The following is a 135,592-nucleotide window of genomic DNA, read 5'->3' on the forward strand; positions in this document are numbered from 1 at the left end:
TGGCCATCCAACCTTGTTGGTATTTAAAGCCTCCAGGAAGGAGAATCCACAACACGCCGAGGAAGAAGTGTGTTCCATTGTTGAACAGCCTTACTATCAGGAAGTTTCCTCCTAGTGTTTGAGGTGGAATCTCTTTTCCTGGAGCTTGCATCCATTGTCCTGGGTCCTAGTCCTCTGGAGCAGCAAAAACAAGCTTGCTCCCTCCTCAATATGACATCCCTTCAAATATTAAAACCGGCCTATCATATCCCCTCTAACCTTCTCTTCTCCAGGCTAAACATCCCCCAGCCCCTAAGTCTTCCTCTAGGGCTTCATGGTTTCCAGACCCTTCACATTTTGTTCCTCCTTTGGACATCTCCAGTCTCCATATCCTTTTTAACTGTGGTGCCCAGAACTGGATACAATATTCCAGGTGGGGCCTGACCAAAGAGAAACGGGCAACTAATAATGTGAATAATAATAATAATAATAATTAATAATTTTTGTATCCCGCCCCTCTGAGACATCAGGGTGGGCTAACAAAGTTAAAAATACAAAAATATAAAATCCCTGGTACCCCTCCCTCCTTAAAAAGTATAATTCAATGCAATAGTTAAAAACAGAACACATCAGACACTAGACTTCTATTGTGCAGCATACAATCACATTGGCCTTTTAGCTGTCGCAACGCACTGTTGACTCATGTTCAATTTAAGGTCTACTTGGACTCCTAGATACCTTTCACACGTACAAGTCCTCTTCAGCTACGTTGTCCTCCCCATCCGATATCTATGCATTTTGTTTTTCCGCCCTAGGGCAGTAACTTACATTCTCCGAATTGAATTCATTTTGTTAGCTTGTTTCCAGCTTTCTAGTCTATTCAGGTCCATTTTGAATTTTGATCCGTTCTCTGGAGTATTAGCTACTCCTCTTCATTTGGTGTCAATCACAACACACACACAACTCTCAGAATACCGTGAGGAGAACCTTCTTAAGCTCCTTTCTCATTCTTCCACAAGTCCCTCAAATGGACTGCTTCCCATATTGGTTGGTGACCAGGCACAAGAGACCCAGAAAAGATCGCAGAAGGCTATAGCCTTGGTCTACCTCCCTGCATCCCTGATGTTGCATGGAGTGGGGAAAGGTACAGCTTTTCAGATCCTTGGCTTTCTCCCTCCCAAACTGCCTTATGTCACAACAGATGGGCAAAGAGGGATAGCAACAAAGGAGAAAGGTCAGAAAGTCCCATAAAGCCAAAGGAAGGGAGAGCTAGTTGAAGACAAGTTTGCTTGTTATCAAAAATGTTGTAAGTTTCTAGAGATTTCAAGTTACGTCAAACATGTACGAAACATCTGAGCCATGTTCCAAATCATCTTCATATGTTCTGCTGAACAAACATCTAGAACACTGAAATAAGATAGAAAATATAAATTTGATGTACATAGTATTGGAAAATATTCCCTCCTTACTGGTGGTGAATGCAATGTATGTCATAGCATTTTGTTGCTCAGTTGCTGCCATTGTGTGTCTTTGGAAGAATTCAATATAGAGTTGTTTAATTGCTTGTTCAGTGTGGAACTTGGGCTTCCAAGCAAGAGTGCACCCAGTACTGTGTCGCTGAGTTAAATCGACTACAGCTTCCATTCATGAACCTTAAGAAGTTTTGAAAATCCCCTTCACAAGAGGTGTAGCTTTCTAGACCATTGGCTCTTCCCATCCAAGCTGTTTGAGATGGACAAGGGCGAAAGACAGCTGAACCAATGCTTCCTCATGTGAGACCTCTCAGAAATGTATCATTTTCAAAGATGTCTGGCAGTGTGGAGAAATCGGATTGAATTATTTGTTTTCTCTGGTGGCTATGAATAATTTAATACAGCACATCCCAGTCATCCACCCCCTTTTCTTATTAGCAGGGAGCTCTTGGATCCTGTGTTTCACTCTGAATTTAGCTGAAATTCCTGCAGAAGCGAAGAGGAACAGATTTTTCTTGCAACCATCTATTTTGTGAGCTATCTCTGTTTAATCTGAAGTATTGTGGCTGATGGTCTTGAGGCTTCAAGACTATTGGCTAAACTCCTGCGTGGAGCAGGAGGATCATACATGACACAATGCTTCTTATTCCCCTCTAGAGCGTTGAAGGCTCAATGCTAGGGAATTCTGGGATTGGTTATTGTTCAGATAGTAGCTTTCTCTGTCAGCTACAAATCCCAGAATTCCATAGCATCTTACTGCTTTATTTCTGAAGTATGGCAGCAGCCTATGAGCAGCAAGAACAGGTCTAGCATCAGGAGGGTGAGAAAGGCACATGGTCATGGGATAGTGGATCAAGGAGCAGCACCCCTATGGGGTTTACTACTAAACTGACTAGCCCCTTTCAACGAAGTACAGACCTGCTCTTCTTTGAAACCACCTTTTCCAATCCCTCTAAAACCCAGGGCCCAAAAAAGTTACATTTTGGATTACAAGTCCCAGACTCTCCAATCTGCCGGCTACTAACCCTGGCAGGTGGAAGATTCTGGGACTTGTAGTAAAAAATAAAAAATAAAATAACTAAGTGCGTCAAACTTGAAGTTTGTAACCCTGTATTGATCTATTTCCTTTGTAAGTTTTTGCAGACTGGAAACTTGAGATTTTGAGTAAGTCTTCCCTGGATCCCTAACATCGCCCTGTTTATTGCAGAATCCTTCAGGGCCGCTGTTCCTCACCTAGTCCCAATCAAAGCTGCTCTTCTCCTAGAGGGACTGCATTGAGAACAGCCCTGAGAAGCTCATCTCACAAGTATTTTTAATATTAATTAGAAGAGAGGGTGTGTCCAGTGTTCATGATCATACATTCGCTCCGGATTCCTCATCTGGAAACTAATTGCAAAGTTTGCATAAATGTGTGCCTAGGATTTTATATTACCAAAGACTCCCAACAACTGCCATAGCAAACTAGTTCCACAGCAGCAAGATAATTGCAGCCGCTGTAGTAGAAAGACATGAAAACAGCAATGAAGATATTACAAGCAAACCAGAAGCTTATTATGTTCAACCTCCTGTTTGCAAATTAAAATACATACAGATGTATGGCTTGCATCACCCCAGATCTTAGAGCTAAAGAAATGATGCAGGAAGGAGAGAACACAGTCTGTCTGCTACTTGTTTTGATCTCCATTACTGATTGGGGGGGGGGCAGAATGGTTTTAATGGTTTGGAAACTGGACTATGACTCTGGAAACCAGGGTTCAAATCCCGGCTTGGCCAGGGAAACCCACTGGTAACCTTGAACAAGTCATGCTTTTCACTCATTTTCAGCCCATAGAAAGGGAAAAGGAAATGCCCTTTGCACAAATCTTGCCAAGGAAACTCCATGATAGTTTTGCCTTAGGGTCACCATGAATCAAAAATGACTTGATGGCACACAGCAATGACTGATGAAAGTCTGATTACCCAATCTGCCAAACGTAACCATCATTCATCAAAAACAGAGCTTGATATGAATTCACATCGTTAATATCTACGAATTCTCTACATAATTAATAATATGGGTTGCATTAGGCTGCTCGTCCAATCATTTATCAGTTCAGATAATACCTTTCATTAGGATTTGTTAAAAAACCTGTCCTGATTAATCAGGCAGCAAACAAAGTAATGACCTCAAATAAAGGTACGCATAAAACCCTTGAATGTTAAGTGGCCTCTAAGAGAGAACACCTTTAGTCCCTCATACATAGGAGGAAATGTTAGTGAACTTCAGTGTAAACCGTATTACATATAGAGGAAGAAGATGTGGCCCACTGACCTAGCTCCCACCCAATCATATTTCTATACAGAGAGATGGAAACTACAGCAGGTGATGGCAGAAAACTCAGAGTGAGTCTGACTGACCACTGGCTAGAGCCCACTGGAAAGCTGTTGCTGTGAAAGTGATGGCAGCAAAGAATGTACTCTGTGCCACACTGCATCTGCACAGTTGTTCTTGACTGGTTAGAGGTCTTCTTATACTCTGCCACAAGAGAGATAATAAATAAAAATTAGCGGTATTAACAACTTGCCCTTCCTGGTTCCTATAAGCATTTAGAAAGGGAATGTCCAAGTGGGTCAGAGGAGATGTGAATGACAAACTGCAGCAAGCCAGCTTTCTGTCCTACCTAAAAGAGGCTGGATGAGGCTGATACTGAAAAATCCTTTCTTCGAACCCCACCATATAAGAGCATTACAAGCCAGTTTCCATATTCCTTCTCTCGGATAAGTTCTAGGGCAGTGGTTTCCCAACTTTGGTCCTCCAGATGTTTGGACTTCAGCTCCCAGAATTTCCAACTCTTGTCCAAGTTGGCTGGGGCTTCTGGGTGTTGAAGTCCAAAACACCTGGAGGGCTAAGGTTAGAGAATCATTGTTCTAGAGCATGGGTAGCCTTTCAGCTCTAGGAAGTCTTGGATGAAAGTGGATTATGTAGATCCATTTCAATCTGGCTTGGTCCTGACTATAGGGCAGAATACAGCTTTGGTCCCCTTGTTGGATAGCTATGATGGGAACTGGACAATGGAAGTGTGAGCCTGTTGTTTTTTGTGGTATTTCAGGCTAGTGTGCCACATAGCCCAAAAACACCCACAAAAACTACTGTATGGATTCTGGCCATGAAAGTCTTCAGATTGTGTGCCGTTGGTTCTGCTGGCCCTCTTGTTGGTCCTTTTGATGCCATCTGGGTTGCCTCTCTGGAAGGAGACTTGGGGGCACTGTTTTACAGTGGTTTCTGGTCTTCTGGAGGGGCAAACTCAGAAGCTGCTGCTGGAGGATTCCTGCTCCATGCCCTGTCCATTGGCTTTTGGGGTCTCTCTGGGCTTGGTTCTGTCCCCCGTAATATTTTATGTCGACATGAAATCATTATTTGGGTTTGTTGTCACCAAATGCGAATACTCAGCTCTATCTCTCTTTCCATCTGATCCCAAGGAACTATCATCTGCCCTGAACTGATGTCTGTCATTAATGGACTGGATCGATGCAAACAACTTGAAACTTAATCCAGGCAAGATAGAAGTGCTCCTGGACAGTCAAAAAGCAGATCAGGGAATGAAAACTTTGTCTGTGCTGGTGGATGAGGTTACAGCCCTCTGAAATCCCAGCCTCATTTATTGTAATAATTTAGCTCAATTTTTTTGGTAGCTTTATGAAGCATTAACACAATAAAGTGAATACTATCTAGGGAATCCTGGGAGGTGTGATCCAGCAAAGTAACATGTATATGAATTTGTAGGAAAGCATTGTGTGGTAAACCTGAGTTACAAATTTCAGTGCTAAATACTGATAAAGTTACAGGAACAGCCCATGTAAGATGACTCTGCCTTCCCAGGAGGTCATAACTCAAAACCTCAGAATGTTTCAAGTTAGTGAAAGGGATTTTCTCCCATTGAATGCTAATGTACAGAAGCATTTGCTGCCTTGGCACATTTCTGAGGACAGGGTGTTTTTGAGGAAATGCAGTGATTCATCTGTGGTGTTTTTTAAACCGACACATTGTGCGTGAATATTTATATTTTCTTGTACCAGTTAAACTGCCAGAAGTGCCTTTAATTGCTGTTAGATATCCTCTTAACTTTCTCAAAGTTAATAAAATTCACCAACTGGTAATGCAGGCTAAGGATAATGGGAACTAGAATCAAATAATCTCTGAAGGGCCACAGTGGCCAGTTCCTGGCTCAGATCATTATTTATTTCCTGTATTACAGATGAGCATCTGAATCTCTGAGTTGTCAAGGTCACATTTAGGGAACATCGGAGGTCGAGTTTGAACAATGCTACGAGAGTCTAAATCTCAGGGTTTAATCCTAGTGTCCTGCATCATCATTGGCAGATGGCACCAAACTAGGAGGAGTAGAATACCCCAGAGGACAGGATCAAAATTCAAAATGACCTAAATAGACTAGAAGGGGGCCAAAGCTAACAAATGAAATTCAACAGGAGAAATGTAAGGTACTGAACTTACTTCATAGAGTAGAAAAATGAAATGCACAGATATAGGATCAGGGGGACACCGGCTGAACGGACTATATGAAAGGGAATCTAGGAGTCCAAGTAGACCACAAATTGAACAGGAGTCAACATGTGATGCAGCAGCTAAAAAGGCCAAAGTATTTTAGGCTGAATCAATAGATGTATAGTGTCTAGATCAAGGGAAGTAATAGTGCCTCTCTATTCTGCTCTGGTCAGGCCCCACCTGGAATATTGTGTCTAGTTCAGGGCCCCACAATTCAAAAACGATGTTGAGAAATGGAGTGTGTCCAAAGGAGAGCGACTAAAATGGTGAAGGGCCTGGAAACCATGAAGCCCTATGAGGAACACTTTAGGAAGCTGGGTATGTTTAGCCTGGAGAAGGAGGTTAAGAGGTGATATGATAGCCCGGTTTAACTATTCAAAGGGATGTCATATGAAGAGAGAGCAAGCTTGTTTTCTGCTCCTCCGAGAACAGGACCCAGAAAAATGGATGCAAGTTACAGGAAAGAGATTTCACCTCAACATTAAGAGAAACTTCTTTGACTAAGGGCTGTTCGACAGTGGAACCACTCCTTCTTGGAGTGTGAGTGGAGTCTTCTTCTTCCTTAGAGGTCTTTAAACAGAGGCTGGATGGCCATCTGTCGGGGTGCTTTGAATGAGAGTTTCCTGCATGGCAGGGGCTTGAACTGGATGGCCCTTGTGATCTCTTCTAACTCTATGATTCTAGATTCCATACTTCTGAAACCCATATCCATGAAGCTGGGAAACTCACTGGATGAACTGGGCTGATTTCTCTCCCACCTGACCTATCTATCAGGGTTTTTTCTTAAGACGAAGTAGGAAAGAAGAAGCCATGTACACCTGCTTTGAACTCACGAGAGAACATACAATATAATATATAAATGACATCTGCAGCTTGGGGAAAAAAATTGGAATGATGTCCAAGAGAAGTGTATAGCCACGGAAGGCAGATATAATCTCTAGTGAGAATCAGAAGTGGTACTCTATCTGAACACCAGTTGTGGGTGAGCGGGATAAGAGAATTGTACTCATATCTTACCTATGTCTTCCTATTGGCATTGGCTATCCACTAGTGGAACAGAATTCTGAGCTAATCTGATCTAGCAACAAAAGAACAAAAAGATGGCAGTGAGACCATCATTGAACACACAAAGGCCTTCCTCTGTGACCCACCAGAAAGGTAAATTGGAGACATGTGAGAGAGTCTTCTCAGCTGTGGCACTCGAATTGGTGAATGCCTTCTCCGGAGAACTGAAGGCACCGATGCTGGTTTCATTTAGATGCCAAGTCAAAACATGGCTCTTTTTATAAAACCTTGAGCCCCACGGATTGGCTTCAAATGCTTATGCCAATGGTTTAAAACTGTTTTAATCTTTAAACCTATGATAAAAGAATTAAGGTGTCTGATAAGTTTTAGCCTATTTGAATTCTTTCCAATGTTTAAATTATTTTACCTTTTTGGTATTGATTTTACTTGTACGATGCCCTGAGATCTTTGATATAGGGCAGGACAAACATATTTTATTTATTAAATTAAAAAAATAACAATTCCAGTTGAAGGAAAAATTTGACTGCCATTTCTGGAAATCCCTGACCCTTTTTCCGAAATCGCTCTTTCAAGAAGTACTCTTCCAAGATGTATGGTTCAGGAGCTATAGGTCCCTGTTCCAACAGGGATTCATCCAGCAAACAAAGGGCAGTAACTGGAGGTCGGACATTTTCCGGAAACAGACATCTTGCATTATATGAACTCGGGCATTTCAAGTGAATCCCGGTCATGGAAGACCATGAACCAAGAAGCTATGAAGAAACCCCAGACAATCCAGCCCTTCCAATGAAAACAATAAATGTTGTTGGCATACCAGATTTGGGTTTATGGATTTTAGGCCTATATTGAAACAAGAGCTACAACTTTTTACATTGTGGCAAACTGCTAATGCTTTGTCAGCTCTCTCTGTCAGTAAGTTGCTCTGTCCTACCTCTGTGGCTGAATTTCTATGCATTGACAGATGTGGCCATTATCATAATTCTAAGGATGCCCGGAGGGTGCGCCCTGGAAATCTTTTATGCAAGCATTTCCTGGAAATAGGAGGATGTTCCTTATTAGCAAATGATACATCATGCAAAACTGCTATTGCCGCCAAGTTTCCATGGATACAGAAATAATCCCCAGAATACAAAAATACAGAGGGCATTATGCCCCTTAAGTAATACAACTTCCTTCAGAAAAAAAATCTATTGATTAAAAAAATCATATAAGAATATTAGGATAGTCAGGATAGTAAAGATAGTAGGATAGGATAGTCAGATAGTAATACTAGTATTTTATTCTGAATCCATGTTTAATCAGATATGATCTGATTCAAAAACTTTGGTCGGCAGATCCATTAGACTGCATTCTTGCACAATATATCCTCAGGGCTAAAATAAAATAAAACAGGGTAAAATATAAATCTCAGATAACCATTTCTCTGACATATAACCAAGGGACAGAATGTTCCTTTTTGTCCACAATTTCCAGAATCCCAGGTACTTTCACAATTTCTATATGTGCTTATCTTCCTTAAGGATATATACACATGTATGCCAATGACTGCAATGTAAAATTGTCTTGATATTTAAATCTCTGACAGGGGTTAATGTAAGGGTCAAACCTCATGGTACATTAGACTCTTAAGGACCTTTATTTTACTTAAGGTAAGCATGCATGCCACTGAATGTATCATTCTTACATTCCCTCAAGATAAAATTTAAAATGAGGGAAGGTTAACCTCCATGCACACTGGTCTTGATCTACATTGGGGTTGTCGATAGTAAAGATGAATCTTTAGTTGTATTATACATGTTTCAACTAGGTTATAGTTCAGATGTCAGAGTCAGGATTTCTAGTTTCAGAAATACTAGTCTTTTCCGTCTTCAGGACATTTCCATAGGAGATGGTTTCAAATGAACCGAAGTGGTGAATCACAAAAGATGCAAGTGGAATGTATACAGTGGTGTTGCTGATTATTCCCTAAGCATTCCAAACCAAAAAGCCTCCTTCTTCAAGAATGTAACCATACAAATATTTTAAAGATGAAAAGGCTTACCCAAGCCTTCATGATCAATTGCTTTTGAAACAGAATCCCATCAGCACACTGACATTTATTACAACAGAATACGATGGCAACTTTTTGCTAGAGGGAAGGTCATAAGGATTCACCCTGAAATGTCAAACATCTGCGAGTTTGGGATATAAACTGGAAGGAAAGGCAATTGAATTTTCTTTTTCATTAAGTCTGGAGTAAGGAGGACGGAGGGAGTCAATGCATCAGCAAATTTGATAGGTAATGCACCTTTCACTCTAAATGTTGCTAATGATTTGGGAAGGGACTATTAATCTGAAGTTAGAATACTTGTTCGATTAGTCCATCAATCAACTCTCTTAAGTGTACCATCCTCAATGATAACAGAAGTGATTTATTGAAACCTTAGAGTGTTAATGTAACTTGCCTAAAGGGTATTCAGAACACATTCTGCAGAAGCGCCAAGGCTAGCTTCTGAATTGGTACTTAGCACTGATGTGGAGCAAATCACAGTTCTTTGATGAGCTCACCTGGATTATGTTTATCACATTTACAATTTTCACCTTCAGGTAAAGACTTAAAGAGGGGTGGACCATTGTCAGGGTTAGAATCACAGAATTAGAAAGCCACATTGGCCCTTGGAGGGCTTCCTGCTCTCATATGCCCCAAAATGTTCTCGGGTGTATGTGTGGGGTGGGCAAGTTTACCAGTGTTTTGCTCTCCTGGACCATTTTAGGCCCAGGTCATAGAGCTGCTAGACTGAAAACTGAAAACATTTCAGAACATGACATTTCAGCAGGTTCATCATGCAGTTAGAAAACAAGCAACACTTCCTGAAATTTCCTCTTCTAAACAATAATTACAAGCATATGAACCATCTTAGTTTTCAATCTGTGGCTTAATGGTTAAGAGCCAATTCTGATGATGGAAGATCAGAAACTTGGCAGATTGAGGCCCAAGTGCTGCATGATGGGGGCGAGCTCCTATCACTAGTCCCAGCTTCTGCAACCTAACAATTCGAAAGCATGCAAATGCAAGTAAGATACATAGGTACCTCTCCTCAGTGGGAGAGATAAAAGTGTTTGGTGCAGTCATGCTGGCTACATGACCACCAGAGTAGTCCTCGGACAACGCTGGCTCTTTGGCTTACAAAGAATATGACACTGCCCCCACATTGGTTATGACTAGACATTCATGTCAAGGGGCTGCCTTTACCTTTACTTTTTAACCTGATCCCCAAAGGGAAATTTCTGTTAAAAGGTCTTATCTAGCCCGGAACAGACTGTGCCACTTGGGATCAAAATTAGAGTTCAGGAGAAGGAGCAATAGCACACTCCTGAACCCTACCATGCACCAGTGGCACCATCATGGCAGCCTCCCGTCTACATGGGGGCGTGGCATGATGATGCAAGCTCAGCATAGCATCTGCATGTCATGGCACCACACTGCGTCATTGAAGCATGACAGTGTGCATGGTGCACTCATGTGGTGGCCACATGCATCAAGAAAACCTGCTTTTAGCAGGTTTTTTTTTGGTGCAGAGGGAGCCCGTGGTGATTTGGTTGCGGTGGGCTCCTTCAGGAGCAAAAATGGGCAGCTCCAGCCCACCCTTTCGGGTGGCGTGTCAAGCCCCATCTAGGTCTAAAATGGTCCAGGGGAGGCAAAAGCATAGAGAAATTTCCTCTCACACCCTTAGAGAGAATTTTGGGGGCATTTTTAAAACATATATGTTCTTAGAGCGTGAGGGACCCTGGAGCCAAATGGTCTCGGAAGCCATATGAAGCTTGGTGGGCTCCACTTTTTCCAGCCCATCTGAAAACATGTTAAGCACAAATGCAAAGGGAAAACTGAGTTCTAAGTGCTGGATATGATCCTATAAAGCCCTATATATCTTAGGTTCAGACTAATGAAAGACCATGGGGCTATCGAGATGGGACGATACAGACCACCTTTCCTGGTTGGATGGGGCCATGGCAACCTCATGGCACAGCCCTGATCCGGCCTCGGGAGAGTGCAAAAAGCAGCTCCTTTTGCACCCTCCAAGGGTGCTATAACCTCAATTACACGCCTTTATGATGCCCCTTCGGTGCTACATCAGGTGGATACAGTGTCGGAGATGCATCATGATGGCATGCGCTGTGTGGACCAGTGTGTGCCAAAATGGAACCATGGGGGCAGAGTTAGGGCATTCAGCAGTCAGAAGCGCTGTGCCCTGACTGCTCATAGGCCGGAGTTTTCTGCTGGATGTGTATATGGTCCATTTTCTCTCCTATAGAAGCGCTGAACTTGAGATCTTTGGAAGAGGGTCTGGTAGAAGAGTCCTTTTACAGAGTTTGCTGTACATTTTAAGATATCTAAATACTTTAATATGATGGTCTTTGTTGGTTTTTAAGTGCACTACCATTTGTTTGACTGCATTTTGTTCCAGTTCTACGTGGTACATTTGGTCCCACATTGGGAGCAAGGTGGGTTATAATTAAAACAACAAAAAGCAAAATAAACTATTTCCCACTAGTTTTTCTCAAGAAAACGAAAATGCAAATGAAAGGCATTTCTAAGAACTATACAGAACATCCAGGTTTGCTCCAAGTTTTTTATTTGAGTTGCTTGAGGGGAACAACTGTGGTCTTCACACTAGAAAGTTGTCCACCCCTGGTGTAAACCCACAGCGATATTAATGTGCAAATGACCTTGCATTCATCCACTGCTGAGCAGTGATTCGAACCCAGAACTTTGAGAAGGTTTGGGCATTGTAGAGCACTGGTGAGTGACAACTCATGAGATGTGGAAACTTAAATTTAACATTATATGGGAAGCAGTGAGGAGGAACCATTCAAATGATTGTGCATCTACTCTAAGTGTTACAGTTAGCATATATTTAAAAGGTCTAGTCCCTCAAGTTATGGAAGGATTTGTTTGTCATAACATGTGCTTATCTTCAACTATGTATCTTGCATTTAGCATGCCTGGTAACTGGAATTTAAACACATTCTTTGTTTACATGTCTAACTGTTGAGGCCCATGACTCTGAAGCAACTTTTGTTTGGGACAAAATGTGCAAATTGTAGGGAACCCATAGTCCTCTTAGCTTCAGAGTTGAACCTTAAATTACCAAGTTCTTCACACAGCCAGTGTGATCAACTTTGCTCTGAGGCCATAGATCCAACATATAAAGTGTGGACCTTGCTGTATCTGTTGAAAGGCAGGCCTTAAAATATAGATTAGAACAATTTGTATTCTTTTTTATTCAGTTGTGGCTTAAACGGTTCCTATTTCAATGTCCGATGGGACTCAGTAACGTCATTCAAAACCAAGTTAAGGCACTGCGCTAATTAAAGTGTCTTTGTTCCTGACCTCAGCCTAGCCTTTACGACTTCTCCTTGGATAGACGGTATATGGCTTAATTAAATGAACTGCAGAAGTGTATGGGAAAAAGTCCTTCGTTTGGCCTGATGCTCCTTTATCAATTGCTCAGGCATGCATCTCAGCCGCCGGCTCTTTTCTTTCTCACTATTAAGCTGTGCGTTTGCTAGCACTAATTTAAAATTCCATCTTCTGTGTGCAAGTGGTGCACCTGGATTCACTCCACATTTGCATCAAATACAACCGCTCACAGGATTATACCAAACTAGGTTTCCCGTGCAAAGTATAATGGATATATGGGCTGGAAATGGATTTCAATACATTTTTTGTTTTGGTGCAATGATTGCTCAATCCCAATTACTACAGAATCTTTCTTCTCATGGCTGTATAATTTTTTTTACTTAGTCTGAAATGTCTCTTTTTTCCCCATGAGCATCTTAACTTCATAAGCTTTATCCTTTGAGCCAAGGATACAGGTTGTCTGTAAGCTGCAGTGAAAATAGTGAGCTTCATCCACCTTCATTTTAACTTGATTTGTTCTTCTAACCTGTTTACCTCTATCTAGTTTGCTCCTCTTCTTAGTTAGGTAGGTTTTGTGTCTCTGTTTGAAGCCAAGTAACAAATAAGAGCGGACTTTGTCCACCTTTGTCTCAGCATTCCATGATCTCTGAGGTGTTAAGAGAGACAAAACAATGGCTTTGGAAAGAGAGGGTGCGGGAGGCTACTTGGATAGTTATTAAAAACTATTTCCCTTGCTTAAGATGTTGTTGCTGTGTGCCTTCAAGTACTTTCCGACTTATGGCAACCCTAGGGTGGAACCTATCATGGGATTTTCTTGGCAAGTTTATTTAGAGGGGCGTTGCCATTGCCATCCTCTGAGGCTGAGAGAGTATAACTTGCCAAAATTACCCAGGTGGTTTACGTAGGCCAAGCCAGAATTTGAACCCTGGTCTCCAGATTCATAGGCCCGGTACATACCGGCCCTTTGTGGTGTCATGGTGACACGCAGGGTTGCCTTGGAGTGGCGCTTCCCACATGCCCCCTCCACCCTAGCACATGATGAGAGTGTCACAATGGCAGCGCCCTGTACACATGGGTGCGGCCATTGTTACCAAGCACCATGTGGCATCTGCACGGTGCTGCGTGCGGCTTGTGTAACAAGTGCACCAGTGGCGCACTGTGGTGCACTTGTTTATGCGAGCCATGCGTAAAAAGAGCCTGCTTTTCATGGGTTTTCTTTTAACTCCAAGGGGAAGCGTGGTGGTTTGGCAGCGGCGGCTCCCCTGCGAGAGGAAAACAGGCACTGGCAGGCTGCCCTTTTGGGCAGTAGTGTACCGCGCCAAGCCAACGCCCAAACACATCGCACTGACTCACTGCTAAGAACGAAATGCAAAAGACAGGAGGAAGAGAGTCTGAGAACAGAGTTCTTTGCAGTTTATTCCAAACCCAGAAATCTTGAGGATCAAAAGGAGGAAACTAGGCTCGAGACAGATCGCCCCAAAATGGTGGTCTGCAGGCACCCATTTAAGTCCGGAGGGATGCCACAGCGCCAAACCATGCAACGTCCCTCGGGAGTAAAAAGAACTTTGGTTCCTTCGGGTTCTTTTTGTAGCACCTGGGTTATGTTGCGAGGGCACCACTGGCACATTCATGATGTAAGCGACACGCAATGAGGGCAGATGCTATGCATCCCTTACGTCAGAAGGCGGCACCCCGTGTGGATGGGATGCCACCATTAGGCCGCTTCCATTACACATTAGGGTTCGGACCGTGTGGTTGCTGCGCAGATCTGGAACCCAGATCACACTGCCATGCCGTTTTTGGCCTATCTGTCTCGGGCCTTAAATATGCACTAAGGTCAAAAACTTGTTTTGAACAAGGCCAGTGTTTGAAAATGCTGACCAAAAAAAAAAAAAAGGGGGGGGGGAGAGAAACATCATTTCCAGGTATCTACCTGAAACATAAATAACCCATGCTGAAAACTGCTGTTCAAAGATTTTTAAAAAAGTTAGAAACTGTAGCTGACTGAGTGTTCAGAGGATAAATATGAGGTTTAGTTCCTATGAGGCAATCATGTTGACTCCTACCCTCCTTTGTCCTGAAGGAAAATCCTTCGTGGTGAGATATTGATTTAAAGACATCCCTTGAAATCTTAGAATTTTAAAAGATGGCTTGAAAAGTCTGTTCCCATTACTAACATTCTAACATTTTAGAATTGTGTATCATCCCTATATCCAGTTACAGCACAATATTCTTGAGGTGTTTTTTAAAATAAATAAAATCTACCCTCTTGCCCTTGTCTCTCTCAAGATTTTGATTTGTATATACTGCCAGCGCAATCCTGCTGAATCCACAACAAAGACAGATGGGCTCTCTTCATGGAAGATTTCACATTTAGTTATCTCAGCAACTTACGTTGATTAAAAACAGCATATGAAAATTTCTCTTGAAGAGGTTAAGATGCACAAAAAGTTACATGTATGCGTCTGGGTGTTTTAACAGTTACCTTGGCCTATTGATAAGCCCAATTCTGTGGGCATAAATATGGAAACTAGACAGTGGTTCCACAGGGCTGTTCTGAGTTTCTATTACTCACCAGTTTGCTTTAAAAATGCTTTGCTTAGTATTTGCTTAAAAAATGTTGCTGGCTCTTTTTGTGGCGCCGGGTTATGTTGCAAGTGCGCCACTGGGGCACTCATGACATAAGAACACACAGGATGTGTGGATGCTGTGCGTTGGTTACGTAAAGATGATGGGACTCCATGTGGACAGAAGGCGGCCATTAGGTCCCACCTCATGTACTAGGGTTCTTGAGCATGCGGTTGCCACGCAGATGGGACCCTAGTTTCGGCCAAGATGGCCTTTGGGCTTACTATCTCGGGCCTAACTGGGAGTTATAATAACTTTTGCTACCAACAAGGCTTGCACAAGGCGACACACTGATCTTGTCTCACCTGCAAAATGTTCTATATTTTATGGTGCTTGTCCTCCTTTGCAGTTAGGACATCTGGTCACCCTGCAAGGTGAGACAGTATAGGCCTCAGAACAGTTTCAGCATTTGGGTTTGCATTGTGCATAAACTAGATCTATCCCTAGTCTCAGCTTTGATTTCAGCCAGTTGCGTGCTAATGATGTGGCATGCCAAGCAAGCAAGCCCAAGCGCTCACACACTCAGTGTCCTTCATGTGGCCTTGATGTCAAAAAGTGGAGACACTGCTATAAATAGATGCAAAGCTGGTCAAATTTCTTGGCACCTTAATTAAGTTAACCTCACAGCCAACCCACTGAGCTGCTGGTTTCTTTTCTTGTTCTTTTTTGTTTGGCCTCTTCTGGCATCAGGCCCTCTTGCCATCTCTTGTTGGTTGCAGATACAAGCAGCAACAGAGCATAGAGAAGCTTATCATAAGATATTAATTACTTCAGCACAAATAACATCCACTCTAACTCAGCAATGTGGTTCAGCATTTCTCCTGCTAATGAAAATGCTCAATAATAAATGGGTGATAAGGGAAATATGGGCTAGGGAAGTGAGAAGCAGAGTTTGTATTGGGAACTAGATATTAGCAGTCAGTTAGATCTCTCTATCTCTTATTTATTTTCTCCAGTTTACCAAGGCAGCATGCATGGTTCACCAATTCGGCACTTAATCCTCAAACAATTCGCGTGATGTATGTCAGGCTGACAGATAGCATGAGTAGACCAAGGTCACCCTGAGTTTCATGCTCCTGTGGGGCCTTGAGTCTCACTATCCTAAGCGTCAGTCCAGTAGTCTAAACATTAAACACACCAGCCTCTCATAAACATACTTTAAGAAGGCACTCTAATGGTTCCAATGACAAGAGGCCATGTGGCATACTCAGATAGGAGGAGCTTATGGATTCACAACCAGGGGTTTCACTAGTGAGGTGTGGGGGGTGCGGTCGCCAGCAGGTGACAATAATAATGTGAGATTCTTTGTTTAAGTGAATAGTAATTATCTCCAAATTTGCATGTATATTTGCAGACTCACAATAAGGCTGATGATCCTATGCTGCCCAGCAAGTGTAAGAGTTCTGCATGTGGAAATCCCACTATAGTTCCCCACTCACCACCTCCAAGGACTCAGTTTTACTGCAATAGTCCTCTTGAATGACCATTTTGTGGCAGATGGAGAGCATGGAGGATTGGAAAAACAGTTGACTAGGCCCGGCCGGAGGAAAATTGAGGAAAATATCAATCTCTGCAATGACCCCCCCCCCCCCTCCCACGAAAAAAGAAAACAAGAAACAAGAAAAAAAAGACCTACTCCAGTTTAAAGTGGAATTAGGCTTATGTAGTCACTAATTGAGTCACACTCCCCTCCTGAAAGTCTGTGTCACGGTCTGGGACAGCTCCTGGATCCATCCCTCCAAATGTCAGCTCAGATGAGATGTGATGGTCAGGAGTGTCTGTTATCACTTTGGCTGATATGCTAACCAAGCCCTCCAGAATCGAGGATCTAAAATGGTAGTGCAGGTGCGGGTAAACTCAAGGCTGGACTTGTGCAACGTCTCAACATGGGCTACCTTTGTACCAAGTCGGGAAACTCCAACTGGGTTCAGAATATGGCAGCCGACGGATTACAAGACATCCAGGGGTGATCATATAATATCACACCGATCTTAAATTCACTCCACGGGCTGCCATAGTTCGAATTCCGAACAAGGAAAAAGGTGTTGGTTATTTGATGTAAAGTCAAAGGCTTTCAGGCTGGCATCCGTAGTTTGTGGAGGGTTTTCCGGGCTATGTGGCCATATCTAGAAGAATTTATTCCTGACGTTTCACCAGCATCTGTGGCTGGCATCTTCAGAGAATGTTGGCATAGAAGAGAACTGGATATATATATATACTGTAGGGAGGAAATTGTTTTTTACCTTTAAAGCCCTATATAGTTTGAGTCCCAGGCTACCTACAGGATCAATCTTTTCATACAGTCCGCCTTGTACACTCAGGTCCTTTGGGAAATATTCGCTCCAACTGGCCAGGACTAGACTGGGAACAGCTTCCCAGAGAACTTTTTTGACTGTGGAATGACCTGCCAGAGGAGATACAACAGCTGAAAATGCTGACTGCTTTTAAACAGCATTAAAGACATATCTCTTCTGGCAGGCCACTCAGTCAATTTTAAATCATGACATTTTAATTGTATATGTGCAATAATGAGCATATTTAAATTGATTGTATAGTGTTGTATTTTAACTGTAGGTTTGTGCGTTTTTTAATTGTGTTGTGTATTTTAACATGTAGCACACCACCTTGAGCCTTGAGGGAGAGGTGGGAAAGAAATACAATTATATTATTATTATTATTATTAATTAATTATTATTATTATTATTATTAAATATTAATAAGAGCCAGTAGTGGTGTAGTGGTTTGGAGTTGAACTAGCCATGAAAACAAGTGGATGACCTTGGGCAGGTCACACTCTCCAGCTTTTGAGGAAGGCAATGGCAAATGCTCTTGGAACAAATCTTGCCAGGAGAACTTATGTAAGTTCATCTTAGGGGCCACCATAAGTCAGAATAGTTATGCAAATAACTGGAATCTTTTTTGTTCTCTTTTTTGAAGATGATGGATCGCCTCCTCCTCTCTCTCATTAATGCATATGTACTACCATTTTATGACAAAGGTATCTCATATGTGTCAGTCCATAGGAAGAGGTGCGGAGGTTGTTTGGTTATGGAGAAGATTGACAACGTAAATCACTAGTTTGGGGAGAACAACGAAATTCATGATTTGCAATCATACTTCATTTCTCTCTGCTGTGTCTGATCAGCTGCATTCAATGAAATGTCAAACAGTATGTCTCATCTCATCCTGGATACCTCTGCACTTTGTTTGACATTGCATAAAATCAAACAAAAATAGCAAGGTTAAAATAATTTACTGGATCAGGGCTGGTGGGGAATTGGCATAATATTGTAACAGGATTTTGTTTGAAGAAAAGGTGAATACCAATTCCAGTTGAATGAGAAACAAGTCTGGATAAGGAGCTGGTCCCTCTCTGACTTTCCCAGATCATTGAGATGATGTTGATAAGTGATTTATCTATGACAAGAAGAGCATGTTCAGCTGGAGATGGCTACTTGTGGTCATTTCAGAACTGAGCATGTAGAAGATTTTTCTCCAAAAACAGCTGACCACACATTGAGGCAACAATTTGTACATGCTTTCAGTATAAAAATGAGAATCAGATGCAATTCTTCACTAATTTCTTCTTAAAGGAAGCAATGAGTAATTTTAACAATTCTGTCGTTTGGCCAAAGAAAGTCTTTGGAAACGGACATATTTGATTACTATCAACAATTTCAGATTTAGTCTGGACAAAACTTGCACAGGTGTTTTGGGCAGAAAACTGCATGTCCTTTCAGGAAATACTATTTTTTCCTAGACAATGTTGTTTCCTGCATAGAATGCTTCATGAACAGCAAAGATTCATCAGTCCAGGATTCTTGTTGTCAGGGTTTTCTTGACACAAAAAACATGTTTTTTGACATTTAAAAAAAATATTTCCAAATATTCTTCCCTAGACCTTAAGTCTTAGAATAATAGAATTATAGACTGTAGAACTGGAAAGAACTTCAAGGAACATCCAGTCCAACTGGATGTAGGAATAACACACCAACTTTCCATTCCAAGAAATCTCCAGAGAAGAAAGTCCCACACCTTTCGAAGCATCAGTTTCACTGTTGAACAGCTCTTGCCATCAGAATTTATCCCAATGTTTAGTGGCATCTTTTTTCTTCTTGTAACTTCTTGGTTTGCATCTTCCAACCTTATCGATTATTCTTCTCTGCAGCGGATGGAGGGAGAAAAATCCTCCGGAGAAAATGAAACCATTGCAAATAAACATTGTCTGTGCATTCCATAACCAGGCAGCAAGGGATAAGATCTTCATGGCATTTGACGGTAATACAACCTGTGGTGGCTGGTAGCTAGTCATCACTTTAAGAAAGATGCTGAGTACTATCCCCAAATAGTTCTTCACCTTAGATAGTTCCTTTAAAGTTTAACTAAAAACCCAGGCCCTTGGCCTTGTGGTCTCTTCCAACTATACGATTCTATGACTCAGAAGGAGTTCATTTTCCCATTGACATGGAACCATCAACTCTGGTAGGAGACAGGGCAGGCTGTTTGATGGACATGTTCTGTCCTCCACACACAAAGAAAACTAACAAGAGGCACTGCTGGTGGGCAGTCATTTCTGGCCCCATCCCTGGATCGCCACTTGAGACGGTTGCCTCATTCGTCCAAATCTAATTTGTGACCCGGCAGGGGAGAACTTCTTATTGCATTCGGTTGAATGACAACTGGAGCAAGACCTGGGCCAGACGTCTTCATGTGATGCATTGGTGATTTTCAAGCTGTACCGTGAAGGGTTGTACATTTTTACTGATGGATTGGACGGAATGGCATCTGAAAGGAGTTGAATAAAATTCCTTGGTTTATTTCTTAAGCAACCCATTTCACTAATTCTTTATGATGCCCAAAGCTATAGCTCTTCTGCAGATACTGATATATCTCAGTTCTTATGTTTGAGATGGCTTCCTCCAACATCAAGATATTTAGTGCCAAAGAGTCTCAGGGGCTAGCTTGTTGAGACAATGATTTGGGTGAGGCTTGAGCAAAATGCAGAAGGCCCTTTCAGACAAGGATTCTAGGCCCTCGAGCCAGCCAACTGGTAGAGACTGGGATGAACTGCAATGGAGGAAAAATCTCAGCAAAAACATACCAATATTTCTATACAGAGAGATGGAAACTACAGCAGTGATGGCAGAAAACTCAGAGTGAGTCTGACTGACCACTGGCTAGAGCCCACTGGAAAGCTTATGCTGTGAAAGTGATGGTAGCAAAGAAACTGTACTTCTGTGCCACCACTGCATCTGCACAGTTGTCTTGACTGGTTAGAGGTCTTCTATACTCTGCCCCACAAGAGAGATAATAAATAAAATAATTAATCGGTATTAACAACTTGCCCTTCCTGGTTCCTATAAGCATTTAGAAAGGGAATGTCCAAGTGGGTCAGAGGAGATGTGAATGACAAACTGCAGCAAGCCAGCTTTCTGTCCTACCTAAAAGAGGCTGGATGAGGCTGATACTGAAAAATCCTTTCTTCGAACCCCACCATATAAGAGCATTAAAAGCCAGTTTCCAATATTCCTTCTCTCGGATAAGTTCTAGGGCAGTGGTTTCCCAACTTTGGTCCTCCAGATGTTTTGGACTTCAGCTCCCAGAATTTCCAACTCTTGTCCAAGTTGGCTGGGGCTTCTGGGTGTTGAAGTCCAAAACACCTGGAGGGCTAAGGTTAGAGAATCATTGTTCTAGAGCATGTGGTAGCCTTTCAGCTCTAGGAAGTCTTGGATGAAATGGATTATGTAGATCCATTTCAGTCTGGCTTTGGTCCTGACTATAGGGCAGAATACAGCTTTGGTCCCCTTGGTGGATTAGCTATGATGGGAACTGGATAATGGAAGTGTGAGCCTGTTGTTTTTTGTGGTATTTTCAGGCTATGTGGCCACAAAAACTACTGTATGGATTCTGGCCATGAAAATCTTCAGATTGTGTGCCTGTTGGTTCTGCTGGCCCTCTTTGTTGGTCCTTTTGATGCCATCTGGGTTGCCTCTCTGGAAGGAGACTTGGGGGCACTGTTTTACAGTGGTTCTGGTCTTTCTGGAGGGGCAAACTCAGAAGCTGCTGCTGGAGGATTCCTGCTCCATGCCCTGTCCATTGGCTTTTGGGGTCTCTCTGGGCTTGGTTCTGTCCCCCGTAATATTTTATGTCGACATGAAATCATTATTTTGGGTTTGTTGTCACCAATATGCTGATGATACTCAGCTCTATCTCTCCTTTCCATCTGATTCCAAGGAAACTATCTCTGCCCTGAACTGATGTCTGTCATTAATGGACTGGATCAGTGTAAACAACTTGAAACTTAATCCAGGCAAGATAGAAGTGCTCCTGGACAGTCAAAAAGCAGATCAGGGAATAGAAACTTTGTCTGTGCTGGATGAGGTTACAGTCCCTCTGAAATCCCAGCCTCATTTATTGTAATAATTTAGCTCAATTTTTTTGGGTAGCTTTATGAAGCATTAACACAATAAAGTGATATACTATCTAGGGAATCCTGGGAGGTGTGATCCAGCAAAGTAACATGTATATGAATTTGTAGGAAAGCATTGTTGGTAAACCTGAGTTACAAATTTTCAGTGCTAAATACTGATAAAGTTACAGGAACAGCCCATGTAAGATGGACTCTGCCTTCCCAGGAGGTCATAACTCAAAACCTCAGAATTTTTCAAGTTAGTGAAAGGGATTTTCTCCCATTGAATGCTAATGTTACAGAAGCATTTGCTGCCTTGGCACATTTCTGAGGACAGGGTGTTTTTGAGGAAATGCAGTGATTCATCTGTGTGTGTTTTTAAACCGACAGCATTTGCAGTGATATTATTTATATTTTTCTTGTACCAGTTATACTGCCAGAAGTGCCTTTAATTGCTGTTATGATATCCTCTTAACTTTCTACAAGTTATATAAATTCACCAACTGGTAATGCAGGCTAAGGATAATGGGAACTAGAATCAAATAATCTCTGAAGGGCCACAGTGGCCAGTTCCTGGCTCAGATCATTATTATTATTCTCTGTATTACAGATGAGCATCTGAATCTCTGAGTTGTCAAGGTCATCATTTAGGGAACATCGGAGGTCGAGTTTGAATACAATTGGTACAGAGTCTAAATCTCAGGGTTTAATCCTAGTGTCCTGCATCATCATTTGCAGATGGCACCAAACTAGGAGGAGTAGCTAATACCCCAGAGGACAGGATCAAAATTCAAAATGACCTAAATAGACTAGAAAGCTGGGCCAAAGCTAACAAAATGAAATTCAACATGGAGAAATGTAAGGTACTGAACTTACATTCATTGAGTAGAAAAATGAAATGCACAGATATAGGATCATGGGGGACACCTGGCTGAACGAGACTTATATGAAAGGGATCTAGGAGTCCAAGTAGACCACAAATTGAACATGAGTCAACAGTGTGATGCAGCAGCTAAAAAGGCCAAAGTTATTTTAGGCTGTATCAATAGATGTATAGTGTCTAGATCAAGGGAAGTAATAGTGCCTCTCTATTCTGCTCTGGTCAGGCCCCACCTGGAATATTGTGTCTAGTTCAGGGCCCCACAATTCAAAAACAATGTTGAGAAATTGGAGTGTGTCCAAAGGAGAGCGACTAAAATGGTGAAGGGCCTGGAAACCATGAAGCCCTATGAGGAACACTTTAGGAAGCTGGGTATGTTTAGCCTGGAGAAGAGAAGGTTAAGAGGTGATATGATAGCCCTGTTTAACTATTCAAAGGGATGTCATATTGAAGAGGGAGCAAGCTTGTTTTCTGCTCCTCCAGAGAATAGGACCCAGAACAATGGATGCAAGTTACAGGAAAAGAGATTTCACCTCAACATTAAGAGGAACTTCTTGACAGTAAGGGCTGTTTGACAGTGGAACACACTCTTTCCTTGGAGTGTAGTGGAGTCTTCTTCCTTAGAGGTCTTTAAACAGAGGCTGGATGGCCATCTGTCGGGGATGCTTTGAATGAGAGTTCCTGCATGGCAGGGGCTTGAACTGGATGGCCCTTGTGATCTCTTCTAACTCTATGATTCTATGATTCCATACTTCTGAAACCCATATCCATGAAGCTGGGAAACTCACTGGATGAACTTGGCTGACTTTCTTTCCACCTGACCTATCTATCAGGGTTTTTCTTAAGACGAAGTAGGAAAGAAGAAAGCCATGTACACTGCTTTGAACTCACTAGAGGAAACATACAATATAAATATATAAATGACATCTGCAGCTTGGGGAAAAAATTGGAATGATGTCCAAGAGAAGTGTATAGCCACTGAAGGCAGGATCATATCTCTAGTGAGAATCAGAAGTGGTACTCTACTGAACACCAGTTTGTGGTGAGCATGGATAAGAGAATTGTACTCATATCTTACCTATGTTCTTCCTATTGGCATTTGGCTATCCACTAGTGGAACAGAATTCTGAGCTAATCTGATCTAGCAACAACAAGAACAAAAAAGATGGCAGTGAGACCATCATTGAACACACAAAGGCCTTCCTCTGTGACCCACCAGTAATGTAAATATGTGAAGACATGTGAGAGAGTCTTCTCAGCTGTGGCACTCGAATTGTGGAATGCCTTCTCCTTGGAGAACTGAATGGCACTGATGCTGGTTTCATTTAGATGCCAAGTCAAAACATGGCTCTTTTATTAAAACCCTTGAGCCCCACTGATTGGCTTCAAATGCTTATGCCAATGGTTTAAAACTGTTTTAATCTTTTAAACCTATGATAAAAGAATTAAGGTGTCTGATAAGTTTTAGCCTATTTGAATTCTTTCCAATGTTTTAAATTATTTTAGCCTTTTTGGTATTGATTTTACTTGTACGATGCCCTGAGATCTTTTGATATAGGGCAGGACAAACATATTTTATTTATTAAATTAAAAAAAATAACAATTCCAGTTGAAGGGAAAAATTTGACTGCCATTTTCTGGAAATCCCTGGACCCTTTTCCGAAATCGCTCTTTCAAGAAGTACCTCTTCCAAGATGTATGGTTCAGGGAGCTATAGGTCCTCTTCCAACAGGGATTCATCCAGCAAACAAAGGGCAGTAACTGGAGGTCGGACATTTTCCGGAAACAGACATCTTGCATTATATGAACTCTGGCATTTCAAGTGAATCCCTGTCCATGGCACTGGAAGACCATGAAACAAGAAGCTATGAAGAAACCCCAGACAATCCAGCCCTTCCAATGAAAACAATAAATGTTGTTGGCATACCCAGATTTGGGTTTATGGATTTTAGGGCTATATTGAAACAAGAGCTACAACTTTTTACATTGTGGCAAACTGCTATATGCTTTGTCAGCTCTCTCTGTCAGTAAGTTGCTCTGTCCTACCTTCTGCGGCTGAATTTCTATGCATTGACAGATGTGGCCATTATCATAATTCTAAGGATGCCCTGAGGGTGCTGCCCTGGAAATCTTTTATGCAAGCATTTCCTGGAAATAGGAGGATGTTCCTTATTAGCAAATGATACATCATGCAAATACTGCTATTGCCCAAGTTTCCATGGATACAGAAATAATCCCCAGAATACAAAAATACAGAGTGGCATTATGTCCCTTAAGTAATACAACTTCCCTTTCAGAAAAAAAATCTATTGATTTAAAAAAATCATATAAAGAATATTAGGATAGTTAGGATAGTCAGGATAGTAAAGATAGTTAGGATAGGATAGTCAGTATATGAATACTAGTATTTTATTCTGATATCCATTTTTATATCAGATATGATCTGATTCAAAAACTTTGGTCTGCAGATCCATTAGACTGCATTCTTGCACAATATATCCTCAGGCTAAAATAAAATAAAACAGGGTAAAATATAAATCTCAGATAACCATTTCTCTGACATTATAACCAAGGGACAGGAATGTTCCTTTTTGTTCCACAATTTCCAGAATCCCAGGTAACTTTCACAATTTCTATATGTGCTTATCTTTCCTTAAGGAATATATCACATGTATGCCAATGGCTGCAATGTAAAATTGTCTTGATATTTAAATCTTCTGACATGGGTTAATGTAAGGGTCAAACCTCATGGTACATTAGACTCTTAAGGACCTTTATTTTACTTAAAGGTAAGCATGCATGCCATCTGAATGTATCATTCTTACATTCCCTCAAGATAAAATTTAAAAATGAGGGAAGGTTTAACCTCCATGCACACTGGTCTTGATCTACATTGGGGTTGTCGATAGTAAAGATGAATCTTTAGTTGTATTATACATGTTTCAACTAGGTTATAGTTCAGATGTCAGAGTCAGGATTTCTAGTTTCAGAAATACTAGTCTTCCGTCTTCAGGACATTTTCATATGAGATGGTTTCAAATGAACCGAAGTGGTGAATCACAAAAGATGCAAGTGGATATGTATACAGTGGTGTTGCTGATTATTCCCTAAGCATTCCAAACCAAAAAGCCTCCTTCTTCAAGAATGTAACCTATACAAATATTTTAAAGATGAAAAGGCTTACCCAAGCCTTCATGATCAATTGCTTTTGAAACAGAATCCCATCAGCACACTGACATTTATTACAACAGAATACGATGACACTTTTTTTGCTAGAGGGAAGGTCATAATGGATTCACCCTGAAATGTCAAACATCTGCGAGTTTGGGATATAAACTGGAAGGAAAGGCCAAGTTTAATTTTCTTTTTCATTAAGTCTGGAGTAAGGAGGACGGAGGGAGTCAATGCATCAGCAAGATTTGATAGGTAATGCACCTTTCACTCTAAATGTTGCTAATGATTTTGGGAAGGGACTATTAATCTGAAGTTAAGGTACTTGTTGCTTAGTCCATCAATCAACTCTCTTAAAGTGTACCATCTCAATGATGACAGAAGTGATTTATTGAAACCTTGTAGATGTTAATGTAACTTGCCTAAAGGGTATTCAGAACACATTCTGCAGAAGCGCCAAGGCTAGCTTCTGAATTGGTACTTAGCACTGATGTGGAGCAAATCACAGTTCTTTGATGAGCTCACCTGGATTATGTTTATCACATTTACAATTTTCACCTTCAGGTAAAGACTTAAAAGAGGGGTGGACCATTGTCAGGGTTAGAATCACAGAATTAGAAAGCCACATTGGCCCTTGGAGGGCTTCCCTGCTCTCATATGCCCCAAAATGTTCTCTGGGTGTATGTGTGGGGTGGGCAAGTTTACCATGTTTTTGCTCTCCTGGACCATTTTAGGCCCAGGTCATAGAGCTGCTAGACTGAAAACTGGAAACATTTCAGAACATGAAATTTCAGCAGGTTCATCATGCAGTTAGAAAACAAGCAACACTTCCTGAAATTTCCTCTTCTAAACAATAATTACAAGCATATGAACCATCTTTAGTTTTCAATCTGTGGCTTAATGGTTAAGATGCTAATTCTGATGATCGGAAGATCAGAAACTTGGCAGATTGAGGCCCAAGTGCTGCATGATGGGGCGAGCTCCTATCACTAGTCCCAGCTTCTGCCAACCTAACAATTCGAAAGCATGCAAATGCAAGTAGATACATAGGTACCTCTCCTCAGTGGGAAGATAAAAGTGTTTGGTGCAGTCATGCTGGCTACATGACCACTAGAGTAGTCCTCGGACAACGCTGGCTCTTTGGCTTACAAATGGATATGACCACTGCCCCCACAGTTGGTTATGACTAGACATTCATGTCAAGGGGCTGCCTTTACCTTTACTTTTTAACCTGATCCCCAAAGGGAAATTTCTGTTAAAAGGTCTTATCTAGCCCGGAACAGACTGCCACTTGGGATCAAAATTAGAGTTCAGGAGAACGGAGCAATAGCACACTCCTGAACCCTACCATGCACCAGTGGCACCATCATGGCAGCCTCCCGTCTACATGGGGGCTGGCATGATGATGCAAGCTCAGCATAGCATCTGCATGTCATGGCATCACACTTGCGTCATTGAAGCATGACAGTGTGCCAATGGTGCACTCATGGTGGTGGCCACATGCATCAAGAAAACCTGCTTTTAGCAGGGTTTTTTTTTGGTGCAGAGGGAGCCCGTGTGATTTGGTTGCTGTGGGCTCCTTCAGGAGCAAAAATGGGCAGCTCCAGCCCACCCTTTCGGGGTGGCATGTCAAGCCCCATCTAGGTCTAAAATGATCCAGGGGAGGCAAAAGCATAGAGAAATTTCCCTCTCACACCCTTAGAGAGAATTTTGGGGCATTTTTAAAACTATATGTTCTTAGAGCTTGAGGGACCCTGGAGCCAAAATGGTCTCGGAAGCCATATGAAGCTTGTGGGCTCCACTTTTTCCAGCCCATCTGAAAACATGTTAAGCACAAATGCAAAGGGGAAACTGAGTTCTAAGTGCTGGATATGATCTATAAAGCCCTATATATCTTAGGTTCAGACTATATGAAAGACCATGGGGCTATCGAGATTGGGACTATACAGACCACCCCTTTCCTGGTTGGATTGGGGCCATGGCAACCTCATGGCACAGCCCTGATCCGGCCTCTGGAGAGTGCAAAAAGCAGCTCCTTTTTGCACCCTCCAAGGGGTGCTATAACCTCAATTACACGCCTTTATGATGCCCCTTCGGTGCTACATCATGTGGATACAGTGTCGGAGATGCATCATGATGGCATGCGCTGTGTGGACCAGTGTGTGCCAAAATGGAACCATGGGGGCAGAGTTAGGGCATTCAGCAGTCAGAACGCTGTGCCCTGACTGCTCATAGGCCGGAGTTTTCTGCTGGATTGTATATGGTCCATTTCTCCCTATAGAAGCTTGCCTGAATCTTGAGATCTTTGGAAGAGGGTCTGGTAGAAGAGTCCTTTTACAGAGTTTGCTGTACATTTTAAGATATCTAAATACTTTAATATGATGGTCTTTGTTGGTTTTTAAGTGCACTACCTATTTGTTTGACTGCATTTTGTTCCAATTCTACGTGGTACATTTGGTCCCACATTGGGAGCAAGGTGGGTTATAAATTAAAACAACAAACAAGCAAAATAAACTATTTCCCACTAGTTTTTTCTCAAGAAAACAAAAATGCAAATGAAAGGCATTTCTAAGAACTATACAGAACATCCAGGTTTGCTCCAAGTTTTTTATTTGAGTTGCTTGAGGGAACAACTGTGGCTCTTCACACTAGAAAGTTGTCCACCCCTGGTGTAAACCCACAGCGATATTAATGTGCAAATGACCTTGCATTCATCCACTGCTGAGCAGTGATTCGAACCCAGAACTTTGAGAAGGTTTGGGCATTGTAGAGCACTGGTGAGTGACAACTCATGAGATGTGGAAACTTTAAATTTTAACATTATATGGGAAGCATGAAGAGGAACCATTCAAATGATTGTGCATCTACTCTTAAGTGTTACAGTTAGCATATATTTAAAAGGTCTAGTCCCTCAAGTTATGGAAGGTATTTGTTTGTCATAACATGTGCTTATCTTCAACTATGTATCTTGCATTTAGCATGCCTGGTAACTGGAATTTAAACACATTCTTTGTTTACATGTCTAACTGTTGAGGCCCATGACTCTGAAGCAACTTTTGTGTGGGACAAAATGTGCAAATTGTAGGGAACCCATAGTCCTCTTAGCTTCAGAGTTGAACCTTAAATTACCAAGTTCTTCACACAGCCAGTGTGATCAACTTTTGCTCTGAGGCCATAGATCCAACATATAAAGTGTGGACCTTGCTGTATCTGTTGAAAGGCAGGCCTTTAAAATATAGATTAGAACAATTTGTATTCTTTTTTGTATTCAGTTGTGGCTTAAACGGTTCCTATTTCAATGTCCGATGGGACTCAGTAACGTCATTCAAAACCAAGTTAAGGCACTGCGCTAATTAAAGTGTCCTTTGTTCCTGACCTCAGCCTAGCCTTTACTGACTTCTCCTTGGATAGACTGTATATGGCTTAATTAAATGAACTCTGCAGAGCAGTGTATGGGAAAAAGTCCCTTCGTTTGGCCTGATGCTCCTTTATCAATTGCTCAGGCATGCATCTCAGCCGCCGGCTCTTTTCTTTCTCACTTATTAATCTGTGCGTTTGCCTAGAACTAATTTAAAAGTTCCATCTTCTGTTGCAAAGTGGTGCACCTGGATTCACTCCACATTTGCATCAAATACAACCTCTCACAGGATTATACCAAACTAGGTTTCCCGTGCAAAGTATAATGGATATATGGGCTGGAAATGGATTTCAATACAATTTTTTGTTTTGGTGCAATGATTGCTCAATCCCAATTACTACAGAATCTTTCTTCTCATGGCTGTATAATTTTTTTTTACTTAGTCTGAAATGTCTCTTTTTGCCCCATGAGCATCTTAACTTCATAAGCTTTATCCTTTGAGCCAAGGATACATGTTGTCTGTAAGCTGCAGTGAAAATATGAGCTTCATCCACCTTCATTTTAACTTGATTTGTTCTTCTAACCTGTTTACCTCTATCTAGTTTGCTCCTCTTCTTAGTTAGGTATGTTTGTGTCTCTGTTTGAAGCCAGTAACAAATAAGACAGGACTTTGTCCACCTTTGTCTCAGCAATTCCATGATCTCTGAGGTGTTAAGAGAGACAAAACAATGGCTTTGGAAAGAGAGGGTTCAGGAGGCTACTTGGATAGTTATTAAAAACTATTTCCCTTGCTTAAGATGTTGTTGCTGTGTGCCTTCAAGTACTTTCCGACTTATGGCAACCCTATCATGGGATTTTCTTGGCAAGTTTATTTAGAGGGGCGTTGCCATTGCCATCCTCTGAGGCTGAGAGAGTATAACTTGCCCAAAATTACCCAGGTGGTTTACGTGGCCAAGCCAGAATTTGAACCCTGGTCTCCAGATTCATAGGCCCAGTACATACCGGCCCTTTGTGGTGTCATGGTGACACGCAAGGGTTGCCTTGGAGTGGCGCTTCCACATGCCCCTCCACCCTAGCACATGATGAGAGTGTCACAATGGCAGCGCCCTGTACACATGGGTGCTGCCATTGTTACACAAGCACCATGTGGCATCTGCACGGTGCTGCGTGGCGCTTGTGTAACAAGTGCACCAGTGGCGCACTGTGGTGCACTTGTTATGTGCAGCCATGGCGTAAAAAGAGCCTGCTTTTCATGGGTTCTTTTTACTCCAATGGGAAGCCGTGTGGTTTGGCAGCTGCAGCTTCCCTGCAGAGGGAAAACAGACACTGGCAGGCTGCCCTTTTTGGGCAGTATGTACCGTGCCATAGTCCAACGCTCAAATCACTATGTCGCACTGACTCACTGCTTAAGATACTGAAATGCAAAAGACAGGAGGAAAGAGTCTGAGAACAGAGTTCTTTGCAGTTTATTCCAAACCCAGAAATCTTGAGGATCAAAAGGAAGGAAACTTAGGCTCGAGACAGATCGCCCCAAAATGGTGGTCTGCAGGCACTCATTTTAACTCCGGAGGGATGCCACAGCTGCCAAACCATGCAACGTCCCTCTGGAGTAAAAAGAACCTTGGTTCTTCTGGGTTCTTTTTGTAGCACCTGGGTTATGTTGTGAGTGCACCACTGGCACATTCATGATGTAAGCGACACACAATGACGTGCAGATGCTATGCATCCCTTACGTCAAGAAGGCGGCACCCCGTGTGGATGGGATGCCACCATTAGGCCGCTTCCATTACACATTAGGGTTCCAGACCGTGTGGTTGCTGCGCAGTCTGGAACCCTAGTATCACCACTGCCATGCCGTTTTTGGCCTATCTGTCTCGGGCCTTAAATATGCACTAAGGTCAAAAACTTTGTTTTGAACAAGGCCATTGTTTGAAAATGCTGACCAAAAAAAAAAAAAAAAAAAAGGGGGGGGAGAAACATCATTTCTCAGGTATCTCACCTGAAACATAAATAACCCAATGCTGAAAACTGCTGTTCAAAGATTTTTATAAAAAGTTAGAAACTGTAGCTGACTGAGTGTTCAGAGGATATAATTATGAGGTTTAGTTCCTACTGAGGCAAATCATGTTGACTCCTACCCTCCTTTGTCCTGAAGGAAAATCCTTCGTGGTGAGATATTGATTTAAAGACATCCCTTGAAATCTTTAGAATTTTAAAGATGGCTTGAAAAGTCTGTTCCCATTACTAACATTTCTAACATTTTATCCTCTTATTTGCAGTTACAGCAATCAATATTCTTGATGTGTTTTTAAAAAATAAATCAATAAAATCTACCCTCTTGCCCTCTGTCTCTCTCAAGATTTTTGATTTGTATATACTGCCAGCGCAATCCTGCTGAATCCACAACAAAGACAGATGGGCTCTCTTCATGGAAGATTTCACATTATCTAGTTATCTCAGCAACTTACAGTTGATTAAAAACCAGCATATGAAAATTTCTCTTGAAGAGGTTAAGATGCAACAAAAGTTACATGTATGCGTCTGTGTGTTTAACAGTTACCTTGGCCTATTGATAAGCCCATTTCTGTGGGCATAAATATGGAAACTAGACAGGTGGTTCCACAGGGCTGTTCTGAGTTTCTATTACTCACCAATGTTTGCTTTAAAAATGCTTTTGCTTAGCATTTGCTTAAAAAATGTTGCTGGCTCTTTTTGTGGCACCGGGTTATGTTGCAAGTGCGCCACTGGGGCACTCATGACATAAGTGACACGCAGAGATGTGTGGATGCTGTGCATTGGTTACGTAAAGATGGTGGACTCCATGTGGACAGGAGGCTGCCATTAGGTCGCCACCCTCTTGTACTAGGGTTCTTGAGCATACAGTTGCCACGCAGACGGGACCCTAGTTTTGGCAGCAAGATGGTGCTTTTGGCTTATCTATCTCAGGCCTAACTGGGAGTTATAATCAACTTTGCTACCAACAAGGTATCAGCCCTTGTTTGCACAAGGCTGACACGTTGATCTTGTCTCACCTGCAAAATGTTCTATATTTTATGGTGCTTTGTCCTCCTTTGCAGTTAGGACATCTGGTCACCCTGCAAGGTGAGACAGTATAGTCTCAGAACAGTTTCAGCATTTGGTTTGCACTGTGCATAAACTAGATCTTATCCCTATGTCTCAGCTTTGATTTCAGCCAGGTTGCCCCTAATGATGTGGCATGCCAAGCAAGCAAGCCCAAGCGCTCACACACTCAGTGTCCTTCATGTGGCCTTGATGTCAAAAAGTGGAGACACTGCTATAAATAGATGGAAAGCTTGTCAAATTTCTTGGCACCTTAATTAAGTTAACCTCACAGCCACCCACTGAGCTGCTGGGTTTCTTTTCTTTGTTCTTTTTGTTTTGGCCTCTTCTGGCATCATGCCCTCTTGCCATCTCTTGTTGGTTGCAGATACAAGCAGCAACAGAGCATAGGAAGCTTATCATAAGATATTAATTACTTCAGCACAAATAACATCCACTCTAATCTCAGCAATGTGGTTCAGCATTTCTCCTGCTAATGAAAATGCTCAATAATAAATGGGTGATAAGGGAAATATGGGCTAGGGAAGTGAGAAGCAGAGTTTGTATTGGGAACTAGATATTAGCAGTCAGTTAGATCTTCTCTGTCTCTTATTTATTTTCTCCAGTTTACTCAAGGCAGCATGCATGGTTCACCAATTCCTGCACTTTATCCTCATAACAATCTCGTGATGTATGTCAGGCTGACAGATAGCATGAGTAGACCAAGGTCACCCTATGAGTTTCATGCTCCTGTGGGGCCTTGAGTCTCACTATCCTAAGCGTCAGTCCAGTAATCTAAACATTAAACCACACCAGTCCTCTCATAAACATACTTTAGAAGGCACTCTAATGGTTCCAATGACAAGAGGCCAATGTGGCATACTCAGATAGGCAGGAGCTTATGGATTCACAACCAGGGGTTTCACTAGTGAGGTGTGGGGGGTGCGGTCTGCAGCAGGTGACAATAATAATGTGAGATTCTTTGTTTAAGTGAATAGTAATTATCTCCAAATTTGCATGTATATTTGCAGACTCACATTAAGGCTGAGATCCTATGCTGCCCAGCATAGTGTAAGAGTTCTGCATGTGGAAATCCACTATAGTTCCCCACTCACCACCTCCAAGGACTCAGTTTTACTGCAATAGTCCTCTTGAATGACCATTTTGTGGCAGATGGAGAGCATGGAGGATTGGAAAAACAGTTGACTAGGCCCTGGCCGGAGGAAAATTGAGGAAAATATCAATCTCTGCAATGACCCCCCCTCCTCCCACGAAAAAAAGAAAACAAGAAACAAGAAAGAAAAAAGACCTACTCCAGTTTAAAGTGGAATTATGCTTATGTATGTCACTAATTGAGTCACACTCCTCCTGAAAGTCTGTGTTCACGGTCTGGGACAGCTCCTGGATCCATCCCTCCAAATGTCAGCTCAGATGGATGTGATGGTCAGGAGTGTCTGTTATCAGCTTTGGCTGATATGCTAACCAAGCCCCTTCCTAGAATCAGAGGATCTAAAAATGGTAGTGCATGTGCTGGTAACCTCAAGGCTGGACTTGTGCAACGCTCTCAACATTGGGCTACCATTGTACCAAGTCTGGAAACTCCAACTGGTTCAGAATATGGCAGCCAGACTGATTACAAGTACATCCAGGGGTGATCATATCATATCACACCGATCTTAAATTCACTCCACTGGCTGCCAATTAGTTTCCGAACAAGGAAAAAGGTGTTGGTTATTATGATGTAAAGTCAAAGGCTTTCATGCTGGCATCCATAGTTTTGGAGGGTTTTCCGGGCTATGTGGCCATATCTAGAAGAATTTATTCCTGACGTTTCACCAGCATCTGTGGCTGGCATCTTCAGAGAATGTTGGCATAGAAGAGAACTGGATATATATATACTGTAGGGAGGAAATTGGTTTTTACCTTTAAAGCCCTATATAGTTTGAGTCCAGGCTACCTACAGGATCATCTTTTCACATACAGTCCGCCTTGTACACTCAGGTCCTTTGGGAAATATTCGCTCCAACTGGCCAGGACTAGACTGGGAACAGCTTCCCAGAGAACTTTTTTGACTGTGGAATGACCTGCCAGAGGAGATACAACAGCTGAAAATGCTGACTGCTTTTAAAACAGCATTAAAGACATATCTCTTCTGGCAGGCCTACTCAGTCAATTTTAAATCATGACATTTTAATTGTATATGTGCAATAATGAGCATATTTAAATGATTTTATAGTGTTGTATTTTAACTGTAGGTTTGTGCGTTTTTAATTGTGTTTTGTATTTTAACATGTAGCACCCCACCTTGAGCCTTGAGGAAAGGTGGGAAAGAAATACAATTATTATTATTATTATTATTATTATTATTATTATTATTATTATTATTATTATTATTATATTAATAAGAGCCAGTATGGTGTAGTGGTTTGGATGTTGAACTAGCCATGAAAACCAGTGGATGGGCAGGTCACACTCTCTCAGCTTTTGAGGAAGGCAATGGCAAATGCTCTTGGAACAAATCTTGCCAGGAGAACCTTATGATAAGTTCATCTTAGGGCCACCATAAGTCAGAATAGTTATGCAAATAACTGGAATCTTTTTTGTTCTCTTTTTTGAAGATGATGGATCGCCTCCTCCTTCTCTCATTAATGCATATGTAGCTACCATATTTTATGACAAAGGTATCTCATATGTGTCAGATCCATAGGAAGAGGTGCGGAGGTTGTTTGGTTATGGAGAAGATTGACAACGTAAATCACTAGTTTGGGGAGGAACAACGAAATTCATGATTTGCAATCATACTTCATTTCTCTGCTGTGTCTGATCAGCTGCATTCAGATGAAATGTCAAACAGTATGTCTCATCTCATCCTGGATACCTCTGCACTTTGTTTTGACATTGCATAAAATCAAACAAAAATAGCAAGGTTAAAATAATTTACTGGATTCAGGGCTGGTGGGGAATTGGCATAATATTGTTAACAGGATTTTGTTTGAAGAAAAGGTGAATACCAATTCCAGTTGAATGAGAAACAAGTCTGGATAAGGAGCTGGTCCCTCTCTGACTTTCCCAGATCATTGAGATCGATGTTGATAAGTGATTTATCTATGACAAGAAGAGCATGTTCAGCTGGAGATGGCTACTTGTGGTCATTTCAGAACTGAGCATGTAGAAGATTTTTCTCACAAACAGCTGACCACACATTGAGGCAACAATTTGTACATGCTTTCAGTATAAAAATGAGAATCAGATGCAATTCTTCACTAATTTTCTTCTTAAAGGAAGCAATGAGTAATTTTTAACAATTCTGTCTTTGCCAAAGAAAGTCTTTGGAAACGGACATTTTTGATTACTATCAACAATTTCAGATTTAGTCTGGACAAAACTTGCACATGGTTGTTTTGGGCAGAAAACTGCATGTCCTTTCAGGAAATACTATTTTTTCCTAGACAATGTTGTTTCCTGCATAGAATGCTTCATGAACAGCAAAGATTCTCATCAGTCCAGGATTCTTGTTGTCAGGATTTCTTGACACAAAAAACATATTTTTGACAATTAAAAAAAATATTTCCAAATATTCTTCCCTAGACCTTAAGTCTTAGAATAATAGAATTATAGACTCGTAGAACTGGAAAGAACTTCAAGGAACATCCAGTCCAACTTGGATGTAGGAATAAACACCAACTTTCCATTCAGAAATCTCCAGAGAAGATAAGTCCACCACCTTTCGAAGCAGTCAGTTTCACTGTTGAACAGCTCTTGCCATCAGAAAATTTATCCCAATGTTTAGGTGGCATCTTTTTTCTTCTTGTAATTCATTGGTTTGCATCTTCCAACCTTATCGAGTTATTCTTCTCTGCAGGGGATAGGAGGGAGAAAAATCCATCCGGAGAAAATGAAACCATTGCAAATAAACATTGTCTTGATGCATTCTCATAACCAGGCAGCAAGGGATAAGATCTTTCATGGCATTTGACGGTAATAGCAACCTGTGGTGGCTGGTAGCTAGTCATCACTTTTAAGAAAGATGCTGAGTACTATCTCCCAAATAGTCTTTGCACCTTAGATAGTTCCTTTAAAGTTTAACTAAAACCCAGGCCCTTGGCCCTTGTGGTCTCTTCCAACTATACGATTCTATGACTCAGAATGGATTCATTTTCCCATTGACATGGAAACCATCAACTCTGGTAGGAGACAGGGCAGGCTGTTTGATGGACATGTTCTGTCCTCCAACACAAAAGAAAACTAACAAGAGGCACTGCTGGTGGGCAGTCATTTCTGCCCCATCCCTGGATCTGCCACTTGAGACGGTTGCCTCATTCGTCCAAATGCTAATGTTGACCCTGCAGGGAGAACTTTCTTATTGCTATTCGGGTTGAATGACAACTGGAGCAAGACCTGGGCCAGACAGTCTTCATGCTGATGCATTTGTGATTTTCAAGCTGTACCTGTGAAGGGTTGTACACTTTTTACTGATGGATTGGACTGAATGGCATCTGAAGGAGTTGAATAAAATTCCTTGGTTTATTTCTTAAACAACCCATTTCACTAATTCTTTATGATGCCCAAAGCTATAGCTCTTCTGCAGATAAAGTGATATATCTCAGTTCTTAATGTTTGAGATGCTTCCTCCACCATCAAGATATTTAGTGCCAAAAGAGTCTCAGGGGCTAGCTGTTGAGACAATGTCTTGGGTGAGGCTTGAGCAAATGCAGAAGGCCCTTTCAGACAAGGATTCTAGGCCCTCCAGCCAGCCAACTGGTAGAGACTGGGATGAACTGCAATGGAGGAAAAATCTCAGCAAAAACATACCATAATTGGACTTTGCTAAGGGAGTGAGAAAGCATTAAAGTGGTTGGAGCAGATCAAATTGGGTGGGGCCAGATGTAATTCATAAACATGTGGATATTTTACTCCACCATGCATACAAGGCAAAGCTTAGTTATACTTAGAATAACCTTGCACAGCCCTTTGCTATTTCCTCATGACTTGCAGCAATGGAATAAAATGTTCACAAGAAATGCAGGCAAGATACAAAAGCAATAGTACTTCACAGAGTCCAGCCTTTTATATGGTAATATTTGATTTCACCTGGTGCCAAGGTTTTCTTTCTAACAGCAAAAGACACTGATTGCAAACTACTGTCCTATATCCTACCCTATTTGATGTAAAGCAGCCTGATATCAAGGGGGAAATGGCAAAGCAATTGGAGCACTTTCCTTTTGAAGAAAAGTGGGTTTTCTTTGGTTTACATTTAGACAATGTGTACATATGATGACTAAAAAGATAAAGGATTTGAAATGCTGGTTCCTTCAAAGCCCTATCTGACCCATGCCCAGTATTGCATCTCCCTGTAAGAACTTGCTTGTATCTTGAGACCTTCTGAAGAGGCCCTTCTCTGTGTCACCACACTCACAGGTACTTATTATAGAATCATAGAATCATAGAGTTGGAAGAGATCGAAAGGGCCATCCAGTCCAACCGCCTGCCATGCAGAAACTCTCAATCAAAGCATATCCAGCCTCTGTTTAAAGACTTTCAAGGAGGGAGACTCCACCACTCTCTGAAGGATTGTGTTCCACTGTCAAGCAGCCCTTACTGTCAGGAAGTTCCTCCTAATGTTGAGCTGGAATCTCTTTTCCTGGAGCTTGCATCCATTGTTTCTGGTCCTGTTCTCTAGAGCAGCAGAAAACAAGCTTGCTCCCTCCTCAATATGTCATCCCTTCAAATATTTAAACAGGGCTATCATAGCAGCTCTTAATCTTCTCTTCTCCAGGCTAAACATCCCCAGCTCCCTAAGTCGTTCCTCATAGGACTTCATGGTTTCCAGAGCCTTCACCATTTTAGTCATCCTCCTTTGGACATGCTCCAGTTTCTTAACATCCTTTTTGAGTTTTGAATTGTGGTAAGAACATGAGAGAGGACCTTCTTGGTGGCTGCTACTAGTCAACAGAACTCATTTTCTAGAGAGTTCAGACAGACACCTTCCTTGCTATCCCATTGCAGGCAAGTCTCCCCCCCCCCCCCCCCCCCCGTTCAAAGCACCTTTGATGGCTGACAGTTCAGGGGGAAAGGGCCTTTGATGGACTGTGTTGCTTATATTTGTTGTTGTTTTTATTAGTTTATTTTAACTGCTTTTAATTTCATTGAGATATATATATATGTGGCTTAGTTATATCTCCTTTAATCTTTGTACACCTCCTTGAGTTGCAGAGTGGGGGAAATGAGGTAGGATATAAATGAATATGATGATAACGGTTTATGTTTATAAAATTAACCATTGCGTTGAGAAAGTAGAGAACAAAGATTATTTTCTTCCTCTCCTACAATTAGGATACCATAGTGAACCGACTGACAATAGATTCAGGACAAAAAGAATAAGAGTTCATTGCACACATACCACACTTGTGGTATTCACTGACCAGAGCTTGGAAAAATTATATTTTTTGCACTGATCCAACAATGGAACTTTTCTGCATTCTGTCACTCACACAAACAAGATTTGTTGAATCCTGAGCTCTGGGTGAGGTCTCAAGGAATTGTGATGCTTTCCTGGACCTCTAAGCAAGGAGATATCTCTCAAGGGTTTTATTTTGTTTTGTTTTACATATGAAGTGACTTTAGAGCCTGGGCACCTATTTCTATCCATTCTGAGATGGCACTAAGGCTCATTAGCTCAGCATGAAGGTATTTGTATATGTTTAGGGTCTTTGTAATATTGCCACCCTCCTCTGAAAACCAGGAGTAAGAAGTGAGCCAGTGTGCACATGCATTGAGGCCCATTATGACATTGTGAGGTGTTGTAGTCTGACCCTGGACTATGACTATGAGACTATGATCCTGGAGACCAGGGTTTGAATCCATATAAACCCACAGGGTGACCTTAGGCAAGTGACACTCTCTCAGCTTCAGAAGATGGCAATGACAAACCTCCTCTGAAGAAAGATGCCAAGAGACCTCCATGATAAGGCTGCCCTAGATTCTGGGCTCACCTGCTCAGATTTCACTTATGCCTATTCCTACAAGAAATAATTTTGCTCCTCTCTAAACCTTTGCCCATCTGTGAAATCGTAAGAATTCCTTCCTCCATAGGTTCCTGACATTTTGGAATAGGAAATGAAATTTGGGATAAGATGCTGGTGAACTGGTAGCCCTCGGCTGAATATAACTGGTAGTCACTTGTTTTGGCTCTAATACAAAATCAGGCATATCATGATAAATCCACTCTCCTGATATATAAATGTATCCTCTATGTACAGAGGCTGTTGTCTGCTTGTGGATGCCGACCATGAAAGCCTTTGACTTCACACCAAATACCTTTGTTTTCCTCTGCAGTCCCTCTATAATAAAAACTAGAGAAGGGTGTACAACTCTGTGTTGCCAGGAGCCTATGTTCACCAGAACCCCCATGGGCTCCAGTGTGCCCAAATAACTGTTTTCCTGTGCACTCTCTCTCACAATGGCATCAGGAAGTGATGGGTTTCCCTTCATGTCACCATTTTGACTTCAGAAGAAAACAGAAGCATTTGAAGTTCTACATGGCTCTGGAATGTTTGTGTGTTTTCACGTGTTCGGGGGACTTTCAGCATGATTTAAGGGCAAAAGATTTCCTGAAAATTGTGCTAATGTTTTCAAAACTGAGGGTACTGGGGGTCTGGAGGGTTAAGGAGGGCTTCCAGAGCTACCAAAAAAGGGGCCAGGGATGTAGGTGGTCTATGGATGAATCTCGGCTGAAGCCTGGTGCAAGCCCTGAAGCTTTCTTCCTTGCCATCACACACATCCTGGTATTTCCATCAGTCAGGTCTTTTACTGTTCAGAAAAGTCAGTCTTTTTTGCAGTGCTTAAGCTTCCCATTGTCCAAAAAGTCCCCTCTGCTTTACCCAGATGGTCTACTATTTCACAATCTATTATTATTATGTTTTTCGGGGCAGGGAGAAAGCGAGAGTTGTGCCGCCAGAGCTTCTAAACAACATTTGTCCTAGAAAATCATAGGCAGCTTTCCTCGTTGTTCATCCTGATTTAGCTCTCACCCCTATACATTAAAACTCAGTTTGGGATTTTGTTCATGTTGTCAGGAAAGGAAAAGCCCTTTGTTTTCTTTATCAAGCCTCTTTAAGTCACAGGAGAACATGGTGAATGGCATCCCACATCCTCTTTTCAATGAGTGATGCTTTCAAAAGTCAGATTTCTGTACCTCGATTGTCATCCTTTCTCTTGCATTCCCATGGCAGTTCAGATGTTCTTCGGAACTGGAAGCAATGCACCAGTGTTTTGCCAATTAGGACATCTCTGCGCAATAACAAATTCCCCAGAAATGTCCCCAAATGCACCTGCTTGGCATGGCCTCCAGATTGCAGAGAGGCATCAGGAGGCAGCTTGCATATTTTTGGCAAGTCTGTTTTGTTCTACAGTAACACCTCAAGGACTGGCAAATGGGTAGGAAAATGCAACTCCGTCTGCTAGCAGTTAGAGTCACCCTGTCTGAATGTCATCCTCCCTTCCCTGCCTTCAATTGGGAGCTCATTCCTCTCCAGTCCCCACAAAAGTATTCTTATGCAACAGTGGCTGGATATCTGAAAGTCACAAGGCAAGGCTTTCTCTGTGGCAGCACTGTGATTATAGAATTTCCCAGGGAAGTTATGCTGGCATCATCTTTCCAGGAGGTAGTCAAAACGGTGTTACTTTATATGACCTTTGGTTTTAAAAAGTGTTTAAAATCTACTTTATAGGTGGTTTTAGTGGATTGTCTTACTTTAAGAATTTTGGAGAGCAGAAGAGTGATTAACAAATGGTTTCCAGTAATAATGACAATGCTAACAATGGTGATCAACAAGGGCAACTAAAATGATGAAGGGTCTGGAAACCATGCCCTATGATGAAAGACTTAGGGAGCTGGGTATGTTTAGCCTGGAAAAGAGAAGGTTAAGAGGTGATATGATAGCCCTGTTTAAATATTTGAAGGGATGTCATATTGAGAAGGGAGTAAGCTTGTTTTCTGCTGCTCCAGAGAACAGGACCCAGAGCAGTGGATGCAAGCTGCAGGAAAAGAGATTCCACCTCAACATTAGGAGAAACTTCCTGAGAGTAAGGGCTGTTTGACAGTGGAACACACTCCTTCCTTGGAGTATAGTGGAGTCTCCTTCCTTGGAGGTCTTTAAGCAGAGGCTGGATGGCCATCTGTCAGGGATGCTTTGATTGAGAGTTCCTGCATGGCAGGATGTTAGACTGAATGGCCCTTGGAGTCTCTTCCAACTCTATGATTCTAAGATGATGAAGATCAGAATTCCACATCAGCTACTTAGTTAACTGAATTATATGCCTTGATTTGACTCCACAAAACCTGACAGAAACATGACTCAAGCATGCTCCAGTCACTGGCAGAATGACCCTCCATCTCCCCATGTACAGTTGTCTGGGGAGGGAGTTACCATTGTGGCAATCGTGACAAAATAGTGACTAGAATTCAAAGATGTAGACATAAGAAGACTTCTACAAAAGCTCATGCTGCCAACTGCTGTCTTTCAGTCTCAAAGGTGCTACAAGATCTCTCTAAAAATAGTGACGAAGTAGAGATCAGGAATACGAAACAGATTTCGTTATCCATTTTGTATTTGCAAGATATTTGTTGGACTCCTCCTTAGGTCCAAGAGATGTCATATTGAGCTGAAATTACATTAAAATTTGTGGAGTCCTCCTTTGGGCCTTATCAATAGGGGAGGTACATTGTGAGAAGAAGTGGGAGAGGAGACCGGATTGGTGCCAAAGTTGTAATCATTTCAGCATCAAATTAAAACTTAGCTTTTTATTAAACTGATTTTTTTTTTATCCAGGCTGCACATGTCTTGTGGCTCTATCATTCAAGTTTGTTTTAACCAGTTTTAAATTGTCTCTTTTTAATTGGGAAACCACTTAATACATTTTAAACCTTTTTAAACTTTTGTTTTAAACTGTTTTTACTGTTAAGCCACCCTGAGATCTTCTGATTAAGTGTGGGCTATAAATATTTTAATTAATTAATTAATTAAACCTGGTCGAATTCTCAAAAGTGTTTGTTTGAATACTTGTGCCACATTAAAATAAAATGTCTTGCTTGGACTACATCACCATTGCTACCACCATCACCATTGGATAGTATTTTTTCATCTTGCTTGGGTTATAGATAAGACCCAGGTGAGGGCTAAGGTGATATGAGGATGCCTTTTTTTTGTTTTGCAGGAACAAGAATAAGAATAATAAGAAGGGTGGAATGTATGCAGATTTTTCTGGAAATGTCCCATCCCTAGTATTGGAGAGCTAGTACAGTTTTGTCAATGGTGACCTTTATTCAAATTTATTTCAAAGTGGAGACCATTTTTTAAAATTCCATTTCAGCTTTTGTCATTATTCATTAGCTTTAGGCAAGTTCATTTCTTGCACTGGTTCCCCTTCTGCCTTTGAAAAAGAAAACCGCGCCACCAAAACTCTCCCAGTCTGCATGGTTTCTAATAACATGGCAGCAATAGCCATCCACCTTATTAGCTTGTTCTTTCGCGTGACAGAAATGTTATACATCTTTTTTGTAGCACCACTGGTAGAACCTGCAACAAAATGCTGAAATGTGCAAATTCATGGTTCCAATACTTCTATTCTGCCCCCCCCCCCCAATTTTATTCTCCATCACCCAACATTTCAGGCTAGAGTAGACCCATTCAATCAATGGCTGAATAGTGAGTTAACACAAAGGCAAATTCAGCTGATTTCCATAAGGTATAATAGTAGGGTTTAGGCCTCAGCCTAATAATATAATAATAGGGTTTAGGCCCTCTCTCACCATGCTGTCCTCTCTTAGCATCATAGTATCATAGAACTGGAAGAAACCACAAGGGCTTTCCAGTCCAACCCCCTGGCATGCGGAAATACCCTACAAAGGCACTCCTAAAAGATACTAATCTGGCTTCTGCTTAAAAACCTCCACAAAGTAGACTCTCCTACACTCCAAGGCAGCACAATCTGCTGCTAAATAGCTCTTACCATCAGGAAGTTCTACCTAATATTTAGGAGGAATCTCTTTCCATGCAGTTTGAATCCATTGCCCTGTGTCCTAGTCTCTGGAGCAGCCGAAAGCAAGTTTGCTCCATTCTCAATAAGACATCCCTTCAGATATTTAACCGTAACCTCTTAACCTTCTCTGCCCCAGGCTAAACATACCCCCCTTCCTTAAGCCTCTCCTCTTAGGGCATGGTTTTCAGACCCTTCATGACTTTGGTCACCCTCCTCTGAACATGTTCCAGCTTGTTAATATCCCTCTTGAATTGTGTTGCCCAGAACTGGACACAAGTGTCTCTGATCAGGTCTGACCAAAGCAAAATAGAATGGCATTATTACTTCCCTCTATCTAGACACTATACAGTGCACCCGCACCATATGCAGGCGTGCCATATGTGGCTTTCAGCTTATGCTGTAATATGCTGTAATAAAAAGAATGGTGCTGCATACACAAGCCGCATTGTTTTTAATGGGGCTTGAACATATGCATTTTTTGCATTATGCGGGGGTCTGGAATGGATCCTTTTCTTCTTTTTAACCTCTCTAGCAAGCCTGAGCTCATTCTGGGCTTGAGCTTTACTTACTTTCTCCCTATACATGCTGGCTATTTGTTTGAGTTCCTCTTTGGTGATATCCCTCCTTTTCCATTTCTTGTACATGACCCTTTCACATCTTAGCTCAGTTAAAAAGTCTTTAGACAACCATCCTAATTTTTTTAGACACCTCCCATTCTTCCTCCTCATTGGAACTGTTTGAAATTGTGTCTTCAATATTTCACTTTTTAAAAAACTCTTATCGTGAACTCCCTTCTCTTTTAGTATTCCTAACCATGGGATCATCCCCTATATTTCCCTAGGTTTACTGAAATCAGCTTTCTAAAACTCTGGAATGCATGTCTGACTATGCTTGGCTTCCCCCTTCTACTGTATAACAAACTCCAGGAGAACATGGTCTTTCCTACCTAAGGATCTCACCACTTCCACCCTATTAACCAGATCATCACTATTGGTTAGGATCAGATCTAAAATAGCCCATCCCCTAGTTGTCTTTTCCACCTTCTGGACAATGAAAGTGTCTCCAAGGCAAGTAAGGTATTTGCTGGACCTTAAAGTTTAGGTAGAGTTTAATTTCCAACAAATATCAGGATAGTTGAAATCCTCCATTACTACTACAGCTCTCCTTTGTGAATGTGTGGTCATCTGTTCCAGAATAGAATAATCCACCTACTCAGTCTGGCTTGGAGGTCTGTAGTAGACCCCCGCAATAACATTTCTGTTTTTTCTTTCCTCCATAATCTTTACATAGATGCTCCCAACCTGGCTTCCAGGATTAAGGTCATGGATCTTTGCACAGGTGTACATAGCCTTGACATTTAATGCTACTCCTCCTCCCTTCTTGTTTTTCGAGTTCTCCAAAATAGGTTTTACCCCTTTATTACTACATTCTAATCACAAGACTAATCCCACCAAAGGCTTTCAGTATTTCTGCAAACCCTGGTGTTCACCTGAATATTTTGATATTCATATGTATGGGTAGTGTGGTTTTGACTGTATGAGCAATGATACTCAAAAGCTTCAATGTTTGAAATAGAGATATAAACTGAAGCATATATGAAATTGTACCCAATCACTTTCATGTCAATATTTGCTTAGATTTTTAAAGTTTCAGCTTCATTCAGTGTATGTTCCATGATAGGCATTGGCAATTACTACATGATGTACAAAATGGCTGCTGGATAAGGTAAGACTCAAACCATCTAACCATCCAGCATCAACTGAACTTCTTATCAAATTGAAAACAGAACCTTTTGGCTGGCATCACTCTTTACGCAAACCATAAAACAGCATTCCTCAACCCACTGCCCTCCAGCCATGTTATATTATAACTATCATCATCCCCAGCCATCACGGACAATGGCTTCTTTTCTGAGGGTGAAATCCATTTTCCCATCAAGTATATCTCAGCCTGTCTTGAGGGAAAGCACAGTGGATAAGATCCAAAAGGCAAAATAGTCAGAGTACATAGTATTGCACAGAAGAAGTTACAAAAAAACACTACTTGATGGAATACAGAAGGTCACCTTCCTCAGTCCTCCCTTTCTCTCTCTCTCTCCCTCTCCTTTTAAAATTAAATAGTTAGTGTCTGCAATGCACTGAGATAAGGAAGGAAAAGATTTGGAGTTACATTCCTTTCACCAGACAAGGAGTTTTAAAAGAGATACCCTCCTTCTTCCTGAAGAGAGACAGTCCAAAATAAATAAAAATAAAATAATAATAACAGTGAAATTCCAACATTACTTATTATAATCACAACACATCTTAAATTAATACTTCTTAGCTAGTCCATGGATCTCAGACTGGTGAGTATGTCCCTGTAGTAATGCCCCCCTCATTTTTCAGAATGGAGGGAGAAGCCCAAATATACGGAGGGGCCCATCCAATTGCAGGAATGTCGCCGGGGGATGACAACATTGTCCCTTAGCCTTTAGTTCCCTGATATCTCTCTGTGCCCCTTCCGTGGTAGGTGCACCTGAATTTCCTAGAGTTCAGAAAAAGGTCTTTGCATTATAAGGATTTGTTGTCCTTCACTTCTCCTGCTGTCCCGTTGGCTCCGTTCAACTCAACAGGCTCCTGGCCTTCAGCTTTGTTCGCCTCTTGACTGCCCTTGACTTTCTCTTCCTGCTGCTCTTCCTTCTCCTTCTCCTCATCCTCTTTCCCCTTCTCTGATTCCACCCCACTCAGCAGGTTGGCATTGGATGGGTGACTGAGGAGCCGCCCTTCCTGGAAAGACTCAGCTAGTTCTTTGGCACAGCATGAGGGGGTGTTGGTTTCGTAGGTGTTGTGGAAGCTATTGTAATCGACTTCGTAGAAGTCCTTCTCCAGGGTGAGCACAGGGGTGAAGCGGTGTCCCCAGAGCACTTCTGTGTCCATGTAGGAGCTGCGAGCCTGGCAGGTCATTCCTACAGGAAGAGAAAGAGTGGAAGGACGTTTACTGGATGTGGCGAAAAGGTAAACATGGTATATAGACAGTCTCCTTAATGCTCATGCTCTGCTCCCTCTTTTTTTTAGTTTAAAAGCACTTCAGTGTCGTTGCCATACCCGATTGCACTGGGACATGAAAAGAGTCTTTGCTTAATAAGTTCCCTCTTTTTCAAAAAACATAAAGTGAGTATGTTAATGTTTAAACAAAAAGCTCAAGAACCCAATGAACTGACCATGCCTCTTTTGCATGATCGCACGTGCACAAATACATCAAACGGAAGAGGAAAAATCTTATGGTGAGAGCACTATTTGAAAAGTGTGTGTGTGTGTGTGTGTATGCTGTTCCAACTTATCATGGAGTTTTCTGGGGCTGAGAGTGTGTGACTTGCCCACTCCATGGTTGAGTAAGGAACTGAACCTTGATGTTCAGACTCATAGTCCAACTAGACAGTGCTGGCTCACACATATATTCCTTGTCGCACTGAAGACAGAACCTTTTGGGCTGGTATCACTCTTTACAGGAGCTGTGTGGTATAGTGTTGGATTAGAAATCTGGAGATCATGGTTTGAATCCCTGCTCCACCACAGACCTTAGGAAAGTCATACTCTCTCAGCCTCAGAAGAAGGCAAAAGTAACCCCCCTCTGAACAAATCTTGCCAGGAAAACCCTGTAATAGGTCCATTTTAGGATCACCATAAGTCAGAAATGTCTTGCAAGCACACATAGACAGTATATTCCTGGTTTTTAAGATCGTCTTTTTATTTGACTTTTTGAACTGCAGCTCCCAGCATGCCTTAGCACTAGGGCTAATGGGGCCTGTAATCTGAGACCATCTGGAGGGCTTCTTCATCCCTATGCTGGTTCTACATTGTGGAAAACAAAGTCAGTTTTCAAGAAGATGACAGTAAAAACAATTAAAAAGGAAGCCTCAGCAATGCTTCCTCTAGTTGAAGCAGGGTTGGAAAGCTCTTCAGCTGGCTGTTGGAGAAGACTTCCGTTACAGCAGGCTTCTGGACAGACAGAATCAACAAGAACAGTGTTAGTCATGGCATTCTGGCTTTCAGCAAATGCAGAAACGGGGAAGTGCAGAGGCTGCTATGAAAAATAATATGCCGGAGGAGGAAAGGAAATCCAGCATGTTCTGAACAGGGCGAGTGGGCCCTGCTCAGGAAGCAGCAAGCATGGCTATTAATTAAGATTCTTCTCCTAAGTAGGTCAGGAAAGAATCCTGATTCCATTTGACTACACCTCCCACCATCCCTGACCATTGGATGAGTGACTGAATAGAAAATATATCAGAATAGGAGTAAGTAACATGCTGGTTCAGACACTGGAGCAAGCAATGCAAGTGTCTTCTTGCCTTCACTGCTTGTCAGAAAGAGGAATACCTTTGCAAGTTATTGGGGTTGCATGCAGGCAGAGATATAGTTCTCGTTGTGGCAGAGCACCACAACAAGCATAACACCCAACATGTGAAAATGCCAGATTAACATGGTCAGGGCCCTGGAACAGTTCCAAAAATAGGACTTCTGCAATATGGGTGCTCCTAGATCCATCGCTTCACATGACGAACCAAGTGAATGCGACAATCAGGAGTGCCTGCTATCAGCTTCGGCTGATACGCCAGCTGCACCCTTTCCTGGAAGCAAAGGACCTAGAAACTGTTGTACATTCACTGGTAACCTCACAACTTGATTTCTGTAACACGCTCTACATGGGGCTACCCTTATGCCTAGTCCAGAAACTTCAACTAGTGCAAAATATGGCAGCCAGGCTGGTTGCCGGAAAAACTAGGAGTGACCGAATTACACCCATCTTAAAATCTCTTCACTGGCTGCCTATTAGTTTCCGGGCACAGTACAAGGTGTTGGTTATAACCTTTAAAGCCCTACATGGCTTGGGTCCAACCTATTTGAGGGATCGCCTGCTTCCATATAATCCGCCCCGCACCCTCAGGTCCTTTGGGAGGAATCTATTGCAGCCTTTAAAAACCAGACTAACTGCTACCTCCCAGAGGGCCTTCTCTGCAATGGCTCCTAAACTATGGAACTTTCTGCCGGACGAGATCCGTCAAATTGCCAGCTTAGACAGCTTTAAAAAAGCTGTCAAGACGGATCTCTTCCAGAAGGCCTTTCCTGAATAAAGTGCCCAGCCACAGAATGACTGCTCCCACATCATGGATTAGCCCACTGCTTTGTCCTTGTTATATTTTTATTGTGTTTTTAAATTGTGTTTTAATAGATATTTTAATTGTACATGTTTAATCCTGTTTTAAGGGGGGGGGGAATTTGGGACATAATTTTGTAAATGTGGATTTTAATATGTTGTGAGCCGCTTTGATTGTCTTGTAACAGAAAAGTGGGATATAAATAAAAGTTTTATTATTTAGACGATGCAGCATAGAAAATAATTAGTGAAATAAATTAATACAGTATACTTACAAGATACACTAGACAATAGCACAAAACCTTCAAGTGTAAACCAATTTCCAGCCTTGCAATGTCAGTAATACTAGGATATATGTGGCCAAGGAGCATCAGAGTGTGGTCCAGATGGTATAATAATAATAATAATAATAATAACAACAACAACAATAATAATAATAATAATAATATCCCACTTTTCTCCCAAGATAAAAGTTATTAATGAGTAAGATCACACAAGCTAGAAGAGGCTAAAATGATTTGCTTTTGCCTGAGCCTACTGGGAAGGGCAATTAACTCCCTCTCCAGACTAAGTTGAATGCAAACAATGTTTTCACTTGGAACTCAGTCTGCAGGAATTGATATAAGCTGAGGATGAAGGAGAAAAGCAGGAGGAGGCAAGAAAAAAACAGGACATGTTAAAAGCAGCTGGAAAATTGGGTGACATAAAATTAATCAGGATTGTCCCTGCCAAATCAGGACAGTTGGAGGGCATGAAATGGTATTTATTTATATATTAACAACAATGTTCTCTACTAGCCATTAGTAGCCAAGGCAGGGCACTTCTTATCAAAAAGTGCCAAGAAACAAACTCAGGTGCATTACAGAGCACCCAAAATTGGCGGTCTGCCGCCACCGCCAATTGCTGCGTCCGGGAACCGCAGCGGCTAAACTGCATGGTTCCCAGGCGCAGCCAGAAAGAAGCGCCGAAATGGTGCTTCTTTCTGGGCCCCAGAAGTGTCACCGTGAGGCACTAGTCGTGCACTTGCGGCGTCACTTCCGCCGTGTGACGTCTGGACGCTACGCATCTGCGATGTCAAAATGGCGGCCCCTGTGTGGATGGGCGCTGCCATTTTGTACGGACTCGGTCCGTACTAGGGTTGAGGGGCGTCAGGAAGTGACGCCCCTCCTCAGCCCTAGCATGCCCCTTTGGCGCGTTTGTAATGTGCCTGACTGAGTAGCAGGATACAAGGCACACTTATCTTGGCTCTCCATTTTCTCTTTGTTGTGTCAGTCTAAGAAGGATCAGGAGTAGCAGCATGAAGTGGCATGCCATTTTGCTCCAGGCAGTGGATTTAAATTGTACCTTACATATCCAAGTCTTCTGATCCCATGACAGACCTGTCTGTTCTCAGTTGTGGCTAGCTTGGCCATGATTAAAAATAAACAGAACATAATGGGCAGAAAAGAATACTATCCTTCTCTCCCCCCAAAGGGAGGCCTCCGAAATCTGACATGTAAAGCCTGCTTTGCAATCAATTCTTGGAATTGGTCCTGTACCTAAGGGACAACCTCATCCTGATTTGGAACTCCACTGACAATTTGCTGTTCTCTCCTGCTGTAAGTATTCAATTAAGGCAGGAACAATGGAAAGCTTTCACCGTTTTCATACATTGCATTGCCTTTCTGTCGGCTTCCTGCCGGAGCGGCTTTTTCATAACCCCAGGGGTACCGAGAGCCAACACAACTGAAGCAACGTGTAATTGCTTTATAATGCCATTCAGATATTCCTTTTTAGCACCATGTTCATTGGAGTTAATCGTACAGGGATGCACTGCCTGGCAACTCTGACGTCCCTGGGAAAAGCAACGCAGCCGTGTCCTCGCTCACTTCAGACTCCATTAAGCAGCCGGCTTGGAAGAAGCTGCCCATTCTCCCTGGCCTGAACTCACAAATGCATTTCAATTTTCCTGGATAATTATATAGCAATTCAAATGAAGACCATAAGAGGAGTGCTAGGAGAGGATAAATATATAGCCTCCAACGTTTTGCAGATGAAAACCGGGACATATGTGACCAAGCAATATCAGAATGCAGTCAAGATGGCAAAAGTTATTAATAAGAAATAACATACAAGCTAGGAGATGCTGCTATTGCCAGAGCCTATTGGGAAAGGCAAGGTTTTGTTCCCTCCTCTCTTCCCAGTTGAATTAACTGAGTTCAAACTAGTTCTGCATTTTTATTTCAGTTTTTAGCCAACTAAGTAAGATGAGGACAAAGGGGGAAAGTGGGAGGAGGAGAAACAAACTGAGCCATTTTCAAAGCAGCTGAGAAAGTGGGATGATAAAGGATTAAGTCCGAACTGTCCTTGCCAAATTGGGAAAGCTGAAGGGTATGGGAATGAACTTTGCTTAGTTCAAAGAGCAGACCACAAGCTGAACATGAGTCAGCAGTGTGTTGTAGCAGCTAAAGAAACCAACATCATACTAGGCAGCATTAATAGGAGTGTAGTGTCTTCTAGATCAAGGGAAGTAATATTGCCATTCTGTTCTGCTTTCAGCAAACATCACTTGGAATATTATGTCCAGTTCTGGGCACCACAATTCAAAAAGGATGTTGAGAAGCAGAAGCATATCTAGAGAAGGGTGACCAAATGGTGAAAGGTTGGGAAATCATGCCTTATGCGGAGCAGTTTAGGGAGCTAGGTACAGCCTGGGGTAGAAAAGTTAAGTGATGAGATGACGTGTTTAAATATTTGAAAGAATGTCATATTGAGGATGGATTAAGCTTGTTTTTTTCTGCTCCAGAGACTAGGACATGGAGCAATGGATTCAAACTACAAGAAAAGTGATTTCACCTAAACATTAGAAAGAGCATCCTGACAGTAAGAGCTGTTCAACTGTCTTGGAGTCTCTTCCTTTGGAGGTTTTAAAACAGAGGCAGGATGGCCATTTGTAGAGGGGGGGGGGGGGCATGCTGGGGGTTGGTCTGGATAACCCTTGTGGTCTCTTCCAACTCAGCGAGTCTATGATTCTACTAATACTACTGATAATATAATCCCACATCTACTTTGTTTTACACTAGAGGCCCAGAGGATCAATTCTGATATCCTCCTCTGCAAGAATGCTTTCCAAATGATGTTTGTGGATGCACACATCATGCTGTGTTGACATTACATCAGATTTTAAAATCCACAGAGAGTTTAAAAGCGATGAAGCAAAGACCGGAAAGGTCTCTTTGATTTTCACTATAATAATTTTCCGTTCACAGTGATACTATAGGCCAATGGCATAGCACTGACTTTATCACTGATGTGGTATCTGTGATATTATATTACAGGGATATCATATCAGGGAAGTGTCACTTTGGAGAAATCTCCCCAAATGTAGCATCCTCCAGACATGTTGGACTACAATAATTAAGCAACATTAACCACCACTTTTGTAAACTACCATGTTGGGAAAGCCTGCTTTGGGATACAGTATTTAAAATGCCTTGCAAGCATTAAGATAGCAAAGCCCTGCCAAGGAGCTCAGGATCCATTACTTCTATAGGATCAGTGTTAGTTTCATTACTACATTTTATATTGTACTTTATCCATGAAGCATGGATGACATACAGTTCTCATTCGCCCTATTTTAACCTGGAACAATATAATGAAGTAAGCCAGGCTGAACAAGAGAATCCTCAACTGAAATCACTGATTTAGCTTTGCAGCTGTCTAATACTAATAGCCATTAATAGTTAGTTATTTCTTTTAGTTATTAATTATTAGTACTAACTATGATCTGTACTTCTATCTGCATAGGCTCTCTCTCTATAACACTTCAAACAAGCAAGACAAAGATCCCTGAGTCCAATCTCAGCTTTCTTTCCGACATTATTATCACTATCATCTTTATCAGGTGCTTTGATTGTGAGTTCCTGCATGGCAGGGGGTTGGACTGGATGGCCCTTGAGGTCTCTTCCAACCCTATGATTCTGTGATTGCCATTTTTGCCTGATGAATAAGCCAGTGTGCTTTGGAAGCTAACATAATGATTTTTTGGTTAGTCCTAGAAAGATACTACCACAAGGATTTAGATTTGTCAATTATTAGTTGATACTTCTCCTTCCACTATTCTAAGGAGATAGATCAGCTTGGACATAGAGATCTACAGAGCTGAGAAAGGTTACTTTTCAAAGTGTGGCACTGTAACTGTGTTAGTCTGCTACAGCAAAAACCAAACCCAAACCCAAAGAGTCTTGGGGTGACTTAGGCCTGAAACAGACAACACATGCCCTCAAACTGCATGGAAGCCACACCAGGCTGCCTAAGGCAGCCCAAACCCAGCCACAAAAGGAGCAGATTTTATTTGCTCCTTGCCATAGCCTGTTTAGGACTATGTGGCAGTGACTGGCACAGGGCCATGGCATCTGGCTGCCAGGGTCCTGCAGCAATCAGAATGGAAGCAGCCTCTGCCCACTCCTTATGTCCTGTCTGCTCAAGGCCCTTAGCACTAACAGTAAACCAAACGTACTGCACCCATGATCTTGTTGGCCTCTGACGGCTGGACTGGCATCCACAAAAACATACCTCAGCTAAAGTTGGCCCACCTTTTAGGTGCCACAATAGCCTTCATTGTTTTTCAAACATTGTCTAGGGAATACCAGGTGCTACAATCCAAGAAAAAGTAATGTTACCAAGCTCTACAGTCCTTCAAATATACTTGGCCTGGCCACCAAGTCCCACATTCTGTTCCCTACATTTGCCAACCAGTTGCTTTGGGGAAGACTAGAAGTAAATCTCCAGTGCAACAACCTTTCCCTATAATTGCTCCAGAGAAACTAGATTTCGTTGGTGCAGTGCCTCCTAAAAGTGCAGGTTCCTCCTAGATGGCTTTCATCATGACAATCAGCCACTGACAGAATTTGCTTTATAGAGCAACGGAAGGGAACACCTGCTCTGAAGCCTCAATCTGACCTCCTGGGAGTCCTCAATATGTAGAAGGCTGAGATTCACTCCTACCTGTCTTTAAACCTCTACCCCTAAGAAATAAGTTGGGAAGGGGGAGATGTACTAACTCTCCTTCTTTTCTCTTTGTCAGCCATGAAGACAATTTTATGGTAGCAAGTTTTGATCCAGGAAAGCAAACATACTGAAAGCATACATCCAAATCACGTCACTTTTTTATTGTTGAAGAAACTGAAATTCTCTATATCTGGCCAGAATTCTTTGTTAATAACCAACTCTCACCTTTTAAGATGCTGCAGCCGCACTTGTGCCATGGCCATGGATTGGCTGGCAGAGAATGGGAGGTAGCGGGAGCGCAGCATCCTGCTATGTTCCTAGCTGCACAGCAACGATATCATTTATGGGATCTCTGGAGGACTTCATGAAAACACCTGCCATATCCTTGTTCTGCATTGTGCTGAACTTTACAGTAGATCTGATCCAGCACGATGATCACTTTAATATATTCTCCTGCTTTTAGACAGAATTCAAAGACATAGCTGTGTTAGGCTGGAAAAGCAGTATGCAAAGGGATCTTGTAGCACCTTTGAGACTAACTGAAAGAAAGCAACTGATTGCATGAAATTTTGTAGACCTATGCATCTGAGGAAGTAGACTCACATCTATGAATGTTCATGCTACCATCTTATTTCTTTCAGTTAGTCTCAAAGGTGCTACAAGATCCCTTTGCATACTGCTTTTAAATAGTATTTTAAAATTTAATTGCTCTGTTTGACAGGTGAATATATCTTTCTCGTGTTCAATTTTGTACCCCTTTTGCCCCATAAAAGAATGTTGATTTCGCTTGCAAATCAATGCACATTTATACGAGAATAAGCAACAATACAACTGAAAAGAAAGGGACCTATATCAGTGCCACAAGAGTACAATCTTAAATATGTGAGCCCACAAATCAGTCTCACTGAGTAGTGTATTGCTTCTCCCTGAATAAATGTGCTGAAAACAACACTGCATAAAAGGCACAAATAAATAAATCTGCACAAAGAATTCATGAAGAGTTTTAAATCCCTGGCAAAAGTTCTGTTAATCCAAACACAGGCTGCAACTTTTGTGTTTATGCGCATGTGTGTGCCCAGGCAGAAAAAGTTATTTAGTCCTTCCAATGAAATTATATTACACTCATATGAAGAGGATTCAAGGAAGATGAAAGAGAGTTGACTGCGAAGACATGAGGGAATGGACATTGCTGGCTAGCCTGAGTGGAAAAGGGAAAGTCGTAACTATTCTAACGACCGTTTCACTAATTACATAGTGTGTATCCTTCATCAAAGACTCTAAAATATGTTTTTGAATGGTTGTAGACATTAGTACTCCATTTGCGCTAATTAATCTAATTAAAACACTGGCTTCTGATAAAGTCAATATTGTTCCTCTCTTTTACTTCAAAAAGATATTTAAAAGTGGTCTGGGCTCAGTGCCCTATTAATTTGATACAGTTCGGCCATAGAACAGTGCGTCTGCACACAGTTCACTTTGATTTGAATGCTGGAGGAAAGATGGCATGTTTCTATCTTTGTCGAATACTCTGTGAGCTCCAAAACCGTCCCAGGATTTGTTAATTAAAACAAAGGTAAGGACTGGAATGGATGGGTATGGGGCAGAGTTGCGCTGTGCATTAGGCTGAGTGGAATATGGGAATGTGTTTTCTTAAGTCATGCACAGCATGGAACATGCTGGCTGGGGGGGATACTGGGAGCTGTATTTTAAAAAGTAACTTCTTCAATTTTCAATAGACTTATGCTTTAATATTTAATTTACTTTTAAAATTAAAAATTAATGCTTTAGGCCTAAATTTAATTGCTAATCATGACTAAGACGACACATCAAATCAACACAATCCTTTAAAATTGAACTGGAATCCTGTGACCATTTAGCTGTTGTTGGACTGAAACATTCAGAATTCCTCACCACTGGCTATTTTGCCTAGGGCTGCTGGGAGTTGCAGTCCAACAAGGTCTAGATGGCCCCATGATACCCCAACACCAACAATAAATGTTGTCCTATCAAGCTTTCATCAATTCAGGGGGTCTACTGTGGTTGGGACTAACATTTGAGTACTATAGACTTTGGCAAGGTCCTACAGCACACTCTGCATTTTGTAACTTTACAAACCTGTAACATTGTGGTAATGCAACAATATCTTGTCGGTGAATTGCAAAGATATGTATCTGGGAAAGAGTGCTCTGATCTACATCAGACATTTCTGGTGCACATTTGACACTTCTGAAGCACATCAGATGCTCCTTTGTGTTCTGGGACTTTCTAGCCACTGGGGATTGTTCCAATGTGCATCAGTGTCTATTGAACATTGGGTCATGGCACATCAGTCACTCCACTGGCTACCGTTATGTAACAGATACTCACATATTGTAATATCACAACAATACTGACATTATAAAATGGCTCAATTCAGTTTTGCACACATATAAGACCATTTACAAAGGTGTAAGTTCCAAGAAGAATGTCATCCTTTTGAAAAAGAAAGATTTATTTTACTGGATCAGTAAACAAAACAAAAACAAAAATGTCTCCCCTCCTCTGTCTCTGTCTCTGTTCCTTCCTTCCTTTTCTCTTTTTCTTTCTTTCTTTCTTTCTTTCTTTCTTTCTTTCTTTTTGGTAACCATTCTAGTAATCTCTTTTTCACCACAGATATATATATATATATTTAAAAAAAAGATAATTCTTATAGAATCAGCATTTTAGAGTTGGAAAAGACCTTGGAGGCCACTGGTCCAAAGTCCTGTTCAGTGCAAGATCCACAGTGCAGTATATAAGACTTCACCTCCCTACAGCACTGCAGAGTTTTAAAAGCTCTCCACATTCGTTTTCTTTTAGTAATCCTCATGGCAGCCCTTTCAATAAAGTAGGTCATGATTATGAATCCCATATTGCAAATTGGGAAGGACTGAGGTTGAGAAAAAACATTTTGCCTAAAGACTGACAAGTGTTTGCGGCAAAGTAGAGGTTTGAACTAGTGACATCAGGCCTTGCAGGGTTAAAGAACCTGGATTTTTTGTTTAGCATCGTCAATGATACCATCTGCCATCTCCTTTGAGGATAGCTGTTCTTCTCATGCTTAGCTGCAGTCGTCACAGCAGTTGAGATGGAAATAATTTTTCCTAATTACAATATATTATCCTTGTTGTCATAAATATTCTGAGATAGATTAGTTCTGAATGGGGAATTCAGACCCATTACCTTTGCACAAGAAAACCCCTCGATGGAGATGAAAAATGCTATAACAACTGGGTTGTTCATAATTAGATTGACACAATTTGACTGAACCTTTGGATCTTTCTTGGAGGCTCAGCCATAGGGAGTGTCATGACGTATTCGGCCGGAATAGCAGAGTTTATCAGTGTACAACTGCAGCGATGTAAATAGTTTTATGATGTTCCCATATTTACGCTAAGATTCCCCCCAGGCACTAATTCAGCTATGGATTTTGAAACTTTATAGCAGTGCTAGGTTTGCCAGACTGAAGACTCCGGTGCCTTTAATGGTTGTGTAGAAGAGGTGTTGCTTGTCACACAACCAGGTGACAAGAAGCACCCGGTCAAATACCCTCTTCTACACAACCATTAAAGCAACAAGAGCGATCTCTGGTTTTCATTCCAGCAACCTTATACAGCATTGTCAAAAACCTACCGATGTGCAAACTCCACCTGGCTCTTGTCATAACTGGCTGGTAAGTCATCATAACTGAGCATAGAAAAATGCCTTTCATAGGCTTCTAGATGTTTAAAATACAATTCAAAGTGTATTTTGAACTGGGTTAGCCCATATGCTTTTAAAATAAAAACTGCTTGTGTAATTGGTTTTTTAAAGTTTTGTAAAATAAAATATTAGTGGGACTCCCCCTCCCCCAATATTTGCAAGCTGCTTTGAATCCATTGCTAGGAGAACAGTGAAGTATAAAGCAAGCAAACAAGCAAACAAATAGTATCCCATTTCCCTTATTCAATTGAAGTAAAACCTTAGCTTCCAGCAAAGCACTATTGTTTGTACTAGTATTAGAACAATACGATCTACCAATATACAGATGTTATAAAGCATCTTAAGCTCCTCTCTCAATGAATTATCTTTTTATATCTAGACTTGTACTCATCCCTTAATAGGTCACCTTTGGTGTGCATGCACTACTTTGGGCATGTGGGTTGTGCAGTGCTTTGCAAATATTTGTGTAAAGGTGGGAAAAGCAAGCACACTTCCTTGAACAAAACTTCAAACCATGAGTGATCCAATGAACTTTCAACTACACACACTGACACATGCCTCCATACATCTGGTCACCTTCACAAATAGCTCATTAAAGTAGCAATGAGACACCATAACTATAGCTAATATTTATTAGAGTAGACTCACTAAATCAACAGGATTTACCAATATGTTGGCTCGCCTGTCAACAATTGACTGAATGGGTCTCTTCCAGTTTAGACTAAGCAACAAGATTCCAAGCTTTTTAAGGTAAGGCTCAAGAAATTGTATAAATCTACCACTCTCGCCTCACCAGTCAGGTTTCATTCCAGGGAAAATTGGTCACACAAAAGCTGAAGTAGCTTTCCACAACATGGCAACTTCCAAATGTTTTGGATCACATCTTCCATCATTTCACCCAAGAGCATGTATCAACTGTGGGAAGATGAGGGTTGTAACTGAACCAATGCTGCCTCCAGAGAAGGGAATCTGCTCTCAGTTTTGGCTCAGATGTTAAAGGATTTATCCAAGGTGCTGACACTATTTGAGGGATGTGGTTCAGCCCCTTAGAGCCCAAATAGACAGGCCAAAATCAAGCTGCTTCGGGTCATTTTGGAAGTATGCTGTTGAAATGACGCATCTTAAGAGGCCAGAAGCTGCACCAAAGTTGCGCTCCAGTCCTTAAACTGGAATGTGGATTTAGCATAGCTTCTGGCCTCTTTGGATGCATGCAGAATTTAAACAGCATACCTCCAGAGTGACCTGAAGCAGCTTGATTTTGGCCTGTCTGTTTGGATCCTAAAATAGCTTATTTAAAGTCTGGACTAAAATCTGGAGAAGATATATTGCCTCTGTAATATGTAAGCTGCCACTGAGCTGAGCACATCTGGGGAATGCCATACTGGGAAAGAATGTTAAACCATTGTTCTCAAAATATATTGCCCTCTTTAAAATGTAAAGTCTGTTTCCATGGCTACAGACATTTTCTGAGTATCAAAGAATAAAGCCCTGTTCAGGTATGCTAGTCCTCATCAAATAGAAATGTGGGAAGAGAGAGGTGTTGACTTATACTACTCCTTCCATCACATCCATATAACTCCCTCTTCCAGCTACTTCCTGACCTGGATGGAGAATAGCAATAGCAATAGCAAGTACATTTCTATACCACTTATCAGTGCACTTAAGCGCTCCCCACGCGGTTTGCAATGTGTAAGCTAATTGCCCCCAACAAGCTGGGTACTCATTTTAGCAACCTCTGAAAGATGCAAGCCTGAGTCAAATTTGAGCTCTTGGCTGGTATTAAACTCACAACCTTGTGATTTGTTAGTGAGTGGCTGCAGTACAAGCATTTAACCACTGCACCACCAGGGCTCCACTAGCACCACCAGGAGTTCTGCAGCAGAGAACTATGCCAACATGTGCCAACTTCCCGTGACATCAAGAATCCTTCATGATCTGTGCTTTAAAGCCCTACACAACTCAGGTCCAGGTACTGCGCTTAGGGCGGAAAAATGAAATGCATAGATATAGGATGGGGGACACCTGGCTGAATGAGACTTATACATGTGGAAAGGGATCTAGGAGTCCAAGTAGACCACAAGTTGAACATGAGTCAACAGTGCGATGCGGCAGCTAACAAGGCCAATGCTATTTTAGGCTGCATCAATAGAGGTATAGTGTCTAGATCAAGGGAAGTAGTGCCACTCCATTTTGCTATGGTCAGGCCCTACCTGGAATATTGTGTCCAATTCTGGGCCCCACAATTCAAAAAGGACATTGAGAAACTGGAGCGTGTCCAAAGGAGGGTGACTAAAATGGTGAAAGGTCTGGAAACCATGTCCTATGAGAAATGACTTATAGAGCTAGGGATGTTCAGCCTGGAGAAGAGAAGGTGAAGAGGTGATATGATAGCCCTGTTTAAACACTTGAAAGGATGTTATATTGAGGAGGGAGAAAGTTTGTTTTCTGCTGCTCTGGAGAACAGGACCCAATAGAGGAATCGATCCAAGCTGCAGGAAAAGAGACTCCACCTCAACATTAGGAGGACCTTCCTGACAGTCAGGGCTGTTCGACAGTGGAATACACTCTTTCCTTGTAGTGGCGTCTCCTTCTTTGGAAGTCTTTAAGCAGAGGCTGGATGGCCATCTGTTGGGGATGCTTTGATTGTGAGTTCCTGCATGGCAGAATGGGGTTGGACTCAATGGCCCTTGTGGTCTCTTCCAACGCTATGATTCTATGAAATTGTTGTGTTCGTGTGTTTGTGTGTTTTAACCTGGTTTTAATTTTTTTTTATTTGTTTCATTGTGTTTTGACTTGTGAATCTTGTGGGGTTTTACACATTTTTTTAAAGTTGCTGTAAACCACTTTAAATCCCAATCTGGGGAAAAGATAGGGTTGCAGTCATCATGATCATCATCACCATCTGAATTTAAAACAACGGCCCCATACAGACAGGCCAAAATAAAGCTGCTTTGGGTCACTTTTGAGGTATGCTGTTTCAATGATGCATGCCTATTAAGAATCTGGAAACTGTGCCAAAGTAGCACTCTAGTCCTCAGGACTGGATTGTGATTTTGGCATGGCTTCCGGACTCTTAGTACACATGCATCATTTAAACAGCATAGCTCCAAAGTGACCTGAAGCAGCTTTATTTTGGCCTGTCTGTATGGGGCCAACATTAAAGACCAGTCTCTTCGGCAGGCTTATCCAGGTGATTTTTAAACTGTGAATTTTAAATAAGAATTGTTTTAATACATGCACATCTTATTTGTCCTTTATTGTTGTGTGTTTTAATTGATGTTATATATTTGTTGTTGTTCCCCACTTTGATCACCACCACCACCACCACCACCATCATCATGAGAGTCCTCATGGGGAGCCTTCACATGTTGAATAGCCTCCCTGATGTTGCTAGGATTTGACTTCCAATGCAGGGAGCGCAATGGGGCAGGGAGATGTGGGCAAAAGCAGAGGGCAGGGCCAACATTCTGCTTAAAGCAGAAATATGAACCAGGTCATGCAAATGTTGTTGGAGTATAGCTCGTTGATACTACCTCCTTTCCTGGCCTGAATGGCAAATTGAATCCAACAACTTGTGGAGGGCAAAGTGAGTTCCTCACTCCTGATTTAAAGGGTTAAAGCTTCTAAGTAGCTATGAATAGCAACTTCTGGATTCCCCAGACTAGTCTAAGATTGATATAAAAAGCAAACTGTCAAGTCATAATGTATGCTGTTATTAATCATCACCTGTTTCAAGCTGTTCTACTTTGCAATAAAAAAGTGTAGCAAAAGAGCATGGGTTGTTTGTTTGTTTTAGCTATTTCGGGCCTATAATCCAAGTCCATTGCTTGCAAATTTGGTCAAGATCACTAAAAATAATAAATCTCCAGCTGGCTAACTGTCAACAATGCTCAGGCTGAGTGGGAGGTTTGGCACCGAGATTGTTTCTGTCACAGTGTCTGAGACAATATGCAGACTGCTTCATCATATGGAATGATGGCTTGGGAGTGAAAAGATTGTACTCACTAATGTTCTTTAATTGAATCAGCCAAATCATTCATCAGATAACTCCAACAAAGCTGAATACATCCAGGCTGCAGGCAGCCAATGGCTTTTGTTGTTTTGCTCTCAGAATCAATTCCCCCTGCTTCTGTTGATCAAAGACACCTCTATGGACTGAGAAACCATAAAGAAAGGTGATCTCACCCACTTGAAATTCAAAGACATGCCGTTGCATTATAGCCTACCATGCTGTGCTGAACACATCCAGTCTCCTCTGATGTTGGCTGACATGCTTCATTGTAGTTATGCACTCATTGTGCTGAATGGGCAATGCTGTGTTATGGAATCATGATACCAAATATGCCAAATACACAACCAAATGTACATGGATACATACCCGAAGTCAGTGCACATGTGAATCCACACACAATGGGTATGTACATCTATGTGCAATGGCACCATGTACACAACTCTGCTTCCATAACCTTGAAATGAATGTGGCTTTTAGGCTTGTGATTTCTATAGGAGAAGTTAGGAATGTGTAAGACACCAACCAGATTCCAGTATTTTGAAGCTAAGCATAGTTGGAACTGATCAGAACCTGGATGAGACATCACCAACCAAAATGTTGAAAGGTCTGAAAACCATGCCCTCTGAGGAGTGACTTAGGAAGCAGGGTATGTTCAGCCTGGAGAACAGATGGTTAAAAGGTGATATAATAGCCCTATTGAAATATTTGAAGGGATGTCATACTGAAGATGGAGCACACCTGTTTTCTACTGCTCCAGGGTATAGGATGCAGAGCAATGGATTCAAATTACAGGAAAAGAGAGTCCACCTCAACATTAGCAAGAACATCATGACAATAAGAGCTGTTTGACAGTGGAACACACTCCTTCAGAGTGTAGTGGAGTTTCCTTCTTTGAAGGTTTTTAAATAGAGGCTGGATGGCCATCTGCTGAGGTGCTTTGACAGTGTATTCCTGCATGGCAGGGACTTGGACTGCATGGCCCTTATAGTGTCTTCCAAATCTGTGATTCTATGGTTCTATGACTCCAAGGATTTCTGAATAGAGGCAAGGAAAAAAAATCTGCTTGAACTTTTAATTGGGTTGATAATATTGGACTGGCAGGTCCAATGATCCAACTTGATATAAAGTAGCTACACACACACACACACACACCCCAGTTCCAAGTTTGTTTAACCATCCTACCAAAGAGAACACATCCTACAAATTTCTCCAAATACATGTTGGATGTGCAAATATTTGGCACACCATCAACCATTTGGTATTCAGTTTTAGCTTTTGACATCCAATGATTTTCATGAGCGGTCGGTGTATGACAGCACTGTACACCTTACAGTCAGCTTTTGACAGTTCTCTGACAGCTGTCATGTCATTATATTTAAGGATATCATGTGCCCACTAGCTTCCTTCTCTTAACCAGCCAAGAGACCCTCATTTTCAATACCAAAAAACAAAAACAAAACACCCAACCCAAATTATTTTTTTTCCTTTCATATTTCAACTCCAAAGGGTGAATGTCAAATTTCAGTGATGGGTTTTGCAAAGCTGGATCTGACTTGCAAAATTAAAACATTCATCCACTTGACATTTTGGTGGAGGTGGGATGGATAGAAGGTGGTTTTCACCCCATTCTGTCCCTATGCTTTTGCATCAGGGTGAGGAAATTCTGCTGAGGTGAAAGAGCCTTGGAAGATCAAGAGGCAATACATTCAATTTATTACTCAGTTGAAATGTGTATGACTGTGTGAATGACTGTGTATTACTGTATGAGTCAATAAATGAGACAGAGGGGATTTCCATATACTGTGGAATATTATCCATTTGTAGCTTCTCCTATTTTGATTAGATATTCTGATTTAGCCCCATCCAATTGAAAGCTATGTTGTAGCTACTAATTCCAGAGATAGTAGGTCACAACGCAACAGCAAAAATCATCCTAACAACCAGTCTTAATTGGCTGTCTTAGTGCTGACTTTGAAAACTGTCTGGGACCTGCTGGTTGCAATTAAAATAAAGTGCGGATGGAGGCGGAGAGGAGAATATTGCTCAACACAGTGCCACAAGTGGAGCAGAGCACGTCTCATGCAATGCCCAGACAGTATCCCATGTTTCTTCATCTGAAATACTGGGATGTGTAGGAGGCTTACAATCTCATTTTTAAATGACCTACGGCTGCAATGCTTTAAGAACTAGGGAAATAAATACTAATTGAGCACAGGCAGCTTCTTCCAAAGCATATCCTCTGTCATTTCTACAATGACAAAATGTTTAACTCAGGACCCAGGTGCCAATTCGCCTGGAGGAACTTGTGTTTTCTTATTATGATCACATCATCAGTTTTTCTCCTCCTTCTGTTTTTTTGCACTTCTCCATTACTAAAAATGTGAATGTTGAAGCACAGGGAAGGAATCTGACAGTTATTTAATCCTGTTTAAAAAAACAACAACCTGTTTTCCCACTCATGAGCAGAGCTTGGAAAAATCCCTTTTGGAGACTACAGCTCCCAGAATCACTCAGCCAACATGGTCATTGGCGAAGTTGGCTGGGTAATTCTGGCAATTGTGGTTCAGTTTCACCCCCAGATCCTGGTCATCACAGGAAGCTCTGTATCTTATATAGGAACAGCATTCCCATACATTTAACCCCTATTAACTAAGTTGCAAGAAGAACTTCCTAAATCCTATAGTTCTGCAGCCTTATCATAAAATCACAGAAATGTACATCATTTGCAGAGACTGATTTTTTTCTAAAGAATCAAATTACTAGCCCTCCAGCCTTTTAGAGACAAATTTGTAACTAAGGGGCAATACAGACTGGTGCACTCACTGGAGCACTGGTGCACTCGCAACGTAAGCAACGCGTGGCAACATGCAGATGCTGCACATCGCTTACATTAAAATGGTGGCGGGACATCACCTAATGGACGGGACATCGCCATTACTCCACCGTCATGCCATGCTAGGGTTAAGGACCGTGCGGTTGGTGTACGGTCCCTAATCCTAGTATTGGCGCCAGCACGACGCATTCGGCCCATCTGTTCCAGGCCTAAGTTGTAAGCGCTATGATTGAATGTAAATACGCTTTATGAGTTTGCTCTTGGTCATAAGAATGTTTTATGTCCTTCTGCCTCTCACCCAACATACCTTCCAGCTACTGCAATTGGGCAAAGACAGTCCTGATTAATCCTCTGTCTTCCCTCTTTTACAGCTGTTTTTAAAATCTCCCGGTTTCTTTCTCCTCCTCTCACTTTCTCCCTTCATTCTCCATTTAGTTCAATCAGTGGAACCTGAATTCAAAAGGCAGACGTAGTTTTCATTCAATTAACTCAGCAGGGAGGAAAAGAGAGGAGGGGTGAAATGTTGCCCTTCTTAATACGCTCAGGCAAAAACATGTGTGTTCTTCCTCATCAATACTGTAACTTTTGCCATCTTGACTACAATGTGATGTTGCTTGGCCACACATTCCTCAGTTTTTATCTGTGAAAGAAGCAGAATGGATTATGCAAAATGGACTGACAGAGACAAAAAATTCTGTTAATAATTGCCATGGGCAACGATCTATGTTACTTTGGAGGAAAATTCTCCCAGGGTGCTTTCATACTATACAATTATAGCACTATGATTCCACTTGAGCAGTTGTAGGTTAGGGAGCAGCATTTAGCATTCTCATCCAGAGCGCTTTTCTGTCTTCCCACACTATAGAATCATAGAATCATAGAATCGTAGAGTTGGAAGAGACCACAAGGGCCATCCAGTCCAACCCCCTGCCATGCAGGAAATCACAATCAAAGCATCCCCGACAGACCCTTTAATTCCATAGGATGCAGTCATGACAGTTAAAGTGGAATCATATTGCTATAATTGTTTTGCTTGAAAGGGCACCTGGATGTAATGGGGATTTGAAAAATACGAAGTCTGTACTTAAGGCTGTATTATGCATGCACTGCTCTTTCATTGCTCCTCTCTATATAGTTTATTCAAGCATGAACTGCAAGGCTAATGATGATTGTGCCAAATCATGATTTATGTTCAGTTGGTCAGATCCAGGGTAAACCTAGGCAGACAATCCATTTAATGCCAATCCATGTAGGTCTTTGTCAAGCCCCCTAAAGTCACCACCATCTTGGTCTGACCAAGCTCCATTGTGTCTTCTCAGGACCCTACATGCATAGCCTCAAATATAAATGGGCTCAGGACATTCAACATATAACTTCCCAGGTCTAAAATTGATCAATATACTTATTGATGACAGAAAATCACTGCTCAAAATAGTAGAATTCAAAGACATAGCTGTTTTAGTCTGTATCAGAATGCAAAAGGATCTTGTAGCATCTTTGAGACTAACTGAGAGAAAGAAGTTAGTAGCATAAGGTCCTGTAGTTTAAAAATGCATAGAGTGAAGTGACTATGAATGAACCTCTATGGTGATGAATAAGCTGGTTGTATCTGTGAAGAGTAATAGAAATGCAAAACTTGAGAGTATGGTGATAAAGTGACAAGTTCAGTTTTAAAATGGTTGTTGTGGGACAGATGCAGGAGGAAAGATGTTGCCTAATGCTAAGTGAATAGATAATGGAGGGAGGTATTGGAATTGGTTGTGATGTGCTAAACTGGCCAAGAGAGCACCCATGAAGCTGAGTGTTAACTAGTTTTATAATATATGTAGTGTGCCGAGAAACCATCATCTCTGTTCAACTCACTGTCAATAAACTGGAGTTTGTGCATATATTCCAACTCTGCCATTTCTCTTTCCAGTCTTCCTTGTTTCTCTTGTTGTAGTTCAACAATTGCTCTACTGAGGTCTGAGATTGAATGCCCAGGAAGGCTGAAGTGTTCTGTTTGTCAGCTTATCACCACACCCACATGTTTGCCATTGCTATTGTTATAAACACATACAACCAGCTTATTCATACCTATGACGGTCTGTTCCCATGCATCCGATGAAGTAGACTTCAGTCTACAAAAGCTTATGCCACCAACTTCTTTCCTTCAGTTAGTCTCAAAGGCACTAAAAGATCTCTTTGCATACAGTTCAAAGAGTTATTTAATTGTTTTTTGTGGGTGTTTGGGGCTATATAGTCATGTTCAAGAAGAGTTTATTCCTGACGTTTTGCCAGCATCTGTGGCTGGCATCTTCAGAGAAACACAGACTCAAATTCCTTGCTCAGTTATGAAACTTCAGCCAGTGCAGGATTTGTGAAGAAAAGTGTGTTTTGGAGGGTGCTTGGGATGGAAAGGGATTTCATATTGAGGAGGGAACAAGCTTGTTTTCTTCTGCTCCAGAGAACAGAACCCAGAACAATGGATGCAAGCTACAGGAAAAGAGATTCCACCTCAACATTAGGAGGAACTTCCTGACAGTAAGGGCTGTTTGATAGAATGATAGAGTCTCCTTCCTTGGAGGTCTTTAAACAGAGGCTGGATGGCCAACTGTCAGGGATGCTTTGATTTGGATTTTCTGCATGGCAGGGGGTTGGACTGGATGGCCCTAGTGGTCTCTTCCAACTCTACGATTCTATGATTCTATGAAATATAATAAAGAAGTTGTTATTGCCTTCAGTGTTTGAAACACCTCTGGGGTGGAGTCACCTATTACTAAGCTATACCTCATCTATTCACCATCCTAGACTTCTCTGTCAGAGCGCTCTGGTGTCACAACCAACCAAAATTTCCAGAATTCCACAGCATTGAGCCACGGCACTTAAAGTGGTTGCAAACTGGATTATTTCTGCAGTGCACATGCAGCAGAGGTAGGTAGGTAAATGGGGAATCTATGATCGTCCAGATATTATAGGACTCCAGATCCCACAAGCTACAGCCAACACTGTCTATAGTAAGAGAATATGAGAACTGTAGTCCAGCAACATGTGGATGACAGCCTTTTCCTACCCTTGACTTAGATCTGGAATGGGCAACAGCAGTGGGGCTTTGCGAGTTTGGAGGATGCATGATGGCCCCAGCAGGCCACCTATGGCCCTCAGGCTGTACTTTCTACATGACATTTCTCTGACACTTTCAGCTCCTTGTTTTAGACTTAAGAGTAGATACAGCTTGCTCTTCTGGAATTAGAGAGGGGGGAAAACCCAACAACCCTATAATCTGCACATGCACAAGCTTTTTAATGCTATTAATCACCAGCCTATCTGCTCCCTTGAGTGGAAGAGACCCATTTATGAAGCAATATGCTTTGACCATGCTTTTAATTCTGAGGTTGTTACTGATAATGACTTCCTCTTGTACTTCATTAGTCATGCTTGGGCTTCTGAATGACGGAGCACAGAGGATAGACCTGAGATGGACAATTATGTCAGTTATGCTTCCTATAATAGTCACATTTTTTCCTCCCTTCCATCCAGTTCCTGCCCCCTTGTGCAACTTTTGCGTGTGTACAGTGTTTTCTAATAAATGCAAGCTCTGAAAGCACTTTCCCCTATGCCTTTTGTAGACCATGTGCCTCCCAAAATATAAATTTTCACAGACATTTTTAAATGGATATATACCTGCATTGAAATATCCAGTGCAGTGCAAAACTTGAAGGATAATTTAGGGGGCATAATGGCAATGGGGAGTGGGTTAAATATTTTACTCCTGAGATCCTGTGCAGGTTTGCACTACTTTCATTGCCCAGTCATATGATTTGGAAATTACTACCTTTCCATTTGCATGGCCAACAATTTGGCCAAGTTTAATAACGCAAAATAGAGATCAGAGGGATTCACACCCTCCAACTGTCCTGATTTGGCAGCTGATTAATCCTCTATTATCCCATTTTTTCAGCTGCTTTCAAAATGTCTTAGCCCTCCCCCCCCACATCCTTTGCCTTTCCTAGCTTTTGTATTCTTATAGCAATAGAAAATACATTTCTATAGCACTTACCAGTGAATTAGCACTCCCTAAGTGGTTTACAATGTGTAAGCCAATTGTCCCCAACAAGCTGGGTACTCATTTTACTGACCTAGGATAGAACGGATGGAAGGCTGAGTGGACCTTGGAGCCCTTCTCTAGGATTGAATTTACAACGTCGTGGCTCTAGCACTAGCATTTTAACCACTGTGCCACCAGGGCTCCTTCTTCCTCATTAATACCTTCTGTCACCTTGACTACACTCTGATGCTGCTTTGTCATATAAGTCCCACTTTTCATATTTGAAATGCTGGAGGATATGGGAATTAGAAGTCTGTTTTCATGCAGACGTGGGCTATGAAAGCTTATGATACCAACTTCTTTCTCTCATTTAGGAGGTACAAGATCCCTTTGCATACTGTCCAGATTAATACAGCTATGTCTTTGAAATGTACCACTCTGAACAGTGTTTGTCTCTCATCAATAAGTATATTGATCAGTTTTGGACCTGGGAAGTTATAGTTTTATGTCCCGAGCCCACTTATATTTGAGGCTATGTAGTTGTTGTTGTTGTTGTTGTTGTTGTTGTTGTTGTTATTATTATCCTGCCTCTCCCTGCGGATCGAGGTGGGTTACAATAAAAAGACATAAAAATACATAATGCAAGATTATAATCAATACGTAATCCAACAAAATAATCAATAAACAATCCCCAAACTGCCACCAACAACAAAATAATAATAATAATATTGATAATCACTGCCCTGTCCTTCACTGTTTTCCCGAAACCATAACAACACGGCTGTTGAAAATAACCAAAAACAAAACCAACATTAAAATGGGAAATATTGTCCAAGAAGAGAGAGCAAGCCCTTGGAAAGGTTAAGAACAACCTTTAACTTAATAGCATAAATATGCAAATGCATCAAGCCTAAACTGATAAGAGCCAATGTCAAAGACCCGAGCTATAATTAATGTCACCACTAGAAAAATGTTTTCTTAATGTTACAAAATGCCAAAGAAGGAAGAAAATTGATTTGGACACAACGTTAACCTCTTAAAGATTACAAGGTCTTTACTCCACACTCACCAAAGGGTTGGAAACGTCTGCTTAAGAGCTGAGATAAGAACAAAAGGAGAACTTTACTGGCTTAAATTAATGGGTCCATCTAATAATAATAATAATAATAATAATAATAATAATAATTTTTATTTATATCCCGCCTTTCCAATTGCATGATCAAGGCGGCTTACAAGACAAGAAACAATAAAATACAGATAAAGCATCACAATATAAAAAGTTTAAAAACATCATTACTAGGTGTAGGAACGGGAATCTATACAAATCACAATTCACTAGGGGCAAGAAAAAGACAATATATTGCACTAATCCGGGGTCGAAGAACAAGAACAAGGAGCAGAGAAAGAACACTATTACCTAGAGTGAAAAAGCCAGCTGGAATAGATGCGTTTTTAATTGTTTCTTAAAAGAAACTAAAGATGCAGAGGAACGGAGCTCTATAGGGAGCTTATTCCAAAATGAGGGGGCGGCGATAGTGAAAGCCCTCTGTGAGGTCCTCACCAAATGGGATTTAGGGACCTCTAACAAATTGGTCCCAGATGTTCTGAGTGTGCGGGGCGGATTGTATGGGGAGAGACGGTCCTCCAATCTACCCCAGCCTCCTGTTTCAAGTTGGCAAATAAGATGCCTCTGATATGCCCATAAGTACAATGTGAAGACAATGGCTCTTCCGTGTTGTTGATGATATTGTGGGCCTCCAAGTCATTTCTGAAATATGACAACCCTAAAGCAACCCTATCATGGGATTTTCTTGGTGAGATTTATTCCAAGGGGGGCTTGATATCCTGCTGTCAGAGCCCAGCATTTAAACAACTGCACCATGCTGGCTCTTTCCGTGTTTTTGCTCTCCAACAAATACTCCTGGTCCTCAGAATAGCTTCCAATCAATCTCTCCCCTTTCCACACAGGTGAGGTAAGTAGACACCTTGCACATGTTCTAATGTCCCTAACACTATGGGTGATCCATACTGGAGTACGCTCAGAAGTCAATACTTAAGAGCAATACTGAGCGTTACCACATCTCTTTAACATTTCTTATAATTTATAGACTCTACCAATGTTAATGTAGACTAAGATGTGTAGCTTCAATGACTGGATTAAAATATAAGTGATGATAAGTTGTAGATACCTATGGCCTCCCCCTCCTTCCAACAAACCTCAGAAAGAGACCAACACAAGGGATGTTAGAGAATCAAATGGACAGGTTTGATGGCTTTCAGGAATTGCTTCTATCAATTAAAGTTGGGATAGTTGTAGCTAAGACTGTGTGAAATGATAACCGTTCAGATCTACATGACAGCACTGAAATAAGTTTGAATTACATGAATAACTTTATAGATGATTATGAAATACCCGCTTGGCCATGGAAACACCATGGGCAAGTCACACTCTCTCAGCCTCAGAAAAGAGCAATGGGAAACTCCTCCTGAACAAATCTTGCCAAGAAAACCCATGACAAGGTTACCATAAATGACATGAAGGCACAGAACAGCAGCTATTACTAGTAGGTAGAGAGTATTTAGTAGTAGGTAAGGATTCCCCCCCACCCCGCTCTTATCTGTTCTATTGTTCTATAACAGATACAAGTATCTGGAGCATACTTACTGTGTGGAGATGAAAGGTACAACTAGTAAAAAGAAAGGTAGTTTTTCTTCCATTACACAAGCATCTATCCAAATCTTGTAGTCTAAGGGCAACATGCCGACTGAAGGGCAGCATTGTATAAACAGACATTTTATTTGGCCAATGTCCCACAAGATTTTAAAAGATTTCAAAGCCCAGCACATAAGTACAACAGTGGATTTCGAAGTAATTCAGTACAATACTTCAGTATTATAAAGTAAAATAAATTAAAACAGAGTACTAAGATGATGTTTCCCCTGAGAATATTTCTATAAAACTTTAATATTAAAGTGATAATAATAAATAAAATAAGAATGTATTTAAGATGGGGAGATATTTTTAATCTGGATTTGTCTTATTTTCATTGCAGCAACACAAAATTTAGCAACTCTGTATGTAATGTAGGGGTTTAAGTCCTGAAGTCTTTACTGCATGAGAAATGAAAGGTGAAACCAATTGGGAGTAGCAGCTTTCTCTGTGCTGTTCTGCATGCCCTTGTAACACTTCTGTTCTTTTTCAAGGGGAGATGATCGTCAAAGTATGCCTTTTGCCAAACAGATTTTTCCCGTTTGGCAAAAGGCACACTTTGATGAATGTCTCCCGTCGGAGAGAGAATGGGAGTGCTACAAGGGCATAAATCCATTCGACAAAAGGGACACTTTCATGGCTGTCGCCCCTCAGGAAGAGAACAGAAGTGCGATGAGGATGTATTATAGTTTTTCTTTTGGCAACATTTGTTTAGAGGAAGTTTGCCTTTGTCTTCCTCTGAGGCTGAGACAGTGTGACTTGCCCAAGGTCACTCAGGGGGGCTGCCATGGTGGAGTGGGGATTTAAACCCTAGGCACAGTACAGACCACCTAAAAACGGTGGTCTGCAGGTGCCCATATTAAATCTGGAGGGACGTCACAGCCACTAGACCGCACAACTTCCCTCCAGAGTTAAAAGAACCCAGTTTTCTTAGGTTCTTTTACCAGCACCCAGGTTATGTTGCAAGTGCACCAATGGTGCACCTGTGATGTAACAGACACACTGCAACGTGCAGACGCTATGTGCCCATTACATGAAAATGGTGGTGGCTGTGCAGATGGGACACCACCATCAGGCCGCCGCCATTACATACTAAGGTTCCAGACCGTGTGGTTGCTGCACGGTCTGGAACTCTAGTATTGCCACCGCCACGCCCCTTTTGGCCCGTCTGTCTCGGGCCTTAGTTTCCAGAGTCACAGTCCAAAGCTCAAACCACTACACGACGCTGACTCTCTAACTCTTTGTATGCCACCAAAATTGTGCACTGTTAGGACTGAAGGTCTAAAGAAGTGGAACCAATTCTGACATTACTGGTGTGTAAACAGATGTCGGTTTTCTGACACCAGAAATGTTACATTCTTGAGCAGCTAGAGAGATCATCTTCATCTTTGTGCTGGAAAATGGAACACTGAGGTATACTGCTAGGAATGTAATTACAGCAAATTATTATTTATTATAAGCAGAGGATTATCCCGTTTCACCTTCGCAGCAACACTATGTGGTAGGTTAAGCAGAGAAATACATTCTCTCTGTGTCTGTCTCTCACCCATTTGCACACACAATGCATTCTTGATCTATGTAAGATGGTTTGGCCATTTGCAGCCATTTTATTCAGGCAGCCAAGCATAATATGTGAACCATGGGAGAGCAAATACAGTCAACAGCAATTTCTAGCAGTCCTGTGGCATTTCCCCCTTCTGTCTTGACACCTAGAGTTATTTGCATAATTAAAATCTGTTGTGTGCAGTCTTTCTGTAATCCATTTATACTCCACAAAGAATGCTGTGTGCTGTATGTACCTTCAAGTCACTTGTTTTATAGTGACCCCATGAATTTCATAGGGTTTTCTTAGGCAAAGAATATTCAGAGGTGGTTTTGCCAGTTCCTTCCTTTGAAATATAGACTGCTGCACCTGGTATTTACTAGTGGTCTCCCATCCAAGTACTAACCAGGTCTGACCATGCCTAGCTTCCAAGATTAGATGGGATCTGGTAACTTTATGACATTTAGGCCCAGAAAGAATGCTACCCCCCCCAATAAATCAGTTGGGATTAATTTTCAGCATTCTCCTTTTGAAAACTCATGAACGGTGGAAAGTTTCAGGTATTGATTTTCAACCCACAGCTCCAAGTCTGTCAATGAGATTCTATTTCAGCTTTTTTTTTTTTAAAAAAATGCATTCAACCAAGATAAAAAGAATCTCAACAAATGCATTTTCTTTGTTGACATTGTTTTAGTCGTCTATAGGCTCTCATGGCAACAAACTGTGCCTTGAAGGCCACAGAAGTGGCTATTCTGCGAAGTTTCCAAGAGAGTGCTAATGGAAGTTGCAGCAGGGGGGAGATTTTGCTTCAGAACAACTGCTACGTGAAGAAATGTGTGCAAGCCTATCACAACAGCAGTACCTTCCCCCATGCAGAAATGCCATTAGGATTGGATCTTTAAACAGAGTTTACACAAAACCCACAGAGAAGGAGTCTTTCAGTAGCATGGCATATGGTGTGGTATTTCAGACATAGCCCATGAAACTCTGACCAGATGGAAAAGAAGGGCCTTCTTGCTACTTCTAGCAGTTCCTAGACTTTTCCAGGAAGGCAAGGTTAGGTTGGTTACCTCCCTTTTGTCCTTCTACCAGACAAGACTTGTGACAATTAAGTGGATGCCAAGGATGTGGTGTACCCAGTTTTCACATATGTACTTTTAAAACTCTTTTCAATGCTGTCGTGTTTTCATATGTAAATTTGTTTTTACATGTAATATTTTAATATAATAACGTTGAGTGTTTTTATCTGTATTGGTTAATCTTGTGCGTCTCCTTGAGTCTCAGTTTTGGTAGAAATGTAGAATATAAATCAGATATATACATCACTCAATATAACAAGTCAAGTATCTGTTTCACTATGCCTATAAAAGTAGTGCCAGCTTCATGTTTTGAGGTCCTTTTGACACTTTCTCCTCCTCCTCTGGCCTTTAGCGACTGCCCAGTAGCAGCTGATGGCTTCCGTTCAAACTTCAAATGAGCTAGATGATGGGCCCTATCTCCAAAAGAAGTCCAGCACTTTGGAAATAACCTTTGAAAGTTAACTAAAAACCCAAAGCAGATTCACCACCCCTGTGACATCACAGTCACCAGCTGTCATTGCCTTTTATTCTCTGGACCCAACTGGCATCACCAGCTAGAAAGAGCTATGTGGAATGATAAAAGAGTATGCAGATTGTGGCATTCTTGTCTTGTTTTTCACTGTTATGTCCTTTGGAAGGGGAATGCCAAATCTCTCCTGCTCCTTGAATGCCATGTGTGTACACTGTAGAATGTAGTTCGACAATGTTTTGTTGACAGCCGCAGACTGTGTTAACACTTCAATGGCCTCGTCACATCATGGACACAAGGCTAGTCTCATTCCTTCTCCAACCAAGTTAAAGAACCCTTCCAGTAGACCCTGTGTGTGTGTGGGTGGCTGAATGCTTTCAAGTCTCCTGCTAATTTATGGCAAACCCAACAATTTCAAGGAATACTCAGCGATGGTTTTGCCAGTTTCTTCCTCTGAAATATAGCTGACAGCAACAGGTATTTATTAGAAGTTTCCCATCTAAGGGCTGACCAGGGCTGACCCTTCTTAGCTTCCAAGATCAGATGGGCTTTGGTGCCTTCAGAGTATTTAGGCCCTTGAGTACTCAAAGGCACCTTTACCTTGAGGTAGATTACTTCCCCTTGCAGAGTCTGGGAAATTCCTACATGCCCAAGCTGACTAGTGCTAGGAAGAGCCCCCCCCCAACAGACTATAGTTTGTAATATGGATAGATGGCTGGCTACCACTGTACTTGTCTGCACCAAAAGAGTCCTAGAGAGGTTGAATTGCATGGCATATCCACCTGACAGCCTGGAGCAATTTCTGGTGGATTGCTGTGCAGGGTCTCATACTGGCCAATGTGCCAGTAAAACCAAGCTAATTGTTTCTGCTATCTTTTCCCCTTTCTCCTACTCAACTGAGGGGCTCTCCAGACCGCCTCAAAGAGGCACCCAGTTTTCCTCTGGAGGGACGCCACAGCACTCAAACTGTGTGGCATCCCTCCGGACCAAAAAGAGAGTTCTTCTTGGTGCGCGGGGATGCCGACGTCAGTGAGCCATTGGCACTGGTACTGTGACGCATCCAGGACACAAGCACGGCATCCAGAGGTGTCTACACATAAGTGTATTATACACATTGCTGTGTATTTATGCACATTTCCATCAACACTTAATTTTTGTCAATTTCCTACACAAATTTATATCTATTCACCCTCCTTCTGTCAAAAATGCAGTTCTTTCCCCTGCCCTTGGCCCTGATTGAAAGCTCACTGCCCATTTTGCAACCTCCACTAGTCTGAGAATCCATGCCAGTCTTCATTTGCAGGAAGAAGATCCTTTTCCTCCTTCTTCCTCATGCAGATGAAACGAGAGATGTTAAAGCAGCTCCTCTTAAGCAGAACAGTGAAACTCTCTCCCTAGAGTACGCCATACATAGCACTCAGGAAAGTAAACACCCAACTTTTGTTTTGTTATGCACTCATTTACCTATAATTTCCATGACAGCCTGTATCTCCCTAAGGAACCAGAGTTCACGTAAACTCAGTGCTGCTTTGGTTGTGTTTCAGATTGTATATGTATGTATAGTCTGAATAGGAAATTAAAAGGAAGAAATGAAAGTTCCATTCTGTGCAAGCATTCAGATATGTTTCTGACTGTTGCCCATGATGCAGCTGCATCAGGAACAGAGTTTGGGAAAGCTACTTTTTTGGACTCTCTACAACTCTCAGAGTCACCGTGCTGGCCAGGAGATTTTGAGTAGCATAGTTCAAAAGAAGTAATTTTAACACACACCAGTCATAAGGGACAAGAAATTCTCTATCATAGTGTTTCCTCACATATGTGTCTCAATGGTATGCTGGAATTTTTACTCTTCTGAGCATGGCCCATTGCTTTTTCCACATTCCTTTCTCTGCCTTGAACTGCTTGTGTATCAAGTATGGGCTTTCTAAGTGACTTAGGGCCCAAACAGACAGGCCAAAATAAAGCTGCTTTGGGTCACTTTGGAGGTGTGCTGTTTAATATGACACATGCATCTTAAGATGCCAGAAGCTGTGCGAGAGCTGCGCTCCAGTCTCTAGGACGGGAGCGTGGCTTTGGTGCAGCTTCCAGCCTCTTAAGACGCATGCAGCATTTAAACAACATACCTCCAAAGTGACCCAAAGCAGCTTTATTTTGGCCTGTCTGTTTGGGCCCTTAGAAATCCCTTACCTATATCTGTCTGATGTAGCCAGCCCACTCTTTCTCCTGAAACAAGTCCAGCATCAGTCTTGTCTCAGGTGCACCTATTTGCTTCCCAGCTGGATGAGCCAACCCTGGATGCCCCTCTTGGGATTTAACTAGCACAGAAAACTCTGTGTTCCCAGCTGGCTGGGCAGGACTTTCCTGCAAATTCTTGATCAAAGGATTGGCTGCTGGAAACATAAGAAGCATGCTTATAAGAGCCACTCTAAAATATTTGCCCATTCAGCACTAGCAGTGGTGCAGTTAGGTCATTTTAGATTCTGGATTTCAGGATTTTATGAGGGGAGGGCTGGCAGTATGTACTGTTTTCATTCAAAATGCAGTAAGGAGGCTACTTGAATGCTGATCATTCTGGATTTTTCTGCTCATGGTGGGCCCTAAACATCTACAACTAAATCCTGAAGCTATGGCACCACTGGGTGCTATCCAAAGCAACCCTGTGCAATCAATTTCTATTTCCCAAGTTTCAATAAATCACAATTATGTAAATGACAGAAGGCTTATAACATACTACTACAACTCCCAGCATTCCTCACTATTGTCTATGCTGGCTAGGGCTGCTGAAGTCAGCAACAACATTAAGAAAGCCACGTGAATCTCATCCCTGTCTTAGAGCTATGTAGGCTGCTGACGTAACCCAATGTTAGAGCATATGAGCTGAATTTATAAATTACCATGTGTAATTCCTAGCAATTTTATCTAATGATACAGTGATAGGGAAAAACATACTAGAGACCACAGAGAGGAACTGCTAACTAGAGTAGGCAGTGCTACAAGTTAGATAAGTCAGGTTTCTACTCTAACTTCAACTTCAATAACAGTAGCAGCAGCAACATCAAGATAAACACTATGATTAGTCTTACCAGTTGCTTCCACCATCCCTTCCAAAATGACCACAATTTCAAACTCCTCTTTTTCCAGCTGGGCACGGGACATCTCCCAAAAGGGGCTCTTCTCGTTGATTTCATGAGAAATAATGAGTGGGGACACTAAAAACAGCCTGTCGTCCCCTGTGTCAAATCCCACATTGATGTCTGTTTGATTCAAAGGGATGAATTCCCCTTCTTTGGTCTGTTTGGATTTTATCAGCTTGGCTCGAATAGAGGCCTCAACAATGTGGGAATTTCTTAGGTCCCCAACTCGGAACATAAGACAAAGCTTCTCATCTCTCATTGAAATCACAGCATTGTTGGAAAACATGAGGGTCTCTGCCCTCTTCTTTGGTTGGCTGATCTTCACAAACATGCATCCCACCATGAATGCATTGACTATAGAGCCCAGTATGGCCTGAACCAAAAGTAATATGATACCCTCAGGACATTTTTCTGTGATCACTCGATGGCCATATCCAATGGTGGTCTCTGTCTCAATAGAGAACAGGAATGCTGAGACAAACCCACTGAGATTGTCAACACAAGGGATCCAGTCTTCATCTTCTGCATGGTCTAGGTCTCCTCGGATATAAGCAATGAGCCACCAGATGAAACCAAAAAACAACCAAGTGATGGTGTAGACCATGGTAAACACAAGAAGGTTAAAGCGCCACTTGAGGTCCACCAAAGTGGTAAAGAGGTCACTAAGATATCGATAAGTTTCCTGGACATTTCCATGGTGCACATTGCATTTGCCACTTTTTTCCATGTAGCGTTGGCGTGGCTTTTTGATTTCTGCTGCCAAAAGACGTGTTCGATCAGTAGCAATTGGGATATCATCCCGGGCTTGCTTGGGAATCTTCTTATGCTCTCTTGGAGTGACACCAATTTCCATGTCCTGGTTCATGAAGATCCTAGAATCTCCAGCCATGGTTGGGCTACATGAAGGAAAAAGAAACAGAACTGAAGACTGAGAGGACCCCCTTGGATAGCTATAACACCCTTCCTCAGCCTGGTCTCCCCCAGATATATTGTACTACAGTCCCCATAATTCACAAACAGCATGTTCACCAGACATGCACAGTGGGGATGATTAGAGTTCTAGTCCAAGATTCTATTGCTGAGCTGTTCAAACAAAGGCTAGGGAAACTGTGGTGCTTGAAATGTGTACCCATCTTCTCCAGCCAGTCTGTCAGTGGTGATAGATGGAGCAGGTGGTAGTTCAGCCAAATTAAGAGGGACACTATCCCAACTAGGTGCAGCTTTGAAGAAATGTTTAAGAAGTATGGCTGAGATTCTAAATCACCTATTTAGGTAAGTATACTTAAGTATATTTTGCACTGTTAACTAAGTAGCATCTCCTGGTCCAACCCCACACCCCAATCTGGCTTTCTGAGCAATAGAGAGCTGTTCTCCTGTTGGTCTGGACAAACCAGACTGTTGTTTCCATCTGCATCCCACTAATGATCTCCAGTGCAACAATCAGAAGCAGGATCACTGTCACAATTTCTCCTTGTACTGGAGGGAGGTGGAAACATCAATCTGAAGCACTCTGATCAACAGAAGAACAAAATCCCATTGATTGCAGAGACTAATGTCCAATAAGGGAGGATTTGGGAACCCTTACATCCCTCCATACCTCCAAAACTATTGCCACCATTCTGAATAAGTAGGAATCATGAATACAAATCAGTTATGGGTGCAAAACAAGACCCAAGTTGACTCATCCATGTGGATGAATAAACAGGGACAGCAACAAGGAGCAGCAGTTGCCACCATCTGTTAGCAGATGTAGCCATTTTCAAGAACCAGATCAGGAGAGACAATGATGAGGGAGTCCTATCAGAGGACATCTTGCAGATAACCTCCCAAAAGCTGGGGGTATTTTTAGGCAAAGATGAGAGAACCTCTTTCAGCATGAAAGAGGAATAATCTTAAGGGGGTGCATTCTAATGGTGGGTGGAGGAAAAGACAAAAGGGGTCAAAAGAAATTAGTGTATTTTAGCTTCCAGCTCTTATTGCTAGACACTAAGCCTTAGGAGAGTCACTTCAACATTTGAGCATGGGAAAACACACACACAAACAAGCTGGGAAACCAAACAAAAAGTGGGGGCAATGGCGTCACGTGGAAGAAGCATGGCCACCTGGGAACCCCAGAGAGCCAGACTGCGATTCCAGAAGGGCCACATTCAGTGCTACAGCTTGAGGTTCCCTACCCTTGCCTTAGGCTTAGCATCCTTGCCCAAGGGCCAACTCCTGAAATACTTATAGCTTTCTATAACATGGTAATGATTATTCTGCCCATCATGCCATTATAATATCCAAAATTGTAATACTAGAACTCTATTAACATGTACAGCAATACCCAGGTTTGTCTACGTTTTCTGGCACAGCACAATAGGTATTTTTAGATGCCAGATATCTTGTAAGTTTATCATCAGTACTAATAAATCATTGTCAAATATTTCTGTTTAGAGCCACCCTCATCCCTCTAGTCTTCTGATCCCTTAGACGTTTTGTTCATTAAAGAGTTGTTGTAACTTTTGTCGAAAAAATTTGCCTAGACAAATTAATACAGGTTTCGTAGATAACAAGGTATAAATGCAAATGACTTGTCAAATATAATCTCTAGCAAACCAATAATCTTTTGCAAGTACCATAAGATGCTGCACATATTAATGGAATACCTTTGTTCCCATTGAGAGCTGGAAAGGAAAAGAAAAGAACCTCCCATGAAAGTTTTCATTCATTTTTGGACAAAGGAAGAATCTCCTGTGGAGAACTGCTTACCAACGCCTCAATACATCAAAGAAAGAAGATAGCAACATGCATCATGATGCCTGTACATTGGAAATCCTATTAAAATCTAACCAGCTCTGCACATTCTCTATCTTTGATCTTCTCACATCTTTAGAGTGAGATGAAGCAACAATGTGATTGGACTGGTGTGCCTTGAAAAAGCAAACTCATAAGTCTAAACCAAGTCGCAGAAGAAACAAAAACATGGAGAGGACTAGCGGGGTAATATGTCCACCCTGAGTTTTAGCTCAAATTTTAAAGACTAAGAAGCTTACTGCACCCATTTCCCCCCTATTACAGGAACAGGAAGGGGTCACTTGGGTCCCTGCGTCACCGAGAAAAAAACAGATTTTACCACAAAATGGCCCCATTCCATTCCCCGGCCCCAAGCTGACCCCATTTAGTGCTGAGGGACGTTAAATGTTCAGGTTGGAAGTCTTCCAGCCGAGCAAAATGGCACTCCTCAGCACTGAAAGGGGTCGATTTGGGGCTGGGGGAACGGAATGGGGCCATTTTGAGGACACTTTAGTGTGTGGTAAAATCTGTTTTTTTCTCAGTGACACACGGCCCCAAGTGTCTCCTTCCCATTCCCGTAACGGGGGGGGGGGGGGGGGATGGGTGCAATAAGCTTTTAAATCAGGAATGTATCTATTGGGAGTTCAAAATGAGGGTATTGACCTCTCCAAATAAGAATCCTGTCCCCTCAGATGGAACTTTCCTCCAGTCCTTTTGAGCACTATAGTAACTTCACACTTCTGATGCACATTTAGAAATACATTTTTGGCATTGGGTAAATGAGGCAGACATTTGGCATTTACCAAGAGAATTTAAACACAGCCAATGTAATTGCCTAAGTAGGAATGATGCTCAAGCTCTCACCCTGTGCAATAGTAGACATTTGGAGACTGAAAGGAAATACAGTTGGCATAAGAGCCACTGGGTGACAATGATGTTTGCCAGGCTCAGATCTAGAAAAGAATTAGAGTGGATCATTAATGGCCTCAAAGGAGAGGTAAGCGTTAAATGGGTCAAATTAAAATCCAGATTACAGAAGGGGGGGATATCATGGTAACAGACATGTTTGTTTTTTGATGTTTGTCCAGTTCTGGGCACCACAATTCAAAAAGGACATTGAGAAGCTGGAGCATGTCCAAAGGAGGGTGACTGAAATGGTGAAGGGTCTGGAAATCATACCCTATGAGAACGACTCAGGAAGCTTGGGATGTTTAGCCTGGAGAAGAGAAGGTTAAGAGGTGATATGATAACCCTGTTTAAATATTTGGAGGGATGTCATATTGAGGAGGGAGCAAGCTTGTTTTCTGCTGCTCCAGAGAACAAGACATGGAGCAATGGATGCAAGCTTCAGGAAAAGAGATTCCACCTCAACATTAGGAGGAACGTCCTGAAAGTAAGGGCTGTTTGACAGTAGAACACACTTCTTCCTCAGAGATTAGTGGAGTCTCCTTCCTTGGAGGTCTTTAAACAGAGGCTGGATGGCCATCTGTCAGGGATGCTTTGACTGAGAGTTCCTGTATGGCAGAAGGGAGGTTGGACTGGATGGGGTCTCTTCCAACTCTATGATTCTATGATGGCAGTACCTCGATGTGTCAAAACTAGAGTTGTCACTGTGAAAGCTGGAAGGGTTCCTGTCCTCTTAATGGTGGGGTAGAAGAGTACATTTTAGCTTCTGTCGCTTGTTAGCTGATTAGGAATACCTGCCTAAATTGCCTCTTCTACAGAATCATTTAAGGTCCAGTAGCGTTCTCCAGTTTTCATTCTGGCAACTCTAGTGAAGATACACTTTCTCATTGCAGTTGAGATGTTTTTGTACATGTTCTTTACTTCCTTAGCAAAAACAGTACATTTGAGTTAAAAAATGGAAATATTTCAGAGTAAAAACCTGTTATCATCTTGATTTTCATAGAAGAAGCTAATGAGATAACCCAGTAACAGTGAGTGAAATGTATGCGTGTTTATGAAAGAAGCCTTACCTCAGTATGAGAGGCAGTGCAGTACAAGACATAAGATGTTGGCTTTGATCCTGGAAACCCTGAGTTCAGATCCCATCGTAGTCTTGCATGTTTTAGCTAGACCTGGAACAGTCATTTCTCCATTAACATCAGCTCAACTGCTACAGAAATAGAAGTAAGAGAGTGCAAAGATAAGGAAAACATGGGAAAACTAACAATCCACTATTACTGGTAGCAGTCTCTCAGACATAATGCCTACATCTTTTAATATGTTTTTTTTGCATGTAACAAAAATAACCGAAGTACAATTTAATGCAAAATTATACAAATTAGGTACAAATATACAAAATATGATATGTATAAAAAGTAGGGCATGGAAGAGGGAGGACGTATTTTTCACGCTGCTTTTGTAATTCCCTGATCAGCTCATAATTTTAATTAGTCACACAATTCAACCTCAAATTGATGTTTAATTTAGGGGAGGGGCAAGGGATCTGTGGCCCTCCAAATGTTATTGGACTTCAAATCTCATGATCCTTTATTATTTAAACTGATAATAGTTGCAGTCCAACATAATGTGGAGGGCCATACTTTCCTCACCCTGATTGAGTCCAGAACTGGAACAGTAGCTTTTTGGGGAATATAATGCCAAGATTCCCAGCAGCTATGACTGTCAGTGGATTCTGCGAACTATAGTCCAAATGGTACCCCCCCCCCCCAGCCCACTCTGTTTAAGGTATCCTGCCTTCCACTAAATGCTTAAGGCCATAATGTAATTCACACTCAAATAAAGTTTGCCCCCAGGATACATGGGGGGAAATTGCATTGTAAGCAATTTCCCCATCTCCATATAGTGTCAGAATGTTAACAATGCAAATGTTTTAATAGAAACATACTTTGACTTTTATTGTTGTTGCTATTTTAAGTCCCATTGCTGAAATCAAACCAATTACCTAGTCAGATGTGAGTATTTTCTTATTGGGGAAATGTTATATCATTGGCATTTTCCTGCTAGCAGGAGCAGCAAACTCTGTGAAACCATGGCATACTTCTCACAGCAGACCATAGCCCTCCAGTGCCATAGAACCCCTCAAGTCGCATGGACCACCATCCTTGGCTAAATAGGGCTAAGGATAATAAATATGTCACTTTAGTATAAAGCCACTTGCTCCTTGAGGACAGGCTGTTGAAAGCTGCCATGGCTGCAAAAGGAAAGGAAAAGGCAATGTGTCACTCTGTTATCATTGACACAAAGAGGCTTTTTATCAAGCTTCTCCATATCATGGAGCTTTTACTGACATACCAAGGCTGGAGGGGGTAGGAGTGACATTAAGAGAAAGCCAAGCATCTCACGGAACAGAAAGGAACCCAGCTGGGGGCTGGGGCCACCATCTTCTTATCACTGAACTGCTTCAAATAATTCTGGTATTTCAAACTGTGCCTCTGAGTATGGGCATAGTACCTTTACTCTGAGGAGAAATGAGATCTCTTTTAAATAGGGACAATGCAACTGAGCCTATGCAGAGTGCAAAGGGAAAAGCTGCACAAATGTCAGGATATTGGGTCCAAAATGCTACAGCCAGGTTGCTGATCAGGGCTGGCTACAGGTAACTACCATATTACAGCAACTTCAGTGGTTACTGATCTCTTTTTCAAAACAATTCAAAGCACTGGCTATGACCTATAAAACCCTATAAAACCCAACATGGCTTTGAGTCCAGACTATTTGGAAGAGACTGGCTGAAATTCAGTAAGAGACTTATGTCTACGTATGTGGACTTACTTAAGCAAGCAATAAAACTGAGCAGTTTTACAATGTCGACATTCAGCAAGGTGGCCCCAATGGGACGGGGGAGGAGGGGGGCTGCATGATTTTACTACATATAGAAGCCAGCAAAGTGACTACTATGGATTGGGACTATATAAAGTGGTACCCGGGATAAGAAATCAACGCGTACTAAAATTTCCGGGATACGAAAAAAAAATATAGGAAAAAACTGTGTTTGGGTTACGTTTTTGTTTTGGTACGAAAAAATTTTGGTTTGTTTTTTGCTTTTTTTTTTTTGGCGCTTTTTCAAAAGAATCGCGGCTTTTAGCGCTGCTAGAGCCTATGGCTTTTTCGGCTAGCGAAAGATTTCGGGTTACGAATGGGCGCGCGGACACGCGAAGTATACATTTGTAACCCGGGGGTACCACTGTATATTGGGGCAGACATCACATGGGCATGAATGGGGCATGGGGACTGTTGTGATCCATTGCTCCTGAAACCCATCCGGACAACAGCTAGAGACTGCTGATGTACTTCAGTAGAGCCGATGCGCACAGATGCTCTTCCTGGTGCCTTGATATGCATAGACTGTGATCAGAATCGCAGACAGACTACATCTCCCTCTATGTGCCTACCCAAATTGAAAATCTTTGAACCAGAGCTTTCTCTCCACCCTGCCACTAGCACAGGTGCATTCGGTGAGGATGCTATAAAATTCCTACCTGAACATACTATGGGATGTTCAGTTGGCTGCCTTATTTTCTAAGCATGCTGTGGGCATATTATACTCCCCCCCCCATAGCTTTTCAAACTGATTGTTGCAACCCTCCAGAGGTTCAGACAGACACAACCTGAGATTGTTTGAAAGGAAGCTTACTTTCTGTTTCAGAGATTCTTCAGTCGTTCCCTGATGTGTTTTACCTTTCTGACAAGAAGCAAAAGAATTGTAGGGGTTGGATGGTACTTAGGCATTTGAAAGTTAGGGCCTGTGCAGACTGGCCATTATGACTGGCCTGGAGAAGAAGTCGGGGTGTCCGTCAGCAGTTCGACGCATGCCCTGACTCTGCCCCCATGGTGGCATGACACTAAGCGCTGCTCCACACGGTGCATGGATCATGATGATCCTCTGGTGCTGACTTTACGCAATGCAAGCAGCAAAGGAGCGTCTTACAGTAAAGTGGAAAGGCCCGATTGGGTCTGCGGCGTGCTCCAATCTAGTAGAGATGGAGGCGGGGCAGGCGGCTGTTAGGGTAGGTTTGCACAGCCCCTTACCCTTTCTTTTTTAAAAAAACAAATCCTCTGTTTATAAAGAGGTTACGAAATAACTGGTTCTGCCTTTGCAGATGGGGAAAATATGGGAGCTCAAATCATATTAACCATTGGCAAGTATGGACATGGTGTGATCTGTGAGAGCTCCCATCCATTGATAGCTAAGAAGCCAATATGGAGGCCCAGGATAACTCATTTAATCCTTATTCTGACCACACAGTTTTGTTACTATTGCTGAGTTCAGAAAGTGAACTCTTTAAGTTCTTAGTAACTAAAAGATTACTGTTACTACTGTGCCATTTAAAATAGTCTGTTTCCTCCAAATGCCCAGTTCAGTTATTGTATCCTGGCAAATCAGCCAAATGCAAAATGCAAACAGCAACAGCAAACAACACTCCCAATAAAGCAAAAAAATATAAAATATCCTTCTGAGCTGGAGCAACAGGTTGCGTCTTTTCCTCCTTTCCTTCTCATTGCTCAGACTGAGTCAGCACACCCACAACACATCCACATCCAATCCACACCAGTAATAAGGAATAGGCAGAAAACTTGATTTCAGTCCAGTGTAGATTAGGTGTGTACAGCCAGGGTTGTCACAGGAAAAAACATATCTCAGTTCCAGTTACTTGTGCCACAAAAAGTAATTAGTTACCAAAATAATCATTAGAAAAAGTGAATTACTATCTAGTTTGATCTTACATCTAAAGAACACTTTTTTGAGAAATAAAAAGGGTGGGGGCAGTTGAATTAAGCTTTTGGGGCTTCAGAATCAGCTATGGTTCTCAAATGGTCTACGGCCACTTAAAGCCCACTTATGACTATACAGTATATATATATTACATATGTGTTGGGTGTGGTTGTGTGACATGCCACATGCGTAGACAACCCACCCAAAGAGTAACATCTTTCTTCCTTCTCTTTTGCAAAACATCTTGTGGAAATTTGGGAAACACAACACCAGCTGAGCATACTTTTATTCTGGTTAATGTCCTCCTGTTTTGGCAACCGTTCAGCAGGTGACATTTAATTCCAGCTAGTTGGCATCTCTAAATACTGCTGAATGGCCATGGAAATATAGTAGAACAACAGAGCTGGAGGGGACCTTGAGGGATGTCATCTGGCTGAACCCCATCCAATGCAGAATATGCAGTGCAGGATGTCACAACAGCATCCCTGCCACAGAATTTTAAAAATGGGTGGCATCTGCACTCCAGTTTGGACTTGAACCTAAAGTTATGGATGGCCTATGGAATCAGCCTCTGAAACCCATCTTAAACTCCTGGGACCCTCTGAGCAATGGAGTGGTGGTAAGGTTGAGCGGGTTGTGTCAGGATTATGCAGCCAGCCCCCTTTCCTGCTCCTGGGCCACAGTGTCACAAAAGAGACGACTGCCTGCTCTGAGTGGTTTAGGGATCAATTCCTTAGGCCATTCCATAGGTTCAAATGTGATGCGGATCTCAGCAATTACAATATGGCCCTTCTTATACACAGATTTATCACAGATCAAGATCCACAGTATGAAAATGTTAAAAAGTATTAAATTTCAAATATCAACCTTGATTTTCCCTTTTTTTTTTTTTTGCTTGTCTTGCAAGTCATTATATTAATGGGACTTGAGCATCCACAGATTTTGCTATCCACGGGGATCTGGAACCAACAACCCAGCGGATAACAAGAGTCCACTGTACTTTCTTGGACTATAGTTTCAAACTCTTCTAGCCAGCCTGGCCACTGGACTAGGCCAGAACTAAATTTACCAAGCTCTGATCTTATCCACTGTTACTGACTGGGCTGAAACCCACATTTCAGTGTTTCTTTTTTAGTTGTTTGGGGCCCATTTTGGGAGGAAGGATTAAATACAAACTCAGCTGAATGAATGAATGAATGAATGAGAGAATGAGGAAAATCTACTGGAAGGTCCCTGGGGATTCTGAAGTAGACCCTCAGAATTCTGAATTCTGATTGTTTAACAATGATAGTTGTCACATTGACTGAACTGACTGACGAGGAAAACTTGAGATACACCTCACTTTTTCTCCAAAGTTAGTAACGGTTTTACACTCTTTTAGTCTGAGAGGAGTCTGGAAGGAAGCATGGTTCATAACTCACATGAGAGCCAGCATTAGCGACTCTCACGAAGTACAGTACAGCATAGGGTTGCCATATCCCGCCTGGGTGCGGGACTTCCTGGTTTGGGGTTGGGCCACCGTCCCACCCCAGTTTGGCCCCTGGCCCTGGGACTCCCCCCCAGCGAGGCCCTGGAGTTAGCTCCACCCCCCCGTGGCTGTGTCCCACCCTCCCTGCCTCCTGCCTGGCTCAGCCTAGAGCGAGGTCTTCCGGACACCTGCACATCAGAGCTATTGCCAGCCCACTTGGTATATGTCTTGCAAAGGCATTACTTTCCGGTTACAGTGAGGGGAAAAAAGGCCATAAATGGTTCATGTTTCATGGGAGTCTAAATGCCTCCTCTTTTACAATGTATACCGGCGTCAGTATTCTTGTAATTCTTTATTCACAGGATCGTTTTTTTGAGCCCTAACACCTTTACTTGTAATATGCAAATTTCTTCCCAAGCTGACCAATGTAGAAAGAAAAGAAGCAATCAGCCCTACACTTGGGTTGGTTTTTCAATGGCTTGGAAGGAAGAGGATTTTGCCTTGCTTGTAAATAGGAAGGGCTTTGGTGGTAGCAAAGAGCTGCAGACAAAATAGTTTGACCCCCCTTAAACATCCATGGCTCAGTGCTATAGGATTCTGGGAATTGTAGTTCTCTTGTGGACACCAGAGCTCTCTTGACAAAACGGAGGCTGAATAGTCCACAGAGCTACAGTTTCCAGGATTCCACTAGCCTTGAGGGAGGAGGAGAAGAGGAGAGGAATGGGTGCCTTGAAGGGCAGAATTGGGGCAGAGGAGGAGGAGGAGGAGCAGTTGGAGGAAGGAAGCTGAGTCAGTGGCCATTAGTCTGCCTTGGTTTGGGGTTTTTAAAATTATTTTAAAAATATAACTATTAGTTATTTATTATTAATTTTGATTATTGCTTGCTTTTTATTTTTTTATTAATTTTATTATTGCTTTTATTTTTATATTCATTACTTTTTATTATTGCTTGTTTTTATTTTATTTCATTAATTTATTATTGTTTTTTTTATTTTATTCATTACTTTTTATATTGCTTGTTTTTATTTATTTCATTAATTTGTTTATTGCTTGTTTTTATTTTATTTCATTAAGTTTTATTATGCTTGTTTTATTTTATGTTATAATTTTTTATTATGCTTGTTGTATTTTATTTCATTAATTTTTATTATTACTTGTTTTATTTTATTCATTAATTTTTATTGCTTGTTTTTTTTATTTATTAATTTTTATTATTGCTTTTTTTATTTTATATATTAATTTTCTTATTAAATATATACACCCCTGCTTTTGTTTTTTCATTATTATTTTTTTTATTAAATATATGCAAGTGCATTTTTGTTGTATTTATGGTGCTTGCAATGCTAACAAGTCTTGCCTTTCTTGGCCAATTATAGTGGTGGTGGTGGTGGTGTGTGCTGATTGATGATGATGCATGATTGATGATGATGATGTTGATGATGATGATGGTGATATTGCTATCAACAAGCCTCTGAGGCACGGCCAATGTAACTGCTGTGATTTTTACAAACCTCATGCGCAGTGAAGAAAAACCACAGTCCCTTGCCCAAGTACAACACTTCTGAGAGTACAGTGTGAACCCGAGGGCAAGTCCAGTTCTGCCATCGTCTCGGAATAATGCCAAAATGTCTTCCATTTTGATCATGCTAAAAAAAAAATGCATTATATTAGATTTTTAAAAAAAACCTCAATTTTTTTGCATGTCCTCCATTTTTAAAAACGTGTCCTACATTTGAAAATGTTGCCCTACATTTGTCCTACATTTGTCCCAGTTTGGAGGTCCTGACTTATGGCAACCCTAAGTTACAGCTAACTTTCTTTTGATATCTACTTTCCTACTTTTGCTGGATTCCTTGAAACAATAAAAGTAAGTTTGTATTTTTAGCCTTACCAGAGCATCCTACATATTTTTATCCTATTGTACACCAGAGGTTCATGTTGCACTGGGCCGCATTATTATTGTTGTTGTTGTTGTTTATATAGCACTGTTGTTTATATAGCACATTGCACTCTGCTTGATATAAGTACCAATATTTCCTACACTTAACTATTTAGTTTTGGGACAAGTGATCTGTAAAGAAGTACCATTACAAAAGTTGCTGCAAAGAACAAAAGTGAATTTCCTTTAATGGAGTAATGAATGTTTATACCTTCAACTTATATTAAAAGGGTGTTTTTGGATGTGTTTTGAATTTTTCAAGTTTTGCGCTGTTCTCATTTCAATCGTATTTTTCCCATTTAAAAAATGTTTAACAATTAATAGTTTGAGCAATGGGACTGTAAAAAAATTCTGTTAGAAAACTTAATGCAATAAGCATTTATAAAGTTCCTCTGATGCTGAAAAATAAATTATCTTTAAAGGCCATTTTAGAAGTATTTTCAATAGATTTCTTCCCATGTTTTATGCCATTTTCTTTCTCAATTTCTTCCTCATCAAGAAAAAGGTTTAGAGAGAGGTGAAAAAGTAGCAAGCAGGAATGGATGTTGGGTGCATTGTCATGGAAGTAGCAAATTCACTCTTGGTTTTCCAGGTGCTCCACTCACAGGCGACACATAATATTAACAGCCACTTTGAACACCATGAGTCTCTCCTCAACAAGGGCACTGTTGTCACCCCTTTCTGTGAGTGATCTCTTGTGTGACGGTAGGAAATAAGATCTCAGTCAGAATAACTCCTCACACTGGAGATCAATGGTGGGAAGGGATGGAAATGCCCCTCTGCTATGCCCTGGTTGGAAGAAGAACAAACCCATGTTGTTCATAGTGGCTGCTGCCAGCAACTCAGGACTGAGAAACTTTTTATGCACTATTGAATACATAGGGACAATTTAATATGAATCCATTATGGAACGCGTAACTCTAGGTTATGCATTCATAACTGAGGTTGTAAATCCTTACATCTTTTGCCTCAATTCTGGATAGTGCATCTGACTATAAACAGAACTTGTAAGGCTGACATGTGCTACTGATGGTGATGATGATGCATGAAGAAAGTGTGCCTCAAGCCAAGTGCACTTCAGAGCACTACGAAATAAATTCATCCATGAAATTCAGCACGGAGAAATGTAAGGTACTGCACTTAGGGTGAAAAAATGAAATGAAAAGGATGATGGACACTTGGCTTAAGGAAACTACATGTGAAAGTGATCTTGGAGTCCAAGTAGACCAGAAGATGAACATATGTTAACAGTGCGATGTGGCAGCCAAAAAGGCCAATGTGATCTTAGGCTGCATCAATAGAAGTATAGTGTCTAGATCAAGGTGACATGATAGCCCTGTTTAAATACTTAAAGTGATGCTATATTGAGGGAGCAAGCTTGTTTTTTGCTGCTCCAGAGAACAGGACCTGGAACAATGGAAGCAAGCTACAGGAAAAGAGATTCCACCTCAATATTAGGAGGAACTTCCCGACAGTAAGGGCTGTTCGACAGTGGAACAAACTCCCTCAAGGTGTAGTGGAATCTCCTTCCTTTGAGATCTCTAAACAGAGGCTGCATGACAGAATGGGGTTGGAATGGATGGCCCTTGTGGTCTCTTCCAACTCTATGAGTCGATGAGTCTATGAGTCTATGTCTTCCCATCTTCCCTGTATTATTTCCTATTCAAAATGTAATCTCGGCTTAGTGTCAAAGTAATGAAAATTACATCCATTTCGTCTATGGAAGAGGGTTTCTTCTTCCTTTTGTTACATTGGTAGTAGCACTTTCGAACAGCGGAGAGGGAAAATTAATGCCAGCTTACAATGGAATCCTTCAAGGGCTGCCTGGGATACCTACTGCCAGAAGTACAAAGGGGACTGATTGACAATAGTTGCCTTACCAAAGCAAGAGAGTAGCCTCACTGCCTGGTATAATAGAGCTCCAGCTGGTGACTGCTGGTTTCATTGTAATGTATTAGTCCTGGAAATACTGTATTGATAGAAGGAAAGCGGGGAGAAAAATGTTTCTTGGTTTCCTCATTTGCTTTATTGGGGCAGGAAGACAAGAACTACAGCCTCTTAGAAATCCCTCTATACCGCAAGCACCAGCTGAACATTTGGCATTCAGTCACTGAAAAAAGTGATTAGTGGTATGGAGGAGGTGAATGCCGTGGAGGTGAAACACTGTGACTTTATTTTCAGAGGAGAAGTGCTGGTTTTTACTGCCAAAATGCTGGTTCTCCCCTTGATCTGACAAGGGAATGTGGGAATAACAAGACTATCTGTTATCTATGGGGTGGCGGTTCCAATACTAGTGGGTTGTAAATCTATACCAGGTTATATTCCAAATTTTTAAGAAGTTGTCCAAATTCTGAACCTCTTTGGCAGATTGGGTTCAACACCTTGGATATCTCAATTACAGTTCGGAGTAAAAACTAGAGTGCCCACTCCATTGATATTGATGAGGAAGATATCGGCTGCCACTGCTGTTAAAAACAAAACAGAAGTAGCTATCAAGTATAATCAATAATCAAAGTGGATAATATTAGGTCCAGTTTTATTGGGTGGGCCAAAAGGTCACAAAGGATGTGAGCTTTCAAGTTCTTCAGAATCCTTCTTCAAGTCCAAGGTTTTCTGGAAAAACTCAAAGGCTTTCATGACATTTTGTTTGACTTATTCAAAGTTTACCATCAAAGAAGTTGGGGGAAAAAATCAAGCCAAAATTTGAATTTTATTCATTTTCCTTTGATGCACTTCCTACTTCAGACTAGGGGTTTAAGTGGTAACACTGATTTCTAATATTGTATTTCTTATGATCAGGTAAATGCCAAATTCCACATTGGAGATTTCAGTGCATTTACAAAATCCCTTGCAGTCAGAAGTAAGCACCACTGAGTTCAACCGAGCTTGTTGTTGTTTTTGGTTCCTTCAAATCATTTCTGATTTATGACCCAAAGGCAAACCTATGTCAAGAACTGCCCTTCCCTTCAGTTCAGTGAACCAGCCTTCTATATTTCAAACTGCAAGAAACTTTATTCCGGTAATTGTAAGTGTTAGCAGGAAGATGTTTACAGACAGAACGGCTATCATTCACATGTTCAAATCCCATGTTCACAATTCCCCACCCTAAAACTTTGTGGGCTTGACTATGATTCACCCATAAATCAATACATAACCATGTACTATCTTCTTGGTCTAATCACCCAGCTCTCCTTAAACACTTCCACTTTCCCTTCTACATCTTTTCTTCTGTGAGAATCCACATCTCATACACATCCATGCATTCCTGAACCAAGCAATTATCTTCACTGTGAACCACCATCAAGGTTCTTCCCCAACACTTCACCTCTCATCATTCCCCATATCTACAGTACACACATGTTGCACAATTTTAAAATGATATCCTCTATATTACTACATTAATAACTGGGAGGTCTGGCATAAAGTCTATGACAATATGTGACCAGGGTGTGGTGGTTGTAGGGAGTGGTTGCAACAAGGTTTTCCATGGCACAGTTAGGAGACCATTTGATATACAGTCGGCCCTTCTTATACATGGATTTTTTATACCCAGATTCAAGCATCCACAGTTTGAAAATATTCCAAAAAAGTATAAATTTCAAATGTCAAACCTTGATTTTCCATTTTTTATAAAAACACCATTTTGGTATGTCATTATATTTAATGGGACATGAGCATCCATTGATTTTGTTTCATTCATCCAGGTGTCCCCCATGCTTTGTTGTTTTGATCATTCACTGTTTGCCAACCATATGCACAACTCATGACAGATTCGATCATATTCTGATGAGCTATCACAGGGTTTTCTTGGCAAGATTTGTTCAGAAAATGTTTGCCTTTGTCTCTCTTTGAGGCTGAAAGAGTGTGACTTCCGCAAGGTGACCCAGTGGGTTTCCATGGCCAAGGGGGGATTTGAACCCTGGTCTCCAGAGTCCTAGTCCAACACTTAAACCATGCTGGCTCCCTTTCTATGGAGCTTAATCCTATGTACTCTCAGATAATTATGAATAGGTTTACAGTCATGCTGACACTAATAAATGGAGAATTATGCTCTATCTCTCTGTCTCTCATACTTCCTGATGATTGAAATTTACTCATGCTATTGCTGAGAATGGTTGCATTTTTATTTTGTCTTCCCTTTTGATTTCTTAGTGAGAGCAGAAAAGGGAACAGGCAAATTCAGATGTCACAAAGTCAACCTGGTGGAGGCAAAGGTCCCCATTATCTTATGTAATTTAATTTGTTATGTCTTTCACTGCAGCTCAGAGCTGGCATGAATAGGTCTGGAAAAAAGAACAAAGAAAAAAATGAGAGAAGAAGAATAGAACATTGTAATAAAAAAGCAGAGTGAAGCCTCAAAATGCAAAAAGAATGCATTTTTTAAAACCTGATTAAAATTTTATTAAGATCTGATTAAAAAGCTGTGGCGTGTGCAAAAGAGGGTGACCAAAATAATGAAAGATCTGAAAAACATGCCCTATGAGGAGTGGGTTAGGGAGATGAGTATGTTTAGCTTTGGGAAGGTGACATGATAGCCATGTTTAAATATTTGAAGGGATGTCATATTGAGGATGGAGTAAGCTTGTTTTCTACTTTTCCAGAGACTAGGGCATGGTGCAATGGATTCAGACTGCAGGAAAAGAGATTCCACCTCAACATTAAGAAGAATCTCATGACAGTAAGGGCTGTATGACAGTGGAATTTGTTGCCTCAGAGAGTGGCAGAGAATCCTCCTTTGCAGATTTTTAAAAACGGGCCGGTTGGACATCTGTTGTTAGTGCTTTGACTGTGTCTTCCTGCATGGCAGAATGGGAATGAACTGCATGGCCCTTGTGATCTCTTCTAACTGTATGATTCTACCTTGCCCCTGCTCAACTGCTGGCAGTTAGAAAGCCTGCTCAATAAAAAGAAAAGAAAGAGGAGGCATGGTAAACCCCTACTGGATATCTTTTACCATGAAAACCCTATGATGGGACAATTCAAAATGAAAAAAGAGATAGTGACAAAATATGAAATTCCCAGGTCCGCTGGCATTTAACAAGCTACTTTGATTGATTGAGATTTCCTGCATGGCAGGGGGTTGGACTGGATGGCCCTTGCAGTCTCTTCCAACTCTATGATTCTATGATTCTGTTTAGCTGCAGAGTTTGACAAATCTCTCATGCAGGAAGTCAGAAATCTTATCTCTCTCAAGTCCGAGATTGTTTCATTGGTAATTGGTTGTCACATATCAGAAAGCGGCTGGAGCCTGAATATGGACATGTCTTTAGATCTTCACACCTTCTCTTTCTCCCCCTCGTTGCTTTCATTTTCTGACCTCCCCTTCCCTTTCTTTCTCCTTCCTCTTCTCCACTCTTCCTTCCACAAAGTGACCTCTCAAATAAGACATAAATATCTCTTGTCATAGGTCTGAATTAATCACACACACAGATTTCAAAATTAGGTCAGGGACCCCAGGAGGCCCTCAAGCAGCAACTTGCCCATCTCTTCTCTACCAGAATGGTGTTCCACAATTGGTGATCATGAAGCACCCTTAAGAACAGATCCTGATATGGATAATACAGTCAAGACAGTATTGATGGCCCTTAAAAACTGTGATCAAACTAACCCAATGGGCAAGGCATTCTCTAAGCATACTAGGTTCTGAATGTTTTTAGGAGGAAAGGATCTTCATTGTGTCCCCAAAGTGGGTAGATAGCATAGATACAAGAGCAGTGGCATCATTATGTTTTGTTGATCCTCATCTGCCAGGATGATTATGCTCTATTTTAGACTAAAGAAGAAGGAGGTTAGTACCATATTAATATTAAAAGGGAGTGAACAGCTGAAAGACATCAACTTCCACAATTGCTGCCTGGATAATTTTGATAGTCCCCTTAAATAACTTCCCCAAATTCTCTCAACAAGTTACTTTATACCATCAGACTATAAAGGGTCCCTCTGTGCACAAGATTCCATGTGACCTTTGGCAATGTCCTCAAATTATTATTTCCTTAGTGTTACCCCATTATATATGGCAGTATAGTAAAATATAAACTAGCAAAAGTATAAACTAGCAAAATCAAGATTTTATTTTATAAGCATATAGTCTTTACGCTTATATATATACAGTTTGCCCTCTCCTTACGCTGGGATCCGTTCCGGATCCCTCCACATAAGGCGAATTCCGCCTATGCTCAAGCCCCATTGGAAACAATGGGGCTCGTGCATGGCGGCGCAGCAGTGCGGCAGTGTGCGGGGCGCAACGGGCGTGCGCGCCCATTCAATTGAATGGGATGCACCGCCCCTTCTACCCCGCGCGCCCCCCATGGATTGAACGCGTAAGCTCAAGTCCGCGTAAAGCGCGCCCACGTATGATGTGGGCGCGCTGTATAAGCAAACCTTGATTTTGCTAGTTTATACTTTTGCTAGTTTATGTTTTATTATACAGTCATATATAATGGAATTGTGCACCCATGGATTTTTGTATCCACAGGAGATCCTGGAACAAAACCCCAACAAGATGCCTATTGCCCAATGTATGTAATTACTTCCCAAAAACCATTTCTAAAAGCTATGTGAGAAGAAGACTGTTATTTCAGATTATATACAATATCAGATCAGTACAATTCCTAGTATTGGTTTCCTTCTCTCAGATATTTTTTGTGGGAACGAGTGTGTTATGTCTACTTGACACTATGGAGAATGAATGGGAGCAAAATAGTTTTCTCTGTTTCACCGATGATGATGGTCTCCACTGTTTTCAGTGGAGAGTTTTTAGTCTGCTCACTGTGAAACCAGGGGTTCCTTATGATTCAGTGTTATTTAAAGTTCAGGACTTTGTAGCTCCATTTGTAATAATCATAATCATAATAAATTTGATTTAAAAAATTAATCTGAATAGTATGAAATTTTAATATACTGTACCAAATGTGATAATTGTATGCCACACCGTAACAGTTCTGCTTTTTAAAGAAGCCAGTGCAGAAGATACAATGTGCGCATTGAGTCCTCATATCAGCACTGGCCTTAAATAGAATATGCCACAGTAATGTCACCTCAGGGTTATGTATGGGTTAGAGGGAAACCGTAAAGTTCAGTTTAAATCTAACCTTTTTCATGATCTTTTCTTTTGCAGTCTCCATCTGCTGAGACAGTTGTGTTGGTGAACTGAACCACTGTGAAACCACTGGAATGCAGTATTAGGCCAGTTCAAAAAAACAGAGCTGTGACAAAGTTCAGCGTGAAAATTGTTAGTTGCACCCAAACCCAATCCTAGTAATTAGCCCATGTATTCCTCTCGATAAACCGGAGCTACGGACATTAATATCTGGCTAGTATATTTCTAGGATGTAAGGTTAATAGGAGAGTAGCTATTTGACTTGTCCTCTAGAGTTAATTAACTCTGAAACTGTCGTGGGAAGTTTGAGATAGAGAGCTGAATTGAAAGGTTCCCTGTATTTACAAACACCCCCTTATTCTAGTCTTTATGTTTGTTGCCAACTCTTGCTTCACATATGAAGGGTATAATTAAAATGAAAGCATAGGCTGAAAAGAGATCCTTTCAAATTATAATAAACTGTGAGTGGCTAGGGTGCAAGAATAATGTGCTGCACAAGTGGCACAAAAGTGGAAGGAAGCAGCATATGCGACTCTCAGATCAGGATTAATTGTCCCACAGGAGAGATAAAATTAGAGTACTATGAACAGTGACTTTTTAGCCTGGAGAAGAGATGGTTAAGAGGTGATATGATAGCCCTGTTTAAATATTTGAAGGGGTGTCATATTGAGGATGGAGCAAGCTGGTGGTTAAATGTCTGTACTGCAGCTACTCACTCAAAAACCATAAGGCTGTGAGTTCAATACCAGCGAAAAGGCTCAAGCTTGACTCTGGCTTGCATCCTTCCTAGGTTGCTAAAATGAGTACCCAGCTTGTTGGGGGCAATTAGCTTACAGTTGTAAACCGCTTAGATGCTGCTAGTTCAGAATGAAGTGGGATATAAATAAAGCTATTTGTTTGTTTGATTGATTCTATGATTCAAATCTAGAGATTTCAGGACAAAAACCTGAGACCTAGGGATAAATCCTTGCAATGTCACAGGATGCCCATCCTGATGATGCTAGAAGAGTAATATTAGAAGAAGCAGCCATTTCTGCTACCACCAAGCATGATAAATTAAGCACAAATTAAGCACCATGTATGCCATTAAACAAATAAAAAAACAACAGACTTTAATAATAAATAAATAATAAAATAATAAACTTTATTTGTATACCTTGCCTTTCTGCTGCAGCAATCAAGGCAGCTTATATGACTAGAATGAATGAGGAAGATTCTCTTGTGCCCAGAGATCTGCTCCAACTCTGCTATCAGCATTCAGCTAACTCCCCCATGCTTTCCCTCTGTGTCCCCCCCTCTCTCTCCCCCCCCCCCCCCCACACACACTTTATCCCTCTGTTGTACACACTCCCTTATCTGGAATGGATTGGAAGGGCTGATACTTCTTTCTTTCTTTTATACCTTTAGGACGAATAGTTGAGAGCACTGATCATGTTAAGTTCTGTAAGTCTACAGAAAAGAAGATAGGGAAGCAGATGATAACCAACTTTGAAAGGCTGTCATATCAAAGATGGAGCAAGCTTGTTTTCTTCTGCTCCAGAGGACAGAATACAAGCCAGTGGATTCAAAGGATAAGAAAGGGGATGCTGGCTAATTATTGGGAAGAACCTTCTGACAGTAAGAGCTGTCACCCTCTTTCCTCTTGAGGAACAACCCTAGCACCCCCCAACAGCCGGCCACATCTACCTCACAGATGCCCTGTTCACCACTGCCTCCTCTTCCTCTTCCTCAGAGTCTTATGTGTGAAAAACAACAGCAGCAGTGACTCAGGCCTGTTCCTCCCACCTGCACCGGCTTTACAGTAAAAGGAAGGCCAGCTGCTCAGTTGCTGTTCCCAGAGTGACCAGGTGGAAAGGTAGCAGCACCCAAGCAGCCAGTCTAGCAGTGATCAGGTAGCCAGTCACCTTGGGAGCAGCACCTGAGCACCTGGCTGAGCAATGATCTCTCACCTGGATGATCCATGTGGGATTCTTAGAGTTAAAGAATGTAATATTTCCAACGTTTGTCTAAGGACATTATTGCACCCAGGAATCCCGGTGGGAGATACGCGGGATCTAATACATGAAAATGGATGTTATCGCATTTACCCATGTCTAGGCTGTAGGCAGCCGATAACCACTTGGGAAGCCCATCTGCAACTTGGACGTCTTCCGAGTGCCTATAGCCCAGACATGGGTAAATGTGATAACATCCCTTTTTGTCTTTTAGATCCCGTGTCTCTCCTGCTGGGTGCGATAATCTCCTGATATACCCAATATGGTCAAATCAAGCATGGGGCCATGAATGTCAAATCATCATCATCAGCAACCATAAAATAAATACAAAACTAGGCCACATGAACCTCAAATTAATCTCTGGACTTCCCTCAACCATATATTACTAGAGCACAAAATACAGTAATCCATGGTGCCTCCTTGCCAAAAAAATCCAAAGAACATAAAAATTAATCTGGAAATGTAGGGGTACACCTCAAAACAATGTGTGTGATTCCCCAAAAGTCATGCACACACTGTCTTCAATGAGCTGCTTCATTTGGGCATAAGACACTATGAAGTACGAGTTCCTGTACCTTGAGTTCCCATGCCTTGGATCAAACATTGATCAAAATGGAGACCACAGCCAATGGGAAGGGCAGCCATGAAAGAGCTAGAAAAGATCCTAAAGAATAAAGATATACAACTGAACAATAAAGTTAGAATCGTCCAAACCATTGTATTCACCATCATCATCATGCAAGAGCTGGACAGTGAAGAAAGCAGATATGAAGAAAATCAGTTCATTTGAGATGTCTTGCTGGAAAAGACTGCTCAGGATATCACAGACAGCCAAAAACAAACAAACAAATATGTTCTTGAACAAATCAAGCCTGAAATCTTCCTAGAAGCCAAAATGGTCAAACTGAGGCTGCTGTACTCTGGCTACATCATGAGAAGGCATGACTCATTAGAAAAGATAATAATATTAGGAAAGGTAGAAAGCAGTAGAAAGAGAGGAAAATCACAAGCTAGATGTCACAGGTATGAATTTATGAGGTCACAGGTATGAATTTACAGGACCTGAGCAGAGCAATGGAGGACATGGTGGCCTGGAGATGTCTCAGCCACAAGGTCACTATGAGTTGGGGTCGACTCAAGGACAGTTAACTACCCCACCAGCAACAAAAAGGATAAATCAGTATTTACAAATCAATAAAGAGCTGTGGATATGCAGTCCAAGCTAAGTGTTCACTCTTCTCAAATCTTACACCCATCACTTCTAGGACAATGTACTTCATGAGAAGCCATAGTGTTTCTTCTGATCCAGTGCCTTCTTTGAGGACCAGATGCTATCAGAGTAGAGCCAGCTACTGTACAAATGGTATCCAGCGTATGTAGAAAGGAACCTGGAACTGGAACTATACGCAGGCATGCCTATGGGGCTAAACAAACTGCCCATTTAGAGCAGCCTGCTGCCACCCCTTTCAGTGCCGGATAAAAGCCACAACAAATACATGCCGCAACCCCAATCTGGCATTTCTGTGATGGAAAAAGAAGCTGCAAAAAGTGGCTCTTTTTTATGCTGAAGAAAGGGAGCCTTTGTCACCACAGTGGCACCTCCTAGCCCTCCTTTTGGCACTGCGACATCTGGACGCAGTGTCAAAGGAGCGCCATGATGCTGTCTGCCCTGAGGCCAGACGCATGGCGTGACAGCGGCATCAGGGCAACATCAGGGTGTATGTCGTTTGGATGGCACACACCCCACTCTGCCCTGAGGCTGGCGTATAATGTCAATCTGTACAGCCTCATAGTTAATAAAGCCCTCGACAGTGAAGCTCCTTTTTGCAAAGTGTTTTTACAGCCATCCAACTCCCCTTTTCATCCTCTATCCATTTTCTATCCAGCTGGACATTTTTAGCAGCATTGGCATTGGGAAGATGCTGAAGGATAGTTGGAGAAACACAGATTTTAAGTGTTGGGTTGCAGTAGCATGTCTGCCATAAATAATTAATATTGCTTCATCTTGGAAAGAACAACATCCTGCTCTAGCTAATCCTGTTGTAGCTGTATATACCTGCCTGTGACAAGCAAGAGGAACAGCATCTTCCTCCAGAATCCGTTGCCAAACATGCTTGAATGACAAAACAGAGAGAAAAGGGAAGCTCAGATTAAGCCTGCCTTACCAGCTACCCCCAAGAGTTTTAACAAAAAAGCAAAACAAACAACAACAAACAAATAAGCAAACAAAAAGGATAGATCTATATGTTTGACCATCAAAATGGAACTCTTATCTTGAGATATATTTTGGAAGAAGCCGTTAAGTGATCCCTAGAAAGTTCACAATGGCGGGTTACAGACCGCCGAAAAGCGATGCTCTGCTGCCGCCGCCGGTTGCTGCATCCAGGAACCACAGCAGCCAAACCACGCGATTCCCGGATGCAGCGAAGAAGCAGCGCCAAAATGGCGTTTCGTCTTGCACCACGGATGGGATGCCGCAAGGCGCTACTTGTGCACTCGCGGCGTCACACCCAGGGCACGATGTACGGACGCTATGCATCCGATACGTCAAAATGGCGATGCCCGTGTGTATAGGGCACCGCCATTATTACACCCCCATCACGTGCTAGGGTTGAGGCTGGTATGGACGCTAGGTCCTCGGCCAACCCCTAGCACGTGACAGGGGTGCCGCAAAGGCCTGTTTGTATCGGGCCAGTGTTTTCTTTTATTTATGCAAAGCTGACCTGGTTGTTTTATTTCGCATGGGCATAATGTTAATTTTGATTTCCTTTTCTTTTTCTTTTCTTATTTGCTGAAACAGGATGAGCTTCTCTTCTTTTTGTGTTGTAGGAGCCAATTTCTATTCTTGCCATGTTAGTTTTGCCTTTGGTACTAATTCTTTTTTCTGTTAAAGAAGTAATGCTCAGGAATACATCTACTTTGTTAGCTGCAGTATATCTGTACCTCCTAATAAATGTTAGCTCCATGTGCTGTCAACCCCAGGGGTCTGTGAGACTCCACAGTGTTGCACCCTCTGCAGGTCTTCTTATAGAGACTTATACATAAATATGGAGGCTCTGAACCAGCAGTGCCCAATATATGCAGAAACAGATAAGGAACCAGGGATGTGCATCCCACAATAAGTAGCATGATATCCCAACTCACACGCCCAAATCTCCAAGGGAATGTCCTCAAAGAATGGTACATGCTGTTATTTAGTCCAGTTCTTCACTTGGTCTTAGGACACTGTCAAGAGAGGAGACTCATCCCCACTGGCTTGTTTTTACTGTGACCTTGTTTTTGCCTGGGAAGGCCAAAAGAAAGAGGGGAAAAGAAGATGACATCTGCTTGGGAGGATGCACAGAATGTATTTCTAGAAGTGACACGAAACATATTTTCCAGAAACTACAGCACATATATATCTCTGGCAACACTGTGGTGCTCCTTTAAAGGTCTCTGGAAATATTGTATGATAAAGCAATGGATTTTACGAAGTCACAGTAAAAAACAGCATCTGTTTCCCAGAAGGTTACAGTTCCTAGAGAATATTCCCCTGACTCAGACACCTCTCAAAGAGCACATAATGCATACAGTCAACCAGAGAGGGAAGACATGTCAATAGATCCCAAATTCCCAACTCCCAGTCTAGAGTCAGGAAAAGAAACAAAAAACATGAAACTCAGTAGCAACTATGCTGAGCAACCATTGGCCAAACTCAGAAGAAGAAGAAAGGCCACAAATGAATGTACTGCTAGGATATATGATCTTGGTCCAGGCTATCAAGGGCCAAAACGTTCTTCCAGGAAGAAAAAAATATCTGTTTTTCCTTATGAAAAGAGAACATCAGAAGGCTTTTATCAAACTTGGCTTTGAGCAAATGGACTCAAAGGTGATTCAAAGAAGATACCAGGATATCCCTTTTCTTGATTGACTCTGTATATGTGGGGCACCTAAAGTTGAAGATCTTACACATTACCTGCTGCATTGTCAATTATATAACAGTATTAGAGAGCAAGATCTAGCTCCCATCCTCAGAAATTTGAGGGAAAGGGATGCTGAAAGCAAGCTGGTTCTGCTATTGCGAGGAGTTGAGCCTTTTATTACTCTTAGGGTTGCCTTGTTCACAGTGAAAGCTGCTATTCTACGAAAGCGAAAAGAAGAAAAGGACCCCAGATAGATTATTGTGCAAATTACAAGAACAGTATAATCAGAGCCATATATTTTAAATTTTATAGAGATTTCTTTTTATATAAGTTTTAACTATGTATGTTTCCCCCCCCCCTTTTTTTTTATCTTGTATTCTTTTAAATGGTCTGGAGACTTATTCAATAAAGATGGATGTATGTGTGCTTACCTGGATTCTGCCATCATCAAGAGACATCTTAGTTGCTGTACTGACTCTCTCAAAGGCATATTTCATGGGAAAACAATACAGGGCCTTGTTGGTAGCTGCTCCCAGGCTGCGAAATTCCCTTTCTAGGGATGACAACCTGCCCTCCTTCCTGTTTTTTTTTAACAATAGGGAAAGACCTTTTTTTACTATTGAGGTGGGTTTTTGGCAATTGACTAGCTGCTAAAAAAGGATAATCAATGAGATAGTAAACTGCTTTGAAAATTCAGTCTTTTAAAGCAATGGAATATTTCAGTCTGTTTTAACATTGCCATTTTTCTAGTGCATCTGAATGTATTTTTAATCTTGTTGGGAGTTGCCTTGAGTCCCAATTGTGACAGAAAGGCAAATAAAGGCATAGGCGAAGAATTGCAAATAAATGAATAAATGAAGGAGCAACTGCAAAGGGATCAGTTCTGGGAATAATTTAACTTTTAATAATAGTCGTGGATTTAATATTTGGTAAGGTGAAGAAAATATGGCATTGCATAGTCCACAAATGGAGAAAGCATCCAGATTGCTTGATGAATGCATAGTCCATAAAAGAGATAGATCATGTTCACGTCCCATAAATCAAGAAATGTTCAGGTTTATATGGTTGCTATTGATATTCTGTGTTTATGAGGTCAGTGATGTAAAGTGCTTCCTTTTTCAGAGAAAGTATCTCACATTTCTTAGAGGAATTCAGGAGTGAACCCCTTGCACATATATTTATTTTTAAAAGATCCTTTATTTTTAAATTGACTATGAAGAGAAACTTAGCCTTCTGCCTTGTTCATTGGCAGGGTCTTGGAAATAGAGAGCATCACAAGTAGTCTTTGTAAAGAAGATCCACAGCAGTTTGCCCTTAAATGACCAATGAGTTCCAATCATATTAAAGTCAAGTTGGCCCCAGCGGGACGGCAAAAGCTTTGGGTGAGGATAATTCAAACTCCCCTGGCTTCCAGTTTGAAGAATACAGTGCTGTCAGTGAACAAGTAGCTACCGCAATGGCTAAAAGTTAAACACCAAGGGCCGTTCACACCATTCAGACAATGCATAATGATTCCGTTTTAGCTGTCATGGCGAATTCCCATGCAGTGCTGGAGTTTGTATTTTGGTGAGGCACAGGAATGCTATGGCCCAGAGGTCTAAATGCTTCTCCCTAAACTTCAGATCCCATAATCTATACCCTATTGTTATTGTTGTGTGCCTTCAGGTTGTTGGCAACTTATGGCATTTTGTTGACAAGATTTCTTCAGAGCAAGTTTGCCTTTCTCTGAGGCTGAGAGAGTGTGACTTGCCCAAGGTCACTCAGTGGGATTCAAACCCTGTTCTCCAGAGACCAATGCTCCTAGTCCAATGCTCAAATCACTACATCGTGCTGTCTCTCTTCATTCTATGCCCTATAGGTTTGTTAAGTGATCCCTCTAAAATCCTTTTGGACATTAATGAGACTTAATTCTTCAATAAGTCAGTTTTCTTTTCCAAATTTAAATCAATTTAAATCAAACTGCAGACATGTTACTTCTTTGGGACTGGAAGCAAACCTTAATCAAAGCAACAACAGCAGAGGAATTACAATGGACATTATCTATGCACTTGACTTTATATTTACCTTTAAAATAATACATTGTCCTTTCTTTATATTTGAAAATTACGCATGCACACATACACATATTCATTTGTATTGGTAGGTACACTTCACTGCCTATGTAAAGCAGCAAATAGCACTCATCCTCTCTTACATCCAGGTTAATCCCACAATTTCCCTTTCTCTGGTAGTAAAAATACAACCACAATAAATTACATAACTTTAAAACATGACACCGGAAATGGGGGGGGGGTTATAACACTTTGCTAATTTCATTGCTGTATGTGAGGGCTAAATAAATGAATATATAAAAATTAACATCTCTGGTAAGCAAATTTGTGCATTTTTAAACCATTTGCTTTACAATTCTGGAGTCTCTCTGAATCTCTTTTGCAAAAGTTGCCCATGGGACTTTTTGTTGAAAAATACTGGGCTCCTCAGAAAATACATTTTTGCCCACAAAAGATTTATTTTGGGGGAAAAGTTACTGTTTTGTCATTTTAAAAACTAACAAGACCTTTTAAAAATGTAGTGGCCTTTTTCTCTCATGCTCCGAGGCAGAAACAAAGCAAAAATCTCATGGCATTCAATTATTTTTGAAATAGGATGGAGTTGCTACTCTGCTTCTTTGGAGGAGACTAATTTGTTACACCAAAGGCACCGAGTTCTTGTTGAGAAGGAAAAAGTTTGCAAATATTATTTAATCTCAACCCCAACAACAACCCGTTGTTATTGCCATCATCATCATCATTATCTGTGCTTCTCCTTTCCTCCAGAATTGGGATGCGGAATAACTTCCAAATGAGAATACAGTCAAAACATACAAAAGATCAATATCAAAATGGAATTAAATGGTCAACAACAATCCATTTAAAACATAAATTAAAAATCATAGAATCATAGAGTTGGAAGAGACAAAAGGGCCATCCAGTCCAACCCCATTCTGCTATGCAGGAACTCTCAGTCAAAGGATCCCTGACAGATGGCCATCCAGTCTCTGTTTAAAGACCTCCAAGGAAGGAGACTCCATCATCCTCCATTGAGGGGACGTGTTCCTCTGTCGAACAGCCCTTGCTGTCAGGGAGTTCCTCCAAAAGTTGAGGCGGAATCTCTTTTTCTGGAGCTTGCATCAATTGTTCCTGGTCCTAGTCTCTGGAGCAGCATAAAACAAGCTTGCTCCCTCCTCAATATGACATCCCTTCAAATATTTAAACAAGGCTATCATATCACCTCTTAACCTTCTCTTCTCCAGGCTAAACATCCCCAGCTCCCTCAGTCATTCCTCATAGGGATTTATGGTTTCTAGACCCTTCACCATTTGAGTCTCCCTCCTTTGGACACGCTCCAGTTTCTCAATGTCTTTTTCGAATTGTGGTGCCCAGAACTGAACACAATATTCCAGGTGGGGCCTGACCAAAGCAGAATACAGTGGCACTATTACTTTCCTTGATCTAGATACTATACTTCTGTAGATGCAGCCTAAAATCACTTTGGCCTTTTTAGCTGCCGCATCACACTGTTGACTCATGTTTAACTTGTGGTCTGTTTGGACTCCTAGATCACTTTCGCATTTAGTCTCGTTCAGCCAGGTGTCCCCCATCTAGTTTCAGTAATCAGTAAATTTACAACATTTCAACAGCCTGTTAGGAGGCTTTTATTTAAAAACATTCAGCCTGTCAGGATAAAACAGTTTTTGGCTACTGACTGCAAGACTGCAAGGAGGGAACTATTCTAGCCTCCCAAGGAAGGAAGTTCCAGATCCTACGGGCAAGCACCAGGAAGGCCCTGTCTCATGTCCCCACCAACCATTCATATCAAGGTGGTGGGACTGATAGAAGTGCTACCAATGACGATTTCAGGGCCTAGAAAACTCCTGCATGGAGATACAGCATACTAAACTATCAGATACCCTGGACCTAAGCTATCTAAGGGTGTTTTCACATGCTACACAATTATAGCGCTGTGATTCATCCTGGGATATGTTGTTTGTTATTGTCATTTTGTGTCTTCAAGTCGTTTCTGGCTTATGGCACCTATCATGAGGTTTTCTTGGCAAGTTCCTTCGGAGGGGATTTGCCACCCTCTGAGACTGAGAGAGTGTGACTTGCAAAGGTCACTCAGCAAGTTTCTGTGGTCAAGTGGGGATTCAAACCTTGTTCTCCAGAGTCCTAGACCAATACTGAAATCACTAGACCACTCTAGTTCTCTTTTGCAGTTTAGGGAGGAGTATTTCAAATTCTCAGCCAGAGAGCTCTAATGCCTCACCAAACTGCAAAGCCCAGGATTCCATAGGACCCAGTCAGGGCAGTTAAAATGGAATCATAGTGCTGTAACTGTGTAGTGTGGAAGGGCCCTAAATGTTTCAGACAACGCCTCTCTATGCTTAGTGATAAGACCAGCCCTGCATCTAAACACTTACAACTCTGTTTGCATATTAAAGCACATGTCATTTTAGGAAAGAGAATGGGACCTTGTTCACTGATAGCCCCCTGAAAGATTGAGAACCCAAAGAAGCTGCATCAGTTCAGACTCCTTCCTACTGTCAATGTTTTCCTTCCAGCACATAGAAAAAGCCAGAAAGTATGTTTGCACTCATACACACCCCCATGTGCTTGGATGTCCAAGTGGGTCTAAAGTCTTATCTAGATCAGTAGAAGAACAATAATTTGCATATCTCCAACACTGATATAAATCACGATCATTATTGCCATGTCAATAGCACTTATATTTAACACGCATTATTTTTTTTAAAAAAAAATCTTTAAAATTCTTAATTTTAAAAAGATATTTTAAAAAACACCTAGTAGCAAGGATGTATTAGCAGTTCACAGAAGAACATGATCCCCGCCCTACACAAAAGCAATCTTTACGCCAAAATGTTTATAATACTATATGTGATAAGGAGATCTGGCTTGTTGCTGGCCATGCGTAAAAAGGCAGGGGTCTGGCTCTCAGAGCAAAAATACTATTGCTAAAATCTCTGACTTGTGGTTTACCTCCTCTCAACCTGATGCCTCTATATCTGGAAGAGGTGTGTCAAGAGGAAAGACTAGGAGGAAGGAGTGGCGGGGTGCAGAGATGGTTCAGTTCCTATTGTCTCTCTAAAAATCAGACACACTCCTGTTTCATCTATGATTAGAGAAGTCTCCCTATAAATCCTACAAATCAGATAGCTAGGTCTGGACCAGGGCAGATGAAAGGAGGAAGGAAAGAATCCACAATAACATGGAATACATGCAAGCAAATATACAGAAATACACTCAGGCTTCCTTTCAGCAGAAAGTCAAAACTGCAAGGCTAAATTATTTCATGGAAGAAGGGAAGTTGTGGGTGTTTGTGGGGAGGTGAAATGGATAAACTCCCTCCTACAACAACTGCAAACAACAACTGTTTTGGGAAGACGGTCACATACCATATTTTGGGTCCATAAATGAAAGAGAAATTGGATCTAGATATTTAAGATTTGAATGTTGCAATCTGATGAGATTACAATGGTTGGTCTTGCTTCCGGCTCCCATCTCACCTTACAGTTGAAAAGGACATTCACATCACACACACAAACATACATACTTGTAATCACACAGTTTTTCTTTTTAAGTGTCACTTTTATTTTCTAATCCCTGGGATCATCCAGACTGTTGAAAAGACCTACTGTCTGCTTCCAAATGGTCATTTCAGCTGCTCAGGAACATAAGAAGATCCCCAGGTGTATCACCCCAAACACTCACTGTAGTATAAGATTTTGATAGACAGAATACAACCACAGCTTTCCAAAAACCCAGAGGCATGGCATAGAATGTATATCTCCTCCCAGTTACATAGCACCAGTATCTGGCATTCAGAGGTATAGTGCCTTCGTTGATGGAGGTTCAAATATAAGGCTTTATCTAATCTGTATGAATGACTGTCACATTGTACTGTCATGAATCTCTGCCAGGGCTATCAGGACAGGACTTCAGAACAGAGGTCCAGGGTGGCATGAGAGAGAGAGATCACAGCCGTATCAAAGCTGGTTTACTACATTTTGAAGTGACACAGATTGCCATCTACAGGATTAGAGTAAGGTGAATGATCATGGATCATGGAATAATACATCCAGAGTATCTCCAATTATACCAGTGATCTCTGCATATTACAGCCTGCCATTTAAAAAGATAAGCTAAAACTTTCTTTGCTTTTCTAATTAAATTGTGAATTCATTGCAGACCCATATTTCAATCCTGGATGCTCCAGAGCTAATTGTAACATGGGGTAACTTTGCATAGTTTTCTGATCTTTGGGCCTTGCTAGATTTAGCAAGAGCACAGCTTACATTGGCAGAAGCTAGCAGGGAGATGAAGGGGGTAAGAGGGTAATGATTCTTCCCTCCTTGGCTGATCTTATCGTTTCTTGCTTTCTCCAGGCTTCCTTCACCAAAGAAGCAGAGAAATAAATGAAAAAATAAACACTCCAGAAGGAGGTGCCTTACCTGGAATTGGGAATTCCGTCATAAGACATGCTGGAGGGCTGCTGGCGGTGACCCCAAAGGTGGGCTGAAGGCAAAAGAGATGCTCTCGGATTGTCCAGTCCATGCCATCAACATCTCCAGAGATTTTCTGCAGCAAGACTTCTCTGGCTGGCCCTTTTGCCTTGTGCCTGCTACAACAAAAGAGGCAGGGAGCACCATTGCTCACGCCCCCCTGTTCTTAGCCACCCCTGCTCTTCCAGAGAGCTCTGTCAAACCTCATCTCTAAACCTCCCTGTCATGTTTGCCTGTTAAATTTCCCTCTCCATGCCTCCTGCTGCTGCTGCTGCTCTCTCTTCCCCCTTTCTCTCTGAGTGTATAGTACAAATGAATTCTCTGTGTAATATAGCTATTTAAAAGGAGGAGGGGAGGGGAAGGGAGGGAAGCTTGATGGGTCCATGTGATCAGAGCATCATCTGTTCTGAATGAACATGAAGGCAAGGGAAAGGAAAGGAAAGGTGGAAGTGGAGCTCGAGGGGGGAGACTAGAGAAAGAAGGGGTTTGGATGCTTTGCATTAGAGGCTGCACAGATAGGACCAATGCCCTATCTGATGGCTGGGGGAGTGGCTGGAAAGAGATTAGACATCAGTTGCCTTGATAAAACAAGATGTCTGTACTTTCTAGCTAGAAAGCATCTCTTGCTGCCAGTTCTGTAGCTCTCATTCTAAGCCCACCTAATGAACCACAAGGATTTCTGCTTTATAGGTCTTCATCCTCTTCCTTAGCAGATGGGAGATGGATCTCAAGAAAGCAGGAGATGGATGGCATGCAGCAGCTGAGGATGTGTACAGTGTTTGCATGCATGCAAATGCTGTCTGTTCCTCTATTTCTGCAAACAAACAAGCAAAAAGAATTATTAGTTTTTTTGTGGGTTTTTCAAGCTATGTGGCCATGTTCTAGAAGAGTTTCTTCCTGATGTTTTGCCAGCATCTGTGGCTGGCATATTATTTATTTATTTATTTAGTGCTGTAGATTTGCACAGCGCTGTACATAAAACAATACATATATAAGAGTAAACCTGCCTATGGCCTGCTTCTCTGAAGATGCCAGCCACAGAAGCTGGCAAAACGTCAGGAAGAAACTCTTCTAGAACATGGCCACATAGCCCGAAAAACCCACAAAAAACTGTGGATGCCGGCCATGAAAGCCTTCGACTTCACAAAAAGAATTATTGTTATTGCTATTGTTATTATATTTATTTGTATCCCGCTCTTTTCCCAGAACTGGGACACAGAGCGGCTTTGCCATAATACAGTTTAAAACATAGAAATGAAGTACATTTAAAAAAAGAATTAAATTATTACAGTGTTAAAATAGATAGCTATTAAAAGAATAAAATGCATTTTTTTTTAGAAAAAGATAAAACTGTATAAAACACTTTTAAATGAAACAACACCAAAGCCAATTACAACTATTCTGTTTTAAAAGCCTGTCTAAACAGGTAGGTCTTAGCCTGCCGGCAAAAGGCCAACAAGGAGGGAGCCACTCTGCTCTCCTTGGGAAGGGAGTTCCAGAGTCTAGGGGCAGCCACCAAGAAGGACCTCTCTCGCGTCCCCACCAACCGTGCTTGTGATAGTGATGGGACAGAGAGAAGGGCCTCTCCAGAGGATCTCAGGGGCTGGACTGATTCATACAAGGAGATACGGTCTGCCAAATAGCATGGACCTGAGCCATATAGGGCTTTATAGGTCATTACCAGCACTTTAAATTGTGCCCGGAAACAAACTGGCAGCCAATGGAGCTGTTTCAACAAAGGTGTTGTGTGGTCTCTGTAACTTGCACCAGTTAACAGCCTGGCTGCAGCTCTTTAGACCAGCTGAAGTTTCTGAACAATCTTCAAAGGCAGACCCATGTAGACCCCATTACAGTAGTCCAAATGGGATGTAACCAAGGCATGTACCACTGAGGCCAGATTCAACATCTCAAGGAACAGGGACAGCTGGCGCCCAAGCTTTAAATGTGCAAAAGCACTCCCGCAGAGGCCTGGGCCTCTAGGTTCAAAGCTGAGTCCAAGAGTACCCCCAGACTGCAAACCTGTGTCTTTAGGGGGAGTGTGACCCCATCTAACACAGGCTGGATCCCTATACCCCGATCTGCCTTCCAACTGTGTTGTCTGGATTAAGTTTCAACTTGTTTCATCCAGAAACCCCTGGAGTAGGGAAGCCATAAATAAAAACAACCTTTCAAAGATATCTCTTTGGGAAACAGGGCTCCAGATAGGAACAGGAGGAAGGCAATAGTCTGAACTTGTCTGCACTGTGGTGAAAGAAGTTCACACACTGCAGGATTTGTCAAGTTATAGAGGCAATGCTGACATGGCAGTGAGCTTGGCTGTTCTGATGCAACTCAAGTCAAGCCCATAGGCTACAACACACAAGCACACACTCAAAGAAGTGTCAAGCTCAATGTTGCTTCTGTAAAGCTTCAGCACTGTTCGCCCACTTATGTGGCAGTAAATTCCCTTTAATATGGTGGGATTTACATTAGAGTAAATACACAGCTGGGGAAAGGAAGCATGCCTTCCACCTTAAAGTCCTGATTCAGCTGTAGTACTGGGTAATCAGTCATCCATAATAATGGATAATGCAGATGCCGATTCACATGGCTTTATTTGTGTTACGTATAAGCATTACAGACTTGTTTTTGTCCCTTCTCCTTTTAAGCACTGCTGTTTCTCTGCCTTTCCTATTTATTTTATTCTCACAACACCACTGTCAGCCAATGGGAATAAAAGACTGTGTTGGTCCTAAAGAAAGCATGAATTGGATCTAGGTCTTCACAGTTCCAGTCTTCATTTGGAATCATATGATTATAGAGGTGGAAGGAACACCAAGGGCCATCTAATGCAACCCCTGGCTAGTGCTGGAATTCATTGCTAAGTATTCCTGAGAGATGGACATTCCATCTCTGCTTAAAAACATCCGATGAAGGAGAATCCATCAGTTTCTCAGGTAATCTTTTCCACTGTTTCCTCCTCATGATTAGTTCGACTCTTCTTTCATATATTTTCAATCCATTTGTTCCAACTGTTCAAGTCCTTTCCTCTGGAACAGCAGAAAACATAGTCACCTAATTACGTCTCTCCGGATATTTAAAGATGGTCATTATATCACCTTTGTTCTTTTCTTCTTTAGTCTGAACTTATTCATGGCCCTCAATCGTATCTCATGGTTTTCAGACCTGTTACCATCTTGGTCACCATCCTCTAGCTTGTCAGTGTCACTTCTTCAACCACAGCAGGCACATTTAACAGGTTTAATAAGGATTATTGTTGTTGCTGTTGTTGTTGTTATTATTATTATTATTATGGCTTGAAGGGACATTTTGATGCAGATCACAGGTTGGCAGAGTTAATGTTTTAGGCTGCAATTGTCAGACTCTTCTAGCTCCCATGGTCACTGCTCTGATATTTATACTTTAACAAAGCAAATTTTCCAACCTCTGATGCAGATAGCAATGTGTTGTTATTTATTCGCTTGACAACATCAATATTCATGGTGATTTGCAGGTCCCATGTTCATAGACCTTCCACAACAGTGGTTTCCAGTGAAGGTGAAGCACAGGCTCAAAGTCTTTCTTGAGCTGGAGCTGTCCAAGGTCCTGTTCCTGCATGATGTTGCCTTTTCTTCTGTAACTAACAGATCTACTTTGACATGACAGTATCTGCTTTGATCAGATGGTTATTTGATCTCTCCTAGTGTGACCTGCCAATGTTTCCTAGTGGGTCATTTACTGTCTTGATCTGACAGCCATCAGATGCTAACGGTTTCCCTTGTTGGCCTCAAGTGATTACTGAATGGGAAATAATTCAAGAAAGGGGAAGCAACAGAAGGTGATGAGGTTAAATAGAGAAAGAGAATGTGTTATTTCAATTACAAATTCTTAGGATTAATTATCGTGGGGTGCTGGGGCTTTATGCCTAGGGGGTTCCAGAGGCTTTGAATGCATGCATATCTGCCCAGTAGCTCTCTCCAATGTGTAAGCTGATACAAGCAGAAATGAAAACCCAACGTTACAATGTGGTACTCTTCAGGGTTCGACCCATGCTCACCTCTGGTGTAGTCCGTTCCATTCTGCCTCCCATTCAATTTTGCCTACCACTTGAGCAATCAGCCAGCACTGGTCGCTGAGTGTGTTTAGTGGGTTGGTTTTAATGGTTTCTCCCCTTAGTTTCCTCCTGTCCTACCAGTGTGTGTGTGTGTGTGTGTGTGTGTGTGTGTGTTTTTGCATGACACTTCTTCAAATCATGGGGCTGGCCTTCATTCTATGTGCCTCCTGAACATCAGAAATAAAAGGAGTAATTACAGGAGGAGTAAAAGGAGCAAGCATCCAATGCCATTTTTATGGCTCAGGATTCTTGGGTGCCCTCTGTTCAGCACAGGAGCAGGCCATCTGACTTTTCTCCCCCAAGGTACGCTTAATGGGCCATGCTGTCACTCTTTATGTCCATGCTCATTTACTTCATTAAAACCAAATGAAAAATGACCTCCTCTAGGAGCCAGAGTTAAAGACGTGAACAGGAGCACTTTCCTCAGTGCAGCCTTGAGCAACTCTGCACATAATTAAGGATGATTTAAATGTAATCTCCAAGCCAAGGATGTCTCCCAGGATCTGGAGGAGATTCTGACATGCATAGCCCAAACCTCTCTTGACTCAAATGGGAGTCTCTGTGAATTTAAAGGGATTTGCAGAGAAGAGTGTTCAGGACTGCATCTATAATATCAAGCTCTTTCCCATGAGTGCATTCTCCTTACATGCCTACTCGTGAAGTATCTATTAACTAATTTCTTTATGAGAAAAGGATACATATGCAATATCCGTTACCTTTGTTTCTATATTACACGACCATCTTGCTGTTCTGTTTAGTGATGTAAATGAAAGAAGATCCTCTACATAAAGAAATAGTTCACAGTCTATGGATTTCTTCTTGGATTATGATAACGAGAAACTATAAGTGTCATGCTATCCAGAATTTGAAAGAATAATTCTGTAAAGTATGGTTTTGTAAAGTTGTGAAAACGATTAAATCAACAGATTTCAGCCTGTTAAAACACAGTAGACAAGACTGCCTATTTCTTCTAATGGTTGGCATCCTTGTATGGAAGCCAGATGCAACATAGATAGCAACAGATTTCAAAGTCCCCCCCCCTTTATAACTAATTAAATTATAACATTTGTTTCCCTTTTATCCCTCTTTTGCATTTGATTTTACACTGTATAAATATTCCCTCTGCCTCATATATTAAGTAGGAATTCTGAACAACATTTTGAGAGAATGCCAGATGATGCTGATACTTGTCATCATCTTTGATTATTTACAATAAGTCCCTCTTTCTTTATATATGATAATAACATGACCTAGAATTGAGGGAAAGACACCCGCCTTTCCCCCCAAAGGCACTGCCCTCTATGTCTCCCACTGCTTCTTGGATTTTTCCAGCTGGGCTCAGATGCCAGACATTTGGCGTCTCCGCTCTCTTCTCAGTTTTCCCTTGTGTTGCCTGCTTCACTCAGGCTTGTATTCTGCCAAACCTGTACTGGCAACAGAAACAAGAACGTCTTCCTTTGCAATAGGTGCTATTTGTGCAGAAAATCATGATGCCATATGCAAGGCATGGATCCAGATGCTAAAACACAGTCTCAGTCTGTCTCCTTATAAAGAATAATCAATGTGCTAGGGGAATAGAAACCTTACATGCTTGTTTTTCTTTTATAAGAAGCTTTTTAGAGACACAATGTTAAGTCATAGAATCATAGAATCATAGAATCGCAAAGTTGGAAGAGATCTCAAGAGCCATCCAGTCCAACCCCATTCTGCCATGCAGGAACTCTCAGTCAAAGCATCCCCAAAAGATGGCCATCCAGCCTTTGTTTAAAGACCTCTAAGGAAGGAGACTCCATTACACTCCAAGGGAATTTGTTCCTCTGTCGAACAGCCCTTACTCTCAGGATGTTCCTCCTAATGTTGAGCTGGAATCTCTTTTCCTGGAGCTCGCATCCATTGCTCCATTGTGTCCTATTCTCTGGAGCATCAGAAAACAAGCTTGCTCCCTCCTCAATATGGCATCCCTTCAAATATTTAAACAGGGCTATCATATCACTTCTTAGTCTCAGAATATGAGGATAGAAACATCTTGAGAAATGTCCCAGGTTGAATAAATGTCTTTTATTTTGGAAAGATTCTGCATGAGCAATGAACTACACTTAAATGCATTAACATAGGCCATTGTATGCAAAATTGCTCCCTTGGTTCTGTTGATGACTAATGTGTTCAAAGGAAGAGTCAGTGGTGGTATATAAGCTTTTCCTCCAAGTCCTTTGAGAAGTCCTTGTTCTGAAGCTGCTATGTGCAGAGGCAAATTCTCTATACTTCCAATGTAAATACAAGACAGTGTGTTTCCCTCCTGCTTTAAGATGTAGCAAGGGAGGAAAGAGTTAGGTTGCTTATATATCTTCTCTGATCCCATTGATTACTAGCACCTACAGCTAATATTTCTCCACAAAGTTAGATGCATTTAGCATCCTATTCTGTCCCCAAGAGCTACTGTCAAGAGTAGGAATTGCTAAGATAAGTAGAGAAATATACAAGAACAGACTAAGGCAGCGACATCTGTTCCTATGGAGAATGATAAAAGCATAATAGGGGGGAAAGTAATTTTACAGTGACTATACCATGTCATAAATAAACAGACCTGCTGGGGTTTACACAGATCTGCAGAAAGAGTGTTCATAACTGACAATATTTTTCTGGGCACAATTCATAGTGCTGGTTATGACCTATAAAGTCCTATACGGTTTTGGTCCAGGTTATCAGACAATCCTTCCATTGGCAGGCAGAGTCTTTTTTATTCTGAAAGGGCTTTTAGGAAGGTGCTTTACAATTTTTATTGTTTTAACTGTTCTGTTCCTTTAAATTGCCTTTTCTATTTTTAACTGGACGTTTTCATTAAAAAAACATGCCGGCAGTTATAATTTCATTTTCATGGTGATCTTTTATTCCATTTGAATGCCAAATTCTTTTAAGTTTGAACTGTTTTATATTTTAATTGATAAGCTTCCTTGATTCTTGCTTTTATTTATCTTCTTAAATATACAGGAGGAGGAACAGCAGCAGCAACTTAAAACATTTCTTACTATATTTGCACATATATCCCAGGGCTTTCAGAGGCCTTCCTGCCAGACACTCATCACATCAAAATCAGCACAGTTTCCACATTTGCTCTGCTATTAATCAGGCAACGAATCCTTTCTGGGTTTTAGTCTGAATTTTTAGAGAACTCTTCTTTAATGCAACTGTTAGGTGGATTTGTAGTTGGTTCATTGACCGAACCCAAAGGGTGCTCAACAATGGCTCCTTTTCATCCTGGAGAGAAGTGACTAGTCAGGAGCCACAGGGTTCTCCCCTGGGCCTAGCCCTAAATTGGTTATGTATGTTTAATGATCAAATTAAAAAGCTAAAGAGGATTTTTGTCCCCCATAGAAATGGGAATCATCACCCACTACTTCCAATGGGCCCTTGGTATTCTGTGGGGCTTGGTTCCAGGACCCTCCGTGGATACCAAGATTTGTGGATGCTCAAGTCCCATTAAATGCAATGGCATAGATGGCATGATATAAAATAAAATATAAAATGATAAAATCAAATCTGTGGATACAGAAGGCTGGCTGTAATTACAACTTCCTTTCCTGAACACTTTGTTTTCTGGACATTTTATAACTGTGAGAAATGTCAGAAATCCCCTTCATTCATTTATTCATTCAGGGTTCTGTCATTATGAGGTAAAGAGTTTAGATTAAGTCATTTAAGTTAGTAATTAGTTACATGCACATTGATGACATGTACATACAACCTTTACTTTGCTGTATGTGTTGGAATGTTTGAACGTGGCATCTTAGGAGTGGCAGACTGTTTAAAGCTGCTGATCATATCTAGTAGCGAACATACACACACACACACACACACACACACACACACACACATATATATATATCTTCTCATATATAAATATAAATCTTAGGGTGTGTTAGCAATATATGTATGTATTAAATAAAGGTATGTATCTGTAGGACTCAATTGGAAAAGCATTATGGGAAATGCCCATCTGCAGCCATGATCTGTAATCGGATGTGTCACGTAAGCAGAACACAGGCTAGCAGGGCAAAGAATCCTTCACACCCTGAGAAAGATTTATGACTGAGAGAGGTTCCACAGATACAAGTCATCAATTAAGGCATCAATAGCTTTCCCAGGGCAGAGGATGTCTGGAGACCAAATGATGCCCGCATTTGGGTTGCTTTGATGTAGGGCTTCAACCTCCGCTGAGAGGGGGTGAAGGAAAAAAGGGTGGGGGGTCAGTGGTCAGTTTAAATTAAGGCTTCCCCTTTGATTGCCTCAGATTCTGCAGACGTGGTCCAGGGTGCTTCTACCTTATTCTTTATAATAAACTTTTTGTTTTACATTAAGTTGTTGTGGATTTTGGGTGAGAGCAATCCCAAGTCTCACAAGAAAAAGGTCTTATAGAATTACTGAAGGATGGCAGTGCAGGTGCAGCCTCTTGATGTTCCATTTCTCCCTCTTCTAGTCAGTCAATGAATAGGTTTTTGCCTTCCACTATTGCTCATTAGGATCTTTTAGGCAATACTTTAGGACAGGGCTGCGTTCAGTAGAAAAGGCAGGAGCATCCCGAAAAACATAAAGGACCCTTTCAGACTACACAATTATAGTGCTATGATTCCACTTTAATTGCCATGGGAAATCCTGGGATTTGTGGTTGAGAGAGGTGAATTGAGAATTTTCAGCCAGAGAGCTCTAATGGCCCACAATCTGGAATTCCATAAGATGGAGCCATGGTAGTTGAAGTGGGATGATAGCACTATAATTCTGTAAAATGAAAGGGTCCCAGGACTAATTAATGACAGGTGAAGTGCTAGTTACCATCCAAGTCAGGGTTAGAAAAAGTTTGGCTCTCTAGATGTTGGACTAGTTGTTGGACTGTAACTCTCAACTATTGACGGTATAGTCAATAGTGAAGAATGCAGAGAGTCCAACAACATCAGAAGGGTCATCTCTTCCCTATCCCTAATCTAAGTGCATGAAAGTGGATAAATCCATATATCATGTATCTATTAAAAGCCATTCAAGTATTCACTACATTCGACATTGTGGCTTAATTTTTCAAGACAAACTTGAATTTTTTCCCCCAAAGCATGCAGCTTGAAAGTCATTACTCAAATGTATAAAACTGCTGGGACAGATCATTTACTATGAATCATTCTCGCTTACATCACATGCAATATTGAAGAACAAGGGATAGCAGTGTGAAAAGCTGTACCTCTTATTATGTATGCCTCAAACACTTCACACGGTAAGCATCTTCTGCCTTGACTTCCTTCACTAAGTGGTTGCATGAAAGAAAAACAACCATTGATAGTCATGAATCAGGAGGGACATGATTTCACAATAAACAAGCAGCATCTGCACTCAGTAGTCTGACTTTCCAATCCATAGTATTGATTAGTTCTTCCTGTAGCTAAATCCAGCCTTCCTATCTACAGCATCCTGTTGTCCTCTGGAGATGTATGGCTTGCTAACTGTGAGATATCCCATGAATTTTGATCCGAGGAAGCATAAACACTGAGATTAAACAGTTTATATATGTAGTATATGGAGTTTATATACATGGTATCCATGAGCCGACCATCCATATTTGTTTTTAAATCCTTCAGAACCAATTTCATTCTCAGAATAATAATGATGATGGTGGTGGTGTCTGTATCAGTTAGGTCAGTCTGAGCCCCAGAGCCGTTCTGGACCCCTCTAGCCTTCTTACCAGATTTGACTCCACAGACCTCAGGGAACACTTTTGTCATGGCTGTTTTAGGTCAAGAAGAGGTCTATTTCAAAACCAGGAGGTTAACTTTTTATTTTCCCCCCCAAAAAAGTTTTTAAAAATGGGATGGGGGCAGTGCATGACAGTGTGTGATCATCTGAAGGCACAAAGGGGACAATATGGCCTCCTCAGCTCCTCTGTCATGTCTAGCTTTGATGTGATATCAGAAATATATGGATGTGATAATAGAAATATTCCCACCTGGAATATTGTGTCCCTTCTGGGCACTAGAATTTAAAAAGGATGTTGAGAAACTGGAGCGTGTCCAAAGGAGGGTGACTAAAATGGTGAAGGGTATGGAAACCATGAAGCCCTATGAGGAACAACTTAGGGAGGTGGGGATGTTTAGCCTGGAGAAGAGAAGGTTAAGAGGTGATATGACAGCCCTGTTTAAATACTTGAAGGGATGTCATATTGAGGAGGGAGCAAGCTTGTTTTCTGCTGCTCCAGAGAACAAGCCCCAGAACAGTGGATGCAAGCTCCAACAAGAAAAGAGATTCCAGCTCAACATTAGGAGGAACTTCCTGACAGTGGAACACACTCCTTCCTTGGAGGTGTTTAAGCAGAGGCTGGATAGCCATCTGTCGGGGGTGCTTTGATTGAGATTTCCTGCATGGCAGAATGGGGTTGGACTGGATGGCCCTTGTGGCCTCTTCCAACTCTATGATGATTCTATGATTCTATATCATACCCTCCAACTGTCTGGATTTGGTAAGGACAGTCCTGATTAGTCCTCTGTTAACCCACTTTTCCAGCTGCTTTAAAATGTCCTGTTTTCTCTGTCCACTTACCACTTTCTCTTTTTGTCCACAGATTATTTCATTTACTGCAAACCCATCGTGGATGTTAGAAATGATCTAGACCCAGTTCAAACCAGCTTCAAAACAGGATATGGAGTCAAGACTGCAATTGTTGCCTTGATGGATGATCTTTGCCTGAGCATTGACAGGGGGAGTGTGTTCCTCATGGTGCTTTCGGATCTCTCGGTGGCATTCATTACCATTGACCATGATGTCCTTCTTAAATGCCTGGGGAATTTAGGAATCAGAGGCACTGTGCTTCAGTAGTTCTAGTCCTATCTCTCCGGCAGGTTCCAGATGGTAGTGCTTGGGGATAGCTGATCCTTTTAAAAAAGAGCTATTATATGGCATATGACAAGGTGCCATTCTATCCCCAGTGCTATTCAACATCTACATGAAACCGCTGGGAGAGAACAACCAGAGGCATGGGGTGGAGTGCTATCAGTATGATAACAATACCCAAATGTATTTCTCTACATGTTCAGATACAGCTTCAGCTAAGGATAATATGTCTCCTCTGAATGAATGCCTGCAGAAAGTAAAAGGCTGGATGAGGAAAAACAAACTGAAGCTGAGGCCAGACAAGACAGAGGTGCTAACTATCAAACATCCTAGCCAGGGCATGGTGGTGTGTCGCACAGTCCTGGATGGGATTACACTCCCCCTGAAAGACTGTATTCACAGCCTGGGGTGCTTCTGGATCCCTCACTCCAAATGACACCTCAGATACATACAACGGCTAGAAGTGTTTACTGTTAACTTTTTACATGGAATGGAAAAGTCACTATCTTGCTGTTTGTATTGTGTAGCAAAATGTATTGGTGCTTTTTTAAAAAAAAGGACACACAAAGAGAAAATGTGGAAAGAGGTGTTCAAGGCTTTCTGTTATAAAATTTCCTACTTTAAATAAGTTATCCCCAAATTCCTGTTTGTAAAATGTCCCCCACCCCCATTCTGCCGTCTCCTATATTCAAGCACTTGTCTGGTAGTGGTGATGGTGGTGGTGAATTTTCAACCCAAAGAACCCTGTTGATAGTGAATTTTACTGCGAGCCAATTTCAAACCATGGAACAGGCTAGCAAGCAGGCTGCCAGTCTGAAAGGAAATCAAATCCACAGACTCATTAAATCCAACCTGTAAAAAATAACAGCCTGGTCTCTTCAAAACAATCACCACCAGCCTCCTTCCCTGAAGCAGGAACAGTCATTAAAACGCTCTGAGATTTGAATAATTTGCGTCCAAAGTATTGAACACTGAGATGCTGTACATAAGGCCACAGCTCTGAAATGCTTGGGGAGTAGTAAAAAAAATCATGTGTAAAATGAATTATGAAGTGCACTGGCTGGGAGACTCTCTACCTCTCTCATGCTATTTCTAGATACTGGTGGGCACATGGCTGTTATTTATGTGAAAAACAGGAGACCATCACCAGCAGAGACCCAGAATACATGGACTCAAGGTGGCCATGGTAAGCAGAAGATTCAGAAGCAATGAGGAAAGTTTTAATAGCAAGAGAAAGCTGCTGTTGCTTTGTATTATACACACTAACATTCATACTGGGAAAGTGGGCAGATTTTTTCTCTCTCTAGGAAGCCAAGAATCACCAAAGAATGCAAAAGGTAACACCTTTGGAATTAATGGACAAAATCCTACATTGAAGTTGTGTAAATTTCCATGTGTGGAATAGAATGGAATCTTTATTACGGTCACAGACCAACACACATAAAAGGGGGATATGAATAAAAGAAGGTAAGAAAAACAGGTTAAACACAGTTTTATCAAATATCCTTTCATATTACACAGCTTCAGTATAACAGGACAAGATTGGTATCAGTCTACAGTGGAGGTCATTGCCTGGCAAATTTTAATCGCAGCTGCACAGAACTGGCAACTTATATGCTGTATCAGGGTTGTTGTCTGAAAGCAACAAAGAAGTGTCAAATTGAATGGCAAAGTTCTGCAGCTGAACACACTGAAATGTGTTAGAGTATGTATATACACATATGTGTTTGCATCTTCCTGTACACATGACTGTGCTTTTGCATGCGCAATGTTGCTACTTACAGAACACCACAAAACCTTGAACTGAAAGCAAACAGCCTACTTCTGAAAAAACCTGTCCAACTGCTTCTATACAAGAACTTAACACACATGTGAGACACCAACAGGATTCTAGCCAAAGAGGTCTGAGTCCAGGAATCTGAGTTCACAATCCTTTTATATGCCTGGAGTATATCTACACACATGGTAATAGTACTTTGTTATGTCATGGCTGCATCTTTGGACCTGTTGTTTAATAAGGAGTACTTTGACATTGCTGTTGGACTAAACAGTTCTAGAGCCCTCCTTTGAACAACAGCACTAGAGGAGCTTTCTAATAAAGAAGCTGGAGTATCTCACCAAATTACAAATTTCAGAATTCAGAAGGATAGATTCATGACAACTGAAGGGTCTCAAACTATTGCAAGTGTGTAGTGTAATACACTCCTGGTTACGCCAAGATTTTTTTCATTTTTCCACCAGTATTATTTCAGGTGTGGGGTGGGAGTCACTTTGCTGCTACTATTTTGAAACAATTAGGATTCAGCAATCCTTGCTGACTGACTGCAGGACACCCAAAAATCTACTCCTAGATCCAGATCAGCCTTCTGTCAACCTCTGATATGAGGATGTATGGAGTAAAATGGAACAGTTTTCAGGCTTGGATCCTGACATCTTGAAAGCTGTCTTATATAAAACTGGAGACCAGCGGTTCACATTCTTTGTACTGATTGACAGTGACTGTCCAAGGAGTCAGACAGAACAGATTTATCTCTAAAAGGAAATACTGGGGACTGACATTTAGCTTTTCTGTATGCTATGCACACATTCTAGTCTTGAACTATATGAAAGGAATGGAATGTATGAGTCTTGAAGTCACGATCAGCTTGTGACAATCCCATGAATTTCATAGTTTTCTTAGGAAAAGGTCTTAGAGATAGTCTGCCATTGCCTTCCTCTGAATATAGGCTATAGCATTTCGTATTTTAGGGATGCAGTGGCTTAGCGGTTAAGACGCCAGTTCTGATGATCAGAAGATTGGAAAGTTGGCAGTTTGAGGCCCAAGTGCTGCATGATGGGGTGAGCTCCTGTCATTAGTCCCACCGTCTGCCAACCTAGCAGTTCAAAAGCATGCAAATACAAGTAGATAGGTACCACTCTGGTGGGAAGGTAACTGAATTTGGTGAAGTCATGATGACCACATAACCACCAGAGCAGTGTTCAGACAACACTGGCTCTTTGGCTTAGAAATGGAGATGAGCACCACTCCCTACAGTCGGTTACGATTAGATATTCATGTCAAGGGATTAACTTTACCTTTACCTTTATTTGATATGTCCTAGTAGTCTTCCTTCCGAGTACAAACCAGGACTGATCTTGGTTATCTTCTGATATCAGACAGCATCTGGTGCATTCAGGATATTAAAGCCGGCTGAGCTATATGATTCTCCCATTTAAGCCAGGAGTGTAAAATGTAATGTTGATGGGACTGCAGTTTCCATCAGCATTAGCCAGCATAGCCAAAGGCAAAGGGTCATAGAAGTGACAGATCAATAATACAAAAAGAACCCATTACTATACAGCCCTGCTCTGAACCTACAAGGTGGCCTTCTCCAATCCAGTGCCCCTTAGATTTCTTAGACTGCAACTGACATCATCCCCAGGGCAACCACACTGGCTGCAGGTTATTGGAAGTGTAGTTCCATTCATTTGAAACACTAGGTTGGGGGTGTCTGGTTTAGGATATTTTGATTGTTAATAAATGTGCAAGGATGGGTGGGTATTTCTGATAAGATAGAATCACACATTCATTTCTTACTTTTCACAGAATCATTCATTCTTCTATATCACAGCTGCAAAATTGTACCTTATTTCAACCCATGGACCTGAATGCCACACACACACATATAATTCTTCTCTTTTAATTTGCTACCTTATATGCAAATACAAGCACCCCACACAAAATAAAGGTAGATGGATGTCCTTTGTGGTTCTCTCCTCATAAACCCTGCCTCATGTGGAAGAGAAGTCAGAAAGGGAATCCCCCCTCCAGATTTTTTTCAAAAGGAAGAAAGGCCTGCACCTTTCAAATAGCCTCTTTAGTTGCTGTTATTGTATGACAGCTTCCTTATATCCTTGAACTTTGAGAAGGGGTTGAATGTTGGATATTCCTCTGTGCTGGGTCCAGAACAAAGCTGGATGCAGTTTCCATAACAGCAGAAAGGGTGAGACCACATTCATGCAAAGTCATCATGTTCCCCCTTAACTGTAACCTCTTTAATAAGATTAGAAATGACTTTCTGGTGAGGCTTTCTGGTGAGTAACACTTGCTGCCATCTGCTGGGTCACAAGATGTTTACATTTTGCTCTTACTACAGTATTTTGAAGAGCAATGCATGAAATAAGTGTCTTACCCCAAAGTTCCAGTGACTAGAACCTAAAAAAACTACAAGGAGGCATGATTTTGATTTGGGAGAGGAGATTTGGGTTTTAGCATTTCTGAAGCATAAGGGAAGAAGATCTGGTGTACACGTGGTGTAGATCCAGAAATCCCACCGGGACAGACATCTATATAAATCTATAGTATCATGGAATCATAGAATCACAAATGTATGGATGTGACTTCAAGTTGCTTATAGTCTTATGTTGTCCCCATGAATTCCGTAGAGTTGTTTTAGGCTCAGAGGGTTTTTGGCCAGTTCCGTCCTCTGAAGAGACCACAAGGGACCACACCTGAAAGATGACCATCCAGCCCCTGTTTAAAGACCCCCAAAGAGTCCACTAGTATCCAAGGCAATCTATTCCTTTGTCAAAGAGTTCTTACAGTAAAAATAGTTATTTCTAGTGTTTAGGTGAAATATTTTTTCTTGTAATTTGAGCCCCTTGGTTCATCAGTATGCTGATGACACCCAAATTTCTCCGTGTCTCGTTTGTCGACCTCGAATTCTGATGGCATCTCCTCTCTCAGTGAATGTCTTTGGGCAGTAATGGGCTGGATGAGGAAAAACAGATTGAGACTGAATCCAGACAAAACGGTAGCTCATGGTAGCGGCCCCAAAACCAAGAATCGGGTTGCAACCTCCGGTCCTAGACGGGGTCACATTCTCTGTCAAGGACTGCATTCACAGTTTGGAGGTGCTCCTTGATTTGTTGCTCCTGAAGTCGAATCAGGTAAATGCGACAGTCAAGAGCGCTTGTTACCAGCTTCGGCTGATAAGCCAGCTGCGCCCTTTCCTGGAAGTAAGGGATCTTGAGACTGTTGTCCACGTGCTGGTAACCTCACATCTAGATTTCTGTAATGCACTCTACATGGGGCTACCCTCGTACTTGGTTCGGAAACTGCAACTAGTACAGAATATGGCAGCCAGAGTAATTTCCGGAACATCTAGGAGAGGCCATATTACTCCGGTTCTAAAGTCCCTCCACTGGCTGCCTATTAGTTTCCGGGCCCAGTACAAGGTGTTGGTTATTACCTTTAAAGCCCTAAAAGGCTCGGGTCCAAACTATCTTCAGGACCGCCTTCTCCCCTATAATCCTCCCCATGCACTCCGGTCCTCTGGGAGAGGCCTACTTCAGCCACAAACATCTAGGCTTTTGGCTACCTCCCAGAGGGCATTTTCCATCGTCGCCCCCTGCTGGATGAGATCCGTCTGCTTACATCCTTAGACAGCTTTAAAAAGGCTGTTAAGATGAATCTCTTCCAGCAGGCATTTCCAGAATAGAGAACCTAGCCTCAGGAAACTCCTATGAATAGATACCGCCACTCCCATTCATTATTGTTAGGTTGTTTGACCTTTGGATCAGTTTTAACTTGTATGGTTTTAATCCTCTATTAGATTTAATACCTTTTTAAAGGGGGGGGGGGTACTAGGGATTTGATATGTTTTGTATTTTTAACTTGTTAGCCGCCCTGATTGTTCTCAGAGGGGCGGGATACAAATTGTTGTTGTTGTTGTTGTTGTTGTTGTTGTTCTAGTCTTCTGCCAGTGTCCAAGAAAATATCTTATTCCATCTAGGTTATCCATTATTTCAAGCACCCATTTTCCCTTGTGCTGTTAGGGCTGTAATGAGTAGGGTTTTTATCATTCATATATGGTTGAGATGCCCCAAGGTAACTCAGGCCCCATACAGACAGGCCAAAATAAAGCTGCTTTGGGTCACTTTGGAGTCCTTAGGACTGAAGCATGATTTTGGCAAGCTTCAGGACTCTTAGGACACATGCATAATTTAAGTTAAACAGCATATCTCCAAAGTGACCCGAAGCAGCTTTATTTTGGCCTGTCTGTAAGGGGCCTCAGTTCAGGCCAAGGAATTGTCTCTCCAACACAACAATTCAGCAAGTCATAAACTATAAACCTTTCATATTGCTTTCAATTATTATGGTCCTAATGTTAATTTGCATAACAAAGAATTTATTTCTATATTGTTGCGGTCAGCATGCCTAGATGTTATTCAACATTCAAGATCCCTGAACTTGACAGGACTTCAGAGGGTGGCTGAATAGTGTATGCCATGTCTGAGAAACTGATCTACCAGTTAAGACAAGCTGCAGAAACCAAGACCATTGTTTTCGAAGAAACTTGTTTACTCCACAAAAAAGAAGCTTCCCCATCTAAGCTGCTGAATTTCTGAAGTTCTTTGTTATTCTCTTCTGGTGTCATTCTGTCTTGGGATAAGCTCACCTTATGAAAGAATGATTTATTGATTTTTAATTGATTTTTTAAAAATGTATGTATGCGTGTCGTATGATTACATTTGCTTTTGTAATTCAAAAATTATAATAAGAATTCAAAGAGAGATAGAGAGAGATTACCTTGGGTTTCTAAATGGGCCTGAATTGATTCAGAGTTAATGTTATGGCAAATGTAATGGTAAACTCAAAGGGAGATGAAACTCTGAATTTCTATTGGTATGTTTTCTAAGTAGATGGAAAGCAGAATCAATTTTTAAAACTGAACTGAAGTTATATATTAGCATAATTTATAGTCGCCTCTCCATTTTTGAAGACTTGGGATCTGTGTCCCTCGCTTATGCGTGAGCAGCAAATGGAGGGGGATAAAATGGGGTATGTGCTTGTGGTGTATACCCACAGGTGCCCATGGGTGCATACCACCACTCAAGCCAATGGGACTTGAATATTGGCATTTTTTGTTTTTGCAGGGGAGGATCTGGAACGGATCCCTGTGAAAATGGAGGGCAACTGTAATGTCTTCTAGTTGGCCTAATAAAGGTAAAACCAATTTGTATTCCAGTGTTTAGATTTTGGTTATATAATACTTTCATTCTTTGACTGATCACTTGAAAAATCTAGTACCTAAAAACAGCAACCTGAAGAAGTCTAAAGAAGTATGCAAAAACAATAATCAGATCCACTAATGGCATTTTTATAGGTGTGTGCTGGTGATCATCAGTTTAAAGGGCTTTGCAAGAGAGTACGTCAATGGTGGATAAGCTATTGCTCATCCTTGTTGCTAAGGAACAGCAGCAGGAGGCTATTGTCCTTCTGTCCTGTTTTTGGACTTCCTGGAAGCATCTGATCAACCTTTGTAGGAAACAGGATGTTGGACTAGACAGGCTTTTGGTCTGATCCAGCAAAGTTCTCCTTATGTTATGATGTTCCTGTGCCAAAACTGATAGAAGCTCAGTTTCTTTCAAGCAGTAGCCTCTTCTATCTGAAAACGAGGTTCGGTATCAGTTGGCTGTTGCAGTTCAAAGTCCACAAGCAGAGCTTTCATACTGCTTGATGTTTATTCAGTCATATGTCTTGTCAGCAACACTCCAGCTGTGACATATGCAAACAGCATATGCGATGTTAAGCGTACATTCTTGTGGAAATCTTTGGAAGATCATCCACTTAAAGTAGCCTTCTCAACATCTCCTCTCCAGGCTTTTGCAATAAATAAATAAATAAAAATCCAAAGTCAAAAACAAAAACACTCCACTGTTTTTGGTAAAGTTCAGGGATGGGGAATGTGTGGGCCACTACATGCCAGGCTGCAATTCCCATCATCATTCCCACTGATGATACTAACTAGGACTGAGAGGAGCTGCAACCCGACAATATCTGGAAAGCCCCACATTGCCCCATCCCTGTTCTAAATTCAGCTCAGTGCTCACACTATTTCTCTTCTTTGCTTCTAGTTAAATTATCTGCTGGATGAGATTAAAATCAGGCATGATCGCTTTAAACCCTTCTACTGCAACTTCTGTGGCATGGCTGCTTGCGCTCTTGAGTTTCCAATTGATTAGACCTCTTTCGTATCCTTCGCACACACATAGTTGAGGTAATAGCTTTGAAATGAAATGTGGTTGAAAAGGTTTCCTTCATTGGAAGACACCACATTCAGTTCGTAAGAGTGTACCACGCTTCTTTCAGTATCCCAACACTAGGTAGGGTATGGTTTGATGGCTGCTAATATTAAATGTGTCCTTATTATGATACACATCAATCCTGATTCTATATGTCTTTCATGTAGAGCTTGAAGAGACCCTAAGAGCCATCTAGCTAAACCCTTGCCATACACTGAGCTCCGCTCATCAACCTCCCTGGCCCAATTCAGAAAGGATTTAAAAACCTTTCTGTTCCAACAAGCATTCCCCGAATAAAATCCTGTGGGCCTCCCTCCTCTTCCGTGGCCAAGAGGTTGGGCTAATGGGGCTTTTAGCTTGTTATTTTATTGTATGTACTTACTTGATGTTTTATTGTATTGTATCTGTTTTGCTTTAATATATGTTGTGACCCGCCCTGATCTTGGGAAGGAGCGGGATATAAATAAAAATTTTATTTATTATTTTATTATACAGACATTCACTGCTAAAGCAGTGGCCATCATATCTCTGTTGAAAACATCAAATGAAGGCAGGTTATTTCACTGTCGAACAGCCGTACCACTAGGATGTTTTTCCTAATGCTTAGTTGGATCTACACAACGATCCTTCAGATACCTACCATATCACTACTCAGTCTTCTCCAGGCTAAACATACCCACCTCTTTCATTCTTTCCTTATAGGACTTGGCTGTTATTTATTTTGTACTACTGTTGTGTTATTTTCTGTTATGATTGTGAGTAGATAGGGCAGGGGTCGGCAACCTACAGCCCGTGGGCTGGATCCAGCCCGGCGAGGCCTTGAGACCGGCCCCAGCCCACTCCTGCCGCCGATTGCCGCCCCTGGCTGCATATCCCAGCTGCAACCGGGATTTTCCCAGTTTTGGTGGCACCGGGCTCCTCCCGTCCCGGGTGCTGCCAAAACCCGGGACAACCCCGGTTGCAGCCGGGTTGGCCGCGGCCTGCGGGGCCTCGCTGCCCTCCTCCTCCTCCACCTCGCATGGCCACACGGAGGAGGCGGAGGAAGAGGAGGGCAGCGAGGCCTGGGGTGGAGGAGGCGAGGTGGATGCGGTGCCTCCTGCGCACGGCCGCACCACCCTCCCTGCCTCCCCACGGCCTGGGAAGGAGGAGGAGGGCGCCCATGCGGGTGGCCCCGCGGGCTCCTATCCGGCCTCTGAGGGGGCCTCGGCCTCCACAGAGGTCGGGAAGGAGGAGGAGGGCGCCCGTATGGGCGGCCCTGTTGGCTCCTTCCCGGCCTCTGAGGGGGCCTCGGTCTCCACAAAGGCCAGGAAAGAGGAGGAGGGTGCCTGCGTGGATGACCCCGCCGGCTCCTTCCCAGCCTCTGAGGGGGCCTCGGCCTCCACAGAGGCTGGGAAGGAGCGGGGGGGGGGGTTCCTCCATATAAAAACAGTGTCCTACATTAAAAATTAATGTCCTCCTACCTTTGTCCCGGTTTGGACGTCCTGACTTATTGAAACCCTACCCCCACCGCAGCTCTGCACCGCTCTGGGTGCCATTTTGAGTCCCCCCCCCAGTGTCTGAGGGACAGCAACCCGGCCCCCGGCTCAAAAAGGTTGCCTACCCCTGAATAGGGTTACTTGGGGAAAGAGGTTAACAGTGCATTCTGAGACCAATCTGCCCAATGGATTATTAGATGAAACTCAAATCTTTTGGCTTAGTCTGTACTGTCTGCTATAGATTTAGCATTGGGTAGCAGCCCTACTGTTGTCCTGTCCCTCAAGGGCCATCAATCATTTGTATATAAACCACTCAGTTTGACCAGAACAGGCTGTCTTTGGGCATTTGCTATTCAGGAAGACAAGAATAAATGTATCCCTCTGTGGAAGCCACTAGTGACAAGAAGCATAGCTTCCTCTGAGTCAGCTCTGTTTTTCTTCTTTAGTCTTTTCTTCCAAAGCAAGATGTAAAGTTAAAGACAGTGCCTTCAGGCAATGTTATAATTTGGTATGCAAGTTTGTCTCAAGGATGAGGGTTGTCATCTCCTGTTTGTCAGCATGGGGGAGGGGGCATCCAGGAAAGCCTCTAAAATCTGTTTTCTCCACCATCAGCCTTTTTGATAAGACTAAGGAAACCAGAACTGAGAATGTGAAATAAAGAATGTAGATAAAATCATAGCCGTACATCTGAGCTTCATTGAGGGCTCGTTTTAGATAATTTGTTGACAGTAGCAGAGAACCTAATTGGGTTGGTGTTAGCCATTCAAATGTACGCTTGACTTGTTAATCCCAATACTTTCAAAATTCTTGCAGTACCCTTCAATAATTGGCCAATTTGATCACTGTCATAAGTCAGGTGGTGGTTTCTTAGCATCATAGAATCATAGAATGGTAGAGTTGGAAGAGATTACAAGGGCCATCCAGTCCAACCCCATTCTGCCATGCAGGAACTCTCAATCAAAGCATCCCTGACAGATGGCCATCCAGCCTCTGTTTAAAGACCTACAAGGAGGGAGACTCCACTACACTCCGAGGAAGGAGTGTGTTCCACAGCCCTTACTGTCAGGAAGTTCTTCCTTGCCGCCGGAGTGGCGTTTCTCCAGGGGGAGGGGCCGGTGATAGCCGCCTCCATAAAGCTGGCTTGCCGGCTCCCCCACAGAGGATGCCGCCTGCCCGATTTCCACCTGGGCAAGAGCGGCCCAGAGGACTCTGTTTTGCCGCTGGAGCGGCGTTGCTCAAGGGGGAGGGTCCGTGGGAGCGGCCTCTTTAAGCTGGCTCGCCGGCTCCCCTGCAGAGCTCTCCGCTCACGCCCCTATACCATCAGGGAGGAGTGCCAAGGACAATTGCCTGGTGCCGCCGTTGTGGACTTTCTGGAGGGAGGGAGATTGAAGAGAGGGGTGTAGCTAGTATTGTCAGGAGTTTGTTGGACATGGTTTGTAATTGGCTTGGTGAGGGAGAGGGAGGTGTGGCTGTGTTAAGAGGGGCTCCCATTGGAGTAGTGTGGGGCAAGGGGAGATATAGCGGTAGGAGAGTGGAGTTGTATCGTAAGGGAAGGCGGGATTTTGATTTTTAATCTGTGATCTGTATTGTATTATATCTGTAATCTGTACTGTATCGTATTTTCATTTTGTTTTGTAAACCGCCGTGATTATAGGAACGGCGGTATATAAATAAAATTTCAATCAATCAAAAAAATCAATAATGTTGAGGTGGAATTTCTCTTCCTGGAGTTTGCATCCATTGCTGTATGTTCTGTTCTCTGGAGCAGCAGAAAACAAGCTTGCTCCCTCCTCAATATGACATCCCTTCAAATATTTAAACAGGGCTATCATATCACCTCTTAATCTTTTCTTCTCCAGGCTAAACATCCCCAGCTCCCTAAGTCATTCCTCATAGTCATAATAATAATAGGATTTATTTATATGCTGCCCAATCATTGGGAATCCAGGCGGCTTACAACAGAGGGGATAATAGACGGTTCCCTGCCCTCAAGCTTACAATCTAAAAAGACATGACACAAAAGGAGAAGAGAATGGTGAGGAGGGGAGGAGATCAGGTCCAGCATTCTTCTCTCCCTCTGAGGCCTGGACCAAGGCAGATGGACCGGAGGGAGGGCTCTTCTTATTAATCGAGGCCGGCCCGATGGCGTTGGGCCTGTCCTTTCACTCCCTCTAAGGCCAGAAGATGGCAGTTGGAAGGAGGGAGGGGAGGGCTCTTCCTTAGAGCATGGTTTCTTGAATTCTGGCTTGCTGTTATATCTGAGCCCATCCCTTAAAACCAAATATGCTTTGTTAGCCAATCACAATTACAAGCTATGATTTGTTGCTGGTTTACAAACTCTGGTTTCTTTAACCATGGCCTGTCATTGCATCAGAACTATGCCTTGGTCCTAGATTATTTCTCCAGCTGACCATCCTAAAACAGGAGCTGACAAAATGGATCCGACTAGAGAAGCACATAGCAGAAATAGGGAAAATAAACTTGGTTTCTTTGGCCATCTGCGGCATAATTCATACCTAAAGGGACCCACTGTCCAGGAGAAAGGTGATATATAAATTTAATATAATATAAATAAATATTGTAAATAAATAAATAAATAAATAAAATGACTAAACCATGGCTTATATAATCAGTGGTTTAGGGAATGAATACATTAGTTATTAGTTAAGATCCTATCAGAATAATGGAGTGTAACTGCTGGCCTAGAGAGTGATGGCAGCATTTTTCTGGGTGTACAACAGCTCCCCAATAACTCCTAGGTGCAGTTCTCTCCTAGTTGTGGGGATGTACTCAGATTCTGTCTGCGTGTTGTGGTGATGCGGGTGAAAGAAGTGCTGTTACTACCCTTTTTCTCCAGTGTAAAATGACACCAAGAGTAAAATGCACCAATGGTTGGACAGGGGAACTGTAGTCAGGAGATGTCCAGCTGCCTTTGCGCACTCAGAGGAAATGCATTATACATGGAACTACAGGATATGCTCTAAAAGATGTGTGCTGGCATAACCTTGGTCGCACACATCACAAGGATGGAGCCCACTGTTCTTATCAATTATATATCTTTTTCATTTGGAAGGATTTGATTAAAAAGCCTATCCTGAAAGGCATTCAGGTTCTGCTACCTGAAAGAACCCACCTCACTTGGCAGGGCCAGCTTGCAATGGACAGAAACCTCAGTCATGGAAGAAGAGGTCTCTGCAGTGATTCCTGTGAGCTAAGGCTCTTGGCATTTCATTTGCACTTGCTAATTTAATAATGGGAGAGAGTTCCAATTTAAAAATCTTTTGAAATGTTAATTCCAGGATGAGGTTGGGGATGAGGATGAAAAACATTTCCCCTTAAGGGCAAACAGATCCTTTTGCCTAAGAGGAATCCAGGCCAGCCAACTGAAGGACCAAATTTGCAATCTTTTCCAGTGTGTGGGCTGGTTCCCATTCAGCTGTTGGTGGACAATAGACAATACCATTGTGCTAATTAGATAGTTTTTTGGGTTTCCAAAAGATGAAAGACACTGAAAAGAATGTACGGGAAGCCATAAGCACTGCATAAGTTTTTCGACGTGACAGTTAAATCAGTGGATCAAGCGAAGACTTTCTGTTGTTGAAGAGCAATAAGGAGGATGATCTCGTCTATTGCCTTCATGTCATTCCTGTGGGCTTCCCAAAGGCATCAAGTTGGCCATTGCTGAGAACACAATGGATCTTGTTGCAGATCCTATCATTAGGGAGAATAAGGCAGCTGCCTCAGGAGGTAGATCCTGGGCAAGAGAGTAGCAGTGGCAACTTCTTGGATGTTCCTTCTCACTGTTCCCCTCATTGCATGGGAGCTTTGGATGCCACTCATTGGAAACAATCCTACATGGCAGTCATGGACAGCAATGCTATGAAACTATAGTCAGACCTCCACATTTGTGGCTTTGACTTTTGTATTTGATTATTCATGGATTTGAGTAATATATTCTCTCTAGGAATGTCTAGGTCCTCCAGCATGACTCTGCTGGAAATTGATCATAGAGTTGTGATGGAGGACCTAGGGATGCCTAGAGAAAACAATTCTCTAGGGATCTGTAGGGCCTCCAGCATGATTCAATGGTCAACCACCATTTGTTGTTGATCATAGAGTTGCACTGCAGGACCTAGAGATTCCTAGAAAGATGTTCTTTCAAATAGATAAATAGTGATATTTATTTTATTTGCAGCTTTCCCACTTTCACCAGGTCCTGAGCCCCTAACCCCAGTGAATGTGGAGGGCCCATTGTATGGAGAACCCATGGCAGTTTCACTCCTCAGAGTGTCTTTTGGGTGCATCAGGGGCATGCATCATCTGCACCCCATGCCTCAAAAGCATCCAGAAGCTGTTCCTTTTGGCCCATATGTTGCAGGCCTTAGCAATATTAGGAGTGAGTGAGCTAAAATGGACAGGACTGGGACATTTGGAGTGGGATAACTACACAGTATTCTACTCAGGAAATGAAAAAAAGGAATAAAAATGGGGTAGCAATAATAGTGAGGAAGGACATAGCAAAACCAGTCAAAAGACATAACATAAAGTCAGACCAAATTGTGTCAATAAGGCTGAGTTCAGGAAGAAAGTGACAACACACCAAAACAGGAGTGCTTGATAATCATGGGTGACTGGAGTGCCAAAGTAAGAAGCAGAGCAGAATCAAAGACAGTAGGGAGATTTGGGCTTGGTGGGGTGGTGGTGGTGGTGGTGGTGGTGAAGATATGGCACCCTCTACTTTCTTAGCCCCTCTGGGTCTGGCATTTATTTGACACATCAGTGGTGGTGGTGGTGGGGGGGTGATGCTACTCATAGTGGTCTTGGGGTGAAGATCCGGTGCCTTCCTTCCCAGCCCTCCTTAGTCTTATTTTACTACAATGAATTTCTTTGCCCTTGCTGATGCCAAGTGACATCTGGAAGCTCCTGTGTCAAAGTGGCAGAGAATAAGTTCTATGTTTTGGCCCAAGGTTTAAAGGATGCTACCAAGGTGCTAAACTTATTTGGTGTGGTAGGGTTCAGCACCTTGACAGTCTCCTAATGGACAGTGAACTTCGTGCTTTTGCCTCCTGAAGTCTTCCTTTTCTGCTGGGTGTGGTATACATATATTTTTTACTTGCCATGTGGATGAAATAAAGGGGAGGGAAAGGAGGAAAGAAAGAAACAATAGGCTGAAGCAAGATGCATGTCTTATGCATTTTATTGTTTGCCAGAAGTTTTAACTGTGGCATTTGATGACCTTAAACTGCCAGAGGCAAAACTGTGCTGACATTTCTGCTGGTGCAGTAGGGACCTGGTTCTTCAAAGACCATGCTCTCAATTGCATGCAGATTTTGCCACTGACATTAATGGGAAGCAAGACTAGGACTCCATAAGAAGTCAGCTCCCTAAAGATGGGAGGTTTATGAAAGCTTCAGGATACATCCTTGCCCTCTATGTCCAGTGGCTGTTTTTTCCACTCTGCTTCCAAGAAACCTATTTGAAAGGAAGTTTTTATGGCAGCATGTTGATCTCTTGACCTTATTTTGTATTTCACAAGAATAGAAAGCAAAGTACTGGACTGTTCCGCTTGTAGCCCTGTAGCTTTCCAGCCCAGACTAATATCAGGAATACAAGCTCAATACATCAAAGACTGAACTGATCTGTAACTGTGTGTATTCACATCCATCCCTTGAGAGGCTTTGACTTTCCACTTTCTTATCTCTTTTTCTTCCTATTTATTGTATTTTAGGATTTAAGTAACGTGGGGCAGGATCATGGTTTTTATGGCAATGATGTAAATTTATACATACAATAATGCAATACCACATGGTGATAAGACATGAACATAAACTGAGTCATTCTTGAATTGCTTGGCTATATTGTGTAAACCGAAACTGGGAACTGTGCTGCTCTCTTGATGTTGTTGGACTGAAGCTCCCAGGACTCCTTACCATTGCCTATTCTGGCAAGGGCTGCTGGAAATTATTATCCAACAACATCTGGAGAGTGATACAGTCCTCACTTCTATGTTCAGCTTATGCATATGTGTTCAGAGAAATTTGGACAAATACTGATGAAGCTATGTCCCTCAAACATGTATTTTGCTTGGTTTAGATCCAGACTTTAGTTAAATTTAGGGTGTTTCTGAGCTGTAGAAACATTACAGTTTGACACCAGTTTAATTGCTGAAGCTGCAACCTACACAATCCTTGGGATTTGAAGTTTTGTGAGCCATCAATACTCTTTGGCAGAGAAGGCTAAAGGTCTTGTTAAACTAAAAATCCCAGGATTCCATAGGATGGAACTAGAGCACTTAAAGTGGTGTCATCTTGCATTATTTCTACAGAGCAGACTTACTCTCAGTTTCCATTAAAATCAGTGGAACTGAACTGAAGCCATGACCAATAACATTGGGCCCATACAGACATGCCAAAATAAAGCTGCTTCAGGTCACTTTGGAGGTATGCTGTTTAAATGATGCATGCATCCTAAGAGGCTCAGCTTCTGGTCTCTTAGGACGCATGCACCATTTAAACAGCATACCTCCAAAGAGACCCAGAGCAGCTTTATTTTGGCCTGTCTGTATAGGCCCATTGATAGCACTGGAATTGAAGTTCAATGGACACAATAATCCTTTAGTGTTCCAGCAGAACCATCACTTTTTGATTTGCATCTGCATGACCCACTACACCCCTTTCTCCCCTTTTACTGCTAACCAATTGAAGGTTCTGCAATAACATGGCATGTTGCTGCATTCTTCAGTCCACCAGAGGACTGGCCTAATTCAATCTGGATCCAACCCAATATATTTGAAGTTAATATGATTATTTAGCCCAGTCTTATAAGCTTACAGTGAGTCTGGCTTCTGAAAATCAATCCACTGCAATTTAATTTTGTCACAGTGATCTTGAATTTTCCTTACACAATTATTGGTATTTGCTGTGTTTGATCTTATGAAGCATAACGTTTTGCCACCTGCATAAGTCTGCTTGAAAAGAACAAAAGAAAAAAACATTTCAGACGGATGGTAGTTTTCCATTCTCATGTATTTCCAAAACCTTGCACAAATGAAGAGGAATAACTTG

General features: G+C 41.8%; 1 protein-coding gene across 2 annotated transcripts; it reads right to left on the minus strand.

Annotated features, from left to right (window-relative positions):
- Positions 1–43,344: 43,344 nt before the first annotated feature.
- On the minus strand, positions 43,345–108,749 carry KCNJ5 (potassium inwardly rectifying channel subfamily J member 5). Of its 2 annotated transcripts, XM_042475283.1 has the most exons (5): positions 108,689–108,749; positions 107,979–108,148; positions 81,365–81,504; positions 76,566–77,512; positions 43,345–45,911 (listed from the first exon to the last, which is right to left on the minus strand). In XM_042475283.1, the coding sequence occupies exons 3-5, from the start codon at positions 81,394–81,396 to the stop codon at positions 45,517–45,519; spliced, it is 1,374 nt and encodes a 457-aa protein (XP_042331217.1). In that variant the 5' UTR covers positions 81,397–81,504; positions 107,979–108,148; positions 108,689–108,749; the 3' UTR covers positions 43,345–45,516. The 2 variants fall into 2 exon arrangements, with proteins under 2 accessions (XP_042331217.1, XP_042331218.1); XM_042475284.1 differs by lacking the exon at positions 108,689–108,749 and having other exon boundaries at positions 81,365–81,466; positions 107,979–108,397.
- Between the last annotated feature and the right edge of the window lie 26,843 nt (positions 108,750–135,592).

The sequence above is a fragment of the Sceloporus undulatus genome, chromosome 6 (assembly GCF_019175285.1).
Source record: "Sceloporus undulatus isolate JIND9_A2432 ecotype Alabama chromosome 6, SceUnd_v1.1, whole genome shotgun sequence".
Taxonomy (NCBI): Eukaryota; Metazoa; Chordata; class Lepidosauria; order Squamata; family Phrynosomatidae; genus Sceloporus; species Sceloporus undulatus.

Bases quoted from the DNA above. Each gene is read 5' to 3' on its own strand.
- KCNJ5 (XM_042475283.1), bottom strand. From the start codon at position 81,396: ATGTCTTGTACTGCACTGCCTCTCATACTGAG. The intron at 77,513-81,364 runs GTAAGGCTTCTT...TCCTTCATGTAG, and splicing joins GCACTGCCTCTCATACTGAG to CCCAACCATGGCTGGAGATT. The intron at 45,912-76,565 runs GTAAGACTAATC...CTCTTCCTGTAG, and splicing joins AGGGATGGTGGAAGCAACTG to GAATGACCTGCCAGGCTCGC.